Source organism: Pristiophorus japonicus, chromosome 18 (genome assembly GCF_044704955.1).
Source record: "Pristiophorus japonicus isolate sPriJap1 chromosome 18, sPriJap1.hap1, whole genome shotgun sequence".
NCBI lineage: Eukaryota > Metazoa > Chordata > Chondrichthyes > Pristiophoridae > Pristiophorus > Pristiophorus japonicus.
In genome coordinates this window covers 57,806,447-57,950,625 of record NC_091994.1, presented here as the reverse complement: position 1 = coordinate 57,950,625, position 144,179 = coordinate 57,806,447, and the positions used below count along the sequence as shown (strand labels likewise).

General features: G+C 48.4%; 2 protein-coding genes across 2 annotated transcripts; both read left to right on the top strand.

Annotated features, from left to right (window-relative positions):
• The first annotated feature begins 66,694 nt into the window (after positions 1 to 66,694).
• On the top strand, positions 66,695 to 95,158 carry LOC139229246 (E3 ubiquitin/ISG15 ligase TRIM25-like). Its single transcript, XM_070860906.1, has 6 exons — positions 66,695 to 67,204; positions 67,969 to 68,064; positions 71,167 to 71,400; positions 81,999 to 82,021; positions 86,695 to 86,843; positions 94,355 to 95,158. Exons 1-6 carry the CDS (start codon positions 66,695 to 66,697, stop codon positions 94,897 to 94,899), a joined length of 1,557 nt encoding a protein of 518 aa, XP_070717007.1. The 3' UTR covers positions 94,900 to 95,158.
• A 19,863-nt stretch (positions 95,159 to 115,021) lies between these two features.
• fam32a (family with sequence similarity 32 member A) lies at positions 115,022 to 134,479 on the top strand. Its single transcript, XM_070860905.1, has 4 exons — positions 115,022 to 115,130; positions 120,886 to 121,039; positions 123,674 to 123,727; positions 133,527 to 134,479. Exons 1-4 carry the CDS (start codon positions 115,060 to 115,062, stop codon positions 133,593 to 133,595), a joined length of 348 nt encoding a protein of 115 aa, XP_070717006.1. The 5' UTR covers positions 115,022 to 115,059; the 3' UTR covers positions 133,596 to 134,479.
• The last annotated feature ends 9,700 nt before the right edge of the window (positions 134,480 to 144,179 follow it).

Below are 144,179 nucleotides of genomic sequence, written 5' to 3'. Positions count from 1 at the left end.
CGGGTTTTGGTCCAGGAGTAGGGCTATTGATCCAGTAGTAGGGCTATTGAACCAGGAGTAGGGCTATTGGTCCTGGAGTAGGGCTATTGGTCCTGGAGTAGGGCTATTGATCCAGGAGTAGGGCAATTGATCCTGGAGTAGGACGATTGATCCAGGAGAAGGGTTATTGTTCCAGGATGGCTATTGATTTAGGAGTACGGCGATTGATCGTGCAGTAGGGCTATTGATCCATGAGTTGGTCAATTGATCCTGGAGTAGGGCGATTGCTCCAGGAGTAGGTTTATTGATCCAGGAGTAGGGCAATTGATCCAGAAGTAGAGTGATTGATCCAGGAGTGGATCTATTGATCCAGGAGTAGGGGTTTTGGACCAGGAGTAGGGCTATTGATCCTGGAATAGGGCTATTGATCCGGGAGTAGTGCTATTGGTCCAGGTGTAGGGCGACTGATCCTGTAGTAGGCTATTGATCCAGGAGTAGAGCGATTGATCCAGGAGTCGTGCTATTGATTCAAAGGTAGGGCTATTGATCCTGGGGTAGGGCGATTGATCCAGGAGTAGGGCCATTGATCCTGGATTAGGACTATTGATCCTGGAGTAGGGCGATTGATCCAGCAGGGCAATCGATCCAGGAGTAGGGCTATTGAACCAGGAGTAGGGCGATTGATCCAGGAGTAGGGCTATTGTCCTAGGAGTAGGGCTATTGATCCAGGAGAAGGGTGATTGATCCAGGAGAAGGGCTATTGATTCAAAGGTAGGGCTATTGATCCTGGAGTAGGGCGATTGATCCAGGAGTAGCGCTATTGATCCAGGAGTAAGGCTATTGATCCAGTAGGGAGATTGATCCAGGATTAGGGCGATTAATCCAGGAGTAGGTCTATTGATCCAGGAGTAGGGCAATTGATCCAGGAGTAGGTCTATTGATCCTGGAGTAGGGCTATTGGTCCAGGAGTAGGGCTATTAATCCAGGAGTAGGGCTATTGGTCCTGGAGTAGGGCAATTGATCCAGCAGTCGGGCTATTGGTCCAGGAATATGGCTAATGATCCAGGAATCGGGTTATTGATCCAGGAGTAGGGCTATTGATCCAGGAGTAAGGCGATTGATCCAGGAGTAGAGCTATAGATGCAGTAGTAGGGCTATTGATCCAGGAGTAGGGCTATTGGTCCAGGAGTATGGCTATTGATCCAGGAGTCGGGTTATTGATCCAGGTGTAGGGCTATTGATACAGGAGTAGGGCGATTGATCCCGGAGTAGGGCTATTGAACCAGGAGTGGTGGTTTTGGTCCAGGAGTAGGGCTATTGATCCAGTAGTAGGGCTATTGATCCAGGAGTAGTGCTATTGATCCAGGAGTAGGGCGATTGATCCAGGAGTGGAGCTTTTGATCCAGGAGTAGGGCTATTGATCCAGGAGTATGGCCATTGGTCCAGGAGTACGGCTATTGATCCAGCATTTGGGTTATTGATGCAGGAGTAGGGCTATTGATCCAGGTTAAGAGCGATGGATCCAGGAGTAGAGCTATTGATCCAGAAGTAGGGCGATTGATCCTGGAGTATGGCTATTGATCCAGGAGTAGTGCTTTTGGTCCAGGAGTAGGACGATTGATCCTGGAGTAGGGCTATTGATCCAGGAGTAGGGCCATTGATCCTGGATTAGGACTATTGATCCTGGAGTAGGGCGATTGATCCAGCAGGGCAATCGATCCAGGAGTAGGGCTATTGAACCAGGAGTAGGGCGATTGATCCAGGAGTAGGGCTATTGTCCTAGGAGTAGGGCTATTGATCCAGGAGAAGGGTGATTGATCCAGGAGAAGGGCTATTGATTCAAAGGTAGGGCTATTGATCCTGGAGTAGGGCGATTGATCCAGGAGTAGCGCTATTGATCCAGGAGTAAGGCTATTGATCCAGTAGGGAGATTGATCCAGGATTAGGGCGATTAATCCAGGAGTAGGTCTATTGATCCAGGAGTAGGGCAATTGATCCAGGAGTAGGTCTATTGATCCTGGAGTAGGGCTATTGGTCCAGGAGTAGGGCTATTAATCCAGGAGTAGGGCTATTGGTCCTGGAGTAGGGCAATTGATCCAGCAGTCGGGCTATTGGTCCAGGAATATGGCTAATGATCCAGGAATCGGGTTATTGATCCAGGAGTAGGGCTATTGATCCAGGAGTAAGGCGATTGATCCAGGAGTAGAGCTATAGATGCAGTAGTAGGGCTATTGATCCAGGAGTAGGGCTATTGGTCCAGGAGTATGGCTATTGATCCAGGAGTCGGGTTATTGATCCAGGTGTAGGGCTATTGATACAGGAGTAGGGCGATTGATCCCGGAGTAGGGCTATTGAACCAGGAGTGGTGGTTTTGGTCCAGGAGTAGGGCTATTGATCCAGTAGTAGGGCTATTGATCCAGGAGTAGTGCTATTGATCCAGGAGTAGGGCGATTGATCCAGGAGTGGAGCTTTTGATCCAGGAGTAGGGCTATTGATCCAGGAGTATGGCCATTGGTCCAGGAGTACGGCTATTGATCCAGCATTTGGGTTATTGATGCAGGAGTAGGGCTATTGATCCAGGTTAAGTGCGATGGATCCAGGAGTAGAGCTATTGATCCAGAAGTAGGGCGATTGATCCTGGAGTATGGCTATTGATCCAGGAGTAGTGCTTTTGGTCCAGGAGTAGGACGATTGATCCTGGAGTAGGGCTATTGATCCAGGAGTACGGCTATTAGTCCAGGAGTAAGGATATTGATCCAGGAGTAGGGCTATTGGTCCAGGAGTAGGGTGATTGATATGAGGAGTAGGCCGATTGATCCAGGAGTAGGGTCATTGATCCAGGAGCAGGTCTATTGGTCCAAGAGTAAGGCTCTTGATCCAGTGGGGCGATTGATCCAGGAGTAGTGCGATTAATCCAGGAGTAGGTCTATTGATCCTGGAGTAGGACTATTGGTCCAGGAGTAGGGCTATTAATCCAGGAGTAGGGCTATTGATCCTGAAGTAGGGCTTTTGGTCCAGGAGTAGGGATATTGATCCTGGAGTTGGGCTATTGATCCAGGAGTAGGGCTATTGCTGCCGGAGTAGTGCTATTGGTCCAGGAGTAGGGCTATTGATCCAGGAATAGAGTTATTGATACAGGAGGAGGGCAATTGATCCTGGAGTAAGGCTATTGGTCCAGAAGTAGGGCGATTGGTCCAGGAGTATGGCTATTGATCCAGGAGTCGGGTTATTGATCCAGGTGTAGGGCTATTGATACAGGAGTAGGGCGATTGATCCCGGAGTAAGGCTATTGATCCAGTAGGGAGATTGATCCAGGATTAGGGCGATTAATCCAGGAATAGGTCTATTGATCCAGGAGTAGGGCAATTGATCCAGGAGTAGGTCTATTGATCCTGGAGTAGGGCTAATGTTCCAGGAGTAGGGCTATTGGTCCAGGGGTAGGGCGATTGATCTTAGGAGTAGGGCGATTGAGCCAGGAGCAGTGCTATTGGTCCAGGAGTAGGGCGATTGAACCAGTAGTAGAGTGATTGGACCTGGAGTAGGGCGATTGAACCAGGAGTAGGGCCATTGATCTAGGAGTAGTGTTATTGGTCCAGGAGTAGGGCTATTGATCCAGGAGTATGGCCATTGGTCCAGGAGTACGGCTATTGATCCAGGATTTGGGTTATTGATCCAGGAGTAGGGCTATTGATCCAGGTTAAGAGCGATGGATCCAGGAGTAGAGCTATTGATCCAGAAGTAGGGCGATTGATCCTGGAGTATGGCTATTGATCCAGGAGTAGTGCTTTTGGTCCAGGAGTAGGACGATTGATCCTGGAGTAGGGCTATTGATCCAGGAGTACGGCTATTAGTCCAGGAGTAAGGCTATTGATCCAGGAGTAGGGCTATTGGTCCAGGATTAGGGCGATTAATCCAGGGGTAGGTCTATTGATCCAGGAGTAGGGCAATTGATCCAGGAGTAGGTCTATTGATCCTGGAGTAAGGCTATTGTTCCAGGAGTAGGGCTATTGGTCAAGGAGTAGGGCGATTGATTCTGGAGTATAGCTTTTGATCCAGGAGTCTAGCGATTGATATCGGAGTCGGGCTACTGATCCAAGCGTAGGGCTATTGATCCAGGAATAGGGCGATTGATCCAGGAGTAGTGCTATTAATCCAGGAGAAGGGCTATTGGTCCTGGAGTAGGGTTATTGGTCCTGGAGTAGGGCTATTGATCTAGGAGCAGTGCTTTTGATCCTGGATTAGGTCGATTGATCCAGGAGTAGGGATATTGATCCAGGAGTAGGGATATTAATCCAGGAGTAGGGCTATTGATCCTGAAGTAGGGCTTTTGGTCCAGGAGTAGGGATATTGATCCTGGAGTTGGGCTATTGATCCAGGAGTCGGGCTATTGCTGCCGGAGTAGTGCTATTGGTCCAGGAGTAGGGCTATTGATCTAGGAGCAGTGCTTTTGATCCTGGATTAGGTCGATTGATCCAGGAGTAGGGATATTGATCCAGGAGTAGGGATATTAATCCAGGAGTAGGGCTATTGATCCTGAAGTAGGGCTTTTGGTCCAGGAGTAGGGATATTGATCCTGGAGTTGGGCTATTGATCCAGGAGTAGGGCTATTGCTGCCGGAGTAGTGCTATTGGTCCAGGAGTAGGGCTATTGATCCAGGAATAGAGCTATTGATACAGGAGTAGGGCAATTGATCCTGGAGTAAGGCTATTGGTCCAGAAGTAGGGCGATTGGTCCAGGAGTATGGCTATTGATCCAGGATTCGGGTTATTGATCCAGGTGTAGGGCTATTGATACAGGAGTAGGGCGATTGATCCCGGAGTAAGGCTATTGATCCAGTAGGGAGATTGATCCAGGATTAGGGCGATTAATCCAGGAGTAGGTCTATTGATCCAGGAGTAGGGCAATTGATCCAGGAGTAGGTCTATTGATCCTGGAGTAGGGCTATTGGTCCAGGAGTAGGGCAATTGATCCAGGAGTAGGTCTATTGAATCTGGAGTAGCACTATTGGTCCAGGAGTAGGGCTAGTAATCCAGTAGTAGGGCTATTGATCCAGGAGTAGGGCTATTGGTCCAGGAGTATGGCTATTGATCCAGGAGTCGGGTTATTGATCCAGGTGTAGGGCTATTGATACAGGAGTAGGGCAATTGATCCTGGAGTAAGGCTATTGATCCAGTAGGGAGATTGATCCAGGATTAGGGCGATTAATCCAGGAGTAGGTCTATTGATCCAGGAGTGGGGCAATTGATCCAGGAGTAGGTCTATTGAATCTGGAGTAGCACTATTGGTCCAGGAGTAGGGCTAGTAATCCAGTAGTAGGGCTATTGATCCAGGAGTAGGGCTATTGGTCCAGGAGTATGGCTATTGATCCAGGAGTAGGGTTATTGATCCAGGTGTAGGGCTATTGATACAGGAGTGGGGCGATTGATCCCGGAGTAGGGCTATAAAACCAGGAGTAGTGATTTTGGTCCAGGAGTAGGGCATTGATCCAGGAGTAGGGCTATTGATCCAGGTATAGTGCTATTGATCCAGGAGTAGGGCGATTGATCCAGGAGTAGAGCTGTTGATCCAGTAGTAGGGCTATTTATCCAGGAGTATGGCTATTGGTCCAGGAGTACGGCCATTGATCCAGGATTTGGGTTATTGATCCAGGAGTAGGGCTATTGATCCAGGTTAAGGGCGATTGATCCAGGAGTAGAGCTATTGATCCAGAAGTAGGGCGATTGATCCTGGAGTAGGGCTATTGATCCAGGAGTAGGGCTTTTGGTCCAGGAGTAGGGCGATTGATTCAGGAGTAGGGCGATTAATCCAGGAGTTGGTCTATTGATGCAGGAGTAGGACGATTGATCCAGGAGTAGGTCCATTGATCCTGGAGTAGGGCTATTGGTCCTGGAGTAGGGCGATTGTTCCAACTGTCGGGCTATTGGTCCAGGAGTACGGCTATTGATCCAGGAATCGGGTTATTGATCCAGGAGTAGGGATATTGATCCAGGAGTGGTGCGATTTATCCTGGAGTAGAGCTATAGATACAGGAGTCGGGCTATTGATCCAGGAGTAGGGCTACTGGTCCAGGAGTAGGACTATTGATCCAGGAGTAGGGCTATTGATCCAGGAGTAGGGCTATTGATCCAGGAGTAGGGCGATTGATCCAGGAGTAGAACTGTTGATCCAGGAGTAGGGATATTGATCAAGGTGCACGGCTATTGGTCCAGGACTATGGCTATTGATCCAGGATTTGGGTTATTGATCCAGGAGTAGGGCTATTGAACCAGGAGTAGTGGTATTGGTCCAAGAGTAGGGCTATTGATCCAGGAGTAGGGCTATTGATCCAGGAGTCGTGCTATTGATCCAGGAGTAGGGTGATTGATCCAGGAGTATGGCTTTTGGTCCAGGAGTACGGCAATTGATCCAGGATTTGGGTTATTGATCCAGGAGTAGGGCTATTGATCCAGGTTAAGGGCGATTGATCCAGGAGTAGAGCTATTGATCCAGAAGTAGGGCGATTGATCCTGGAGTAGGGCTATTGATCCAGGAGTAGGACTTTTGGTCCAAGAGTAGGACAATTGACCTGGAGTAGGGCTTTTGATCCAGGAATAGGGCTATTGGTCCAGGAGCAGGGCTATTGATCCAGGAGTAGGGCTATTGGTCCAGGAGTACGGCTATTTGATCCAGGAGTATGGCTATTGAACCAGGAGTAGGGCTATTAGTTGAGGAGTAAGGCTATTGATCCAGGAATAGGGCTATTGGTACAGGAGTAGGGCTTTTGATCCAGGAGTCGGGCTATTGATCCAGCAGTAGGGCTATTGATCCAAGAGTAGAGCTATTGATCCAGGAATAGGGAGATTGATCCAGGTGTAGTGCTATTCATCCAGGAGTAGGGCTATTGATCCAGCTGTAGTGCTATTCATCCAGGAGTAGGGCTATTGGTCCAGGAGTACGGCTGTTGATCCAGGAGTCGGGTTATTGATCCAGGTCTAGGGCTATTGATCCAGGAGTAGGGCGATTGATCCCGGAGTAGGGCTATTGAACCAGGAGTAGGTGTTTTGATCCAGGAGTAGGGCTATTGGTCCAGGAGTACGGCTATTTGATCCAGGAGTAGGGCTATTGATCCAGGAGTAGTGCTATTGATCCAGGAGTAGGGCGATTGATCCAGGAGTAGAACTGTTGATCCAGGAGTAGGGATATTGATCCAGGTGTATGGCTATTGGTCCAGGAGTACGGCTATTGATCCAGGATTTGGGTTATTGATCCAGGAATAGGGCTATTGAACCAAGAGTAGTGGTTTTGGTCCAAGAGTAGGGCTATTGATCCAGGAGTTGGGCTATTGATCCAGGAGTAGTGCTATTGATCCAGGAGTAGGGCGATTGATCCAGGAGTAGAGCTGTTGATCCAGGAGTAGGGCTATTGATCCAGGAGTATGGCTTTTGGTCCAGGAGTACAGCAATTGATCCAGGATTTGGGTTATTGATCCAGGAGTCGGGCTATTGATCCAGGTTAAGGGCAATTGATCCAGGAGTAGAGCTATTGATCCAGAAGTAGGGCGATTGATCCTGGAATAGGGCTATTGATCCAGGAGTAGGACTAATGTTCCAGGAGTAGGACAATTGATCCTGGAGTAGGGCTTTTGATCCAGGAGTAGGGCTATTGGTCCAGGAGTACGGCTATTGGTCCAGGAGTAGGGCGATTGATCCTGGAGTCGGGCTTTTGATCCAGGAGTCGGGCTATTGATCCAGGAGTAGGGCTATTGATCCAAGAGTAGAGCTATTGTTCCAGGAATAGGGAGATTGATCCAGGTGTAGTGCTATTAATCCAGGAGTAGGGCTATTGGTCCAAGAGTAGAGCTATTGATCCAGGAATAGGGCGATTGATCCAGCTGTAGTGCTATTCATCCAGGAGTAGGGCTATTGGTCCAGGAGTACAGCTATTGATTCAGGATTCAGGTTATTGATCCAGGAGTTGGGCTATTGATCCAGGTGTAGGGCTATTGGTCCAGGAGTACGGTGATTGATCCAGGAGTAGGGCTATTGATTCAAAGATAGGGCTATTGATCCAGGAATAGGGCGATTGATCCAGGAGTAGGGTGATTGATCCAGGAATAGGGCTATTGATCCTGGAAGAAGGCTATTGAACCAGTAAGGTGATTGATCCAGGAGTAGGGCGATTGATCCAAGAATCGGGCGATTGATCCAGGACTAGGGCTATTGATCCAGGAATAGGGCTATTGATCCAGGAGTAGGGCTATTGATCCAGGAGTAGGGCCATTGATCCTGGATTAGGGCCATTGATCCTGGATTATTGTTCCAGGATGGCTATTGATTTAGGAGTACGGCAATTGATCGTGGAATAGGGCTATTGATCCAGGAGTAGGGTGATTGATCCTGGAGTAGGGCGATTGATCCAGGAGTAGGGCTATTGATCCAGGAGTAGGGATATTAATCTAGGAGTTGGGCGATTGATCCAGGAGTAGAGCTATTTATCCAGGAGTAGGCGTTTTGGTCCAGGAGTAGTGCTATTGATACTGGAGTAGGGCCATTGATTCTGGATTAGGGCTATTGATCCTGGAGTAGGGCTATTGATCCAGTCGGGCGATTGATCCAGGAGTAGGGCTATTGATCCAGGAGTAGGGCGATTTATCCAGGAGTAGGGCTATTGATCCAGGAGTAGGGCTATTGATCCTGGTTAAGGGCGATTGATCCAGGAGTAGCACTCTTGATCCAGAAGTAGGGCGATTGATCCTGGAGTAGGGCTATTGATCCAGGAGTAGGGCTTTTGGTCCAGGAGTAGGGCGATTGATTCAGGAGTAGGGCGATTAATCCAGGAGTAGGTCTATTGATGCAGGAGTAGGACGATTGATCCAGGAGTAGGTCTATTGATCCTTGAGTAGGGCTTTTGGTCCTGGAGTAGGGCGATTGTTCCAAGTGTCGGGCTATTGGTCCAGGAGTACGGCTATTGATCCAGGAATCGGGTTATTGATCCAGGAGTAGGGCTATTGATCCAGGAGTGGTGCGATTTATCCTGGAGTAGAGCTATAGATCCAGGAGTCGGGCTATTGATCCAGGAGTTGGGCTATTGGTCCAGGAGTAGGACTATTGATCCAGGAGTAGGGCTATTGATCCAGGAGTAGGGCGATTGATCCAGGTGTAGGGCGATTGATCCAGGAGTAGAGCTATTGATCCAGAAGAAGGGCGATTGATCCTGGAGTAGGGCTGTTGATCCAGGAGTAGGGCTTTTGGTCCAGGAGTAGGACGATTGATCCTGGAGTAGGGCTTTTGATCCAGGAGTAGGGCTATTGGTCCAGGAGTAGGGCGATTGATTCAGGAGTAGGGCGATTAATCCAGGATTAGGTCTATTGATGCAGGAGTAGGACGATTGATCCAGGAGTAGGTCTATTGATCCTGGAGTAGGGCTATTGGTCCTGGAGTAGGGCGATTGTTCCAAGTGTCGGGCTATTGGTCCAGGAGTACGGCTATTGATCCAGGAATCGGGTTATTGATCCAGGAGTAGGGCTATTGATCCAGGAGTGGTGCGATGTATCCTGGAGTAGAGCTATAGATCCAGGAGTCGGGCTATTGATCCAGGAGTTGGGCTATTGGTCCAGGAGTAGGGCGATTGATCCAGGAGTAGGGCGATTGATCCAGGAGTAGAACTGTTGATCCAGGAGTAGGGATATTGATCAAGGTGCACGGCTATTGGTCCAGGACTACGGCTATTGATCCAGGATTTGGGTTATTGATCCAGGAGTAGGGCTATTGAACCAGGAGTAGTGGTTTTGGTCCAAGAGTAGGGCTATTGATCCAGGAGTAGGGCTATTGATCCAGGAGTAGTGCTATTGATCCAGGAGTAGGGTGATTGATCCAGGAGTAGAGTTGTTGATCCAGGAGTAGGTCTATTGATCCAGGAGTAGGCCCATTGATCCAGGAGAAGGTCTATTGATCCAGGAGAAGGGGTTTTGGTCCAGGAGTAGGGCTATTGATCCTGGAGTAGGGCTATTGATCCAGGAGTATAGCGATTGATCCAGGAGTAGGGCTATTGATCCAGGAGTAGGGCTATTGATCCAGGAGTAGTGCTATTGATCCAGGAGTAGGGTGATTGAACCAGGAGTAGAGTTGTTGATCCAGGAGTAGGGCTATTGATCCAGGAGTATGGCTTTTGGTCCAGGAGTACGGCAATTGATCCAGGATTTGGGTTATTGATCCAGGAGTAGGGCTATTGATCCAGGTTAAGGGCGATTGATCCAGGAGTAGAGCTATTGATCCAGAAGTAGGGCGATTGATCCTGGAGTAGGGTTATTGATCCAGGAGTAGGACTTTTGGTCCAGGAGCAGGACAATTGATCCTGGAGTAGGTCGATTGAACCAGTAGTAGTGCTATTGGTCCTGGAGTAGGGCGATTGAACCAGGAGTAGGGCCATTGATCTCGGAGTAGTGTTTTTGGTCCAGAAGTAGTGCCATTGATCCAGGATTAGGGCGATTGATCCAGGAATAGGGCCATTGATCCAAGAGTAGGGCTATTGGTCCAGGAGTATAGCGATTGATCCTGGACTAGGGATTTTGATCCAGGAGTCGGGCTATTGATCCAGGAGTAGGGCTATTGATCCAAGAGTCGAGCTATTGATCCAGGAATAGGGTGATTGATCCAGGTGTAGTGCTATTAATCCAGGAGAAGGGCTATTGGTCCAGGAGTCGGGCTATTGATGGAGTAGGGCTATGGATCCAGGAGTAGTGCCTTTGATCCAGGAGTAGGGCTATTGATCCAGTAGTAGGGTTATTGTTCCAGGACGGCTATTGATCCAGGATTCGGGCGATTGATCCTGGAGTAGGGCGATTGATCTAGGAGTAGGGTTATTGATCCAGGAGTAGGGTTATTGATCCAGGAGTAGGGCTATTGATCCAGGAATAGGGCGATTGATCCAGTAGAGCTATTGATCCAGGAGTAGGCGTTTTGGTCCAGGAGTAGGGCTATTAATCCTGGGGTAGCGCTATTGATCCAGGAGTAGGGCTATTGATCCTGGAGTAGGGCTATTGATCCAGGAGTAGGGCGATTGATCCAGGAGTAGGGTGATTGATCCAGGAGTAGGGCTATTGAATCAAAGGTAGTGCTATTGATCCTGGAGTAGAGCGATTGAACCAGGAGCAGGGCTATTGATTCAAAGGTAGGGCTATTGATCCTGGTGTAGGGCGATTGATCCAGGAGTAGGGCTATTGATCCAGTAGGGCGATTGATCCAGGAGTAGGGCCATTGATCCAGGAGTAGGTCTATTGATCCAGGAGTAGGGCCATTGATCCAGGAGAAGGTCTATTGATCCAGGAGAAGGGGTTTTGGTCCAGGAGTAGGGCTATTGATCCTGGAGTAGGGCTATTGATCCAGGAGTACAGTGATTGATCCAGGAGTAGGGCTATTGATCCAGGAGCAGGGTGATTGATCCAGGAGTAGAGCTATTGATCCAGGAGTAGGTGTTTTGGTCCAGGAGTAGAGCTATTGATCCTGGAGTAGGGCTATTGATCCAGGAGTAGGGCTATTGTTCCAGGAGAAGGGCTATTGATCCAGGAGTAGGGCTATTGATCCAGGAGTAGGGCTAATGATCCACGAGTAGGGCTATTGATTCAAAGGTAGGGCCATTGATCCTGGAGTAGAGCAATTGATCCAGGAGTAGGGCTATTGATTCAAAGGTAGGACTATTTATCCTGGGTTAGGGCGATTGATCCAGGAGTAGAGCTATTGATCCAGGTGTAGGGCGATTGATCCTGGAGTAGGGCTATTGATCCAGGAGTAGGGCTTTTGGTCCAGGAGTAGGATGATTGATCCTGGAGTAGGACTATTGATCCAGGAGTAGGGCTATTGGTCCAGGAGTAGGGCTATTGATCCAGGAGCAGGGCTATTGATCCAGGAGTAGGGAGATTGATCCTGGAGTAAGGCTATTGATCCAGGAGTAGGGCTATTGGTCCAGGAGTAGGGCGATTGAACCAGGAGTAGGGCCATTGATCTACGAGTAGTTATTGGTCCAGAAGTAGTGCCATTGATCCAGGATTAGGACGATTGATCCAGGAATAGGGCCATAGATCCAAGAGTAGGGCTATTGGTCCAGTAGGGCGATTGATCCTTGAGTAGGGATTTTGATCCAGGAGTAGGGCTATTGGTCCAGGAGTACGGCTATTTGATCCAGGAGTAGGGCTATTGAACCAGGAGTAGGGCTATTGATCCAGGAGTAGGGCTATTGAACCAGGAGTAGGTCTATTAGTTGAGGAGTAAGGCTATTGATCCAGGAGTAGGGCTATTGGTCCAGGAGTAGGGCTATTGGTCCAGGAGTAGGGCAATTGATCCAGGAATAGGGAGATTGATCCAGGTGTAGTGCTATTAATCCAGGAGTAGGGCTATTGGTCCAAGAGTAGAGCTATTGATCCAGGAATAGGGCGATTGATCCAGCTGTAGTGCTATTCATCCAGGAGTAGGGCTATTGGTCCAGGAGTACAGCTATTGATTCAGGATTCAGGTTATTGATCCAGGAGTTGGGCTATTGATCCAGGTGTAGGGCTATTGGTCCAGGAGTACGGTGATTGATCCAGGAGTAGGGCTATTGATTCAAAGATAGGGCTATTGATCCAGGAATAGGGCGATTGATCCAGGAGTAGGGTGATTGATCCAGGAATAGGGCTATTGATCCTGGAAGAAGGCTATTGAACCAGTAAGGTGATTGATCCAGGAGTAGGGCGATTGATCCAAGAATCGGGCGATTGATCCAGGACTAGGGCTATTGATCCAGGAATAGGGCTATTGATCCAGGAGTAGGGCTATTGATCCAGGAGTAGGGCCATTGATCCTGGATTAGGGCCATTGATCCTGGATTATTGTTCCAGGATGGCTATTGATTTAGGAGTACGGCAATTGATCGTGGAATAGGGCTATTGATCCAGGAGTAGGGTGATTGATCCTGGAGTAGGGCGATTGATCCAGGAGTAGGGCTATTGATCCAGGAGTAGGGATATTAATCTAGGAGTTGGGCGATTGATCCAGGAGTAGAGCTATTTATCCAGGAGTAGGCGTTTTGGTCCAGGAGTAGTGCTATTGATACTGGAGTAGGGCCATTGATTCTGGATTAGGGCTATTGATGCTGGAGTAGGGCTATTGATCCAGCCGGGCGATTGATCCAGGAGTAGGGCTATTGATCCAGGAGTAGGGCGATTTATCCAGGAGTAGGGCTATTGATCCAGGAGTAGGGCTATTGATCCTGGTTAAGGGCGATTGATCCAGGAGTAGCACTCTTGATCCAGAAGTAGGGCGATTGATCCTGGAGTAGGGCTATTGATCCAGGAGTAGGGCTTTTGGTCCAGGAGTAGGGCGATTGATTCAGGAGTAGGGCGATTAATCCAGGAGTAGGTCTATTGATGCAGGAGTAGGACGATTGATCCAGGAGTAGGTCTATTGATCCTTGAGTAGGGCTTTTGGTCCTGGAGTAGGGCGATTGTTCCAAGTGTCGGGCTATTGGTCCAGGAGTACGGCTATTGATCCAGGAATCAGGTTATTGATCCAGGAGTAGGGCTATTGATCCAGGAGTGGTGCGATTTATCCTGGAGTAGAGCTATAGATCCAGGAGTCGGGCTATTGATCCAGGAGTTGGGCTATTGGTCCAGGAGTAGGACTATTGATCCAGGAGTAGGGCTATTGATCCAGGAGTAGGGCGATTGATCCAGGAGTAGAGCTATTGATCCAGAAGAAGGGCGATTGATCCTGGAGTAGGGCTGTTGATCCAGGAGTAGGGCTTTTGGTCCAGGAGTAGGACGATTGATCCTGGAGTAGGACTTTTGATCCAGGAGTAGGGCTATTGGTCCAGGAGTAGGGCGATTGATTCAGGAGTAGGGCGATTAATCCAGGATTAGGTCTATTGATGCAGGAGTAGGACGATTGATCCAGGAGTAGGTCTATTGATCCTGGAGTAGGGCTATTGGTCCTGGAGTAGGGCATTGTTCCAAGTGTCGGGCTATTGGTCCAGGAGTACGGCTATTGATCCAGGAATCGGGTTATTGATCCAGGAGTAGGGCTATTGATCCAGGAGTGGTGCGATTTATCCTGGAGTAGAGCTATAGATCCAGGAGTCGGGCTATTGGTCCAGGAGTTGGGCTATTGGTCCAGGAGTAGGGCGATTGATCCAGGAGTAGAACTGTTGATCCAGGAGTAGGGATATTGATCAAGGTGCACGGCTATTGGTCCAGGACTACGGCTATTGATCCAGGATTTGGGTTATTGATCCAGGAGTAGGGCTATTGAACCAGGAGTAGTGGTTTTGGTCCAAGAGTAGGGCTATTGATCCAGGAGTAGGGCTATTGATCCAGGAGTAGTGCTATTGATCCAGGAGTAGGGTGATTGATCCAGGAGTAGGGTGCTTGATCCTGATGTAGGGCGATTGGTCCAGGAGTCGGGCTATTGATCCAGGAGTCGGGCTATTATCCTGGAGTGGGGATATTGATCCTGGAGTATGGCTATTGATCTAGGAGTCGGGCGATTGATCCAGGAGTAGAGCTTTTGGTCCTGGAGTAGGGCTGTTGATTCAAAGGTAGGGCTATTGTTCCTGGAGTAGGGCAATTGATCCAGGAGTAGGGCTATTGATTCAAAGGTCGGGCTATTGTTCCTGGGGTAGACCAATTGATCCAGGAGTAGGGCTATTGATCCAGGAGTAGGGCCATTGATCCTGGCTTAGGGTTATTGATCCTGGAGTACGGCTATTGATCCAGGAGTCGGGTTATTGATCCAGGTGTAGGGCTATAGATCCAGGAGTAGGGCGATTGATCCCGGAGTAGGGGTATTGAACCAGGAGTAGGGGTTTTGGTCCAGGAGTAGGGCTATTGATCCAGGAGTAGGGCTATTGATCCAGGAGTAAGGCGATAGATCCAGGAGTAGAACTGTTGATCCAGGAGCAGGGCTATTGATCCAGGAGTACGGCTATTGGTCCAGGAGTACGGCTGTTGATCCAGGATTTGGGTTATTGATCCAGGAGTAGGGCTATTGATCCAGGAGTAGGGCGATTGATCCAGGAGTAGAGCTATTGATCCAGGAGTAGGGCGATTGATCCTGGAGTAGGGCTATTGATCCAGGAGTAGGGCTTTTGGTCCAGGAGTAGGGCTATTGGTCCAGGAGTAGGGCGATTGATCCTGGAGTAGGGATTTTGATCCAGGAGTCGGGCTATTGAACCAGGAGTAGGGCTATTGATCCAAGAGTCGAGCTATTGATCCAGGAATAGAGTGATTGATCCAGGTGTAGTGCTATTAATCCAGGAGAAGGGCTATTGGTCCAGGAGTAGTGCTATTGGTGGAGTAGGGCTATGGATCCAGGAGTAGTGCTTTTGATCCAGGAGTAGGGCTATTGATCCAGGAGTCGGGTTATTGTTCCAGGACGGCTATTGATCCAGGAATCGGGCGATTGATCCTGGAGTAGGGCGATTGATCCAGGAGTAGGGTTATTGAACCAGGAGTAGGGCGAATGATCCAGGAGTAGGGCAATTGATCCAGGAGTAGGCGTTTTGGTCCAGGAGTAGGGCTATTAATCCTGGAGTAGGGCTATTGATTCAGGAGTAGGGCTATTGATCCAGGAGTAGGGCTATTGATCCAGGAGTAGGGTGATTGATCCAGGAGTAGGTTGATTGATCCAGGAGTAGGGCATTGAGTCAAAGGTAGTGCTATTGATCCTGGAGTAGAGCGATTGATCCAGGAGCAGGGCTATTGATTCAAAGGTAGGGCTATTGATCCTGGGGTAGGGTGATTGATCCAGGAGTAGGACTATTGATCCAGTAGGGTGATTGATCCAGGAGTAGGGCTATTGATCCAGAAGTAGGTCTATTGATCCAGGAGTAGGGCCATTGATCCAGGAGAAGGTCTGTTGATCCGGGAGAAGGGGTTTTGGTCCAGGAGCAGGGCTATTGATCCTGGAGTAGGGCTATTGATCCAGGAGTATAGCGATTGATCCAGGAGTAGGGCTATTGATCCAGGAGCAGGGTGATTGATCCAGGAGTAGAGCTATTGATCCAGGAGTAGGGGTTTTGGTCCAGGAGTAGAGCTATTGATCCTGGAGTAGGGCTATTGATCCAGGAGTAGGGCTATTGGTCCAGGAGAAGAGCTATTGATCCAGGAGTAGGGCTATTGATCCAGGAGTAGGGCTAATTATCCAGGAGTAGGGCTATTGATTCAATGGTAGGGCCATTGATCCTGGAGTAGAGCAATTGATGCAGGAGTAGGGCTATTGATTCAAAGGTAGGACTATTTATCCTGGGTTAGGGCGATTGATCCAGCAGTAGGGCTATTGATCCAGGAGTAGGGCCATTGATCCTAGATTAGGGCTATTGATTCTGGAGTAAGGCTATTGATCCAGTAGTGTGATTGATCCAGGAGTAGGGCTATTCGTCCAGGAGTACGGCTCTTGATCCAGGATTTGGGTTATTGATCCAGGAGTAGGGCTATTGATCCAGGAGTAGGGCGATTGATCCAGGAGTAGGGCTATTGATCCAGGAATAGGGCGATTGATCCTGGAGTAAGGCTATTGATCCAGGAGTAGGGCTATTGGTCCAGGAGTAGGGTGACTGATCTGAGGAGTAGGGCGATTGAGCCAGGAGTAGGGCATTGATCCAGGAGTCGGGCGATTGAACCAGTAGGAGGGCGATTGGTCCTGGAGTAGGGCGATTGAAGCAGGAGTAGGGCCATTGATCTAGGAGTAATGTTATTGGTCCAGATGTAGGGCCATTGATCCAGGATTAGGGCGATTGATCCAGGAGTAGGGCCATTGATCCAAGAGTAGGGCTATTGGTCCAGGAGTAAGGCTATTGATCCAAGAGTAGAGCTATTGATCCAGGAATAGGGCGATTGATACAGGTGTAGTGCTATTAATCCAGGAGAAGGGCTATTGGTCCAGGATAGGGCTATTGGACCTGGAGTAGGGCTATTGGTCCTGGAGTAGGGCTATTGATCCAGGAGTAGCGCTTTTGGTCCTGGAGTAGGGCTATTGATCCAGGAGAAGGGTTATTGTTCCAGGACGGCTATTGATTTAGGAGTACGGCGATTGATCGTGGAGTAGGGCTATTGATCCAGGAGTAGGAGTTTTGGTCCAGGAGTAGGGCGATTGATCCTGGAGTAGGGCTATTGATCCAGGAGTAGGGCTATTAATTCAAAGGTGGGGCTATTGATCCTGGAGTAGGGCGATTGATCCAGGAATAGGGCTATTATCCTGGAGTAGAGCTGTTGATCCTGGAAAAGGTATATTGATCCTGGAGTAGGGCTGTTGATCCTGGAGTAAGGCAATTGGTCCAGGAGTAGGGCGATTGTTCCAGGAGTAGGGCGATTGATCCAGGAGTAGGGCTATTGATCCAGGAGTAGGGCTTTTGGTCCAGGAGTAGGGATATTGATCGAGGAGTAGGGCGATTGATCCAGGAGTAGGGTGATTGGTCCTGGAGTAGGACGATTGAACCAGGAGTAGGACCATTGATCCAGCAGTACGGCGATTGGTCCTGCAGTACGGCGATTGAACCAGGAGTAAGGCCATTGAACTATGAGAAGTGCTATTGGTCCAGAAGTAGGGCCATTGTTCCAGGAGTAGGGCGATTGATCCAGGAGTAGGGCCATTGATCCTGGAGTAAGGTCCAGGAGTAGGTTGATTGATCCTGGGGTAGAGCTTTTGATCCAGGAGTCGGGTTATTGATCCAGGAGTAGTGCTATTAATCCAGGAGTAGGGATATTGATCCAGGAGTAGGGATATTGATCCAGGAGTAGGGCAATTGATCCAGGAGTAGAACTATTGACCTAGGAGTAGGTGTTTTGGTCCAGGAGTCGGGCTATTGATCCTGAAGTAGGGCTATTGATCCAGGAGTAGGGCCATTGATCCTGGATCAGGGCTATTGATCCTGGAGTAGGGCTATTGATCCAGTAGGGCGATTGATCCAGGAGTAGGGCTATTGATCCAGGAGTAGGGCGATTGATCAAGGAGTAGGGCTATTGATCCAGGAGTAGGGCTATTGATCCAGGAGAAGGGTGATTGATCCAGGAGTAGGGCTATTGTTTCAAAGGTAGGGCTAGTGATTCTGGAGTAGGGCGATTGATCCAGGAGTAGGGCTATTGATCCAGGAGTAAGGCTTTTGATCCAGGAGGGCGATTGATTCAGGAGTAGGGCGATTAATCCAGGAGTAGGTCTATTGATGCAGGAGTAGGGCGATTGATCCAAGAGTAGGTCTATTGATCCTGGAGTAGGGCTATTGGTCCAGGAGTAGGGCTATTAATCCAGGAGTAGGGCTATTGGTCCAGGAGTAGGGCTATTGATCCAGGAGAAGGTCTATTGATCCAGAAGTAGTGTGGTTGATCCTGGAGTAAGGCTATTGATCCAGGAGTAGGGCTATTGGTCCAGGGGTAGGGCGATTGATCTTAGGAGTAGGGCGATTGAGCCAGGAGTTGGGCCATTGATCCAGGAGCAGTGCTCTTGGTCCAGGAGTAGGGCGATTGAACCAGTAGTAGGGCGATTGGACCTGGAGTAGGGCGATTGAACCAGGAGTAGGGCCATTGATCTAGGAGTAGTGTTATTGGTCCAGAAGTAGGGTGATTGATCCAGGAGTAGGGCGATTGATTCAAAGGTAGGGCTATTGATCCCTGGGTGGGGCGATTGATCCAGGAGTAGGGCTATTGAACCAGGAGTAGGGCGAATGATCTAGGAGTAGGGCCATTGATCCCGGAGTAAGGCTATTGGTCCAGGAGTAGGGTGATTGATCCTGGGGTAGGGCTTTTGATCCAGGAGTCGGGTTATTGATCCAGGAGGAGTGCTATTAATCCAGGAGTAGGGCTATTGGTCCTGGAGTAGGGCTATTGGTCCTGGAGTAGGGTGATTGATCCAGGAGTAGAGCTATAGACCCAGGAGTAGGGCTATTGGTCCAGGAGTACGGCTATTGGTCCAAGAGTAGGACGATTGATCCTGGAGTATGGCTATTGATCCAGGAGTAGGGGTTTTGTTCCAGGCGTAGGGCTATTGATCCAGGAGTAGGGCTATTGATCCAGGAGTAGGGCGATTGAACCAGGAGTAGAGCTGTTGATCCAGGAGTAGGGCTATTGATCCAGGAGTATGGCTGTTGGTACAGGAGTACGGCTATTGATCCAGGATTTGGGTTATTGATCCAGGAGTAGGGCTATTGATCCAGGAGTAGGGTGATTGACCCAGAAGTAGAGCTATTGATCCAGGAGTAGGGCTATTGATCCATGAGTAGGGCTTTTGGTCCAAGAGTAGGACGATTGATCCTGGAGTAGGGTTATTGATCCAGGAGTAGGGCTATTGAACCAGGAGTAGGGCTACTGGTCCAGGAGTAGGGCTATTGATCCAGGAGCAGGGCTATTGGTCCAGGGGTAGGGCGATTGATCTTAGGAGTAGGGCGATTGAGCCAGGAGCAGTGCTATTGGTCCAGGAGTAGGGCGATTGAACCAGTAGTAGAGTGATTGGACCTGGAGTAGGGCGATTGAACCAGGAGTAGGGCCATTGATCTAGGAGCAGTGTTATTGGTCCAGAAGTAGGGTGATTGATCCAGGAGTAGGGCTATTGATTCAAAGGTAGGGCTATTGGTCCAGGGGTACGGCGATTGAACCAGGAGTAGGGCCATTGATCCAGAAGTAGGGCCATTGTTCCAGGAGTAGGGCGATTGATCCAGGAGTAGGGCCATTGATCCCTGAGTAGGGGTTTTGGTCCAAGAGTAGGACGATTGATCCTGGAGTAGGGCTATTGATCCAGGAGTACGGGTTTTGGTCCAGGAGTAGGGCTATTGATCCAGTAGTAGGGCTATTGAACCAGGAGTAGAGCTATTGATCCAGGAGTAGGGGTTTTGGACCAGGAGTAGGGCTATTGATCCTGGAATAGGGCTATTGATCCGGGAGTAGTGCTATTGGTCCAGGTGTAGGGCGACTGATCATGTAGTAGGCTATTGATCCTGGAGTATAGCGATTGTTCCAGGAGTCGTGCTATTTATTCAAAGGTAGGGCTATTGATCCTGGGGTAGGGCGATTGATCCAGGAGTAGGGCCATTGATCCTGGATTAGGAATATTGATCCTGGAGTAGGGCGATTGATCCAGCAGGGCGATTGATCCAGGAGTAGGGCTATTGAACCAGGAGTAGGGCGATTGATCCAGGAGTAGGGCTATTGTCCTAGGAGTAGGGCTATTGATCCAGGAGAAGGGTGATTGATCCAGGAGAAGGGCTATTGATTCAAAGGTAGGGCTATTGATCCTGGAGTAGGGCGATTGATCCAGTAGTAGCGCTATTGATCCAGGAGTAAGGCTATTGATCCAGTAGGGAGATTGATCCAGGATTAGGGCGATTAATCCAGGAGTAGGTCTATTGATCCAGGAGTAGGGCAATTGATCCAGGAGTAGGTCTATTGATCCTGGAGTAGGGCTATTGGTCCAGGAGTAGGGCTAGTAATCCAGGAATAGGGCTATTGGTCCTGGAGTAGGGCGATTGATCCAGCAGTAGGGCTATTGCTCCAGGAATATGGCTAATGATCCAGGAATCGGGTTATTGATCCAGGAGTAGGGCTATTGATCCAGGAGTTGGGCTATTGGTCCAGGAGTAGGGCTATTGATCGAGGAGTAGGGCGATTGATCCAGGAGTAGGGCGATTGGTCCTGGAGTAGGACGATTGAACCAGGAGTAGGACCATTGATCCAGCAGTACGGCGATTGGTCCTGCAGTACGGCGATTGAACCAGGAGTAAGGCCGTTGAACTACGAGAAGTGCTATTGGTCCAGAAGTAGGGCCATTGTTCCAGGAGTAGGGCGATTGATCCAGGAGTAGGGCCATTGATCCCGGAGTAAGGTCCAGGAGTAGGGTGATTGATCCTGGGGTAGAGCTTTTGATCCAGGAGTCGGGTTATTGATCCAGGAGTAGTGCTATTAATCCAGGAGTAGGGATATTGATCCAGGAGTAGGGATATTGAACCAGGAGTAGGGCGATTGATCCAGGAGTAGAACTATTGACCTAGGAGTAGGTGTTTTGGTCCAGGAGTCGGGCTATTGATGCTGAAGTAGGGCTATTGATCCAGCAGTTGAGCTATTGGTCCAGGATTAGGGCAATTGATCCTGGCGTAGGGCTATTGATCCAGGAGTAGGGCTATTGGGCCAGGAGTAGGGCAATTGATCCTGGTGAAGGGCTATTGATCCAGGAGTAGGACTATTGATCCAGGAGTAGGGTGATTGATCCAGGAGTAGGGCTATTGATCCAGGAGTAGGGCCATTGATCCTGGATCAGGGCTATTGATCCTGGAGTAGGGCTATTGATCCAGTAGGGCGATTGATCCAGGAGTAGGGCTATTGATCCAGGAGTAGGGCGATTGATCAAGGAGGAGGGCTATTGATCCAGGAGTAGAGCTATTGATCCAGGAGAAGGGTGATTGATCCAGGAGTAGGGCTATTGTTTCAAAGGTAGGGCTAGTGATTCTGGAGTAGGGCGATTGATCCAGGAGTAGGGCTATTGATCCAGGAGTAAGGCTTTTGATCCAGGAGGGCGATTGATTCAGGAGTAGGGCGATTAATGCAGGAGTAGGTCTATTGATGCAGGAGTAGGGCGATTGATCCAAGAGTAGGTCTATTGATCCTGGAGTAGGGCTATTGGTCCTGGAGTAGGGCTATTGATCCAGTAGTAGGGCTATTGATCCAGGAGTAGGGCTATTGGTCCAGGAGTAGGGCTATTGATCCAGGAGAAGGTCTATTGATCCAGAAGTAGTGTGGTTGATCCTGGAGTAAGGCTATTGATCCAGGAGTAGGGCTATTGGTCCAGGGGTAGGGCGATTGATCTTAGGAGTAGGGCGATTGAGCCAGGAGTTGGGCCATTGATCCAGGAGCAGTGCTCTTGGTCCAGGAGTAGGGCGATTGAACCAGTAGTAGGGCGATTGGACCTGGAGTAGGGCGATTGAACCAGGAGTAGGGCCATTGATCCTGGATCAGGGCTATTGATCCTGGAGTAGGGCTATTGATCCAGTAGGGCGATTGATCCAGGAGTAGGGCTATTGATCCAGGAGTAGGGCGATTGATCAAGGAGTAGGGCTATTGATCCAGGAGTAGAGCTATTGATCCAGGAGAAGGGTGATTGATCCAGGAGTAGGGCTATTGTTTCAAAGGTAGGGCTAGTGATTCTGGAGTAGGGCGATTGATCCAGGAGTAGGTCTATTGATCCAGGAGTAAGGCTTTTGATCCAGGAGGGCGATTGATTCAGGAGTAGGGCGATTAATCCAGGAGTAGGTCTATTGATGCAGGAGTAGGGCGATTGATCCAAGAGTAGGTCTATTGATCCTGGAGTAGGGCTATTGGTCCTGGAGTAGGGCTATTGATCCAGTAGTAGGGCTATTGATCCAGGAGTAGGGCTATTGGTCCAGGAGTAGGGCTATTGATCCAGGAGAAGGTCTATTGATCCAGAAGTAGTGTGGTTGATCCTGGAGTAAGGCTATTGATCCAGGAGTAGGGCTATTGGTCCAGGGGTAGGGCGATTGATCTTAGGAGTAGGGCGATTGAGCCAGGAGTTGGGCCATTGATCCAGGAGCAGTGCTCTTGGTCCAGGAGTAGGGCGATTGAACCAGTATTAGGGCGATTGGACCTGGAGTAGGGCGATTGAACCAGGAGTAGGGCCATTGATCTAGGAGTAGTGTTATTGGTCCAGAAGTAGGGTGATTGATCCAGGAGTAGGGCTATTGATTCAAAGGTAGGGCTATTGATCCCTGGGTGGGGCGATTGATCCAGGAGTAGGGCTATTGAACCAGGAGTAGGGCGAATGATCTAGGAGTAGGGCCATTGATCCCGGAGTAAGGCTATTGGTCCAGGAGTAGGGCTATTGGTCCTGGAGTAGGGCTATTGGTCCTAGAGTAGGGTGATTGATCCAGGAGTAGAGCTATAGACCCAGGAGTAGGGCTATTGGTCCAGGAGTACGGCTATTCGTCCAAGAGTAGGACGATTGATCCTGGAGTAGGGCTATTGATCCAGGAGTAGGGGTTTTGGACCAGGCGTAGGGCTATTGATCCAGGAGTAGGGCTATTGATCCAGGAGTAGGGCGATTGAACCAGGAGTAGAGCTGTTGATCCAGGAGTAGGGCTATTGATCCAGGGGTATGGCTGTTGGTACAGGAGTACGGCTATTGATCCAGGATTTGGGTTATTGATCCAGGAGTAGGGCTATTGATCCAGGAGTAGGGTGATTGACCCAGAAGTAGAGCTATTGATCCAGGAGTAGGGCTATTGATCCATGAGTAGGGCTTTTGGTCCAAGAGTAGGACGATTGATCCTGGAGTAGGGCTATTGATCCAGGAGTAGGGCTATTGAACCAGGAGTAGGGCTACTGGTCCAGGAGTAGGGCTATTGACCAGGAGTAGGGCTATTGGTCCAGGGGTAGGGCGATTGATCTTAGGAGTAGGGCGATTGAGCCAGGAGCAGTGCTATTGGTCCAGGAGTAGGGCGATTGAACCAGTAGTAGAGTGATTGGACCTGGAGTAGGGCGATTGAACCAGGAGTAGGGCCATTGATCTAGGAGCAGTGTTATTGGTCCAGAAGTAGGGTGATTGATCCAGGAGTAGGGCTATTGATTCAAAGGTAGGGCTATTGGTCCAGGAGTACGGCTGTTGGTCCAGGAGTACGGCGATTGAACCAGGAGTAGGGCCATTGATCCAGAAGTAGGGCCATTGTTCCAGGAGTAGGGCGATTGATCCAGGAGTAGGGCCATTGATCCCTGAGTAGGGGTTTTGGTCCAAGAGTAGGACGATTGATCCTGGAGTAGGGCTATTGAACCAGGAGTACGGGTTTTGGTCCAGGAGTAGGGCTATTGATCCAGTAGTAGGGCTATTGAACCAGGAGTAGGGCTATTGGTCCTGGAGTAGGGCTATTGGTCCTGGAGTAGGGCTATTGATCCAGGAGTAGGGCAATTGATCCTGGAGTAGGACGATTAATCCAGGAGAAGGGTTATTGTTCCAGGATGGCTATTGATTTAGGAGTATGGCGATTGATCGTGCAGTAGGGCTATTGATCCATGAGTTGGTCAATTGATCCTGGAGTAGGGCGATTGATCCAGGAGTAGGTTTATTGATCCAGGAGTAGGGCAATTGATCCAGGAGTAGGGTGATTGATCCAGGAGTAGAGCTATTGATCCAGGAGTAGGGGTTTTGGACCAGGAGTAGGGCTATTGATCCTGGAATAGGGCTATTGATCCGGGAGTAGTGCTATTGGTCCAGGTGTAGGGCGACTGATCATGTAGTAGGCTATTGATCCTGGAGTAGAGCGATTGTTCCAGGAGTCGTGCTATTGATTCAAAGGTAGGGCTATTGATCCTGGGGTAGGGCGATTGATCCAGGAGTAGGGCCATTGATCCTGGATTAGGAATATTGATCCTGGAGTAGGGCGATTGATCCAGCAGGGCGATTGATCCAGGAGTAGGGCTATTGAACCAGGAGTAGGGCGATTGATCCAGGAGTAGGGCTATTGTCCTAGGAGTAGGGCTATTGATCCAGGAGAAGGGTGATTGATCCAGGAGAAGGGCTATTGATTCAAAGGTAGGGCTATTGATCCTGGAGTAGGGCGATTGATCCAGGAGTAGCGCTATTGATCCAGGAGTAAGGCTATTGATCCAGTAGGGAGATTGATCCAGGATTAGGGCGATTAATCCAGGAGTAGGTCTATTGATCCAGGAGTAGGGCAATTGATCCAGGAGTAGGTCTATTGATCCTGGAGTAGGGCTATTGGTCCAGGAGTAGGGCTAGTAATCCAGGAATAGGGCTATTGGTCCTGGAGTAGGGCGATTGATCCAGCAGTCGGGCTATTGGTCCAGGAATATGGCTAATGATCCAGGAATCGGGTTATTGATCCAGGAGTAGGGCTATTGATCCAGGAGTAGGGCGATTGATCCCGGAGTAAGGCTATTGATCCAGTAGGGCGATTGATCCAGGATTAGGGCGATTAATCCAGGAGTAGGTCTATTGATCCAGGAGTAGGGCAATTGATCCAGGAGTAGGTCCATTGATCCTGGAGTAGGGCTATTGTTCCAGGAGTAGGGCTATTGGTCAAGGAGTAGGGCGATTGATTCTGGAATATAGCTTTTGATCCAGGAGTCGGGCGATTGATCTAGGAGTCGGGCTACTGATCCAAGCGTAGGGCTATTGATACAGGAGTAGGGCGATTGATGCGGAGTAAGGCTATTGATCCAGTAGGGAGATTGATCCAGGATTAGGGCGATTAATCCAGGAGTAGGTCTATTGATCCAGGAGTAGGGCAATTGATCCAGGAGTAGGTCTATTGATCCTGGAGTAGGGCTATTGGTCCAGGAGTAGGGCTAGTAATCCAGTAGTAGGGCTATTGATCCAGGAGTAGGGCTATTGGTCCAGGAGTATGGCTATTGATCCAGGAGTCGGGTTATTGATCCAGGTGTAGGGCTATTAATACAGGAGTAGGGCAATTGATCCCGAAGTAAGGCTATTGATCCAGTAGGGAGATTGATCCAGGATTAGGGCGATTCATCCAGGAGTAGGTCTATTGATCCAGGAGTAGGGCAATTGATCCAGGAGTAGGTCTATTGAATCTGGAGTAGCACTATTGGTCCAGGAATAGGGCTAGTAATCCAGTAGTAGGGCTATTGATCCAGGAGTAGGGCTATTGGTCCAGGAGTATGGCTATTGATCCAGGAGTAGGGTTATTAATCCAGGAGTAGGGCTATTCGTCCTGGAGTAGGGTTATTGGTCCTGGAGTAGGGCTATTGATCTAGGAGCAGTGATTTTGATCCTGGATTAGGTCGATTGATCCAGGAGTAGGGATATTGATCCAGGAGTAGGGATATTGATCCTGGAGTAAGGCTATTGGTCCAGAAGTAGGGCGATTGGTCCAGGAGTATGGCTATTGATCCAGGAGCCGGGTTATTGATCCAGGTGTAGGGCTATTGATACAGGAGTAGGGCGATTGATCCCGGAGTAAGGCTATTGATCCAGTAGGGAGATTGATCCAGGATTAGGGCGATTAATCCAGGAGTAGGTCTATTGATCCAGGAGTAGGGCAATTGATCCAGGAGTAGGTCTATTGATCCTGGAGTAGGGCTATTGGTCCAGGAGTAGGGCTAGTAATCCAGTAGTAGGGCTATTGATCCAGGTGTAGGGCTATTGGTCCAGGAGTATGGCTATTGATCCAGGAGTCGGGTTATTGATCCAGGTGTAGGGCTATTGATACAGTAGGGCAATTGATCCCGGAGTAAGGCTATTGATCCAGTAGGGAGATTGATCCAGGATTAGGGCGATTCATCCAGGAGTAGGTCTATTGATCCAGGAGTAGGGCAATTGATCCAGGAGTAGGTCTATTGAATCTGGAGTAGCACTATTGGTCCAGGAATAGGGCTAGTAATCCAGTAGTAGGGCTATTGATCCAGGAGTAGGGCTATTGGTCCAGGAGTATGGCTATTGATCCAGGAGTAGGGTTATTGATCCAGGTGTAGGGCTATTGATACAGGAGTAGCGCGATTGATCCCGGAGTAGGGCTATTGAACCAGGAGTAGTGATTTTGGTCCAGGAGTAGGGCATTGATCCAGGAGTAGGGCTATTGATCCAGGAGTAGTGCTATTGATCCAGGAGTAGGGCGATTGATCCAAGAGTAGAGCTGTTGATCCAGTAGTAGGGCTATTTATCCAGGAGTATGGCTATTGGTCCAGGAGTACGGCCATTGATCCAGGATTTGGGTTATTGATCCAGGAGTAGGGCTATTGATCCAGGTTAAGGGCGATTGATCCAGGAGTAGAGCTATTGATCCAGAAGTAGGGCGATTGATCCTGGAGTAGGGCTATTGATCCAGGAGTAGGGCTTTTGGTCCAGGAGTAGGGCGATTGATCTGGAGTAGGGCTTTTGATCCAGGAGTAGGGTTATTGGTCCAGGAGTAGGGCGATTGATTCAGGAGTAGGGCGATTAATCCAGGAGTAGGTCTATTGATGCAGGAGTAGGACGATTGATCCAGGAGTAGGTCTATTGATCCTGGAGTAGGGCTATTGGTCCTGGAGTAGGGCGATTGTTCCAAGTGTCGGGCTATTGGTCCAGGAGTACGGCTATTGATCCAGGAATCGGGTTATTGATCCAGGTGTAGGGCTATTGGTCCAGGAGTAGTGGTTTTGGTCCAAGAGTAGGGCTATTGATCCAGGAGTTGGGCTATTGATCCAGGAGTAGTGCTATTGATCCAGGAGTAGGGCGATTGATCCAGGAGTAGAGCTATTGATCCAGGAGTTGGGCTATTGATCCAGGAGTATGGCTTTTGGTCCAGGAGTACAGCAATTGATCCAGGATTTGGGTTATTGATCCAGGAGTCGGGCTATTGATCCAGGTTAAGGGCAATTGATCCAGGAGTAGAGCTATTGATCCAGAAGTAGGGCGATTGATCCTGGAGTAGGTCTATTGATCCTGGAGTAGGGCTATTGGTCCTGGAGTAGGGCGATTGTTCCAAGTGTCGGGCTATTGGTCCAGGAGTACGGCTATTGATCCAGGAATCGGGTTATTGATCCAGGAGTAGGGCTATTGATCCAGGAGTGGTGCGATTTATCCTGGAGTAGAACTGTTGATCCAGGAGTAGGGATATTGATCAAGGTGCACGGCTATTGGTCCAGGACTACGGCTATTGATCCAGGATTTGGGTTATTGATCCAGGAGTAGGGCTATTGAACCAGGAGTAGTGGTTTTGGTCCAAGAGTTGGGCTCTGGATCCAGGAGTATGGCTATTGATCCAGGAGTAGAGTTGTTGATCCAGGAGTAGGGCTATTGATCCAGGAGTACGGCTTTTGGTCCAGGAGTACGGCAATTGATCCAGGTTAAGGGCGATTGATCCAGGAGTAGAGCTATTGATCCAGAAGTAGGGCGATTGATCTGGAGTAGGGCTAATGATCCACGAGTAGGACTTTTGGTCCAGGAGTATGACAATTGATCCTGGAGTAGGGCTTTTGATCCAGGAATAGGGCTATTGGTCCAGGAGTAGGGCTATTGATCCAGGAGTAGGGCTATTGGTCCAGGAGTACGGCTATTTGATCCAGGAGTAGGGCTATTGGTCCAGGAGTCGGGCTATTGATCCAGGAGTAGGGCTATTGAACCAGGAGTAGGGCTATTAGTTGAGGAATAACGCTATTGATCCAGGAGTAGGGCTATTGGTCCAGGAGTGGGGCTTTTGATCCAGGAGTCGGGCTATCGATCCAGCAGTAGGGCTATTGATCCAAGAGTAGAGCTATTGATCCAGGAATAGGGAGATTGATCCAGGTGTAGTGCTATTCATCCAGGAGTAGGGCTATTGGTCCAGGAGTAGAGCTATTGATCCAGGAATAGGGTGATTGATCCAGCTGTAGTGCTATTCAACCAGGAGTAGGGCTATTGGTCCTGGAGTAGGGCGATTGTTCCAAGTGTCGGGCTATTGGTCCAGGAGTACGGCTATTGATCCAGGAATCGGGTTATTAATCCAGGAGTAGGGCTATTGATCCAGGAGTGGGGCGATTGATACTGGAGTAGAGCTATAAATCCAGGAGTCGGGCTATTGATCCAGGAGTAGGGCTATTGGTCCAGGAGTACGGCTGTTGATCCAGGAGTCGGGTTATTGATCCAGGTGTAGGGCTATTGATACAGGAGTAGGGCGATTGATCCCGGAGTAAGGCTATTGATCCAGTAGGGAGATTGATCCAGGATTAGGGCGATTAATCCAGGAGTAGGTCTATTGATCCAGGAGTAGGGCAATTGATCCAGGAGTAGGTCTATTGATCCTGGAGTAGGGCTATTGGTCCAGGAGTAGGGCTAGTAATCCAGTAGTAGGGCTGTTGATCCAGGAGTAGGGCTATTGGTCCAGGAGTATGGCTATTGATCCAGGAGTCGGGTTATTGATCCAGGTGTAGGGCTATTGATACAGGACTAGGGCAATTGATCACGGAGTAAGGCTATTGATCCAGTAGGGAGATTGATCCAGGATTAGGGCGATTCATCCAGGAGTAGGTCTATTGATCCAGGAGTAGGGCAATTGATCCAGGAGTAGTTCTATTGAATCTGGAGTAGCACTATTGGTCCAGGAATAGGGCTAGTAATCCAGTAGTAGGGCTATTGATCCAGGAGTAGGGCTATTGGTCCAGGAGTATGGCTATTGATCCAGGAGTAGGGTTATTGATCCAGGTGTAGGGCTATTGATACAGGAGTAGCGCGATTGATCCCGGAGTAGGGCTATTGAACCAGGAGTAGTGATTTTGGTCCAGGAGTAGGGCATTGATCCAGGAGTAGGGCGATTGATCCAGGAGTAGAGCTGTTGATCCAGTAGTAGGGCTATTTATCCAGGAGTATGGCTATTGGTCCAGGAGTACGGCCATTGATCCAGGATTTGGGTTATTGATCCAGGAGTTGGGCTATTGATCCAGGTTAAGGGCGATTGATCCAGGAGTAGAGCTATTGATCCAGAAGTAGGGCGATTGATCCTGGAGTAGGGCTATTGATCCAGGAGTAGGGCTTTTGGTCCAGGAGTAGGACGATTGATCCTGGAGTAGGGCTTTTGATCCAGGAGTAGGGCTATTGGTCCAGGAGTAGGGCGATTGATTCAGGAGTAGGGCGATTAATCCAGGAGTAGGTCTATTGATGCAGGAGTAGGACGATTGATCCAGGAGTAGGTCTATTGATCCTGGAGTAGGGCTATTGGTCCTGGAGTAGGGCTATTGGTCCTGGAGTAGGGCGATTGTTCCAAGTGTCGGGCTATTGGTCCAGGAGTACGGCTATTGATCCAGGAATCGGGTTATTGATCCAGGAGTAGGGCTATTGATCCAGGAGTGGTGCGATTTATCCTGGAGTAGAACTGTTGATCCAGGAGTAGGGATATTGATCAAGGTGCACGGCTATTGGTCCAGGACTACGGCTATTGATCCACGATTTGGGTTATTGATCCAGGAGTAGGGCTATTGAACCAGGAGTAGTGGTTTTGGTCCAAGAGTAGGGCTCTGGATCCAGGAGTAGAGCTATTGATCCAGAAGTAGGGCGATTGATCTGGAGTAGGGCTAATGATCCACGAGTAGGACTTTTGGTCCAGGAGTATGACAATTGATCCTGGAGTAGGGCTTTTGATCCAGGAATAGGGCTATTGGTCCAGGAGTAGGGCTATTGATCCAGGAGTAGGGCTATTGGTCCAGGAGTACGGCTATTTGATCCAGGAGTAGGGCTATTGGTCCAGGAGTCGGGCTATTGATCCAGGAGTAGGGCTATTGAACCAGGAGTAGGGCTATTAGTTGAGGAGTAAGGCTATTGATCCAGGAGTAGGGCTATTGGTCCAGGAGTAGGGCTTTTGATCCAGGAGTCGGGCTATCGATCCAGCAGTAGGGCTATTGATCCAAGAGTAGAGCTATTGATCCAGGAATAGGGAGATTGATCCAGGTGTAGTGCTATTCATCCAGGAGTAGGGCTATTGGTCCAGGAGTAGAGCTATTGATCCAGGAATAGGGTGATTGATCCAGCTGTAGTGCTATTCAACCAGGAGTAGGGCTATTGGTCCTGGAGTAGGGCGATTGTTCCAAGTGTCGGGCTATTGGTCCAGGAGTACGGCTATTGATCCAGGAATCGGGTTATTGATCCAGGAGTAGGGCTATTGATCCAGGAGTGGGGCGATTGATACTGGAGTAGAGCTATAAATCCAGGAGTCGGGCTATTGATCCAGGAGTAGGGCTATTGGTCCAGGAGTACGGCTGTTGATCCAGGAGTCGGGTTATTGATCCAGGTGTAGGGCTATTGATCCAGGAGTAGGGCGATTGATCCCGGAGTAGGACTATTGATCCAGGAGTAGGGCTATTGGTCCAGGAGTACGGCTGTTGATCCAGGAGTCGGGTTATTGATCCAGGTGTAGGGCTATTGGTCCAGGAGTAGTGGTTTTGGTCCAAGAGTAGGGCTATTGATCCAGGAGTTGGGCTATTGATCCAGGAGTAGTGCTATTGATCCAGGAGTAGGGCGATTGATCCAGGAGTAGAGCTATTGATCCAGGAGTAGGGCTATTGATCCAGGAGTATGGCTTTTGGTCCAGGAGTACAGCAATTGATCCAGGATTTGGGTTATTGATCCAGGAGTCGGGCTATTGATCCAGGTTAAGGGCAATTGATCCAGGAGTAGAGCTATTGATCCAGAAGTAGGGCGATTGATCCTGGAATAGGGCTATTGATCCAGGAGTAGGACTTATGGTCCAGGAGTAGGACAATTGATCCTGGAGTAGGACTTTTGATCCAGGAGTAGGGCTATTGGTCCAGGAGTACGGCTATTTGATCCAGGAGTAGGGCTATTGATCCAGGAGTAGGGCTATTGATCCAGGAGTAGGGCTATTGAACCAGGAGTAGGTCTATTAGTTGAGGAGTAAGGCTATTGATGCAGGAGTAGGGCTTTTGGTCCAGGAGTAGGGCAATTGGTCCAGGAGTAGGGCGATTGATCCTGGAGTCGGGCTTTTGATCCAGGAGTCAGGCTATTGATCCAGGAGTAGGGCTATTGATCCAAGAGTAGAGCTATTGATCCAGGAATAGGGAGATTGATCCAGGTGTAGTGCTATTAATCCAGGAGTAGGGCTATTGGTCCAAGAGTAGAGCTATTGATCCAGGAATAGGGCGATTGATCCAGCTGTAGTGCTATTCATCCAGGAATAGGGCTATTGGACCAGGAGTACAGCTATTGATCCAGGATTCATGTTATTGATCCAGGAGTTGGACTATTGATCCAGGAGTAGTGTGATGGATCCAGAAGTAGAGCTATTGATCCAGGAGTAGGGGTTTTGTTCCAGGAATAGGGCTATTGATCCAGGAGTAGGGCTATTGGTCCAGGAGTAGGGTGATTGATCCAGGAGTAGGGCTATTGATTCAAAGATAGGGCTATTGATCCAGGAATAGGGCGATTGATCCAGGAGTAGGGTGATTGATCCAGGAATAGGGCTATTGATCCTGGAAGAAGGGTATTGATCCAGTAAGGTGATTGATACAGGAGTAGGGCGATTGATCCAAGAATCGGGCGATTGATCCAGGACTAGGGCTATTGATCCAGGAATAGGGCTATTGATCCAGGAGTAGGGCTATTGATCCAGGAGTAGGGCCATTGATCCTGGATTAGGGCCATTGATCCTGGATTATTGTTCCAGGATGACTATTGATTTAGGAGTACGGCAATTGATCATGGAATAGGGCTATTGATCCAGGAGTAGGGTGATTGATCCTGGAGTAGGGCAATTGATCCAGGAGTAGGGCTATTGATCCAGGAGTAGGGATATTGATCTAGGAGTTGGGCGATTGATCCAGGAGTAGAGCTATTTATCCAGGAGTAGGCGTTTTGGTCCTGGAGTAGTGCTATTGATACTGGAGTAGGGCCATTGATTCTGGATTAGGGCTATTGATCCTGGAGTAGGGCTATTGATCCAGTCGGGCGATTGATCCAGGAGTAGGGCTATTGATCCAGGAGTAGGGCGATTTATCCAGGAGTAGGGCTATTGATCCAGGAGTAGGGCTATTGATCCAGGTTAAGGGCGATTGATCCAGGAGTAGAGCTATTGATCCAGAAGTAGGGCGATTGATCCTGGAGTAGGGCTATTGATCCAGGAGTAGGGCTTTTGGTCCAGGAGTAGGACGATTGATCCTGGAGTAGGGCTTTTGATCCAGGAGTAGGGCTATTGGTCCAGGAGTAGGGCGATTGATTCAGGAGTAGGGCGATTAATCCAGGAGTAGGTCTATTGATGCAGGAGTAGGACGATTGATCCAGGAGTAGGTCTATTGATCCTGGAGTAGGGCTATTGGTCCTGGAGTAGGGCGATTGTTCCAAGTGTCGGGCTATTGGTCCAGTACGGCTATTGATCCAGGAATCGGGTTATTGATCCAGGAGTAGGGCTATTGATCCAGGAGTGGTGCGATTTATCCTGGAGTAGAGCTATAGATCCAGGAGTCGGGCTATTGATCCAGGAGTTGGGCTATTGGTCCAGGAGTAGGACTATTGATCCAGGAGTAGGGCTATTGATCCAGGAGTAGGGCGATTGATCCAGGAGTAGGGCGATTGATCCAGGAGTAGAACTGTTGATCCAGGAGTAGGGATATTGATCAAGGTGCACGGCTATTGGTCCAGGACTACGGCTATTGATCCAGGATTTGGGTTATTGATCCAGGAGTAGGGCTATTGAACCAGGAGTAGTGGTTTTGGTCCAAGAGTAGGGCTATTGATCCAGGAGTAGGGCTATTGATCCAGGAGTAGTGCTATTGATCCAGGAGAAGGGTGATTGATCCAGGAGTAGAGTTGTTGATCCAGGAGTAGGGCTATTGATCCAGGAGTATGGCTTTTGGTCCAGGAGTACGGCAATTGATCCAGGATTTGGGTTATTGATCCAGGAGTAGGGCTATTGATCCAGGTTAAGGGCGATTGATCCAGGAGTAGAGCTATTGATCCAGAAGTAGGGCGATTGATCCTGGAGTAGGGCTATTGATCCAAGAGTAGGACTTTTGGTCCAGGAGTAGGACAATTGATCCTGGAGTAGGGCTTTTGATCCAGGAATAGGACTATTGGTCCAGGAGTGGTGCGATTTATCCTGGAGTAGAGCTATAGATCCAGGAGTCGGGCTATTGATCCAGGAGTTGGGCTATTGGTCCAGGAGTAGGACTATTGATCCAGGAGTAGGGCTATTGATCCAGGAGTAGGGCGATTGATCCAGGAGTAGGGCGATTGATCCAGGAGTAGAACTGTTGATCCAGGAGTAGGGATATTGATCAAGGTGCACGGCTATTGGTCCAGGACTACGGCTATTGATCCAGGATTTGGGTTATTGATCCAGGAGTAGGGCTATTGAACCAGGAGTAGTGGTTTTGGTCCAAGAGTAGGGCTATTGATCCAGGAGTAGGGCTATTGATCCAGGAGTAGTTCTATTGATCCAGGAGAAGGGTGATTGATCCAGGAGTAGAGTTGTTGATCCAGGAGTAGGGCTATTGATCCAGGAGTATGGCTTTTGGTCCAGGAGTACGGCAATTGATCCAGGATTGGGGTTATTGATCCAGGAGTAGGGCTATTGATCCAGGTTAAGGGCTATTGATCCAGGAGTAGAGCTATTGATCCAGAAGTAGGGCGATTGATCCTGGAGTAGGGCTATTGATCCAAGAGTAGGACTTTTGGTCCAGGAGTAGGACAATTGATCCTGGAGTAGGGCTTTTGATCCAGGAATAGGGCTATTGGTCCAGGAGTAGGGCTATTGATCCAGGAGTAGGGCTATTGGTCCAGGAGTAGGGCTATTGATCCAGGAGTTGGGCTATTGAACCAGGAGTAGGGCTATTAGTTGAGGAGTAAGGCTATTGAACCAGCAGTAGGGCTATTGATCCAAGAGTAGAACTATTGATCCAGGAGTAGGGCTATTGATCCAGGAGTAGTGCTATTGATCCAGGAGAAGGGTGATTGATCCAGGAGTAGAGTTGTTGATCCAGGAGTTGGGCGATTGTTCCAAGTGTCGAGCTATTGGTCCAGGAGTACAGCTATTGATCCAGGAATCGGGTTATTGATCCAGGAGTAGGGCTATTGATCCAGGAGTGGGGCGATTGATCCTGGAGTAGGACTATTGATCCAGTAATAGGGCTATTGATCCAGGAGTAGTGCTATTGATCCAGGAGTAGGGCGATTGATCCAGGAGTATAACTGTTGATCCAGGAGTAGGGATATTGATCCAGGTGTACGGCTATTGGTCCAGGAGTACGGCTATTGATCCAGGATTTGGGTTATTGATCCAGGAATAGGGCTATTGAACCAGGAGTAGTGGTTTTGGTCCAAGAGTAGGGCTATTGATTCAGGAGTTGGGCTATTGATCCAGGAGTAGTGCTATTGATCCAGGAGTAGGGCGATTGATCCAGGAGTAGAGCTGTTGATCCAGGAGTAGGGCTATTGATCCAGGAGTATGGCTTTTGGTCCAGGAGTACAGCAATTGATCCAGGATTTGGGTTATTGATCCAGGAGTCGGGCTATTGATCCAGGTTAAGGGCAATTGATCCAGGAGTAGAGCTATTGATCCAGAAGTAGGGCGATTGATCCTGGAATAGGGCTATTGATCCAGGAGTAGGACTTATGGTCCAGGAGTAGGACAATTGATCCTGGAGTAGGGCTTTTGATCCAGGAGTAGGGCTATTGGTCCAGGAGTACGGCTATTTGATCCAGGAGTAGGGCTATTGATCCAGGAGTAGGGCTATTGATCCAGGAGTAGGACTATTGAACCAGGAGTAGGTCTATTAGTTGAGGAGTAAGGCTATTGATCCAGGAGTAGGGCTATTGGTCCAGGAGTAGGGCTATTGGTCCAGGAGTAGGGCGATTAATCCTGGAGTCGGGCTTTTGATCCAGGAGTCGGGCTATTGATCCAGGTGTAGGGCTATTGATCCAAGAGTAGAGCTATTGATCCAGGAATAGGGCGATTGATCCAGCTGTAGTGCTATTCATCCAGGAGTAGGGCTATTGGTCCAGGAGTACAGCTATTGATCCAGGATTCAGGTTATTGATCCAGGAGTTGGGCTATTGATCCAGGAGTAGTGTGATGGATCCAGAAGTAGAGCTATTGATCCAGGAGTAGGGGTTTTGTTCCAGGAATAGGGCTATTGATGCAGGAGTAGGGCTATTGGTCCAGGAGTAGGGTGATTGATCCAGGAGTAGGGCTATTGATTCAAAGATAGGGCTATTGATCCAGGAATAGGGCGATTGATCCAGGAGTAGGGTGATTGATCCAGAAATAGGGCTATTGATCCTGGAAGAAGGCTATTGATCCAGTAAGGTGATTGATCCAGGAGTAGGGCGATTGATCCAAGAATCGGGCTATTGATCCAGGAGTAGGGCTATTGATCCAGGAGTAGGGCCATTGATCCTGGATTATTGTTCCAGGATGGCTATTGATTTAGGAGTACGGCAATTGATCGTGGAATAGAGCTATTGATCCAGGAGTAGGGTGATTGATCCTGGAGTAGGGCGATTGATCCAGGAGTAGCGCTATTGATCCAGGAGTAGGGATATTGATCTAGGAGTTGGGCGATTGATCCAGGAATAGGGCTATTGATCCAGGAGTAGACGTTTTGGTCCAGGAGTAGTGCTATTGATACTGGAGTAGGGCCATTGATTCTGGATTAGGGCTATTGATCTTGGAGTAGGGCTATTGATCCAGTCGGGCGATTGATCCAGGAGTAGGGCTATTGATCCAGGAGTAGGGCGATTGATCCAGGAGTAGGGCTATTGATCCAGGAGTAGGGCGATTGATCCAGGAGTAGGGATATTGATCCAGGAGTAGGGATATTGATCCTGGATTAGTGCTATTGATCCTGGAGTCGGGCAATTGATCCAGTAGGGCAATTGATCCAGGAGTAGGGCGATTAATCCAGGAGTAGGTCTATTGATCCTCGAGTAGGGCGATTGATCCAGGAGTAGGTCTATTGATCCTGGAGCAGGGCTATTTGTCCAGGTCTAGGGCTATTAATGCAGGAGTAGGGCTATTGGTCCTGGAGTAGGGCGATTGATCCAGGTGTCGGGCTGTTGGTCCAGGAGTACGGCTATTGATCCAGGATTCGGGTTATTGATCCAGGAATAGTGCTATTGATCCAGGAGTAAGGCTATTGGTCCAGGAGTAGGACTATTGATCCAGGAGTAGGGTGATGGATCCAGGAGTAGAGCTATTGATCCAGGAATAGTGCTATTGATCCAGGAGTAGGGCTATTGATCCAGGAGTTGGGCTATTGATCCAGGAGTAGTGCGATGGATCCAAAAATAGAGCTATTGATCCAGGAGTAGGGCGATTGGTCCTGGAGTAGGGGTTTTGTTCCAGGAATAGGGCTATTGATCCAGGAGTAGGGCTATTGGTCAAGGAGTAGGGTGATTGATCCAAGAGTAGGGCTACTGATTCAAAGATAGGGCTATTGATCCAGGAGTAGGGCTATTGATCCAGGAGTAGGGTGATTGATCCAGGAATAGGGCTATTGATCCAGGAGCAGGGATATTGATCCTGCATTAGGGCTATTGATCCTGGAGTAGGGCTATTGATCCAGTAAGGCGATTGATCCAGGAGTAGGGCGATTGATCCAAGAATCGGGTGATTGATCCAGGACTAGGGCTATTGATCCAGGAATAGGGCTATTAGTCCATGAGTAGGGCTATTGATCCAGGAGTAGGGTGATGGATCCAGGAGTAGTGTGATGGATCCAGAAGTAGAGCTATTGATGCTATTGATCCAGGAGCAGGAGTTTTGTTCCAGGAGTAGGGCTATTGATCCAGGAGTAGGGCTATTGGTCCAGGAGTAGGGTGATTGATCCAGGAGTAGGGCTATTGATTCAAAATAGGGCTATTGATCCAGGAATAGGGCTATTGATCCAGGAGTAGGGTGATTGATCCAGGAATAGGGCTATTGATCCAGGAGCAGGGATATTGATCCTGCATTAGGGCTATTGATCCAGGAGTAGGGTGATTGATCCAGGAATAGAGCTATTGATCCAGGAGCAGGGATATTGATCCTGCATTAAGGCTATTGATCCTGGAGTAGGGCTGTTGATCCAGTAAGGCGATTGATCCAGGAGTAGGGCGATTGATCCAAGAATCGGGCGATTGATCCAGGACTAGGGCTATTGATCCAGGAATAGGGCTATTGATCCAGGAGTAGGGCTATTGATTGAGGAGTAGGGCCATTGATCCTGGATTAGGGCCATTGATCCTGGATTATTGTTTCAGGATGGCTATTGATTTAGGAGTACGGCAATTGATCGTGGAGTAGGGCTATTGATCCAGGAGTAGGGTGATTGATCCTGGAGTCGGGCGATTGATCCAGGAGTAGGGATATTGATCCAGGAGTAGGGATATTGATCTAGGAGTTGTGCGATTGATCCAGAAGTAGAGCTATTTATCCAGGAGTAGGCGTTTTGGTCCAGGAGTAGTGCTATTGATCCTGGAGTAGGGCCATTGATTCTGGATTAGGGCTATTGATCCTGGAGTAGGGCTATTGATCCAGTCGGGCGATTGATCCATGAGTAGGGCGATTAATCCAGGAGTAGGTCTATTGATCTACGAGTTGGGCGATTGATCCAGGAGTAGAGCTATTTATCCAGGAGTAGGCGTTTTGGTCCAGGAGTAGTGCTATTGATACTGGAGTCGGGCCATTGATTCTGGATTAGGGCTATTGATCCTGGAGTAGGGCTATTGATCCAGTCGGGCGATTGATCCAGGAGTAGGGTTATTGATCCAGGAGTAGGGTGATTGATCCAGGAGTAGGGCTATTGATCCAGGAGTAGGGCTATTGATCCAGGTTAAGGGCGATTGATCCAGGAGTAGAGCTATTGATCCAGAAGTAGGGCGATTGATCCTGGAGTAGGGCTATTGATCCAGGAGTAGGGCTTTTGGTCCAGGAGTAGGACGATTGATCCTGGAGTAGGGCTTTTGATCCAGGAGTAGGGCTATTGGTCCAGGAGTAGGGCGATTGATTCAGGAGTAGGGCGATTAATCCAGGAGTAGGTCTATTGATGCAGGAGTAGGACGATTGATCCAGGAGTAGGTCTATTGATCCTGGAGTAGGGCTATTGGTCCTGGAGTAGGGCGATTGTTCCAAGTGTCGGGCTATTGGTCCAGTACGGCTATTGATCCAGGAATCGGGTTATTGATCCAGGAGTAGGGCTATTGATCCAGGAGTGGTGCGATTTATCCTGGAGTAGAGCTATAGATCCAGGAGTCGGGCTATTGATCCAGGAGTTGGGCTATTGGTCCAGGAGTAGGACTATTGATCCAGGAGTAGGGCTATTGATCCAGGAGTAGGGCTATTGAACCAGGAGTAGTGGTTTTGGTCCAAGAGTAGGGCTATTGATCCAGGAGTAGGGCTATTGATCCAGGAGTAGTGCTATTGATCCAGGAGAAGGGTGATTGATCCAGGGGTAGAGTTGTTGATCCAGGAGTAGGGCTATTGATCCAGGAGTAGGGCTATTGGTCCTGGAGTAGGGCGATTGTTCCAAGTGTCGGGCTATTGGTCCAGTACGGCTATTGATCCAGGAATCGGGTTATTGATCCAGGAGTAGGGCTATTGATCCAGGAGTGGTGTGATTTATCCTGGAGTAGAGCTATAGATCCAGGAGTCGGGCTATTGATCCAGGAGTTGGGCTATTGGTCCAGGAGTAGGACTATTGATCCAGGAGTAGGGCTATTGATCCAGGAGTAGGGCGATTGATCCAGGAGTAGGGCGATTGATCCAGGAGTAGAACTGTTGATTCAGGAGTAGGGATATTGATCAAGGTGCACGGCTATTGGACCAGGACTACGGCTATTGATCCAGGATTTGGGTTATTGATCCAGGAGTAGGGCTATTGAACCAGGAGTAGTGGTTTTGGTCCAAGAGTAGGGCTATTGATCCAGGAGTAGGACTATTGATCCACGAGTAGTGCTATTGATCCAGGAGAAGGGTGAATGATGCAGGGGTAGAGTTGTTGATCCAGGAGTAGGGCTATTGATCCAGGAGTATGGCTTTTGGTCCAGGAGTATGGCAATTGATCCAGGATTTGGGTTATTGATCCAGGAGTAGGGCTATTGATCCAGGTTAAGGGCGATTGATCCAGGAGTAGAGCTATTGATCCAGAAGTAGGGCGATTGATCCTGGTGTAGGGCTATTGATCCAAGAGTAGGTCTTTTGGTCCAGGAGTAGGACAATTGATCCTGGAGTAGGGCTTTTGATCCAGGAATAGGGCTATTGGTCCAGGAGTAGGGCTATTGATCCAGGAGTAGGGCTATTGGTCCAGGAGTAGGGCTATTGATCCAGGAGTAGGGCTATTGAACCAGGAGTAGGGCTATTAGTTGAGGGGTAAGGCTATTGATCCAGGAGTAGGGCTGTTGGTCCAGGAGTAGGGCTTTTGATCTTGGAGTCGGGCTGTTGATCCAGCAGTAGGGCTATTGATCCAAGAGTAGAGCTATTGATCCAGGAATAGGGCGATTGATCCAGCTGTAGTGCTATTCAACCAGGAGTAGGGCTATTGGTCCTGGAGTTGGGCGATTGTTCCAAGTGTCGGGCTATTGGTCCAGGAGTACGGCTATTGATCCAGGAATCGGGTTATTGATCCAGGAGTAGGGCTATTGATCCAGGAGTGGGGCGATTGATCCTGGAGTAGAGCTATAGATCCAGGAGTCGGGCTATTGATCCAGGAGTAGGGCTATTGGTCCAGGAGTACGGCTGTTGATCCAGGAGTTGGGTTATTGATCCAGGTGTAGGGCTATTGATCCAGGAGTAGGGCAATTGATCCTGGAGTAGGGCTATTGAACCAGGAGTAGGGGTTTTGGTCCAGGAGTAGGACTATTGATCCAGTAGTAGGGCTATTGATCCAGGAGTAGTGCTATTGATCCAGGAGTAGGGCGATTGATCCAGGAGTAGAACTGTTGATCCAGGAGTAGGGATATTGATCCAGGTGTACGGCTATTGGTCCAGGAGTACGGCTATTGATCCAGGATTTGGGTTATTGATCCAGGAGTAGGGCCATTGATCCTGGATTATTGTTCCAGGATGGCTATTGATTTAGGAGTACGGCAATTGATCGTGGAATAGAGCTATTGATCCAGGAGTAGGGTGATTGATCCTGGAGTAGGGCGATTGATCCAGGAGTAGCGCTATTGATCCAGGAGTAGGGATATTGATCTAGGAGTTGGGCGATTGATCCAGGAATAGGGCTATTGATCCAGGAGTAGACGTTTTGGTCCAGGAGTAGTGCTATTGATACTGGAGTAGGGCCATTGATTCTGGATTAGGGCTATTGATCTTGGAGTAGGGCTATTGATCCAGTCGGGCGATTGATCCAGGAGTAGGGCTATTGATCCAGGAGTAGGGCGATTGATCCAGGAGTAGGGCTATTGATCCAGGAGTAGGGCGATTGATCCAGGAGTAGGGATATTGATCCAGGAGTAGGGATATTGATCCTGGATTAGTGCTATTGATCCTGGAGTCGGGCAATTGATCCAGTAGGGCAATTGATCCAGGAGTAGGGCGATTAATCCAGGAGTAGGTCTATTGATCCTCGAGTAGGGCGATTGATCCAGGAGTAGGTCTATTGATCCTGGAGCAGGGCTATTTGTCCAGGTCTAGGGCTATTAATGCAGGAGTAGGGCTATTGGTCCTGGAGTAGGGCGATTGATCCAGGTGTCGGGCTATTGGTCCAGGAGTACGGCTATTGATCCAGGATTCGGGTTATTGATCCAGGAATAGTGCTATTGATCCAGGAGTAAGGCTATTGGTCCAGGAGTAGGACTATTGATCCAGGAGTAGGGTGATGGATCCAGGAGTAGAGCTATTGATCCAGGAATAGTGCTATTGATCCAGGAGTAGGGCTATTGATCCAGGAGTTGGGCTATTGATCCAGGAGTAGTGCGATGGATCCAAAAATAGAGCTATTGATCCAGGAGTAGGGCGATTGGTCCTGGAGTAGGGGTTTTGTTCCAGGAATAGGGCTATTGATCCAGGAGTAGGGCTATTGGTCAAGGAGTAGGGTGATTGATCCAAGAGTAGGGCTACTGATTCAAAGATAGGGCTATTGATCCAGGAGTAGGGCTATTGATCCAGGAGTAGGGTGATTGATCCAGGAATAGGGCTATTGATCCAGGAGCAGGGATATTGATCCTGCATTAGGGCTATTGATCCTGGAGTAGGGCTATTGATCCAGTAAGGCGATTGATCCAGGAGTAGGGCGATTGATCCAAGAATCGGGTGATTGATCCAGGACTAGGGCTATTGATCCAGGAATAGGGCTATTAGTCCATGAGTAGGGCTATTGATCCAGGAGTAGGGTGATGGATCCAGGAGTAGTGTGATGGATCCAGAAGTAGAGCTATTGATGCTATTGATCCAGGAGCAGGAGTTTTGTTCCAGGAGTAGGGCTATTGATCCAGGAGTAGGGCTATTGGTCCAGGAGTAGGGTGATTGATCCAGGAGTAGGGCTATTGATTCAAAATAGGGCTATTGATCCAGGAATAGGGCTATTGATCCAGGAGTAGGGTGATTGATCCAGGAATAGGGCTATTGATCCAGGAGCAGGGATATTGATCCTGCATTAGGGCTATTGATCCAGGAGTAGGGTGATTGATCCAGGAATAGAGCTATTGATCCAGGAGCAGGGATATTGATCCTGCATTAAGGCTATTGATCCTGGAGTAGGGCTGTTGATCCAGTAAGGCGATTGATCCAGGAGTAGGGCGATTGATCCAAGAATCGGGCGATTGATCCAGGACTAGGGCTATTGATCCAGGAATAGGGCTATTGATCCAGGAGTAGGGCTATTGATTGAGGAGTAGGGCCATTGATCCTGGATTAGGGCCATTGATCCTGGATTATTGTTTCAGGATGGCTATTGATTTAGGAGTACGGCAATTGATCGTGGAGTAGGGCTATTGATCCAGGAGTAGGGTGATTGATCCTGGAGTCGGGCGATTGATCCAGGAGTAGGGATATTGATCCAGGAGTAGGGATATTGATCTAGGAGTTGTGCGATTGATCCAGAAGTAGAGCTATTTATCCAGGAGTAGGCGTTTTGGTCCAGGAGTAGTGCTATTGATCCTGGAGTAGGGCCATTGATTCTGGATTAGGGCTATTGATCCTGGAGTAGGGCTATTGATCCAGTCGGGCGATTGATCCATGAGTAGGGCGATTAATCCAGGAGTAGGTCTATTGATCTACGAGTTGGGCGATTGATCCAGGAGTAGAGCTATTTATCCAGGAGTAGGCGTTTTGGTCCAGGAGTAGTGCTATTGATACTGGAGTCGGGCCATTGATTCTGGATTAGGGCTATTGATCCTGGAGTAGGGCTATTGATCCAGTCGGGCGATTGATCCAGGAGTAGGGTTATTGATCCAGGAGTAGGGTGATTGATCCAGGAGTAGGGCTATTGATCCAGGAGTAGGGCTATTGATCCAGGTTAAGGGCGATTGATCCAGGAGTAGAGCTATTGATCCAGAAGTAGGGCGATTGATCCTGGAGTAGGGCTATTGATCCAGGAGTAGGGCTTTTGGTCCAGGAGTAGGACGATTGATCCTGGAGTAGGGCTTTTGATCCAGGAGTAGGGCTATTGGTCCAGGAGTAGGGCGATTGATTCAGGAGTAGGGCGATTAATCCAGGAGTAGGTCTATTGATGCAGGAGTAGGACGATTGATCCAGGAGTAGGTCTATTGATCCTGGAGTAGGGCTATTGGTCCTGGAGTAGGGCGATTGTTCCAAGTGTCGGGCTATTGGTCCAGTACGGCTATTGATCCAGGAATCGGGTTATTGATCCAGGAGTAGGGCTATTGATCCAGGAGTGGTGCGATTTATCCTGGAGTAGAGCTATAGATCCAGGAGTCGGGCTATTGATCCAGGAGTTGGGCTATTGGTCCAGGAGTAGGACTATTGATCCAGGAGTAGGGCTATTGATCCAGGAGTAGGGCTATTGAACCAGGAGTAGTGGTTTTGGTCCAAGAGTAGGGCTATTGATCCAGGAGTAGGGCTATTGATCCAGGAGTAGTGCTATTGATCCAGGAGAAGGGTGATTGATCCAGGGGTAGAGTTGTTGATCCAGGAGTAGGGCTATTGATCCAGGAGTAGGGCTATTGGTCCTGGAGTAGGGCGATTGTTCCAAGTGTCGGGCTATTGGTCCAGTACGGCTATTGATCCAGGAATCGGGTTATTGATCCAGGAGTAGGGCTATTGATCCAGGAGTGGTGTGATTTATCCTGGAGTAGAGCTATAGATCCAGGAGTCGGGCTATTGATCCAGGAGTTGGGCTATTGGTCCAGGAGTAGGACTATTGATCCAGGAGTAGGGCTATTGATCCAGGAGTAGGGCGATTGATCCAGGAGTAGGGCGATTGATCCAGGAGTAGAACTGTTGATTCAGGAGTAGGGATATTGATCAAGGTGCACGGCTATTGGACCAGGACTACGGCTATTGATCCAGGATTTGGGTTATTGATCCAGGAGTAGGGCTATTGAACCAGGAGTAGTGGTTTTGGTCCAAGAGTAGGGCTATTGATCCAGGAGTAGGACTATTGATCCACGAGTAGTGCTATTGATCCAGGAGAAGGGTGAATGATGCAGGGGTAGAGTTGTTGATCCAGGAGTAGGGCTATTGATCCAGGAGTATGGCTTTTGGTCCAGGAGTATGGCAATTGATCCAGGATTTGGGTTATTGATCCAGGAGTAGGGCTATTGATCCAGGTTAAGGGCGATTGATCCAGGAGTAGAGCTATTGATCCAGAAGTAGGGCGATTGATCCTGGTGTAGGGCTATTGATCCAAGAGTAGGTCTTTTGGTCCAGGAGTAGGACAATTGATCCTGGAGTAGGGCTTTTGATCCAGGAATAGGGCTATTGGTCCAGGAGTAGGGCTATTGATCCAGGAGTAGGGCTATTGGTCCAGGAGTAGGGCTATTGATCCAGGAGTAGGGCTATTGAACCAGGAGTAGGGCTATTAGTTGAGGGGTAAGGCTATTGATCCAGGAGTAGGGCTGTTGGTCCAGGAGTAGGGCTTTTGATCTTGGAGTCGGGCTGTTGATCCAGCAGTAGGGCTATTGATCCAAGAGTAGAGCTATTGATCCAGGAATAGGGCGATTGATCCAGCTGTAGTGCTATTCAACCAGGAGTAGGGCTATTGGTCCTGGAGTTGGGCGATTGTTCCAAGTGTCGGGCTATTGGTCCAGGAGTACGGCTATTGATCCAGGAATCGGGTTATTGATCCAGGAGTAGGGCTATTGATCCAGGAGTGGGGCGATTGATCCTGGAGTAGAGCTATAGATCCAGGAGTCGGGCTATTGATCCAGGAGTAGGGCTATTGGTCCAGGAGTACGGCTGTTGATCCAGGAGTTGGGTTATTGATCCAGGTGTAGGGCTATTGATCCAGGAGTAGGGCAATTGATCCCGGAGTAGGGCTATTGAACCAGGAGTAGGGGTTTTGGTCCAGGAGTAGGACTATTGATCCAGTAGTAGGGCTATTGATCCAGGAGTAGTGCTATTGATCCAGGAGTAGGGCGATTGATCCAGGAGTAGAACTGTTGATCCAGGAGTAGGGATATTGATCCAGGTGTACGGCTATTGGTCCAGGAGTACGGCTATTGATCCAGGATTTGGGTTATTGATCCAGGAATAGGGCTATTGAACCAGGAGTAGTGGTTTTGGTCCAAGAGTAGAGCTATTGATCCAGGAGTTGGGCTATTGATCCAGGAGTAGTGCTATTGATCCAGGAGTAGGGCGATTGATCCAGGAGTAGAGCTGTTGATCCAGGAGTAGGGCTATTGATCCAGGAGTATGGCTTTTGGTCCAGGAGTACAGCAATTGATCCAGGATTTGGGTTATTGATCCAGGAGTCGGGCTATTGATCCAGGTTAAGGGCAATTGATCCAGGAGTAGAGCTATTGATCCAGAAGTAGGGCGATTGATCCTGGAATAGGGCTATTGATCCAGGAGTAGGACTTATGGTCCAGGAGTAGGACAATTGATCCTGGAGTAGGGCTTTTGATCCAGGAGTAGGGCTATTGGTCCAGGAGTACGGCTATTTGATCCAGGAGTAGGGCTATTGATCCAGGAGTAGGGCTATTGATCCAGGAGTAGGGCTATTGAACCAGGAGTAGGTCTATTAGTTGAGGAGTAAGGCTATTGATCCAGGAGTAGGGCTATTGGTCCAGTAGTAGGGCTATTGGTCCAGGAGTAGGGCGATTAATCCTGGAGTCGGGCTTTTGATCCAGGAGTCGGGCTATTGATCCAGGTGTAGGGCTATTGATCCAAGAGTAGAGCTATTGATCCAGGAATAGGGAGATTGATCCAGGTGTAGTGCTATTAATCCAGGAGTAGGGCTATTGGTCCAAGAGTAGAGCTATTGATCCAGGAATAGGGCGATTGATCCAGCTGTAGTGCTATTGATCCAGGAGTAGGGCTATTGGTCCAGGAGTTGGGCTATTGATCCAGGAGTAGTGTGATGGATCCAGAAGTAGAGCTATTGATCCAGGAGTAGGGGTTTTGTTCCAGGAATAGGGCTATTGATGCAGGAGTAGGGCTATTGGTCCAGGAGTAGGGTGATTGATCCAGGAGTAGGGCTATTGATTCAAAGATAGGGCTATTGATCCAGGAATAGGGCGATTGATCCAGGAGTAGGGTGATTGATCCAGAAATAGGGCTATTGATCCTGGAAGAAGGCTATTGATCCAGTAAGGTGATTGATCCAGGAGTAGGGCGATTGATCCAAGAATCGGGCTATTGATCCAGGAGTAGGGCTATTGATCCAGGAGTAGGGCCTTTGATCCTGGATTAGGGCCATTGATCCTGGATTATTGTTCCAGGATGGCTATTGATTTAGGAGTACGGCAATTGATCGTGGAATAGAGCTATTGATCCAGGAGTAGGGTGATTGATCCTGGAGTAGGGCGATTGATCCAGGAGTAGGGCTATTGATCCAGGAGTAGGGATATTGATCTAGGAGTTGGGCGATTGATCCAGGAGTAGGGCTATTGATCCAGGAGTAGGCGTTTTGGTCCAGGAGTAGTGCTATTGATACTGGAGTAGGGCCATTGATTCTGGATTAGGGCTATTGATCCTGGAGTAGGGCTATTGATCCAGTCGGGCGATTGATCCAGGAGTAGGGCTATTGATCCAGGAGTAGGGCAATTGATCCAGGAGTAGGGATATTGATCCAAGAGTAGGGATATTGATCCTGGATTCGTGCTATTGATCCTGGAGTCGGGCAATTGATCCAGTAGGGCAATTGATCCAGGAGTAGGGCGATTAATCCAGGAGTAGGTCTATTGATCCTCGAGTAGGGCGATTGATCCAGGAGTAGGTCTATTGATCCTGGAGCAGGGCTATTTGTCCAGGTCTAGGGCTATTAATGCAGGAGTAGGTCCTGGAGTAGGGCGATTGATCCAGGTGTCGGGCTATTGGTCCAGGAGTACGGCTATTGATCCAGGATTCGGGTTATTGATCCAGGAATAGTGCTATTGATCCAGGAGTAAGGCTATTGGTCCAGGAGTAGGACTATTGATCCAGGAGTAGGGCGATGGATCCAGGAGTAGAGCTATTGATCCAGGAATAGTGCTATTGATCCAGGAGTAGGGCTATTGATCCAGGAGTTGGGCTATTGATCCAGGAGTAGTGCGATGGATCCAAAAATAGAGCTATTGATCCAGGAGTAGGGCGATTGGTCCTGGAGTAGGGGTTTTGTTCCAGGAATAGGGCTATTGATCCAGGAGTAGGGCTATTGGTCAAGGAGTAGGGTGATTGATCCAAGAGTAGGGCTACTGATTCAAAGATAGGGCTATTGATCCAGGAGTAGGGCTATTGATCCAGGAGTAGGGTGATTGATCCAGGAATAGGGCTATTGATCCAGGAGCAGGGATATTGATCCTGCATTAGGGCTATTGATCCTGGAGTAGGGCTATTGATCCAGTAAGGCGATTGATCCAGGAGTAGGGCGATTGATCCAAGAATCGGGTGATTGATCCAGGACTAGGGCTATTGATCCAGGAATAGGGCTATTAGTCCATGAGTAGGGCTATTGATCCAGGAGTAGGGTGATGGATCCAGGAGTAGTGTGATGGATCCAGAAGTAGAGCTATTGATGCTATTGATCCAGGAGCAGGAGTTTTGTTCCAGGAGTAGGGCTATTGATCCAGGAGTAGGGCTATTGGTCCAGGAGTAGGGTGATTGATCCAGGAGTAGGGCTATTGATTCAAAATAGGGCTATTGATCCAGGAATAGGGCTATTGATCCAGGAGCAGGGATATTGATCCTGCATTAGGGCTATTGATCCAGGAGTAGGGTGATTGATCCAGGAATAGGGCTATTGATCCAGGAGCAGGGATATTGATCCTGCATTAAGGCTATTGTTCCTGGAGTAGGGCTGTTGATCCAGTAAGGCGATTGATCCAGGAGTAGGGCGATTGATCCAAGAATCGGGCGATTGATCCAGGACTAGGGCTATTGATCCAGGAATAGGGCTATTGATCCAGGAGTAGGGCTATTGATTGAGGAGTAGGGCCATTGATCCTGGATTAGGGCCATTGATCCTGGATTATTGTTTCAGGATGGCTATTGATTTAGGAGTACGGCAATTGATCGTGGAGTAGGGCTGTTGATCCAGGAGTAGGGTGATTGATCCTGGAGTCGGGCGATTGATCCAGGAGTAGGGATATTGATCCAGGAGTAGGGATATTGATCTAGGAGTTGTGCGATTGATCCAGAAGTAGAGCTATTTATCCAGGAGTAGGCGTTTTGGTCCAGGAGTAGTGCTATTGATCCTGGAGTAGGGCCATTGATTCTGGATTAGGGCTATTGATCCTGGAGTAGGGCTATTGATCCAGTCGGGCGATTGATCCATGAGTAGGGCGATTAATCCAGGAGTAGGTCTATTGATCTACGAGTTGGGCGATTGATCCAGGAGTAGGTCTATTGATCCTGGAGTAGGGCTATTGGTCCTGGTCTAGGGCTATTAATGCAGGAGTAGGGCTATTGGTCCTGGAGTAGGGCGATTGATCCAGGTGTCGGGCTATTGGTCCAGGAGTACGGCTATTGATCCAGGAGTCGGGTTATTGAACCAGGAGTAGGGCTATTGATCCAGGAGTAGGGCGATGGATCCAGGGGTAGAGCTATTGATCCAGGAATAGTGCTATTGATCCAGGAGTAGGGCTATTGGTCCAGGAGTACAGCTATTGATCCAGGATTCAGGTTATTGATCCAGGAGTAGGGCTTTTGGTCCAGGAGTAGTGCGATGGATCCAGAAGTAGAGCTATTGATCCAGGAGTAGGGCGATTAATCCTGGAGTAGGGCTATTGATCCAGGAGTAGGGGTTTTGTTCAGGAGTAGGGCTATTGAGCCAGGAGTAGGGCTATTGGTCCAGGAGTAGGGTGATTGATCCAGGAGTAGGGATATTGATTCAAAGATAGGGCTATTGATCCAGGAGTAGGGCTATTGATCCAGGAGTAGGGTGATTGTTCCAGGAATAGGGCTATTGATCAAGGAGCAGGGATATTGATCCTACATTAGGGCTATTGATCCTGGAGTAGGGCTATTGATCCAGTAAAGCGATTGATCCAGGAGTAGGGCGATTGATCCAAGAATCGGGCGATTGATCCAGGACTAGGGCTATTGATCCAGGAATAGGGCTATTGATTCAGGAATAGGGCTATTGGTCCAGGAGTAGGGTGATTGATCCAAGAGTAGGGCTATTGATTCAAAGATAGGGCTATTGATCCAGGAGTAGGGCTATTGATCCAGGAGTAGGGATATTGATCCTGGATTAGTGCTATTGATTCTGGAGTCGGGTTATTGATCCAGTGACGCAATTGATCCAGGAGTAGGGCGATTAATCCAGGAGTAGGTCTATTGATCCACGAGTAGGACGATTGATCCAGGAGTAGGTCTATTGATCCTAGAGTAGGGCTATTAGTCCAGGTCTAGGGTTTTCACACAGGAGTAGGTCTATTGGTCCTGGAGTAGGGCAATTGATCCAGGTGTCGAGCTATTGGTCCTGGAGTATGGCTATTGATCCAGGAGTCGGGTTATTGATCCAGGAATAGGACTATTGATCCAGGAGTAGGGCAATTGATCCAGGAGTAGAGCTATTGATCCAGGAGTAGTTCTATTGATCCAGGAGTAGGGCTATTGGTCCAGGAGTACAGCTATTGATCCAGGATTTGGGTTATTGATCCAGGAGTAGGGCTATTGATCCAGGAGTAGGGCAATTGATCCTGGAGTCGGGCTATTGATCCAGGAGTCGGGGTTTTGTTCCAGGAGTAGGGCTGTTGATCCAGGAAAAGGGCAATTGATCCAGGAGTAGTGCTACTGATCCAGGAGTACGGCAATTGATCCAGGAGTAGAGCTATTGACCCAGGAGTAGGGCTATTGGTCCAGGAGTATGGCTATTGATCCAGAAGTAGGGTGATTGATCCAGGAGTATGGCTATTGATCCAGGAGTCGGGTTATTGATCCAGGAATAGGATTATTGATCCAGGAGTAGGGCAATTGATCCAGGAGTAGAGCTATTGGTCCAGGAGTAGTTCTATTGATCCATGAGTAGGGCTATTGATCCTGGAGTAGGGTGATTGATCCAGGAGTAGAGCTATTGATCCAGGAATAGGCCGATTGATCCTGGAGTACGGCTATTGATCCAGGAGTAGGGGTTTTGGTCCAGGAGTAGGGCGATTGATCCTGGAATAGGGCTATTGATCCAGGAGTCGGGTTTTTGGTCCAGGAGTAGGGTTATTGATCCAGGAGTAGTGCTATTGATCCAGGAGTAGGGCTATTGGTCCAGGAGTAGGGATATTGATCCAGGAGTAGGGCTATTAATCCAGGAGTAGGGTGATTGATCCAGGAATAGGGCTATTGATCCAGGAGCAGGGATATTGATCCTGCATTAGGGCTATTGATCCTGGAGTAGGGCTATTGATCCAGTAAGGCGATTGATCCAGGAGTAGGGCGATTGATCCAAGAATCGGGCGATTGATCCAGGAGTAAGGCTATTGATCCAGGAATAGGGCTATTGATCCAGGAATAGGGGTTTTGATCCAGGAGTAGGGTGATTGATTCAAAGGTAGAGCTATTGATCCATAGTAGGGCTATTGATCCCAGAGTAGGGTGATTGATCCAGGAGTAGGGATATTGATCCGGGAGTAGGGATATTGATCCAGGATTAGGGCTATGATCCTCGAGTAGGGCTATTGATCCAGTAAGGCGATTGATCCAGGAGTAGGGTGATTGATCCAGGAATCGGGTGATTGATCCAGGAGTAGGGCTATTGATCCAGGAGTAGGGTGATTGAACCTGGCGTAGGGCTAATTATCCAGGAGTAGGGCGATTGATCCAGGAGTAGGACTATTGATCCAGGAGTAGGGTGATTGATCCAGGAGTAGGGCTATTGATTCAAAGGTAGAGCTATTGATCCATAGTAGGGCTATTGATCCCAGAGTAGGGTGATTGATCCAGGAGTAGGCATATTGATCCTGGATTAGGGCTATTGATCCTGGAGTATGGCTATTGATCCAGGAGTCGGGTTAATGATCCAGGAATAGGACTATTGATCCAGGAGTAGGGCAATTGAGCCAGGAGTAGAGCTATTGATCCAGGAGTAGTTCTATTGATCCAGGAGTAGGGCTATTGGTCCAGGAGTACAGCTATTGATCCAGGATTTGGGTTATTGATCCAGGAGTAGGGCTATTGATCCAGGAGTAGGGCAATTGATCCTGGAGTAGGGCTATTGATCCAGGAGTCGGGGTTTTGTTCCAGGAGTAGGGCTGTTGATCCAGGAAAAGGGCTATTGATCCAGGAGTAGTGCTACTGATCCAGGAGTACGGCAATTGATCCAGGAGTAGAGCTATTGATCCAGGAGTAGGGCTATTGGTCCAGGAGTATGGCTATTGATCCAGAAGTAGGGTGATTGATCCAGGAGTATGGCTATTGATCCAGGAGTCGGGTTATTGATCCAGGAATAGGATTATTGATCCAGGAGTAGGGCAATTGATCCAGGAGTAGAGCTATTGATCCAGGAGTAGTTCTATTGATCCATGAGTAGGGCTATTGATCCTGGAGTAGGGTGATTGATCCAGGAGTAGAGCTATTGATCCAGGAATAGGCCGATTGATCCTGGAGTACGGCTATTGATCCAGGAGTAGGGGTTTTGGTCCAGGAGTAGGGCGATTGATCCTGGAATAGGGCTATTGATCCAGGAGTCGGGTTTTTGGTCCAGGAGTAGGGTTATTGATCCAGGAGTAGTGCTATTGATCCAGGAGTAGGGCTATTGGTCCAGGAGTAGGGCTATTGATCCAGGAGTAGGGTTATTGGTCCAGGAGTAGGGTGATTGATCCAGGAGTAGGGATATTGATCCAGGAGTAGGGCTATTAATCCAGGAGTAGGGTGATTGATCCAGGAATAGGGCTATTGATCCAGGAGCAGGGATATTGATCCTGCATTAGGGCTATTGATCCTGGAGTAGGGCTATTGATCCAGTAAGGCGATTGATCCAGGAGTAGGGCGATTGATCCAAGAATCGGGCGATTGATCCAGGAGTAAGGCTATTGATCCAGGAATAGGGCTATTGATCCAGGAATAGGGGTTTTGATCCAGGAGTAGGGTGACTGATTCAAAGGTAGAGCTATTGATCCATAGTAGGGCTATTGATCCCAGAGTAGGGTGATTGATCCAGGAGTAGGGATATTGATCCGGGAGTAGGGATATTGATCCAGGATTAGGGCTATGATCCTCGAGTAGGGCTATTGATCCAGTAAGGCGATTGATCCAGGAGTAGGGTGATTGATCCAGGAATCGGGTGATTGATCCAGGAGTAGGGCTATTGATCCAGGAGTAGGGTGATTGAACCTGGCGTAGGGCTAATTATCCAGGAGTAGGGCGATTGATCCAGGAGTAGGACTATTGATCCAGGAGTAGGGTGATTGATCCAGGAGTAGGGCTATTGATTCAAAGGTAGAGCTATTGATCCATAGTAGGGCTATTGATCCCAGAGTAGGGTGATTGATCCAGGAGTAGGCATATTGATCCAGGAGTAGGGATATTATTCCTGGATTAGGGCTATTGATCCTGGAGTAGGGCTATTGGTCCAGGAGTAGGGTGATTGATCCAGGAGTAGGGCTATTGATTCAAAGGTAGAGCTATTGATCCATAGTCGGGCTATTGATCCCAGAGTAGGGTGATTGATCCAGGAGTAGGCATATTGATCCAGGAGTAGGGATATTATTCCTGGATTAGGGCTATTGATCCTGGAGTAGGGCTATTGGTCCAGGAGTAGGGTGATTGATCCAGGAGTAGGGCTATTGATTCAAAGGTAGATCTATTGATCCATAGTCGGGCTATTGATCCCAGAGTAGGGTGATTGATCCAGGAGTAGGCATATTGATCCAGGAGTAGGGATATTATTCCTGGATTAGGGCTATTGATCCAGGAGTATGGCTATTGATCCAGGAGTAGGGTGATTGATCCTGGAGTAGGGCTATTGATCCAGGAGTAGGGTGATTGATCCAGGAGTAGGGCTATTGATCCAGGAGTAGGGTGATTGATCCTGGAGTAGGGCTATTGATCCAGGAGTAGGGATATTGATCCAGGAGTAGGGCTATTGATCCAGGAGTTGGGATATTGATCCAGGAGTAGGGCTATTGATCCAGGAATCAGGCGATTGATCCTGGAGTAGGGCTATTGGTCCAGGAGTAGGGCTATTGGACCAGGAGTAGGGCTATTGACCCAGGAGTGGGGATATTGATCCAGGAGTAGGGATATTGATACTGCATTAGGGCTATTGATCCTGGAGTAGGGCTATTGATCCAGTAAGGTGATTGATCCAGGAGTAGGGCGATTGATCCAAGAATCGGGCGATTGATCCAGGAGTAGGGCTATTGATCCAGGAGTAGGGCGATTGATCCTGGAGTAGGGCTATTGGTCCAGGAGTAGGGCTATTGATCCAGGAGTAGGGCGATTGATTCAAAGGTAGAGCTATTGATCCATAGTAGGGCTATTGATCCCAGAGTAGGGTGATTGATCCATAGTAGGGATATTGATCCAGGAGTAGGGATATTGATCCAGGATTAGGGCTATGATCCTCGAGTAGGGCTATTGATCCAGTAAGGCGATTGATCCAGGAGTAGGGCGATTGATCCAGGAATCGGGTGATTGATCCAGGAGTAGGGCTATTGATCCAGGAGTAGGGTGATTGATCCAAGAATCGGGCGATTGATCCAGGAGTAGGGCTATTGATCCAGGAGTAGGGCGATTGATCCTGGAGTAGGGCTATTGATCCAGGAGTAGGGGTTTTGGTCCAGGAGTAGGGCTATTGATCCAGGAGTAGGGCGATTGATTCAAAGGTAAAGCTATTGATCCATAGTAGGGCTATTGATCCCAGAGTAGGGTGATTGATCCATAGTCGGGATATTGATCCAGGAGTAGGGATATTGATCCAGGATTCGGGCTATGATCCTCGAGTAGGGCTATTGATCCAGTAAGGCGATTGATCCAGGAGTAGGGCGATTGATCCAGGAATCGGGTGATTGATCCAGGAGTAGGGCTATTGATCCAGGAGTAGGGTGATTGATCCTGGCGTAGGGCTATTGATCCAGGAGTAGGGCGATTGATCCAGGAGTAGGACTATTGATCCAGGAGTAGGGCTATTGGTCCAGGAGTAGGGTGATTGATCCAGGAGTAGGGCTATTGATTCAAAGGTAGAGCTATTGATCCATAGTCGGACTATTGATCCAAGAGTAGGGGGATTGATCCAGGAGTAGGGATATTGATCCTGGATTAGGGCTATTGATCCTGGAGTAGGGCTATTGATCCAGTAAGGCGATTGATCCAGGAGTAGGGCGATTGGACCAGGAGTAGGGCTAGTGACCCAGGAGTAGGGATATTGATCCAGGAGTAGGGCTATTGACCCAGGATTCAGGCGATTGATCCTGGAGTAGGCCTATTGGTCCAGGAATTGGGCTATTGATCCAGGATTAGGGCTATTGATCCAGGAGTCGTGATATTGAACCAGGAGTAGGGCTATTGATCCAGGAATCAGGTGATTGATCCTGGAGTAGGGCTCTTACTCCAGCAGTCGGGCGATTGATCCTGGAGTAGTGCTATTGGTCCAGGAGTAGTGCTACTGGTCCTGGAGTAGGGCAATTGATCCAGGAGTAGGGCCATTGACCCTGGAGTAGGACTATTGACCCTGGAGTAGGTCTATTGATCCTGGAATATGGCTATTGAACCAGGTGTAGGACTATTGATCCAGTGGCAGGGCTATTCATTCTGGAGTAGGGCTATTGATCTAAAGGCAGGGCTATTGATCCAGGGGCAGGGCTATTGATCCAGGGGCACTTTAAAAGTACTTCTTTGGCTGTAAAGCACTTTGGGACATCCTGAGATTGTGAAAGGCGCTATATAAATGTAAGTGTTTTCTTTACCAAGGCAGGAGTCATGGTGGGAATTGTAACAGTGAAGAGTGAGTTGGTTTGGGAGCGGGTGGGGGTTAAATGTGTTGAAATTCCAACCCGCCGATTTTCGCATTTAACTGCAGCCATTCGGCCGTGTGCGAAAAACCTCTCGAGAGATAAGGGTAGCCAATTTAAAGCCATTAATAGGCACTTAAGCGGTAATTAACAGCTTTCTTAACAGGGTTTTCAACTTTCACTGTGCGTGCATGGGCTTCCCAGGTTCCTGGAACTTGCCAGTGAAAGCAAAGTTTGTGCGTCTGATCTCCACTTTCCATTTGTGATCGATCAGATCAGCATGGGTGCCGCCTCTGCTGTTTCACCTTGAACCTCAGATCAGCACCAGCAGGAGCGCTTTAAACATAGCGGGAGTGGGAGCAGAGCCAGAGAGATAGAGCGCTTTAAACATAGCGGGAGTGGGAGCAGAGCCAGAGAGATAGAGCGCTTTAAACATAGCGGGAGTGGGAGCAGAGCCAGAGAGATAGAGCGCTTTAAACATAGCGGGAGTGGGAGCAGAGCCAGAGAGATAGAGCGCTTTAAACATAGCGGGAGTGGGAGCAGAGCCAGAGAGATAGAGCGCTTTAAATACAATAAAAAAACAAGGAGTGACATCACAGTACAGCAGGTAGCTGATTGGTTGGTGAGTATTACAGGTTTTTTTCTCGAAGCAAGGACAGTGGTATAAACTAAAAGTGAGAAACTTTAACATACTTTAACAAATTAAAAACTTAACTCGATAGACTAATTAGTATAATTATAAATAATCATTGAGTAAAGATTTTAACTAACTAAATAAATAAAACAAGGTTAGACCAAGACATGGCAGAGCAGGTGGTGTGTCTCGGACTGCAGTATGTGGGAGTTTGTAGACAGTGAGACTGCCCCGAGCAAACACCTCTGCAGTGGATGTCTCCACCTCTCCGGCTCACATCCATTGAACTGAGAGCGAGTTGGATACATTCCGACACATAAAGGAGGGGAAGAGTATCTGGGCAGTTTGCTCCAGACTTTGGTAACACCCCGTAGAGAGGTGCGGATCAGAATGGGGTCGATGTTACTGATAGTGTGCAGAGTAAGGGGAACCCAGGTGAGAGCAAGAGCAAGGATTCTCAGAAAGTGATGCTATCCAACAGGTACAGTGTACTTGCTACCTGTGAGGATAAAGACAAAGACTGTGGGAAGGATAGCCAGAATGCGGACAATAGCAGGAGGCTGTCCTAACAGGGGAGGAGGGGACGCGTGATGTGGTAGTTGTAGGAGATTCAATCATTAGGGGGATGAATAGCATCCTTTTTAAACAGGATCGAGTGTCCTACATGGTTTGTTGCCTAGCTGGTGCCTGGGTGAGGGACATCTCAAACCGATTTGAAAGGATATTGGAGAGGGAGGGGGGGAGCTAGTCGTTGTGGTCCATGTTGGGACCAACATCATAGGAAAGAATAGGCAAGTGGTCCTGTTTGGAGAATACCAGAAACTAGGAGCTAAATAAAAGAACAGGACCCCAAAGGGTTATAGGGGATGAAATTGGGGGAGGTAACCTTCCGAGGCCAGGTCTTTTATCGCCCGGCCCAGAAGTCCCGCCACTCAAAGGAAGCAGTACGCTGTCTCCGGTGCTATCTCCTACACTCCGTTCCTTGGAGGGGCGCTCCTGGCACGGCAGCGTGGCACTGAGTCCAGCACATGCCGTGCTCAGAAGGCCAGCGCTACGTGGATGTTGTGCTACAACACCCCTCCCCTTCAATTAAAGGGAAGATCCCCTCCGCACTCTGCAGGCCCTTTGGGTGTCTGGCCACTGGGCCACCAGGACGCAATTGGCCGGGCCAGTGGCCGGACACCGAAAGCGGAGTGCCGGGCTGCACAATGGTGGCCGGTTGACACGAGGGCCACCATTGTCGGGGCGACGCAAGAGTCGGCTGACAAAATAAAATGGCTTCCCAGGGCGTTCCCCCTTTAAGGGGCGCTCCGGCGGCTGATGTCTGCCAGCCTCGCGGCCCGCGGTGCAATTTTCCCCACGGGGCGCAAAGGGGCTGGCGCGGACGGCGATGACGATATTGGCAATTTGTGTGCCGACCCAGGATGCTAATTGTTGGGCGCAGCGCTACTGGTACAGTGTCCCCCAAACATCTGGGGCAATTTCCCCGGAGGCGCCCCTCCCCAGGAGAAAACGCCATTGCGCCCTGGAGGCGTTAACGGGGCAGTAAAAAGGGGCAATTTCAGCCCCATAATCTCTGGATAAGTACCTGAGTCATGTGCAAATTGGCACAGGGATATGCTGATTAGGGAGGGGAAGACGTGACTGAAGGAATGCTGTGGGACAGAGCGGTTCTACTTCAAGGGGCACTGGCACCAGTATTGGGACAGGAAGGGATTGTACCGTTGGGACAGGCTGAAAACATAAATAGGGCGGTCACGAGGACTTTAAACTAGTAAATGGGGGGAGGGCTCAGATGGAAATTGTAATAAAAACAGTAGTTCAAAAACAAACAATGTGTAAGAGAATAGAGTAATAGTCAGAAATTGTGCTTTAGACACTACAGGTAAAGGGAAAACTAATCAATGTAAAGTGATTAAACCAGGAGAGAGAAATAAAAAACATGTCAGTAAAATATTCGAGCCAAAGGACAGGCTGGGGTGTGGGGCCCAAATAGGATTCTTTATACAAACGCACGGAGTATACGGAATAAATTGAATGAACTGTTGGCGCAAATTCAAATTGAAGGGTATGACATGGTAGCCATACTGAGACATGGCTGCAAGATGATCAGGACTGAGAACTAAATATACCCAGTTCTAACGTTTACAGGAAGATGAGGAAAATGGCAGAGGGGGAGGAGTACCCTCAGTGATTAAGGATGAAATCACTTCAATGATAAGGGAGGATATAATGAGAGGTAAGCAGGCAGTGGAGAGTTTATGGGTAGAATTAAGAAATAGGAAAGGATCTAAGACTTTAATGGGAGTTGTGTATGGCCCCTGGTAGCAGCTGTGAAGTGCAAGATTGTACAAATGCAGAGATTAGACAAGCGTATAGCAAAAGCAGAGTGGTTTTAATGGGGAATTTCAATTTTCATATAGATTGGGATAAGCAGACAAGCACCTGTCAGAAAGGAAATGAATTTCTTGAGTGTGTCCGAGATAGTTTTCTACAACAATATGCTTAGAGACAACAAGTTGGCAAGTCGTATTAGATTTAGTAATGAGTAGGATCTTGCTGGAGAAATGCCACCAACAATGTCTTCACAAGATCCTACAAATCCCCTGGGAGGACAGACGCACCAACATTAGCGTCCTCGACCAGGCCAACATCCCCAGCATTGAAGCACTGACCACACTTAATTAGCTCCACTGAGCAGGCCACATTGTTCACATGCCAGACACGAGACTCCCAAAGCAAGCGCTCTACTGGGAACTTCTTCACGGCAAGCGAGCCAAAGGTGGGCAGAGGAAACGTTACAGGGACACCCTCAAAGCCTCCCTGATAAAATGCAATATCCCCACTGACACCTGGGAGTCCCTGGCCCAAGACCGTTCTAAGTGGAGGAAGTGCATCCGGGAGGGCGCTGAGCACCTCGAGCCTTGTTGCCGAGAGCATGCAGAAACCAAGCGCAGGCAGTGGAAGGAGCGTGCGGCAAACCAGTCCCACCCTCCCTTTCCCTCAACGACCATCTGTCCCACCTGTGACAGGGACTGTGGTTCTCATATTGGACTGTTCAGTCACATAAGGACTCATTTTTGGAGTGGAAGCAAGTCTTCCTCGATTCCGAGAGACTGCCTATGATGATAAGTAATGAGTAATGAGCCAGATTTAGTTACCAGCCTAACAGCACGTGAACATTTATCTAATAGCGATTATAACATAATCGAGTTCAACATAGTGTTGGAAAGGGAGAAACACTAAACAGCTCCTAAGATTCAAGATTTAGGAAAGGCCGACTTCAACGGGATGAAACACAGACCGTCCACAGTAAACTGGGTAAAATGAGGGAAGATCAGTGGGAGATGTTCAAAAAATAATTTAAGGTGATACAGAAACAGGTTATATCCCCGAAGGGCAAGAGCTCTACTTGCCAAAATAAAATAGCCACGGACGACTAAAGAGGTAAGGGACAGCATAAAACCAAAAGAAAAATCATACAAAGGTACAAAAAATAGCACAGATCCTGGTGACTGGGAAAGATACAAAGAACAGCAAAGGATCACAAAGTAGACAGTAAGAGCTAGAAAAAGGGAGTATAAAAAAACTTGCAAAGGATATCAAAACCAACACAAAGAATTTTTACAGTTATATTAGAAAAATGAGGTTAGAAGGGAGCAATGTTGGCCCCTTGAAAACTGATATTGGTGATAATGTCAATGATAATAAGGACATGGTGGACATGTTGAATAATTACTTTGTATTACTTGCGGTGCTGGAAATCCCAAGGAAACTAATATTGGATCAGAGACTTAATAAAATGAACGTAAGTAAAATAACATAATGAAGAAACTAATGGCACTAAAGAGTGACCCATCCCCAGGACCAGATAGATTCCATCCCAGGGTTTAAAGGAAGTAGGTGAGCACATTGCATGCGTCCGAACTATAATCCGTTGGGCAGGCCACACGGCCCGCATGCCCGACACGTGACTCCCAAAGCAAGCGCTCGACTTGTAACTCCGACACAGCAAGCGAGCCCAAGGTGGGCAGAGGAAACGTTTCAAGAGCTCCCTCAAAGCCTCCTTGATAAAGTGCAACTTCCCCACTGACACCTGGGAGACCCTGGCCAAAGACCGTCCTAAGTGGAGGAAGTGCATCCGGGAGGGCGCTGAGCACCTCGACTCTCGTCGCCGAGAGTATGCAGAAACCAAGCGCAGGCAGCGGAAAGAGCGTGCAGCAAACCAGTCCCACCCTCCCCTTCCCTCAACGACTATCTATCCCACCTGTGACGGAGACTGTAATTCCCGTATTGGATGTTCAGTCACCTGAGAACTCACTTTTAGAGTGGAAGCAAGTCTCCCTCGATTTCGAGGTACTGCCTATGATGATGAATCTTCCAAATTCTCTCGATTCAGGAACCGTTACTTTTGATTGAAAAATTACATATGTCACTCTGCTATTTAAGAATGGCGAGACAGGGAAACCAGGAAATTATAGACCAGTTAGCTTAACATCTGTTGACAGGAAATTACTGGAGTCTATAACTAAGGATAGGGTCACTGAACACCTCTCAAATTTTCAGCCAATCAGAGAAAGCCAGCGTGGATTTGTGAAAGGTTGGTCATGCCCTGACAAACCTGATTGAATTTTGTGAGGAAGTGACTACAGTAGTGGACAGGGGAATGTCTATGGATGTTATTTATATGGACTTCCTAAAGGCATTTGATAAAGTCCCCCATAAGAGACTGTTAACTAAGGTAGAAGCCCATGGAATTGACCTGGTTAGGAAATTGGCTGAGCGGCAGGTGACAGAGAGTAGGGACAATGGACAGGTACTCTAATTGGCAGGGTGTGACTAATCGTGTCCCGCAGGGATCTGTGTTGGGGCCTCAACTATTCACCATGTTTATTATGACTTACATAATGGCATAGAAAGTCATATATCCAAATTTGCCGATGACACAAAGATAGGTGGGATTTTTGGCAGAATAGATGAAAGCATAAAATTACAAAGAGATATCAATAGGTGAATGGGCAAAATTGTGACAAATGTATTTCAATGTGGGCAAATGTGAGGTTATCCACTTTGGACCTAAAAAGGAAAGAACAGGTGACTTTCTAAATGGTGAAAAGCTAAAATCAGTGGATGTCTAAAGAGACTTGGGGGTCCGGGTACATAGAAACATAGAAAATAGGTGCAGGAGTAGGCCATTCGGCCCTTCGAGCCTGCACCACCATTCAATATGATCATGGCTGATCATGCAACTTCAGTACCCCATTTTGTTGAAGATTGATGCCTTCCCACCCAACCACCCCCCTCCGAACACACCCATTTATCTAAACTAAAAAAAAAGGCACAGGGCTGTCAACCTGTGACATGAGGGAGGGTATTCGACACGTACGAGAGAGAGAAACTTTTTAAGGAGGGGAGCTCTTGTAAGATTTTTTGGAAATACGGGAAAGTTTAGTTAACGAAGGCACTTCTTGTTTCATTCAGAGAGACGGGCAAAAGTTGAGATCATTAAAATGTCATGATCAGGTACAGATAATAATCAAATAGCTAATGGAATGCTGGCCTTTTTATCTAGAGGACTCATCAACATAGGCAGTCCCTCGGAGTCGAGGATGACTTGCTTCCACTCTAAAAATGAGTTCTCAGGTGACTGAGGAGTCCAATGCGGGATCTAGTCTGTCACAGGTGGGGCAGACAGTGGTTGAAGGAAAGGGTGCTCGGGGAGCCTGGTTTGCCGCAAGCTCCTTCCACTGTCTACGCTTGAATTCTGCATGCTTTCGGCAATGGGATTCGAGGTGCTCAGTGCCCTCACGGATGCTCTTCCTCCACTTAGGGCGGTCTTGGGCCAGGGATTCCCAGATGTCAGTGGGGATGTTGCACTTTATCAAGGAGGCTTTGAGGGTGTCCTTGAAACGTTTCCTCTGCCCACTTGGGGCTCGCTTACTGTGTCAAAGCTCCATGTCGAACACTTGCTTTGGGAGTCTTGTGTCGGACACGCGAACAATGTGGCCCGCCCAACGGAGCTGATCGAGTGTGGTCAGTGCTTCGATGCTGGGGATGTTGGCCTGATCAAGAACACTGATGTTGGTGCGTCTGTCCTCCCAGGGGATTTTCAGGATCTTGCGGAGGCAGTGCTGGTGGTACTTGTCCAGCGATTTGAGGTGTCTACTGTATATGGTCCACATCTAGAGGACTAGGATACAAGGGGGTTGAAGTTATGCTACAGCTATACAAAGCCCTGATTAGACCACACCTGGAGCACTGTGAGAGTTCTGAGCACCACACCTTAGGGAGGGTATATTGGCCTTGGAGGGAGTGCAGCATAAGTTTACCAGAATGATACCCGGACTCCAAGGGTTAAAATATGAGGAAAGATTACACAAATTAGGGTTGTAGTCCCTAGAATTTAGAAGACTTAGTTTTCAGGATATTAAGGGGAACTGATAGGGTAGATAGAGAGAGACTATTCCCGCTGGTCGGGGAGTCTAGGACTAGGGAGCATAGTCTAAAAATTAGAGCCAGACTTTTCAGGAGTGAAATTAGGAAACACTTCTACAGGGTGTAGAAGTTGGAACTTTGTTCTGCAAATGGCAATTGCTGCTGGATCAACTTTTTCTTAACCAAAGACATTAAGGAATATGGGGCAAAGGCGGATGGATGGAGTTAGGTCGCAGATCAGCCATGATCTCGTTAAATGGTGGACCAGGCTCGAGGGGCTGAATAGGTTCCTCCTGAGCAGCAGCAGCTTTCTCCTCAAAGACCTGCTGCTCCACAGGGGAGAGGGGATGAGCAGGAGCCAATACCCCAACACGGGGTCTAAAGGCAGAGGAGCAGCTTCCTGGACATGTCCGAGCACCAGTGCCTCAGGAGGTTCAGGGTATCGCGTCAGGTCGTGGCAGATATTTACAGCCTGCTGGAACAAGACCTGCTGCCAACTGGACCCGATGAACGTGCTGTACCCGCGGCTGTCAAAGTGACCATCGTCTTCAACTTCTTCGCCTCAGGCTCCTTCCAGGGATCTGCAGGAGACATTTGCAGGATCTCGTAGTCGGCCACCCACAGATGCATCACCCAGGTGACCAATGCCATGTTTGCCAGGGCAGCCAATGATGATGTCAGTCAGAGTGAGCGAGCGCTCAGGTTTGCGTCTCTGACTGGCTTGCCTCAGGTACAGGGGTCATCGACTGCACACATGTGACAATCAAAGAACCCCCAGATCACCCAGGAGTGTTTGTGAACTGTAAGGGCTTCCACTCCATCAATGTGCAACTCGTCTGCAACCACAAAAAGATCAGCATGATGGAGATGGAGATGGAGGAGGAGGAGATAGAGATGGGGGAGGAGGAGGAATGTCATGTTGCCATTGGCACCAGCAGTGGTGCACATTCTTGCCCGGGATGCCAGGGTTGGATACATCATGGCAAGATTTAGTTAGGTTGTACCACTACACCCATCTGGTAGCCACATGCTGAACCCATTTGCCCACCCTCTGCCCCACCTCCCCCAGAATAAAGCAGACCTGCAAGCGACAAAGCATCCATTTCACAGACACACATTGCTCGATTTAAGTCTTGTCTTACCATTCATCAGAAGGCCACTTCCCAGCCCGCAGGCACAAATGGGCAAATAAATAATTTCTATGTAGCTCAAAATTTGTACATAATCTTAACAGTGTAACACTGTGTAACACACCCATGTGCATACCCTTGTACTACTAATCGTTCATCTTCCTTTTTCTACTGCTCCTACATGATGCAAGCCCTGTGGCTTCAGCAGAGCTGGAGGCAGGCTGCTCACATCCTTGCTCTGACTGCTCAGATGCTTTTGGCCGATGTCCTCTGGGCTTTGGAGCCCGAGGGTCCCGTCAAAGACTGTTCCTCCTGCAGCTGTGCAGGGGCAGACTCAGCCATCGGGACACGAGGCAGCGCGTGGGGCACGGACTGGCCGGGACAATGGGTGAGACGTGGAGGCGCTTTGAGCAGGGTCCTCATTTTCTTGTCCCTTTTCTCCATCTTCCCTCTCATGGCCCACCCACAATTCCCTGCTCTCAATGAGCCAGAGAGCACTTTGCTGCGCTTCCGTTGCTGAACAAGGTTTCCTCGAAGCTGCATGGCTAGTCTGGCTCACTGGTGGGACTGGTTGGGTGTGGGGCACTGGGCTCAGATAAAACCGTGCAGCCAGTGCCCTCGTGAGTCGGGAAGTCACAGCTGGAAAAGCAGCCGACAGCTTTCCAGTGCAATGTGGTCGAAGTGCATTCAACTCTAGCACCCTCTGTGCACACTTTAGGGGGTCCCCAAAGCATGGCTCTTTTCAAACTGCGCCTAAGGATGTTACCAGAACTGAGACAATGCAAAGATTGAGCAGGCAGGGGCTCTTGGAAAAGAGATGAAGAGGAGACTAGATAGAGGTCTGTAAAATGATGAAGGGGTTCCATCGGGGTGGATGTGGAGAAACTGTTCCCACTGTGGGTGAGTCCAGAACAAGGGGGAGTAAATATACGATGGCTAGTAACAGATCAAAGAAAGAATTGAGGAGGAATTTCTTTATACAGAGTGGTGAAAATGTGGAACTGGCTGTCACATGCAGTGGTTGAGGTAGAGAGCATTTAAGGGTGAGGTGAGAGTGACTGCCCTCGACATCAAGGCAGCATTTAACCGAGTGTGGCATCAAGGAGCCCTAGTAAAACTGAAGTCAATGGGAGTCAGGGGTTATTCTCCACTGGCTGGAGGCATACCTAGCTCAAAAGAAGATGATTATAGTTGTTGACGGCGAATCATCCCAGCCCCAGGACATCGCTGCAGGAGTTCCTCAGGGCAGTGTCCTAGGCCCAACCATCTTCAGCTACTTCATCAATGGCCTTCCCTCCATCATAAGGTCAGAAGTGGGGATGTTTGCTGATGACTGCACAGTGTTCAGTTCCATTCACAACTCCTCAGATAATGAAGCAGTCTATGCCCGCATACAGCAAGACCTGGTCAACATTCAGGCTCGGGCTGATAATTGGCAAGTAACATTCGTACCACACAAGTGCCAGGCAATGACCACCTCCAACAAGCGAGAGTCTAACCACCGCCCTTTGACATTCAACGGCATTACCATCGCCGAATCCTCCACCATCAACATCCTGGGGGTCACCATTGACCAGAAACTTAACTGGACCAGCCACATAAATACTGTGGCTACAAGAGCAGGTCAGAGGCTGGGTATTCTGCGGCGAGTGTCTCACCTCCTGACTCCCCAAAGCCTTTCCACCATCTACAAGGTACAAGTCAGGAGTATGATGGAATACTCTCCACTTGCCTGGATAAGTGCAGCTCCACAACACTCAAGAAGTTCAACACCATCCAGGACAAAGCAGCCCGTTTGATCGGCCCCCCATCCACCACCTTCAACATTCACTCCCTCCACCACCGGCGCACCGTGGCTGCAGTGTGTACCATCTACAAGATGTGCTGCAGCAACTCGCCAAGGTTTCTCCGACAGCACCTCCCAAACCCACAACCTCTACCACCTAGAAGAACAAGGGCAGCAGATGCATGGGAACACCACCACCTCCACGTTCCCCTCCGAGTCACACACCATCCGGACTTGGAAATATATCGGCCGTTCCTTCATCGTCGCTGGATCAAAATCATAGAATCATAGAAATTTATGGCACAGAAGGAAGCCATTCGATCCACTTTTTCTGTGCCAGCTGACAAAGAGCTATCCAGCCTAATCCCACTTTCCAGCTCTGGGTCCGTAGCCCTGTAGATTACAGCACTTCAAGTGCACATCCAAGTACTTCTTAAATGTGGTGAGAGTTTCTGCCTCTACCACCCTTTCAGGCAGCGAGTTCCAGACCCCCACCACCCTCTGGGTGAATAAATTTCTCCTCATATCTCCTCTAAACCTCCTAACAATTACTTTAAATCAATGGCCCTTGGTTATTGGCCCCTCTGCCAAGGGCAACAGGTCCTTCCTATCCACTTTATCCAGGCCCCTCATAATTTTATACATCATCATCATAGGCAGTCCCTCGGAATCGAGGGAGACTTGCTTCCACTCTAAAAATGAGTCCTTAGGTGACTGAACAGTCCAATACGGAAATTACAGTCCCTGTCACAGGTAGGATAGATAGTCGTTGAGGGAAGGGTTGGGTGGGACTGGTTTGCTGCACACTCCTTCCGCTGCCTGCGCTTGATTTCTGCATGCTCTCGGCGATGAGACTCGAGGTGCTCAGCGCCCTCCCGGATGCACTTCCTCCACTTAGGGCAGTCTTTGGCCAGGGACTCCCAGGTGTCAGTGGGGATGTTGCACTTTATCAGGGAGGCTTTGAGGGTGTCCTTGTAGCGTTTCCGCTACCCATCTTTGGATCGTTTGCCGTGAAGGAGTTCCGAGCTTGCTTTGGGAGTCTCGTGTCTGGCATGCGGACAATGTGGCCCGCCCAGCAGAGCTGGTCGAGTGTGGTCAGTGCTTTGATGCTGGGGATGTTGGCCTGATCGAGGACACCTCAATAAGGTCTCCCCTCAGCCTCCTCTGTTCCAAAGAAAACAACCCCAGCCTATCCAATCTTTCCTCACAGCTAATATTCTCCAGTCCTGGAACTCCCCAACAACACTGTGGGAGCACCTTCAGCTCACGACTGCAGCGCCCACCGCCTTCTCAAGGGCAATTAGGGATGGGCAATAAATACCGGCCTTGTCAGCGACACCCACATCCCGAGAATGAATTTTAAAAAGGTGCGGCTGGATGAAGACATGGGGAGAAGAGGATAGAGGGATATGGGGGCAGGGTGGGAGTGGTGTATAAACCGCGGCATGGAGCATTGAGCGAGTGGATTGTGACTGAGCCGCAGATTGTATGTCATTCTGTGTAAAGTTGCCGGGTAAGTGCAGTGTGGCCTGAGAGGGAGCATTGCACAGATTATATTTATCTCGGGCAGAGTACTGTTCCGGTGCGGGTTTGTCAGTACTAAAGACTGAGAAAGCAGCTTGTGCCCATCGCCCAAAACACTTCTAGCAATTCAGGGCAACATTTTCCTCAATGTGGGAGTTGCCGTTCTATTAAAGGCGGCCTTGCATTTATTATTTACCGGCGGAAGAAGCAAATCCGTGTCTGGGAATCTGGCAGATTGTAACATTGCACTGAAGCTGCGTGCGTGCGGCGCTGTGTACGGCGCTGGGACACCTTGCTGTCTCAGACCATGGCCAATGCTGCCTCGGAGCGCTGCTCGGCCGCCGAGCCCAGCTGCCCCGTCTGTCTGCAGCAGTGCAGCGACCCGGTCACCCTGGGCTGCCAGCACCGCTTCTGCCGCTCCTGCATCCAGGGCTCGGGGTCCGGCTGCCAGCCCCTGCCCTGCCCCGAGTGTCGAGCGGACACAGCGGACTGTGTGGCCCCGGGCAGGGCAGCCAGCAGCGTCTTGTGCAGCTACTGTAGCCGCACAGCCCGGCCAGCGGTGAAGACGTGCCTGCAGTGTGAAGCCTCCATGTGCCCCGTCCACCTCCGGATCCACACCTTCAGCCGCGTCTTCCAGAGCCACCCGCTGGTGGAGACGGCGGCGGACCTGTCCCGCTGGAAATGCACCGAGCACCACAGGCTGCTGGAAGTCTACTGCCGCGATGACCAAGTGTGTGTGTGCACCCTCTGCACTGTGATCGGCAAACACAGGGACCACCGGTGTGGGAGCATCAGCGAGGGAGAGCAGGAGCTCAGGGTAGGTGTGTGTGTGTGTGTCCACAACCTCATCATCATAGGCAGTCCCTCGGAATCCAGGAAGACTTGCTTCCACTCTAACAATGAGTCCTTAGGTGGCTGAACAGTCCAATACGGGAATTACAGTACCTGTCACAGGTGGGACAGACAGTGGTTGAAAGAAAGGGTGGGTGGGACTGGTTTGCCGCACGCTCTTTCTGCTGCCTGCGCTTGGTTTCTGCATGCTCTCGGCGATGAGACTCGAGGTGCTCAGCGCCCTCCCGGATGCACTTCCTCCACTTAGGACGGTCTTTGGCCAGGGACTCCCAGGTGTTGGTGGGGTTGTCACATTTTATCAGGGAGGCTTTGAGGGTGTCCTTGAAATGTTTGCTCTTCCCACCTTGGGCTCGTTTGCCGTGAGGGAGTTCCGAGTAGAGTGCTTGCTTTGGGAGTCTTGTGTCAGATGTGAACAATGTGGCCCGCCCAGCGGAGCTGATCGAGTGTGGTCAGTGTTTCAATGCTGGGGATGTTGGCCTGATCGAGGACGCTAACATTGGTGCGTCTGTCCTCCCAGGGGATTTGTAGGATCTTGCGGACACATCGTTGGTGGTATTTCTCCAGCGACTTGATGTCTACTGTACATGGTCCATGTCTCTGAGCCATACAGGAAGGTGGGTATTACTACAGCCCTATAGACCATGAGACCATGAGCTTGGTGACAGAACCTCTACCTGTCCCCCACATTACCACCACACTAACCCGCTTATTATGTCTTGGTTCTGTTAGGATAACTTGCAGCTTCAACTCAAGACCATCGAGAAAAATGTTGCCTCTGTCCAGGCTGCTCTGGGTGATCTGCACACACAGAAGCTCAGCACTCAGGTGAGTCTCTCAGCTTAGCCCCTTGCTGTCAATTCATTTCAGGCTAAGCAGAGACAATTCAGATTTATTGACTCTTTCAGACCACCCCTCTTCCCTCCGACTTCTTATCTCCACCTCCAACCTCCCCTTGAAAGCCCTCTCCCCTACCCCTCCACTTTCATCTCCAGCAAGTGCAAGGAGCCCATGGATATCTTCCTCACAGGTAGGGACCACCTGTTCAGCTGTCCCCGCTGCTCGATCCCCCCTTCCCCCCCCCCCCCCACCAGTTAAACAAAATCTTCCTGAAGGTCTGACACCTAATTCTGGAGGAGCTGCAACTTCTGTCAGCCACTCATTGGGAAGACCAAAGCCCTTGCCACAATCTCTAATACCCTTACCATTGATCCCGTCCCCACTCCGCCCATGTTCTCGGGCTGAACATTGGCTTTATATTCAAACCCAAACTGAGCTTCCGACCCCATACCCTCTCCGGTACAAGGAATGCCTGGGTCCACACCCATAATATCACTCACCCTCCACATCCACCTCTGCCCACCGGAAATCCTGATCTATCAACCGTTATCGCTTCCACATTGCATTACTCCAATGCTCTCTTGGCCTCCCTCTCATAAGAACATAAGAAATAGGAGCAGGAGTAGGCCATACGGCCTCTCGAGCCTGCTCCGCCATTTAGTACGATCCGATCATGGACTCAGCTCCACTTCCCTGCCCGCTCCCCATAACCCCTTATTCCCTTGTCGTTTAAGAAACTGTCTATTTCTGTCTTAAATGTATTCAATGTCCCAGCTTCTACAGCTCTCTGAGGCAGAGAATTCCACAGATCCACAACCCTCCGAGAAGAAATTTCTCCTCATCTCAGTTTTAAATGGGCGGCCCCTTATTCTAAGATTATGCCCTCTAGTTCTAGTCTCCCCCATCAGTGGAAACATCCTCTCTGCATCCACCTTGTCAAACGCCCTCATAATCTTATACGTTTCGATAAGATCACCTCTCATTCTTCTGAATTCCAGCAAGTAGAGGCCCAACCTACTCAACCTTTCCTCATAAATCAACCCCCTCATCTCTGGAATCACCCTAGTGAACCTTCTCTGAACTGCCTCCAAAGCAAGTATATCCTTTTGTAAATATGGAAACCAAAACTGCATACAGTATTCCAGGTGTGGCCTCACCAATACCCTGTATAATTGTAGCAAGACTTCCCTGTTTTTATATTCCATCACCTTTTGCAATAAAGGCCAAGATTCCATTGGTCTTCCTGACCACTTGCTGTACCTGCATACTAACCTTTTGTGTTTCATGCACAAGTACCCCCCAGGTCCCACTGTACTGCAGCACTTTGCAATCTTTCACCATTTAAATAATAACTTGCTCTTTGATTTTTTTTTCTGCCAAAGTGCATGACCTCACACTTTCCGACATTATACTCCATCTGCCAAATTTTTGCCCATTCACTTAGCCTGTCTATGTCCTTCTACAGATTTTTTTGTGTCCTCCTCACACATTGCTTTTCCTCCCATCTTTGTATCGTAGGCAAACTTGGCTACGTTACACTCAGTCCCTTCCTCCAAGTCGTTAATATAGATTGTTAATAGTTGGGGTCCCAGCACTGATCCCTGCGGCACCCCACTAGTTACTGATTGCCAACCCGAGAATGAACCATTTATCCCTACTCTCTGTTTTCTGTTCGTTAGCCAATCCTCTATCCATGCTAATATATTAACCCCAACCCTGTGAACTTTTATCTTGTGCAGTAATCTTTTATGAGGCACCTTGTCAAATGCCTTCTGGAAGTCCAAATACAACACATCAACTGGTTCCCCTTTATCCACCCTGTTCGTTACATCCTCAAAGAATTCTAGTAAATTTGTCAAACATAACTTCCCCTTCATAAATCCATGCTGACTCTGCCTGACCGAATTTTGCTTTTCCAAATGCCCTGTTACTGCTTCTTTAATAATGGACTCCAACATTTTCCCAACCACAGATGTTAGGCTAACTGGTCTATAGTTTCCTGCTTTTTGTCTGCCTCCTTTTTTGAATCGGGGCATTACATTTGCAGTTTTCAATCTGCTGGGACCTCCCCAGAATCCAGGGAATTTTGGTGAATTACAACCAATGCATCCACAATCCCTGCCGCTACTTCTCTTAAGACCCTAGGCTGCAAGCCATCAGGTCCAGGGGATTTATCCACCTTTAGTCCCATTATCTTACTGAGTACCACCGCCTTAGTGATTGTGATTGTGTTAAGTTCCTCCCCCCCACCCCCCCATAGCCCCTCCACCCTCTGCCGCCCCTACTCTATCTTGTACTAAGTCCCACTCTCCCATCTCTGCTGACCTACATCAGCTCAAACTTCCTCAATGCCTGAAATTGTAAATTCCCATCCTTGTGTTTAAATCCTGAACTAGCCTAACCCCTCCCTATCTCTGTAATCTCTTACAATCTTACAATCCCCCACCCCAAAACTCTTTGTTCCCCTGCCTCTAGCCTTGTGTACGTCCTCACGTCCTTCACCCCGCCATGGACAGCCGTGCGTTCAGACACGTAGCTCACATTTGGTGAAATTCCCTCCCTAAACCCCTCCGCCTCTCCACCCCCTTTACAACTCACCTTTTGGTTACCCTCCCTTATCGTGCCTGCTTTGGCTCAGGGTTTATGTTCCTTATGCCTCTGAAGTGCGCTCGGGATTGTTCTCTGTATCGAAGGCCAGTATGGACGCAGTTATCATCGACATCTTCTCCACTCAGGTTAAAAACCTGATTTGTCATATTCTAGCAAATTCTGTCTGATCATTCAACCCATTGAGCTCAAACAGTGACTTCTAGGGATTTGAATGTGATTCCCCTTCCAGTCAAATAGCCACCAACAATGCCGAGGCTTGCAAATGAAAAATGGCCATCTGAGCATGGTGCTGGAGTGCCCCGGCACATTGCTGCCTTCGCAAGAGGAAAGGAGGGGGAAACATGAGAACAAGACCACCCTACTTTAAATCGTGTGGTGTCCTACCTGACCTTTTTAGTTTTGCAATTAGTGTGTGACATGACATGTACTAACAGTGAAAATGTCTATACATTAATAACCAAAGCTAACTCATCTCTCAAGAGTCTGATAACAGAGACGAAGAGGGAAGTGAAGGAGAAGTACAATGCGTTGAGGAAACATATTGAGAATGAAGAGCGGGATGTCTTCCTGTGTCTGGATAAGGAGCAGAGCAGAGTGACGGCAGCAATCGATACCCACATCCACAGGCTGGAGAAGGAAATCCACTTCTTTCAGACGTGTTTGGTCAATCTCACTGACCTTTCACACAAGAGCGAAAAGCTTGCATTTATACAGGTAATGTAAGGTTAAATGGGTAATGTGGGGTTTAGACGGTAATGTGAGGATTAGATGGTAATGTGGGGTTTAGACGGTAATGTATGTTTATTCAGATAATATTTACTTTATACTGGATACACAATAAGGTTTACGCCTGTTCATGCAGTTATTTGTCTTTAAGTTTGTAAATTATAAGTCATTAATGTATTGCTAGCAGTGTTGTTCACACTGAGTGCCCTCGGAGGGTGGGGCGAAGTGAGGAAGGTGTGTCAGAGATTGACCATGAAGACATGCAGGCACAATAAAGCATCCAATGGCCCTGCCGCTGGCCGAGGTGTCCACAGTGCTCAGTGTTCATGTCTTGCTCTCCTTCCTGTCTCATACTGGCGATATCTTTAGCCTCAGCCAGCTTGCTGTCCATAAATGTGTAAGTAGCGGGAGATTAATCTTTAGTTCCAGGCAATCCTGGCAGTGTAGGCAACTGGTCATCCAATACTGTGTAACCGAAGAACATAATAGGAGCAGGAGTTGGTCATACGGACCCTCGAGCCTGCTCCGCCATTCAATAAGATCATGGCTGATCTGATCATGGACTCAGCTCCACTTCCCTGCCCGCTCCCCATAACCCTTTACTCTGTTAATGTTCAAAAATCTGCCTATCTCCGCCTTAAATATATTCAATGACCCAGCCTCCACAGATCTCTGAGACAGAGAATTCCAAAGATTCACGACCCTCTGAGAGAAGAAATTCCTCCTCATTCCCGTTTTAAATGGGCGACCCCTTATTCTGAAACTATGCCCCCTAGTTCTAGATTCCCCCACGAGGGGAAACATCCTCTCTGCATCTACCCTGTCCAGCCCCCTCAGAATCTTATACATTTCAATAAGATCACCTCTCATTCTTCTAAACTCCAATGAGTATATGCCCAACCTGCTCATCATTTCTTCAAGACAACCCCCTCATCTCCGGAATCAACCTCGTGAACCTTCTCTGAACAGCCTCCAATGCAAGTAGATTCTTCCTTAAATACGGAGACCAAAACTGTACGCAGTACTCCACGTGTGGCCTCACCAATACCCTGTACAGTTGTAGCAGGACTTCCCTACTTTTATACTCTATCCCCTTTGCAATAAAGGCCAACATTCCAGGTTGTGGACTGCTCTTCAGTCTTCCCCAGACCTGGTAGTGTGTTCTGTATGGACACAAGTGATGCATGAGGTTAATTCAGCTCAAACAGCAATCTCGGTCTGCGAGCAGGTCCGAGGGGAGCTGAATGCCTCGTTACTGCGTCAGGACCCCTGCCAGTAAGTGCCTGTTTCTGCTCAGTGAACACCAATCGCTTCTCTTCACAAGTGCACTGTGAGTCAACCCGGTGCTTGCTCCTTACCCTTGCTATTCACACGCTCCCTGCTGCTGCTTGGTGACGTGCTGATTGTGACACAGTCTGCTGTGAGCTGCCGACTTGTTCACTGATTGTTCTCCGTTCTATGCTGGAAAAAAACAGAAGAGAACAAAATGTCAAACTGCTGCCTCAGCCGCCCACATATTGCCACTGCACGGTCTCTCTCTGATATTCTTCAGCTCTGTAATGCATTTCCTTCATGTGTTCTTTGCTTAAAAATTCACAAGAACACTTTGCCATTGAGAACTAGTTGGTTTATTAGCAAAATTCTGTTCCCAGGGGTGATGATGCACTCCAGTCCCTCCGGTGTCTACCTCTCGCGAACGTACCAGTGGACACCGCGTGCTCCATCTCCAGGGACACCCTGGCTCGGATGTAACTGCGGGAGAGAGGCAGGCAGTCGGGCTGAACGTCCCCCTCGACCGCCTGCTGCCTGGACCGGCTGATGGCACCCTTGGCCATGCCCAGGAGCAGTCCTACGAGGAGGCCCTCGGACCTACCCGCTCCCCTCCGCACAGGGCGCCCAAAGATAAGGAGTGTGGGACTGAAGTGCAACCAAAATTTAAGGAGTAGCCCCTTCAAATAATGGAAGAGGGGCTGCAGCCTCACACAATGTACGTAGACAGGGAACAAGGACTCCTCCAGACCGCAGAATTTGCAGACGGCCTGGGAGCCCATGAACCGACTTAAAAACCGATTGCACGGGACTGCCCCGTGCACCACCCTCCAGGCCAAGTCCCCAATAAATAAAGGGAGGACTCCCACGTAGAGAGCTCTCCATTGGGGACCCCCGTCTCCTCCGGATGGCAAGATGGTGCGCCATGGTGTGTCCGGACGGCAGACGAGGGTGGCAAAGTGGAGAGTGTGCAAGAGGGGATTCAACAGCTCTACAACTATTTTGTTGAAACTATAAATCAAGTGCCCCTTTGTTAAAGGGGCACTAAAACCAACAAATTAAACAAATTAAACTTTTAACTTTAAATGGCCAAATTAAAATGTGGTTGCTGGGAGCATACAGGTGCATACATTATAAGCTCCAGTGTGTGGCAGGCAATTAGCAGGAAGGCATGACCAGGGTGACAGATTTTCTGACCCACGTTCTCTGCAATGGCGGCATCCCCCTGGGTATACGGGAGTGCAATATCACGCCTTGCATTGGCTGAGGATTGTGGTATCAGCCATGCGTTCTGGGTAGCTTCCATCCTTGCTGTCCTCAACTCCTTCCCAACGATATTAAACGTGGCTTTCTTAAATAGGATCAGGTGGCTTGTACGTTTTGGGACCCTCCCCCACATTACAGTATGAGGAAGGAAGAAAGAAAGAAATTGCATTTCTATAGCGCCTTTCTCAATGTTCCAAAGCCATTTGCAGCCAATTGAAATATAATCACTGTTGTAATGAAGGAAATAGAACAACAATTTTCTCTCAGCAATGTCCCACAAACAGCAATGAGATAAAAGACCAGATAATCCTTTTTTTTTTACTGATATTGGTCGAGGGATAAATATTGACCAGGGCAGTGTGGAGAAGTCACATTGAATCTACAGCACAGAAACAGGCCATTCGGCCCTCCTGGTCCAGCTGGTGTTTATGCTCCACACGTGCTCAAGTCTCTGGAGTGGACCTGAACCCATGACTTTCTAACTGAGAGGCAAGAGTGTTTTTTTTTGGGCACTAAATCCATAAATTATTACAAGTGCCCCCATAAAAGGGGAGGGGGACACTAAAACCGGCAATTAAAACAAATTAAACTTTAAAACATATAAAATCAAATTAAAATTTTGTTGCCGGGGGTAACGATGCACTCCAGTCCCTCCAGCGCCCACCTTTCGCGGAAGGCCGCGAGCGTACCGGTGGACACCGCGTGCTCCATCTCCAGGGACATCCTGGCGCGGATGTACGCGCGGAAGAGAGGCAGGCAGTCGGGCTGAATGACCCCCTCGACCGCCCGCTGCCTGGACCGGCTGATGGCACCCTTGGCTGTGCCCAGGAGCAGTCCTACAAGGAGGCCCTCGGACCTACCCGCTCCCCTCCGCACAGGGTGCCCAAAGATCAGGGGCGTGGGACTGAAGTGCAACCAGAAATTGAGGCGCAGTCCCTTTAAATAATAAAACAGGGGCTGCAACCTCGAACATTCAATAAAAACATGGAACACGGACTCTTCCAGACCGCAGAAATTGCAGGCGGCCTGGGAGCCCGTGAACCGACTTAAAAATGTATTGCACGGGACTGCTCCGTGCACCACCCTCCAGGCCAAGTCCCCGATAAATAGAGGGAGGACTCCCGCGTAGAGTGCCCTCCATCAGGGACCCCCCGCCTTCTCCGGACGGCAAGATGGTACGCCATGGCGTGTCCGGACGGCAGGCGAGGATGGCAAAGTTGAGAGTGTGCAGGAGCAGCCCGTACAGGAAAACCCTCCGCGCAGAACTGAAAGGCACGGAGGGGATTTCCCCGAGGCGGCTCAAGTTGTGAACCTCCCGAGGGAGGTTCCGGGGTTTGGCGCCGATGAGGAATTCCGTCCGGACGGGGGTCAGTTCGGACGGGATCTCCCCACGTGCCTGACCGAGTAAGGGCCCAGAGCTGTTTTTAGCGACTCGATGGCATCGGCCGCGCGGCGGACGTCGGCCGAATTTAGGCACTGTGCCAGCATGTCTGGCGCCATCTAGCCCGCTCCTCCGCCATCGAGCAGGTCCCTGACCCTGGTCACCTCACCAGCCACAGCCCTCTCGTCCGACTGCCACCTGAAACCTCGGTCGTGGAGGTACGGATTCCCGAGCAGCGGCTCCTGCAGGACAGCCGCCACTCCAGCCGGTGGAGAGCTGTGCTTGGTGGAGAGAGGCAAGAGTGTTACCACTGAGCCATAGCTGACACCTGCACTTTGCAGGAACATTGCTGATTTACCAGCTGCACTGAGGGCCACGCACTATTTCAGGGGATTAAATGGCTGTGCAGCACAGTTAACAAGTGCTGGTCGTAATTATTGATTATTGATTATTGATCCTACCACTCCATTGAATGGTCCGTGGTCATATGGTGATAAGGCAGGCCAGGAGAACAACAAATCATGGGTTAATGAGGATCCTTAACAATGGAGGGTTAAGATTTTTGATCTTTCTAATTAACTAAACATACTGATACTAATTAAGTCCAATTAGGATAATTTGTGATCCCTTGTGGTTGACACGCTTGAAGATTTGGAAAACTTGGATTGTTAATTATGAGAGCTTTATCTTATTAATTTCACGGGATGTAGGCGTCGCTAGCAAGGCCGGCATTTATTGCCCCTTGAGAAGGTGGTGGTGAGTCACTGCCTTGAACCGCTGCAGTCCGTGTGGTGAAGGTGCTCCCATAGTGCTGTTGGGGAGGGAGTTCCAGGATTTTGACCCAGCGACGATGAAGGAACGGCTGATATATTTCCAAGTTACAATGGTGTGTGACTTGGAGGGGAACTTGGAGGTGATAGTGTTCCCATGTGCCTGCTGCCCTTGTCCTTCTAGGTGGTAGAGGTCACTGGGTTTGGGAGGTGCTGCCGAAGAAGCCTTGGTGAGTTGCTGCAGTGCATCTTGTAGATGGTGCACACTGCAGCCACGGTGCGCCGGTGGTGGAGGGAGTGAATGTTGAAGGTGGGGGATGGGCAATCAAGCGGGCTGCTTTCGCCTGGATGGTGTTGAACTTCTTGAGTGTTGTTGGAGCTGCACTCATCCAGGCAAGTGGAGAGTATTCCATCGCACTCCTGACTTGTGTCTTGTAGATGGTGGAAAGGCTTTGGGGAGTCAGGAGGTGAGACACTCGCCACAGAATACCCAGCCTCTGACTTGCTCTTGTAGCCACAGTATTTATGTGGCTGGTCCAGTGAAGTTTCTGGTCAATGGTGACCCCCAGGATGTTGATGGTGGGGGATTCGGCGATGTTAACGCCGTTGAATGTCAAGGGCGGCAGTTAGACTCTCTCTTTCTTCTCTTGTTGGAGATGGTTATTGTCTGGCACTTGTGTGGTGCGAATGTTACTTGCCACTTATCAGCCCAAGCCTGAATGTTGTCCAGGTCTTGCTGCATGTGGGCATGGACTGCTTCATTATCTGAGGAGTTGTGAATGGAACTGAACACTGTGCAGTCATCAGCGAACATCCCCACTTCTGACCTTATGATGGAGGGAAGGTTATTGATGAAGCAGCTGAAGATGGTTGGGCCGAGGACACTGCCCTGAGGAACTCCTGCAGCATTGCCCAGGTGTTGTGATGATTGGCCTCCAACATCTTCCTTTGTGCTGGGTATGACTCCAGCCAGTAATTTGAATAAAAGTGCATTGCCTCACTCATTATACTTCCTTTGCTGTCACTTTGCCCTGTTAATACTGTCGGAAAAATACAATCCCAGCCTTTATTTTTAACTGTCAGTGCAGATTATGTCAGTCTTTGAGGTAAAATTGCTCTCCGTGATGTGTGTTATGATTGTGATACTACTAATTTACCATATTGGTGATCCCACTTAAAGCAAGCGGGATAATGGTGCATTAAAATAGTGCTCAGAATTCAGTCGGACCATAGCTGCATTCATTATAAAGATCACTGAGTGGAACCGCCCTCTCTAGGGATAATGCTCACCTTCACCACACGTCAGTGACTTGACAATGCAGATCGCCTGCCCATTATGGGAGCCACCCCATTTTCATTTCAGTAAATAATGTTCGCACCATATACATGCCTTTCCCTTCTGTAAGAAAGACTTACATTTATATCGCGCCTTTCACGACCACCGGACATCTCCCTCTTTACAGCCAATGAAGTACTTTTGGAGTGCAGCCACTGTTGTAATGTGGGAAACGCGGCAGCCAATTTGCGCACAGCAAGCTCCCAAACACAGCAATGTGATAATGACCAGATAATCTGTTTTTGTTATGTTGATTGAGGGATAAATATCGGTCCCAGGACACTGAGGAGAATTCCCCCTGCTCGTCTTCGAAGTAGTGCCATGGGATCTCATACATCCACCTGAGAGTAGACGGGGCCTCAGTTTAACGTCTCATCCGAAAGGCGGCACCTCCAACAGTGCAGCACTCCCTCAGCATGACACTGGAGTGTCGGCCTAGATTTTTTTTATATGTGTAAGTCCCTGGAGTGGGACCTGAACCCTCAGAGGCGAGTGTGCTGCCCACTGAGCCAGAGCTGGTTTGGGGCTCGGGCCCTTGCTTGCCAGTGTAACAGCCATGGAAGGATTCATTCCTCATTCTTCCCCTTCCATCCGGTCTAGTCTGAGACCTTGGTCCATTCTGCCTATCACACTGTCTGCATTATGCCTCGGTCGTGCCAGTTTATAGGATATAATGAGGCGGGGGCGGGAATTTTGGCAGAGATCATTCTGTCAAGTTAATCAGATCCCTCATTGAACAGCTGCGTACTTCACTGTGACACTACAGTTAAGAGGTTATCACCGTACCTGCTGCTTCACGAACCGTGCTCGGCACGTACAGGTGGAATGTCTGTCCGCCGTTTCTGGGCAATGATCTGCTTTAGAGTGAAGTTCAACGGTGCAGTCAGAAGATCCAGTGAACCAATAAGGGTGGATAGAGGAGAGATTCCCAGTTACAAACTCATTTGTGGAACTGAGAATAAAATAAGCAGCAGAACAATTGCCACAAAGGTGACTTTGAGCGCTTGCCGCAAATAAAAACCAACAGAACTGCTGCAGAATGAAGTTGAGGAAGAGGAGGAGGACCAATGGATGGATTCCAGAGAGGTTAGGTGCTGCCCGAGGTGCTCTGCACCCACCCACTGGTACCCTTACACCCACGCCCATGGGAAGAACAATAATGCAGGAAGAGTCTCCAATTCCTCAGGAGAGCCATGACACACTCGATGGCACAAAGGCTTGAATAACCTCAGTGCTAAATGGTGCTTCAGTGGGACCCCAATCACAGCCTTGCAATGCTGTCAGAAGGCCTGCCAGAGTGATCACCAGCCAGCATAGTCAGCTTGGCTGCAGAAAGCGAGACATCTCATGCTATATCAGCAGCCACTCGCACCCCAACCTTCCAGAGGAAAACTGTTATCACTGGCTCCTAGTCAGATGCAGGGATGTGACGTTAGCTGACCCACTATTGGTCAGCTTCCCCCTCACACCTGCCCCACCACCTCCCAGGCATGCTGCAGTGCTGATCTGTGGGCTTGGTGCCATGCAGTGGCAAATGGGCACAGCCTCACCACCACCTCACGCAGCACCAACCATCAAGCAGGGCTCAGACGCTGGGCTGCTCCCACACTTCTCCTGCCTCCAGATTGGGTTTTCTTTCCATTTATTTTGGCTCTCATTCCCCAGCCCTTCAGTCTTGGCAAAGAGCAGCCAATGGGGCGAATTGCCTTGGAGCCATGAATAATAATGCAAATGAGATGTCCCCGTCAAATCACGGGCAATTAGCACGTTGACAGCCTAGCTACATTTGCATCAGATTTCCATCATTCAGAACTGAATCATAGAAGTGGATGAAAATTGATTTCCTTGTGTCTGGATCAGTCTAACATTCCAAGTTACCATTAAACCCGCTCATAACTTCTGTAGGTTCATCAGCGGAGCTCCAAACACCATTTTCTTGAAGAGAAATGTCAACTATTGCCTTCCTCGAGCAGCTGCTTCAAGCCGAGCCCTTGCTAACACGGCCTCTTGCCATGCCTGTGCATTTCCGAGGTGGGTGGGGTGGCTTGACCCATCCACCTCCACGGAGGTGTGTGGGGGACCTGACCCATCCACCTCCATGGCACGAACCTGGTATTGCAGTACTTCCAGGAACGGTGCAGTGGCTCTAGGCCTTTTGGCTAAGAGCATTGGCGCAGAGTGATCCTTGGCGTGTGCAAGGTGACCTCTGGCGTTTGTGATTTGACAAAGAATTGGAACGATTAGCTACGAATTTCAAAAAAAAAAAAAAAAAATTTCCTTTCCACGCCAGCTCCCACCAGAAGATGCCCTTGCTCGCTGATCCCAACAGCTCACTTTTTCCCCTCTATTCCAATCTCTTTGATCTCGGGGAAGACCTGTCTGTTCCAGTCTGTTTGATAATGATGACCAACACCACACGTGTTACCCCACTAACTCTGCTGAATTTCCAACTGAAGTCCAACATGGACTCTGGTATCTCGCCCATCGTCCTCAAGGACTGTCGAATTTCAAGCTCTCTCTTTGGTCTCTCTTGCTCTCAGTTGACTTTTTATTCTCTTGGAAATTTGGTCACGATCGGCCCATCTCTAAGAAAGGATTTCCCCTTTACCCTGCTAACGACTACTCACCTACATTGGCACTTTCTATAGTTATGGAAGCCGCAGCATTAAACCTGCTCCTGTATTCATGGCAAGACCCAATCCCTAATGACTGAATACTGCATCTTTATCCTTCGCCGTGTCTGTGCCCAGGTTGAACAACTGACCACAAATCATTGGCAAACTGCGCACTGGAGAATGTGTGGGACACCCACTATATTCACATATAACCTCTGAAGGCAGTAAATGACCAACGAATACAAGCAAACAACAACAACAACTTGTATTTATATAGCACCTTTAACATAGTAAAATGTCCCAAGGCGCTTCACAGCAGTGTTTTAAGACAAAACAGATAAATTTGACACCGAGCCACATAAGAAGAAATTAGGGCAGATGTCCAAAAGCTTGATCAAAGAGAGGGGTTTTAAGGAGCATCTTAAAAGAGAAGTAGCGAGGCACAGAGCTTTAGGCAGAGAGTTCCAGAGCTTGGGACCCAGGCTCAACTGATGGTGCAGCGATTATAATCAGTGAGGCTCAAGAGGGCAGAATTAGAGGAGCGCAGACCTCTCGGGAGTTTTATGAGGCTGAAGGAGATTACAGAGATAGGGAGGGGAGAGGCCATGGAGGGATTTGTAAACCAGGATGAGAATTTTGAAATCGAAGCGTTGCTTAACCGGGAGCCAATGTAGGTCGGCGAGCACAGGGGTGATGAGTGAGTGGGACTTGGTGCGAGTTAGGATACGGGCTGTCAAGTTTTGGATGATGTCAAGTTTACATAGGTTAGAATGTGGGAGGCCAGCCAGGAGTGTGTTGGAATAGTCAAGTCTGGAGGTAACAAAGGCATGGATGAGGGCTTCAGAAGATGAGCTGAGGCAGGGGCGGAGACGGGCGATGTTACGGAGGTGGAAATAGGCGGTTTTAGTTATGCTGCGGATATGAGGTCAGAAGCTCATCTCGGGGTCAGATATGACACCAAGTAGCTATTGCTACCTGGTCAGGTTAAGTGAGAGGTTAAAAAGCTGTACAGAAAGAAAGGATACACAGAAGAAACTAAGTCAGCACAAGACTCAAAAACAACTAGAATCTAGAAAAACACACATTGGGAAACAGAAATGTGCATTTCCATGACGTGCTGTTTACTCTCAAATTAGGCATCACCTCAAAATTGAGGCCTAATCTAAAATTGCCGGAATGATTTTCAGCGTGGTTGTCCCTTCGGTAATCTGGTTATCTTTTTATATCTCAGCTCTTTCCTGAATAGTTTGCTGCCCAACTACCACCGCTTTGCACAAAAAGTCAGAGCAGTGAAAACGTTGGCTTGTGAAGGTGAGCAAATGAGTTGCTGCATCACAGGCCTTGCGGTAAGGAAAGGATGCCCATACAAGTCTGTTATTTTTCGCCTCTCCCAGGAGATCACATGGCTCCGGTTGGGGTGGAGTGTAGAATGTTTCAGTATAAGGGGTGTCGCACTTGTGTGGGGCGGACTGGTTGGGCTGGGTGCTCTTTGCCTTTCCGCCAATGTTCATTGTTCGTAGGTTTATATGTAACCTTCAGGGCTGCTGACCGAGGGCCGTGCGGCTCTTTGTCAGTCGGCGCAGACACGATGGGCCGGAATGGCCTCCTTCTGCGCTGTAAATTTCTATGTTTCTAAGTCTGCTACTGGTACAGGCCAGATCTGCAGTCTGGGTCTTGAGCGCCCTCACAGGAGGAATTAGCATGTACTCATCACAACAAAGCTCACACTTGTGCTCAAAGATAGTAAATGCTTATGTAGTATTGTAAAACAGGCTATGGGGGGAAATGTAATTCGTTATGATTTGCATCTTGCATCCTGTTGTAGGGAACATATTGGACATAAATAAAAAATTCTCATCTGCCTGCATGAATTCTTAATGTGTTTGTAAGGATTACAACTACTGATTCTATCTACTGTAAATTTACATATTTGATCTTGTCTTTCACAGGGATTCAATTCAATGGTAACCAGGTAAGTGTCAATAACATTAACATAACTCATTTAAATTCATCCAAATATTTCGCAGACAAAACCTGTTTATAACACAAAAACAAAATACTGCAGGTGCTGGAATCTGAAATAAAGAACAGAAAATGCTGGAAATCTCAGCGGGTCAGGCAGTGTCTGTGGAGAGAAACAGAGTTAAAGTTTCAGGTTGATGACCCTTAGTCAGAACTGGAAAAGTTCCACCCCAAACTTTTGCCAGTTCTGACGAAGAGTCATCGACCCGAAACGTTAACTCTGTTTCAGGTCCACAGATGCTGCCTGACCCGCTGAGATTTCCAGCATTTTCTGGTTTTTACCTGTTTATAATAGCCTCACAATATTCAGCTCTGGCACTTAGAGTTCCAATTCTGCACATAACGTCATTATTCCATTTGGTGTTGAATCCACGCGACAGCTTAGAATGAGGAGGGAGTTCTCTTCTGTCTGATGATCCATTTTCTTATCATTGATCACAGTTCAGCGTTAGTTTCTCCATTGTACACATCAATGATTTGGATGAAGGAATTGAGTGTAATATCTCCAAGTTTGCAGATGACTCTAAACTAGGTGGCGGTGTGAGCTGTGAGGGGGACGCTAAGAGGCTGCAGGGTGACTTGGACAGGTTAGGTAGTGGGAAAATGCATGGCAGATGCAGTATAATGTGGATAAATGTGAGGTTATCCACTTTGGGGGCAAAAATGTGAAGACAGAATATTATCTGAATGGTGGCAGATTAGGAAAAGGGGAGGTGTAACGAGACCTGGGTGTCATAATACATCAGTCATTGAAAGTTGGCATGCAGGTACAGCAGGCGGTGAAGAGGGCAAATGGTATGTTGGCCTTCATAGCTAGGGGATTTGAGTATAAGAGCAGGGAGGTCTTACTGCAGTTGTACAGGGCCTTGGTGAGGCCTCACCTAGAATATTGTGTTCAGTTTTGGTCTCCTAATCTGAGGAAGGACATTCTTGCTATTGAGGGAGTTCAGCGAAGGTTCACCAGACTGATTCCCAGGATGGCTGGACTGACATATGAGGAGAGACTGGATCAACTGGGCCTTTATACACTGGAGTTTAGAAGGATGAGAGGGGATCTCATGGAAACATAAAAGATTCTGACGGGACGGGACAGGTTAGATGTGGGTAGATTGTTCCCGATGTTGGGGGAAGTCCAGAACCAGGGACACAGTCTTAGGATAAGGGGTAGGCAATTTAGGACTGAGATGAGGAGAAACTTCTTCACTCAGAGAATTGTTAACCTGTGGAATTCCCTGCTGCAGAAAGTTGTTGATGCCAATTCATTGGGTATATTCAAGAGGGAGTTAGATATGGCCCTTACGACTAAGGGGATCAAGGGGTATGGAGAGAAAGCAGGAAAGGGATACTGAGGGAATGATCAGCCATGATCTTATCGAATGGCGGTGCAGGCTCGAAGGGCCAAATGGCCTACTCCTGCACCTATTTTCTATGTTTCAGCTCTACACTCATGCCTGGATTTAGAGCCTCTGGCCTAGGAATTTGGCCATGCAGCGTCAGATGCTAAACAGCTTCCTGAGCCTCTAACACTGCGAGCAGGAAGTCAGCGCTCATTACAGTGCACTACCCGCCATACTGGTAAAGGCCAGAACTATCGATGTGCCGTGCCCATGCCTGAAACAAGCATTAGGCTCTTTCCACGTGTAAATAATAGGCCCAAGGCCTGTGTGAGGCCATTATGCAAGATTGGTTTGTCCTGCAGCAACCAATGTTGGTTTCTAGAATTTCTAGGCTTCTGTTTTTAAATGACAACTGGCCTATAAATTAATGGGGTGGGGAATATTGCAGTCGGAGGCTTCCCTCAGGCAAACGCCTCCAACTGAAAATGTATTTAAAAAATACCTGGTGGTCCCGGAGGAGCGTAGGATCCCGGTCGGAGGCCGAGATTCGCTGCGCAGCGTATGGGAACATGTCCTCCAGGTACGCATTCGTATCCTGGGATCACATGGGCCGGGACTGCCAATGGACTTCTAGTATTCTCCTAGATAATAATGGGTGGCTCTGTTTGTACGGGCTCCCATTACTATCAATGAGAAACACCAAAACACAGCACAATAAATTTAAAAACACCTCACATATTTAAAATGAACTGAAATTGAATGTTTTAGAGAAAAATATTTTGGGGGGGATTTTTTTTTACATGTTTTAATAGGGTTAAAAATAAACTTACTTTGATGGACAGGGTTTTTAATATAAAAATGAGTGCTTAAATTAAATTTTTCTATGTTTTAAAACTCTTATGCTGGTAAAAGTCGATTATATGCCTGCTTTTACCAGGTGTAAAAGTTTGAAGAACATTCGCTGGACAAATAGCTCAATCGCTGTCCCGCGGATGTCCTTCCTGCGCAGATGTGTGTGATCTATCAAAAGCTGGTTCTCGGCGCATGCGCATCATGAGCCAAGAACCGGCATTTGCGAGGCCTCGCCGTGTGTGTGCGCACATCGTACGCACCCGGAGAGGCCGAGACTTTCGGCCCAATGTTTAAAATATTACACTGCTGATGGCGTGGTTTAAAATGTAAATAATTCCTATGTTTAATGAATAATTCCCATACATTATTCACATGCTTTTCTATTCATTTTTGTTCTGTTTCTCTCTCAAAATGGACCTGGGGAATTCTTTGTCTGTATAGCTCATTTCTGGATTGGCCAATGCTTTGGGAAAATAATCTTTCGGGAATTCGGGATATTGTGTTTTTATATATATACACAAGAGTGCGACGGCTATGCAGCTCACGATGTGTTGTATAACATCTCCTGGAGGTTTCTAGTTCAGTAACAGACGGTGCAATGCACAGGAGGCTTCAACGCCGCACTGTTATATAAAATGTTCACAGGGTCTGTGGTTTCCTAGTAACATGCATTGAAATAAAGTCTGCACTTTGATGATGTGATGCTTTAGTTCAAATCACGTGATTTGCAGTTGCTGTCTACCACCTACATTTGGGAAAGGGAACAATTGTTTCAAATCTACCGCCCAAGGTATTTTATGACAAGCACAAAGTCACACCTGGACCACAACTGCCATATCACAGGCCCCCCACCCCCTGTACTCCCACCTCCGGGGGCACCCTTCCCAAAGCCACCCTCACACCCCAAGTTGGTCCACCCACCATTCCCACATTGGTTTCGGAATGAGTGGCATAGGAATAGGAGTGGACCATTCAGCCCCTCGAGCCTGTTCGGTCATTTAGTCAGATTCTGGCTGATCTGTACGTCAGCATGGGCTGAGGTGGAATGACTTGGTTCTGCGCCGTGCTCCATTGACCTCCGAGGGGAGGAACTGAGAGACTCCCTTGTGTGAGGCAGGCAGGCTCTACATCCTGAAACCCTGACTCCCTCCCCTTCCACCACTTCCAGACTCCAAGGGCATCACCCCGGCACTCCTTCTTCATTACTTCCAAACCCCAACGCCCCCCTCCCCCCACCCCCCTGCCTCCACTACACTCCCTTCCCGGTGCTGCAAATCCCAGGACTATCTCTCCACAAACTGCACCCCTTCAACACACCCCATGACCCAGTACTACAATCTGGAACGTCTTCACTGTTTTGCTATCAAGTCCCGCTCACCCATTACCCCCTGTGCTCACTGACCCGTGTCCTAACCCTCAACAAGTCCCCCTCACCCATCATCCCCTGTCCTCACTGCCCCATGTCCTAACTCACACCGAGTCCTGCTCACCAATCACCCCCTATGCCCCGTGTCCTAACTCACACCAAGTCCCGCTCATCCATCACTCCCTGTGCTCACTGCCCTGTGTCCTAACTCGCACCAAGTCCCGCTCATCCATCACCCCCTGTGCTCACTGCCCTGTGTCCTAACTCCCACCGAGTCCCGCTCGCCCATCACCCCCTGTGCTCATTGACCTACACTGGCTCCCGGTCCGGCAACACCTCAGTTTTAAAATTCTCATCCTTGCTTTCAAATCCCTCCATGGCCTCACCCCTCCCTATATCTGTAATGCCCTCCAGCCCTAAAACCCTCCGAGATCTCTGCGTTTCTCCAATTCTGGCGGCCATGCCATCAGCTGCCGAGCCCTAAGCTCTAGAATTCCCTCCCTAAACATGTCTACCTTCCTCTCTTCCTTTAAAATGCTCCTTAAACCTACCTCTTTGGTCAAGCATTTGGTCATCTGTCCTAATATGTGGCTCGGTGTCAAATTTTGTTTGATAACGCCCCTGTGAAACACCATGGGATGTTTTTACTACGTTAAAAGTGCTATATAAATGCAGGTTGTTGTTGTGTATCCTGGGCTTTAAAAAAAGGAAAACGACAGTTGACAATCCCGGCATTATTTTTATATGACCTCACTGATCTGTGGACCATATCACCTACACAAGGTAGATGCCGTATAAAATGATCAGGGCCAAGGTGGTCTCCTGGACTAGTTTCGATCACCCAAGAGGGTCGAAGAGGAATTTCCCAGATTTTTATCCCCCAATTGGCCTGCGTTTTTATCCATTTTTTCGCCTCTCCCCGGAGATCAGCTGGTTTTGGGTGGGATGGGGAGTCTGCATATTGTGATGCACAGAGTATCTCAGTTCCGTGGGACAGACCGATGGATTAGTGGGTCTTTTCCTGTCCGTCATTGTACGTATGTATAACACATTGTGTTTATGTTTCAGGATAAAGAATGCATCAGAGCCATTTACGTCACCGCAGCCTCGTCCTTCCGTGGATAAAATAAAACTGGATAAGATTAAGAATCACACGCAGAGAAATCTGGAGCTGGTTTCCCAGGTGAAGAGGGACAGAGATCGGTTGATCTCTCTGTGTAAGTAGCACTACACACCTGGTAATGAGTCAAAACGGAAAAAGATGTCCTTTTTTTATAATTGTAGAACCATGCGGCTCAGAAGACAAGAGGATTTGAGTAGGAGACTAAAGTCTTGCTGCAATTATACAGGGCCCTGTTGAGACCACACCTGGACTATTGTGCACAGTTTTGATCTCCTTACCTACGGAAGGATATACGTGCCACAGAGGGAGTGCAACGAAGGTTCACCAGACTGATTCCTGGGATGGGGGGATTATCCTATGAGGAGAGATTGAGTAGACTAGGCCGATATTCTCTAGAGTTTAGAAGAATGCGAGGTGATCTCATTGAATCAGACACAATTCTGACAGGGCTTGACAGGGTAGATGCAGGGAGGATATTTCCTCTGGCTGGGGAGTCTAGAACCAGGGGTCACTGTCTCAGGATAAGGAGTCGGCCATTTAGGACTGAGATGAGGAGAAATGTCTTCACTCAGAGGGTGGTGAATCTTTGGAATTCTCTACCCCAGAGGGCTGTGGAGGCTCAGTCTTTGAGTGTATTCAAGACAGAGATCGATAGATTTTTGGATATTAAGGGAACCAAGGGATATGGGGATAGTGCAGGAATGTGGAGTTGAGGTCAAAGATCAGCCATGATCTCATTGAATGGCGGAGCAGGCTCGAGGGGCCGAATGGCTGACTCCTGCTCCTAATTCTTATGTTCTTAGGCCATTCGGCCCATCGTGCAGCGTCAGCTCTTTGAAAGAGCTGTCCAATAGTCCCCATTCCTCCACCCTGTTCCCCATAGCTCTGCTAATGTTTCCTTTTTAGGTCTAGATCCAATTCAGTTTTGAAACTGTCCTCTTCACTGTTTGCTACATTTCCCAGTTTCATGCCATCTGCTAACTTTGAAATCATGCTCCCTGTACCCAAGTCCATGTCATTAATATATATCAAAGAGCAGTAGTCCTAATATCAATCGATGTGTTATAAGCAATGTAATAACATGTTGTCATAATATGCTCCCTTCCTGGACTGGCTGCTGTTCACTGGCACACATCCTCCAGCTGGCAGATTGATCTAGACTCAGCTGCTCCGAATGTTACTTTCTCATCAGTGACCGACCAGGCCAACAGGAGGATCGATTTAGGAAGGAGTAATATAGGAAGAGGAGGCGGCCATTTAGCCCCTCAGGCTTGTTCTGTACATGGGCAACATGGACATGTCCCTGAGGTGGAATGACTTACAAATGCAGATTGTGAGGTCCTTTGATCTCCTAGAGTAGCCTCGCTTGCCCGAAGCAGGCTCGATATCCTGAAACCCTGATTCAGCTGAGAGAAAATGCATTTGGTCCCCTGCCCCAGAAGTTGAGGCTTGAGGCAAACCATAACTCAAATTCCCCCAGCTCGAGTCAACCACAACACAATGAAATATGGCCAAAGGGCAGGGCTTCCGTTTCCAAATCCTTTATTTACGCGGCGAACTGTAAGGTACAAAACAAGGAAAACAAGACTAGGTTTCTTGTAATACATCATCAAGGGTAATAATACTTGAGAACAGGTATAATAATCGAAGAACAATCCAATAAAGAAGCAATAAAAGAGGAAAATCCTCACGTAACTGTGATTCTGGAGTGGGTCACATTAACGGAGATCTGGTCACTAATGTCTCCCAGTCCATGTACCTTAAATGTTTCCTGGAGCCTGAAGGGCGCCACCCTGTGGGGGGAAATTGTAAACTAAAGGACAGTGGCCCAGAAATCCCAGCCTCCCGACGGTGTGTACGGGGTGTGTACGCAGTGTGTACGGACCCGGGAAGGCCTCGCAAAAGCCGGTTTGCAGCGCGCAATGCACATGCGCTGAAAACCGGCTTTTCCGATCTGTCAAGTTTCTGGCTTGACAGGTCTCGCGCATATCGGGTGCGAGGACATTTGTACGGGCAAGATTGCGGTATTTACCCATATCTTGCCCGGCAAATGTCCTCAAAACTCTTGCGCCTGATAAAAGCAGCACATAGCGTACTGTTAAAGGCGTAAGAGTTTTAAAATACACAAATATTTTAATATAAAATTATAAAAACACATTTTATTGTTAAAAACTTCGTAAATTTATTTTAAAGCATAATTAAAAAAGCTTTTTAAAAAATTGGGAAAATATATATTTTTTAAATACATAAATAACTTTAATTTAAATTAATAAGTGTGCATTTTTTCTATTATTATTGTATATTAGTGTTTTGGGACTGTTTCTCATTCATAATAATGGGAATTACAACTTACGGAGTTGCAATTATTATGAATGAGAATATACTACATCTGATTGGCTGCCCAGAGCCATGTGACTCCAGCTCCAGCTCCAGGCCTGCGCATGTCCCGATGTGCACGTGCTGCGACGCGCAGTCAGGAGAGGCCTCTGGACCGGGATCCCTCGTGGTCGCAGCAGCTTCAGGGAGGTGCGTATATTTTCTTTATATTCCATTTGAACGCCTGCGGGTAGGATAAACCGGGATTTCTGGGCCATTGTCTCATGGAAACCATCACAGGCTCCAATAGTAGAACTTTGATACTTGGCAGAATGGTGTTGAAATAGCTCAGGATGAAACTGAAAGATACCGAGGTGCAATGTCCCCTGTAAGCTGGGCTTTGTTCTGCTTGGCCTGTTTCTTTAAATGCATGGTATTTAGAATGGTGAAGCCAGTGAGCAGCCAGCACAGCACAGCCGCACAGCTGAGAGGGACCATTGCCCAGGGATCCGAGACAAGGGACCATTGCCCAGGAGACCGAGACAATCTGTAGAGGGACTACTGCCCCGGAGACCGAGACAACTTGTACAGGGACCATTGCCCAGGGGACCATTGCCCAGGGGACCATTGCCCAGGATATGGAGACAATATGTTGTTCAGCATGACCAACCATTGCACAGCAACAATCAACAAAGCCAACTGAATGTTGAACTACACAGACAAAACAGTACAAGTTAGAAAGAAAAAATTGTAGGACTATAGGGAATGGGCAGGGGGAGTGGGACAAGTTGGGGCTCTTCCAAAGAGCCAGCACAGGCACGATGGGCCAAATGGTCTCCTTCTGCTCTCTATGATTCTGTGATTCATTATCAAATGGAAAGTGCTCGGGTGAGACTACACCTTCAGAACTGTGTCCAGTTCTGATCACCAAGACTCAAGGAAGACTTTGAAACATTGGAGGCAGTGCAGAGAAGTGTCATGAGGCTGATCGCTAGTGTTCGGTTTGGGCTATGAGCAAAGATTTGGAGAGACTTTGGTTTGCCCACCTGGAAGGGAGGCATCTCAGAGGTGTTCTTATAAAGGTATATATAAAGAAAGAAAGAATCATAGAAATTTACAGCATAGAAGGAGGCCATTCCGGCCCATCGTGTCCACACCGGCCGACAAGAGCTACCCAGCCTAATCCCACTCTCCAGCTCTTGGTCCGTGGCCCTGTAGATTACGGCATTTCAGGTGCACATCCAAGTATTTTTTAAATGTGGTGAGGGTTTTTGCCTCTACCACCCCTTCAGGCAGCGAGTTTCAGACCCCACCACCCTCTGGGTGAAGAAATTTCCCCTCAAATCCCCTCTATACCTTCCCCCAATTACTTTAAATCTATACCCCCTGGTTGTTGACCTCTCAGCCAAGGGAAACAGGTCCTTCCTATCCACCCTATCCAGGCCCCTCATAATTTTATACACCTCGATTAGCTCTCCCCTCAACCTCCTTTATTCCAAAGAAAACAAACCCAGCCTATCCAATCTGTCCTCATAGCCAAAATTCTCCAGTCCAGGCAGCATTCCTGTAAATCTCCTCTGCACCCTTTCCAATACAATCACATCTTCCCCATAAAACTTGCATTTATAAAGCGCCTTTCACGACCACCAGATTGTCTTAAAGCACTTTACAGCCAATGAAGTACTTTTAGAGTGCAGTCACTGTTGTAATGTGGGAAACGGGGCAACCAACTTGCACACAGCAATGTGATAAGAACCCAGATAATCTGTTTTTTTTGTTATGTTGATTAAGGGATAAATATTGGTCCTTGACACTGGGGATAACTCCCCTACTCTTTGAAATATTGCCATGGGATCTTTTACGTCTACCTGAGACGGCAGACTCAGTTTAACATCTCATTCGAAGGGCGGCACCTCCGACAGTGCAGCTCCCTCAGCCTCGAGTTATGTGCTCAGATAGTTAAAGAAATGGAAACTGTGAATCCAGCATCTTACTTTAAGTAAAAGATCAAGAAGTAAAAGATCCAACTAAAGAGGCTTGCCTAGGACTGATGTCGGACATTCTTCACATGAAGTACACAGAATGGCCTCCCAGCTAGAGTGGAAGAGGAAAAAGCCTGGGAATCATTTAGGAACCAGTTGGATGTTTCAGTGGGAGGTGTAGGGTCTTGCTGGATGGATGGGTGGCTTTCACTATCCAGATTTATTTTACATCTTGTTACCAGTGGAGAGGAGATCATATTCAAATTATTTATCTTACTGTTTGGTTGAAATGGAAATGTGTTATTTATTATGGAATTGTATTATGTTATTGTCTTCTCATTAGAAAACAGGCCATAATGCGGCAACGTAATGTGCTTCATCCCAGGGCCACAGACCAGACAATCGCCGGCACATTGCCCGTGATCTGATGGGTGAGGGTCAGACCTGGGAGTGCACAGGCAGACAATGCAACCCATCATTCAGTATTGACTGCTACGTAGGGGCATAGGCCACTCAGTATATGCAATCCAAACTACCCCCAGAGGGCGAGGGCCGGCCCCAGACAGCGAGGGCCGTCTGAGACTGAGCCTTCCCCTGACATCTGGGCAGGCTTTGCTCAGTCATGCTCCTCATTATCTGACTTTTCTTCTCCCTGGCTCAGGGACACTGCGGCAAATTGTAGCACCTCCTGTTGCTATCCTGGAAGAGGTCAGAAAACCAAAGGTGTCTGATCATGTTGCATTCGCAGATCGGGGCACACAATGACTCCTTCCCACAGATCAGGAAGCTTAAACCTCCCTGTGTTCACAATGTAAGTGTAAAGGCGCAGTATCGCCATGCTCAGTGCAGCAATGGTGGCGGACAGGGTGGGAACTGTATACCAGGCTGTGACATCAGCATTAACAAATTGTCCCCTATCAAAACCGCGTGAATTTGGAGAGACCGACAAGTTGAATCTGTGATGATTTACTTCCCTCAGGAAACTAAAATGGATGGAGTTTATAATATGCTAAAGCACAGAGCATTGTAAAAGGAATGAGCTGATTGGCAGCTTAACATCAGTAGTAGAAAAAATAATGGAATCTCTACTACAGGAGAAAATAGAAAAAGGTTCTAAAAACTAAATATTTAATAAAGAAAGACTTGCATTTCTATAGCGCCTTTCACGACCACCGGATATCTCAAAGCGCTTTACAGCCAATGAAGTATTTTTGGGGGCCGCAATTGCCCCTCCCAATGAGGCCTCTGGTTGCCTGAAAGCAGCGGTCTCGGGGCGGCTCTCCGCGGAGTTGCCGCCATTTTGCAAATTGCCCTTCATCGGGGGTGGAGTGGTGTCCGGAACTGCTCCACTCGTTTTCCTACCGTGGTGTGCATGCACAGACCCCTTACTGACCGGCGACGACTGCTTCCCGAAATTGCCCCGCGGGAGTGGTGCCGCTGCCAGCTGGTGCCCCCGACAGCTTTTTGTGTGGGTGCGCTCCTTGTCGGGCGGCACGGCCCCCTTAAAGAGGAGCTGGCGCTGCCGACAATGCAATTTTAATTTTTTTGTTGGCCCACTGCCAGGGCAGCCCAACAATTATGCCCCCGGGTTCGGCCGGGCCGCTAACAGGCAACCTGGAACGCCCTCTTGGATGCCAGGCCACTGGCCCGGCCGAAACCCTCCCTGGTGGCCCAGTGGACCCAGCTCAAAAATAAATGTGCAGAGCTCGCAGCGGCCCTCCCCTTTAACTGAAGGGCAGAGACGATGTGACATAGAAACGTTGTAAATAGAAAGTAGGTGCAGGAGTAGGCCATTTGGCCCTTCGAGCCTGCACCATCATTCAATAAGATCATGGCTGATCATTCCCCTCAGTACCCCATTCCTGCTTTCTCTCCATACCCCTTGATCTCCTTAGCTGTAAAGGCCATATCTAACTCCCTCTTGAATATATCCAATGAACTGGCATCAACAACTCTCTGCGGAAGAGAATTCCACAGGTTAACGACTCTCAGTGAAGAAGTTTCTCCTCATCTCAGTCCTAAATGGCTTATCCCTTATCCTTTGACTGTGACCCCCTGGTTCTGGACTTCCCCAACATCGGGAACATTCTTCCTGCATCCAACCTGTCCAGTCCCGTCAGAATTTTATATGTTTCTATGAGATCCCCTCTCATTCTTCTAAACTCCAGTGAATACAGGCCCAGTCGATCCAGTCTCTCCTCATATGTCAGTCCAGCCATCCCGGGAATCAGTCTGGTGAACCTTTGCTGCACTCCTTCAATAACAAGAACGTCCTTCCTCAGATTAGGAGACCAAAACTGAACACAATATTCCAGGTGAGGCCTCACCAAGGCCCTCAGCACGTCTGCATCGCGTTGACGTCATTAGCATGGCGCTGATGAGTGATCGGGGCGGCTGAGCCGCTACAAGGGCACGTCCGCCCCTCGGTCGCCACTATATCCGACCACTGCAAAAAAACCATCCAAGTGCCGAATATCTGTCGCAACCCATGCGGCGGGAAAAAACTACCAACATCAGAAGGTGTGCACCATTTCGAGCGGAGGTCAATCTCTACCCCTTGGAGTGTTGTAATGTGGGAAATAACGAATAGTCAGCATGGATTTCAAAGGGGAAAATCTTGCTTGACCAACACCAGTGAATTTTTTGAAGAGGTAACAGAGAGAGTAGACAAGGGTAATGCAGTAGATGTAATTTATCTAGATTTTCAAAAGGCCTTCGATAAGGCTGATGGGCGACCTGAAATTATGGAAGGTTTTGATAGTCGATACAGAGAGAGTATTTCCACTTGTGGGGAAGAGCAAAACTCGAGGCCATCAATATAAGATAGTCACCAAGAAATCCAATAGGGAATTCAGGAGAAACTTCTTTACCCAGAGAGCGGTGACAATGTAGAATCGCTGCCACAGGGAGTAGTTGAGGTGAATAGTATTGATGCATTTAAGGGGAGGCTAGACAAGCATATGGGGGAGAAGAGAATAGAGGGTTATGCTGATAGATTTAGAGGAGGAAAGACGGGAGGAGGCTCGAGTGGAGCATGGTCTGGTTGGGCCAAATGGCCTGTTTCTGTGTCGTAATCCTATGATCTTATTTCATCTTACACTTTAAATTCATTTAAACTAAGAGAGACTATACAGAATAGAATCATAGAATGGTTACAACAAAGAAGGAGGCCATTCGTTAAACATAACTAAATGATCATATCACAGTGCAGGATTATTTCACTCCAGCTCAGTTCAGCCATGCCCCACTGACCATTGTCCAGGGGCAGGATGGCGGCGATCGGTCACACATTTCCTTGTATCAACAGATGGACAGAGGCTGACGCCGGACCTCAACACGGCCCACACGCAGTTCGTCCTGTCTGACGGCCACAGGACGGTATCCCTGTCCGCGAAGAGGCAGCCCCTGCCCAGGAACGCGGAGCGATTTGACTGCTGCCAGCAGCTGCTGTGTGTCGAGGGGGTGAGGGCTGGGCGCTCCTACTGGGAGGTGGAGGTGGTGGGGGACAGCGGCGTGTGGAAGGTCGGGCTGTGTTACAGGACCATTGGCCGCAGGGGCAAGGGCGCCGACTGTCTGCTGGGGAGGAACCGCGTGTCGTGGTGTCTCTACTCATTGGTGGGCTCCGTACTGGCCCTCCATGATGACAACGACACGAAGCTAACCGTGGGCAACATTTCCAGGGTGGGGGTGTACGTGGATTTCGAGGCTGGAACGATCTTGTTCTACAGTGTGTCAGACAGGAAGCTCACCCTGATTCACACCTTCCACCAGGAAGCATTCACTGAGGCTCTATACCCTGCCCTGCAGATCGGTGATTTTACCACATCACTGACCCTCTGTACGCTCAAGTAACTTTGAATCATAGAACCTTACAGAACCGAAGGAGGCCATTCGACCCATTGTGCCTGGGCCGGGTCTTTGACAGAGCAATTCAATTAGTCCCACTCTCCCCTGCTCTTTCCCCGTAGCCCTGCATCTTTTTTCCCCATTAAGGATTTATCCAATTTCCTTTTTAAAGTTATTATACATTTTCTCTCTGCTTTGTTGAACTACAATACATTCCCGTGAAGCAGCCTCAATGGGATGTGGGTGCATTGCCCCATTAAACAAAGTGTCCTTCAAGACTAGCAGGGCCCCTGTGGCCAGCTGGGTGAGAGGTGAGTTCCAATGGTGCTTTAGAGTTTGCAGGGGTCATCCTTTGCATTAGTGAGTTTTCATAGAATCAAAGTTTACAGAACAGAAGGAGGCCATTTCGGCCCATCGTGTCTGCGCCGGCCGTCAAAGAGCTATCCAGCCTAATCCCACTTTCCAGCTCTCGGTCCATAGCCCTGTAGGTTATGGCACTTCAGGTGCACATCCAAGTACTTTTTAAATGCTATGAGTGTTTCTGCCTCTACCACCCTTTCAGGCAGTGAGTTCCAGACCCCCACCACCCTCGGGTGAAAGAATTTCTCCTCAAATCCCCTCTAATCCTTCCACCAATTACTTTAAATCTATGCCCCCTGGTTATTGACCTCTCTGCTAAGGGAAAGGTTTCTCTGACACCCAGGCACTAACAGAGGAAGAATACAAAAGGTAAGGAGGTGGGTGAAGGCTGGATGATTGGCAGAGGATGAGATTTGCCAGCAGAACTTTGATATACCTTGGCCTCCCCTGTCAGGTCATTGACCTGTGTGCCAGTGCTTGGACTGGTGGAGGTCACACCCACTGCCTCTGCCGCCCCAGCCCCAGACAACCTGAGAAACTCCCCTGGGCCATCCTGCCCACAAGCCCCAACAGCCATTCCCATCTCGTTCTTAATTCAGGCAGTAAAACACCCACGGACGTATCTGAGAATGTGGGATCGCTTCTTGCTGCTTATCCCCCCCATCCCACTCCATGTCCCCCGAAGCTGCTGCTCCCTCAGTTATTGTGGCTCCCAGTCTCCAAAGCATCACGCCCCGCCCCCTTTAGTTAGCTGCAGAAACAATGTTCCGCCCACACTCCCAGCAGCAGTAACCCAACGAGGAATGGCATCACTGCTCCGCCTACCCAATTAGGGACCCCGCAAGATAAACTGGTGGGCTACCGGAGCCATCACATACGTGGCGGTCTCGCCTCGCTGCTAACCAACCAACCGGAGGGAGGGAAATCCAGCCCTGTGTCCTCCCACATTCCACCTCCTGATTCTCCAATTCCTTCAGTACTCTGGGTGTTTAGATTCTTTCTCTGGTTTGATATTTTTACCATTTTGCTTTGATTATGACGAGTCTCGTTCGGCTCACCATCCTGTACTCGTGTCGTGGCTTTCCTTAATTCCAAAGCTCTTACCTGTTGGCTGCTGGAATCCGTAACATCCGAAAATGGTGATGGTAATTTCTGCAATCTCTTCATGCCTATAGAACAACCGCTTTGTTTAGGAACTCCTCATGTTCCGGTGTTTGTGCCTGTTACATGCTTATTCTGTTGTGGAACGGTCTGAATGCCTGTGTTAATTCGGGTATTGTTGCCGAAGCTGCGGAAATGTTTTAACATTTTGAAAATTTGAAACATAAAATGTCTGTTATATCTAAAAGCTTGATTTGCGGAAATGTTTGAGAGACTTGTATTTATATAGCGCCTTTCATGACCTCAGGATGTCCCAAAGCGCTTTACAGCCAATGAAGTACTTTCGGTGTGTAGTCACTGTTGCAATGCAGGAAACGCAGCAGCCAATTTGTACACAGCAGGATCCCACAAACAGCAATGAGATAACAACCAGATACTCTGCTTTAGTGATGTTGGTTGCGTGATAAATATAGGCCAGGAGACGAGGGAGAACTGAAATAATGCCGTGAGATCTTTTATGTCCACCTGAAAGGGCAGACGGGGCCTCAGTGTAATGTTTCATCTGAAAGACGGCACCTCTGACAGTTCAGCACTCCCTCAAACAGTGCAACATTCCATTGGAGTGTTAGGCTAGATTATGTGCTCAAGTCTCTGGAGTGGGGCTTGAATCCACACTCTTCTGACTCCAACTGAGCCACAACTGACAGACTATGTTTATAATGACTATCATTCATATATAACCGCATTACCCATCTTTTCCATGAAATACTGAGTTCATCGGCTGCTGGTCTCTCCGTTTAACACAGGCACAATCCTCAATCCTTTCACATGGGAGCCCATCGTTCAGCCTAAAGGTTTGCATCCAACATCAAAGCAGACCTCTCACCGACTAATTCAGTCACGCCAGTCAGTAACAAGTGTGCACAACATAGGAACATCATAATTAGGAGCAGGAGTAGGCCCTACAGCCCTTCAAGCCTGCTCCGCCTTTCAATAAGATCATGGCTGATCTGATCCTGGCCTCCGCTCCACTTCCCTGCCCGCTCCCCATAACCCTTGACTCCCTTATCATTCAAAAATCTGTCTATCTCTGCCTTAAATATATTCAATGACCCAGCTTTCTGGGGCAGAGAATTCCACAGATTTACAACCCTCTGAGAAAATAAATTCCTCCTCATCTCCATCTTAAATGGGCGACCCCTTATTCTGAAACTATGTCCCCTAGTTCTAGATTCCCCCACAAGGGGAAACATCCTCCCTGCATCTACCCTGTCAAGCCCCCTCAGAATCTTATACCTTTCAATAAGATCACCTCATTCTTCTAAACTCCAATGTGTATAGGCCCAACCTACCCCTTCATACATCAACCCCCTCATCTCCGGAATCAACCGAGTGAACCTTCTCTGAACAGCCTCCAATGCAAGTATATCCTTCCTTAAATACGGAGACCAATACTGTACGCAGTACTCCAAGTGTGGCCTCACCAATACCCTGTACAGTTGTAGCAGGACTTCTCTGCTTTTATACTCTATACCCCTTGCAATAAAGAGCACAAACAAGTTTATGATAATCACAAACAGTATTTAATGGAAAGACTAGAAGGGAAAATATCCCTGCCCCTCGAATTTCTGTGGGAAGCTCTCTGCCTATCCCCTGCCGACGTTTCAGCGCAATCCCTGCCGTTCCCACCATTTCCCCAGGGGTCTATGCCCATCCCCTGCTGAATTCCCATTGGTCGATCTGGAGAAGCTCCCACCCCCGCAGAGATACCACCTCAGCGTCCCTGGCGGGGGATGGTTACAAGGCGGAATCATAGAATCAGAGAAATTTACAGCACGGAAGGAGATCATTTCGGCCCATCGTGTCCACGCCGCCCGAACAAGACCTATCCAGCTTAATCCCACTTTCCAGTTCTTGGTCCGTAGCCCTGCAGGCTACGGCACTTCAAATGCACATCCAGGTATTTTTTAAATATGTTTCTGCCTCTACCACCCTTTCAGGCAGTGAGTTCCAGATCCAAAATATTCTCTATCGTAAACTGCTGTTGGAGACAAGGTGCCTGTTATGAACAAAACACCAACATAGATGTGATGGGCTGACTGGCCTATTTGTACACTATAACATTCTATGATTCTATAACTAGAAGCTGTCAGTTCTCCTCCACTGTCCAGGTAATTAAACCCAAATCTACATGTAGGAACCATACAGGGCCAGATAAAAAGGAGACAGAGAGAAAGCAAGAGAAAGGGAGTGAGAGAAAGAGAGGGAGAAATAATACTGGGTTTTCCTTTGAGGAATCAATCACCTCCGTGTCTCTTCCCGACTGCATTGCCTGGTGATGCCCTGGGGCTCCCTGAAGGAACATGACTTGGCCTGTGACTGCAGCAGTATTACAGCATTGACGAGGCGAGAGAGATGTTCCCAGCCTCCTGCCTCACTTTGTGCCAAGGCTGGCATCAGGACTCTCCGGCCTGCAGGGATGAGAGGGACAGCCTGAAGGTGGATGAAGAGCTCATGATCAGTGTTGCCGAGGCAACCCTTCCCCACCTCCCAACCCCAGGAGTGTTGCCCCGACACCCCTCCCCATCCAAACCCAACCCCAGGGGCGTTGTCCAGACACCACCCCCCCAACTCCAGGGGTGTTACCCAGACACTCCTCCCCCACCCCCCCCCGCAGTCCCAGGATCCAGGGGTGTTCCTGAGACACTACCCTCCCACCCCACCAGGGACCAGGCCAGCATCAGGAGTGTGCCTCAGCTGCATGTTGAAGGGCTCCTCTGCTCTGATAGGCCGAGATCAGATACTCTAACCCCCGCCGCCCCACCCACACACTCCCTGAGTAAATCTAAGATAAGATTTTAGTTCTGCCCCGTATTAATGATAATGAGGTAGTTATTATGTCACTAGTACCTGAACTTTGGTGACTAACCTAACTATAATTAACATGATGAATTTTATCCAACACTTTAATGCACCAGCTCAATGCATGTACACACTTAAAATCAGAAATGCATATACAAATTGGAATACCAATCGGTCACGACCTGGACATAGGTCTGGGCCCTCCATTCTCTCAATACGAACAGAGTTCCCAATCTCGACTGCATCGCTGGAGGAGGGTGGTGGCTGGTCACTGATGGCTCTGCTCCTGGTAACACGGTAAGTGAGATATGGAGGACACCCACCCGTTGTACATAGTCCAGGGAGGACCAAACCTGCCCTACACTCACGGTGGCAGGGACCTGATGCACATCCAGATATATTTAGTCAACTGAACTCACGTCTCCAGATTGTTATCCAGGCCTCTGGATTACTCGACCAGTAACATGACCAGTGTCTCCAGGGTCAATAAGGGAAAAGATACTCTGGAAAATTCCTCTCCGATTCCCTCAGGCGATTTAAACCAGTTCAGAAGATCACATGGACGAAGTGTTACCTATAAAAGACACTTACCTTCTATATGACTTAATCCTTTTAGTAGGAACCAATCTAGCTGCCTCTTGAAGGCAGAGAGTCAGCATATACTGTTAAGTATTTGCTTCATGGGTTCTTTGCTTAAGAATTCATAGCAACACATTACTATTAAGAACTAGTTAGTTTATTAGCAAAGGTTTAACAATCACACTACACATTACCAGTTCAACTATTTTAGTGTGCACTTTAAACAAATACCCCCTGCAAGGTGGGTCACACTCCAAAATACATTTTATCCCGTGCCCCTTTTTTTATTGGGGGGGGGGGCGGTTTGAGGGCACCAACACACAAATTATATCAGTGCCTCCTGGCTAAAAGTGGGGGGGGGCACTAAAACCGGCAAATTAAACAAATTAAACTTTAGACATAAATTTAATTAAAATTTGGTTGCCGAGGGTGACGTTACCAGTTCATCCACCAGGCTCACAACCACATGCCTCATCGTGGATCCCCCGGACCCAACTGGCTGGGGTTTTATTGAGTCTTGTGAACATCACGTGACTGGCTAAGCCACTCCCAACTCAGCAGCTCCACGACCTGTGAGCACGTTCACCGGTGCACACATTGCACCCACCACACCAGCTGGAAATGCACTCCAGAGGTTCACTACTCTCTGGGAAAAGAAGAACCACCCAACTTCCAGTCCATTCCTACAACTATTTTGGTAGAACAATAATCAAGTGCCCTTTGACTAAAGGTGCCCACCTCTCGCGGAAGGCCGCGAGTGTACCGGTGGACACTGCGTGCTCCATCTTCAGGGACACCCTGGCTCGGATGTAACTGTGAAAGAGAGGCAGGCAGTTGGGCTGTCCTACACTTACATAGCTTAAACTCATGGCACCTGGTCTAAATGGCTGACTCATGTTCCTCTTGTGGCCCCAGCTTCCCATCAACACAGTGACTGCAATCATTACAGGGAAGGAAAAGTGCTGCCAAGACATTCCTACACAAGACTCAGAAAGACACCCGCACTAAAAAAACAGCACCATCTGATCAACCCTCGCCCACTGATGAGATTGCAGGCCAGAGGAGATGAGCATTGGCAGAGGTCTACTGCAGCATCTGAAACACGTCTGGGAGACTGTGCTTATGTAACAGAACCACGGATGGAGATAGGGGAAAATATTAGAGAGATAAAAAGAAAATGCAGTGATATAATTTCACATCAACTTCTAAAGCAAAGGGGCAAGTAACGAGTCAGTGTTCACTGGAACAAGTAACTGCAGGGCCATCTATATACACTTCTGCAACCTGATTCTTGACCGAGGCCAGGGAGGACCACTCAGTTTCCAGCACGTCACACGTGGCTCAAATCACACATCTTGAGGGGTTCTCGGGATTAAAGTGCACACGAGGGTGAACAGGTTTAACAAGATCTCCCAGTGCCCCAGCACACGAGGAGGACAACCCGCACTTGCAATCCCAGGGTGCAAAGGATGCCTCAAAGCTGGACGTTCCTTTTTCTTATTTAAAAAGGAAAGGACTAACTCTCGGGTTGCTAACCCTCCAGAATTGCTCAGAAGTCTCCAGGAATTAAAGTCAAATCTCCAGGACACGGCTGCCCAGAGAAAAATCCTCGGGGCAATAAAGAAATGCGAGTTTATTTCAATTTAACATTTATCAATTATCAAAGTATTGAGCAGGATAAATGAGGCTGTTTGACTCGCAAGTATCCAATCGGGTAATTAGGCGCCTATTTGCTTTCCAGTTGGTGTGGGGAGGCGGGCTCCTTGGGGATGGATGGGCCGAGTGACCAATGGGAGGTGGGCACAGTTGGTGGAAGGAGGCCGTGTGATGAACAGGTCCAAGCACAGATGGCAATCCTAACTCAGGACTATTTACAGCAAAGGTTAGTAAAGACAAACGTAGGTCCCCTGCAGTCAGAATCAGGGGAAGTCATAACGGGGAACAAAGAAATGGCGGACCAATTGAACAAGTACTTTGGTTTGGTATTCACTAAGGAGGACACAAACAACCTTCCGGATATAAAAGGGGTCGGAGGGTCTAGTAAGGAGGAGGAACTGAGGGAAATCCTTATTAGTCGGGAAATTGTGTTTGGGGAAATTGATGGGATTGAAGGCCGATAAATCCCCAGGGCGTGATGGACTGCATCCCAGAGTACTTAAGGAGGTGGCCTTGGAAATAGCGGATGCATTGACAGTCATTTTCCAACATTCCATAGACTCTGGATCAGTTCCTATGGAGTGGAAGGTAGCCAATGTAACCCCACTTTTTAAAAAAGGAGGGAGAGAGAAATCAGGGAATTATAGACCGGTCAGCCTGACATCGGTAGTGGGTAAAATGATGGAATCAATTATTAAGGATGTCATAGCAGCGCATTTGGAAAGAGGTGACATGATAGGTCCAAGTCAGCATGGATTTGTGAAAGGGAAATCATGCTTGACAAATCTTCTGGAATTTTTTGAGGATGTTTCCAGTAGAGTGGACAAGGGAGAACCAGTTGATGTGGTGTATTTGGACTTTCAGAAGGCTTTCGACAAGGTCCCACACAAGAAATTAACGTGCAAAGTTAAAGCACATGGGATTGGGGTAGTGTGCTGACATGGATTGAGAACTGGTTGGCAGACAGGAAGCAAAGAGTAGGAGTAAATGGGTACTTTTCAGAATGGCAGGCAGTGACTAGTGGGTTACCGCAAGTTTCTGTGCTGGGACCCCAGCTATTTACATTGTACATTAATGATTTAGATGAGGGGATTAAATGTAGTATCTCCAAATTTGCAGATGACACTAAGTTGGGTGGCAGTGTGAGCTGCGAGGAGGATGCTATGAGGCTGCAGAGTGACTTGGATAGGTTAGGTGAGTGGGCAAATGCATGGCAGATGAAGTATAATGTGGATAAATGTGAGGTTATCCACTTTGGTAAAAACAGAGAGACAGACTATTATCTGAATGGTGACAGATTAGGAAAAGGGGAGGTGCAATGAGACCTCAGTGTCATGGTACATCAGTCATTGAAGGTTGCATGCAGGTACAGCAGGCGGTTTCGAAAGAAAATGGCATGTTGGCCTTCATAGCGAGGGGATTTTAGTACAGGGGCAGGGAGGTGTTACTACAGTTGTACAGGGCCTTGGTGAAGCCACACCTAGAGTATTGTGTACAGTTTTGGTCTCCTAACTTGAGGAAGGACATTCTTGCTATTGAGGGAGTGCAGCGAAGGTTCACCAGACTGATTCCCGGGATGGCGGGACTGACATATCAAGAAAGACTGGATCAACTGGGCTTGTATTCACTGGAGTTCAGAAGAATAAGAGGGGATCTCATAGAAACATTTAAAATTCTGACGGGTTTAGACAGGTTAGAAGCAGGAAGAATGTTCCCAATGTTGGGGAAGTCCAGAACCAGGGGCCACAGTCTAAGGATAAGGGGTAAGCCATTTAGGACCGAGATGAGGAGAAACTTCTTCATCCAGAGTGGTGAACCTGTGGAATTCTCTACCACAGAAAGTTGTTGAGGCCAATTCACTAAATACATTCAAAAATGAGTTCGATGTTGTCCTTACTACTAGGGGTTCAAGGGGTATGGCGAGAAAGCAGGAATGGGGTACTGAAGTTGCATGTTCAGCAATGAGCTCATTGAATGGCGGTGCAGGCTAGAAGGGCCAAATGGCCTACTCCTGCACCTATTTTCTATGTTTCTATATAAAAATGGATTTGGCTGTAGCCTGGGTTCGGTAGGGCAAAATTGGCTCAGCTTCCCATTTATGACTGTTGCACAGCAACCACCGGCTGGGGTACTACAGGGGGGTCAGGTCAGGCCTTGCCTTCAATTCCTTAATATTGCAAAGCCACCTCGTCGACTATTGATGTAATAACAATAAAGCCATGTGCTGCATCAGTTCTTACCCGGGAGCCTTATTGTGCAGTTATCTGTGTTTACTGTGTCTCAAGATATCACTGATTTGGCGATGAAGATGGGCTCTTAGATTTTCAAACTGAAATTTTTGTTGGAAGATAATCCTGCCAACCGACTCAGGGATGGTTACAGGTTCTTTGTTTTGCAGAAAAACTTAAAAATCCCCGCTAAGTTTTGAGCACACATGACTGAACTGTTGACATTGCCAGAGTTCAAATGGCCATGCCTATGGGAATAATAGGGCACTTGAGTGAGTTCCTCGCGACCGAGAGACTTTTGAAGCGTTTGTGGAGCAGCTAGAAACGTTTTTCACCACGAATAGTATCATTGCAGTCCTCGATGATGTAAACCATAAGCGGACGGTTTTAGAAATGAAATGGACTATTTTCTTGACTGAAGCAGGCCCCAAGGTGTGTGAAACCCTGAAAAAGCTGCTCGTTCCCACGAAGCCAAAGGACACGCCACCGAAGGAGATTCCCCTGAGCTCTGGAAATTGCTGAAAGTTATCGTTTTGGAACACGCGATCAATTAAATGATAAGGGTATCACTGAGTACATTAATAAGACCATAAGAACATAAGAAATATGAGCAGGAGTAGGCCATACGGCCCCTCGAGCCTGCTCCGCCATTTAATATGATCATGGCTGATCTGATCATGGACTCAGCTCCACTTCCCTGACCATCCCCCATAACCCCTTATCATTTAAGAAACTGTCTATTTCTGTCTTAAATTAATTCCACAGCACTCTGAGGCAGCGAATTCCACAGATTTACAACCCTCTAAGAGAAGAAATTCCTCCTCATCTTTGAAATGGGCGGCCCCTTATTCTAAGATTATGGCCCCTAGTTTTAGTCTCCCCTATCAGTGGAAACATTCTCTCTGCATCCACCTTGTCAAGCCCCCTCATAATCTTATACGTTTCGATAAGGTCACCTGAATTCCAATGACAATTGACGTTTCTTTGGATTTGGATCCAGTCATCATAGAAACATAGAAAATAGGTACAGGAGTAGGCCATTCAGCCCTTCAAGCCTGCACCACCATTCAATAAGATCATGGCTGATCGTTCCCTCAGTAACCCTATCCTGCTTTCTCTCTATACCCGTTGATCCCTTTAGCCGTAAGGGCCATATCTAACTCCCTCTTGAATATATCCAATGAACTGGCATCAACAACTCTCTGCGGCAGGGAATTCCACAGGTTAACAACTCTTTGAGTGAAGAAGTTTCTCCTCATCTCAGTCCTAAATGGCCGACCCCTTATCCTAAGACTGTGTCCCCTGATTCTGGACTTCTTCAACATCGGGAACAATCTACCCGCATCTAACCTGTCCCGTCCCATCAGAATCTTGTATGCTTCTATGAGATCCCCTCTCATCCTTCTAAACTCCAATGTATAAAGGCCCAGTTGATCCAGTCTCTCCTCATATGTCAGTCCAGCCATCCCTGGAATCAGTCTGCTGAACCTTCGCTGCACTCACTCAATAGCAAGATCATCCTTCATCAGATTAGGAGACCATAATTGAACACAATATTCCAGGTGAGGCCTCACCAAGACCCTGTACAACTGCAGTAAGACCTCCCTGCTCCTATACTTAAATCCCCTAGCTATGAAGACCAACATACCATTTGCTTTCTTTACCGCCTGCTGCACCTGTATGCCAACTTTCAATGACTGATGAACCATGACACCCAGGTCTCAATGCACCTCCCCTTTTCCTAATCTGTCACCATTCAGATAATATTCTGTCTTCGCGGTTTTTCCGCCAAAGTGGATAACCTCACATTTATCCACATTATACTGCACCTGCCATGCATTTGCCCACTCACCTAACCTGTCCAAGTCACCCTGCAGCCTCTTAGCGTCCCCCTCACAGCTCACACTGCCACCCACTTTACTGTCATCTGCAAACTTGGAGATATTACACTCACTTCCTTCATCCAAATTATTGATGTATATTGTAAAGAGCTGGGGTCCCAGCACTGAGCCCTGCGGCACTCCACTAGTCACTGCCTACCATTCTGAAAAAGACTCGTTTATCCCGACTCTCTGCTTCCTGTCTGCCAACCAATTCTCCATCCACGTCAGTATATTACCCCCAATACCATGTGCTTTGATTTTGCACACCAATCTCTTGTGTGGGACCTTGTCAAAGGCCTTTTGAAAGTCCAAATACACCACATCCACTGGTTCTCCCTTGTCCACTCTGCTCGTTACATCCTCAAAAAATTCCAAAAGATTTGTCAAGCATGATTTCCCCTTCATAAATCCATGCTGACTTGGACCGATCCTGTCACTGCTTTCCAAATGTTCTGCTATTTCATCCTTAACAACTGATTCTAACATTTCCCCACCACTGATGTCAGGCTAACCGGTCTATAATTACCCGCTTTCTCTCTCCCTCCCTTTACATCAGCTACCCTCCAGTCCATAGGAACTTATCCCGAGTCGATAGACTGTTGGAAAATCATCACCAATGCATCCACTATTTCTAGGGCCATTTCCTTAAGTACTCTGGGATGCAGACTATCAGGCCCCAGGGATTTATTGGCCTTCAATCCCATCAATTTCCCTAACACAATTTCCCGCCTAATAAGGATATCCTTCAGTTCCTCCTTCTCACTAGACCCTCGGTCCCTTAATACTTTCGGAAGGTTATTTGTGTCTTCCTTTGTGAAGACAGAACCAAAGTATTTGTTCAATTGGTCTGCCATTTCTTTGTTGCCCATTATAAATTCACCTGAATCCGACTTCACTAATCTTTTTCTCTTCACATATCTATAGAAGTTTTTATGTTCCCGGCAAGCTTCTTCTCGTACTCTATTTTCCCCCTCTTAATTAAGTCCGTTTTCCTCCTCTGCTGAATTCTAAATTTCTCCCAGTCCTCAGGTTTGCTGCTTTTTCTAGCCAATTTATATGCCTCTTCCTTGGATTTAACACTATCCTTAATTTCCCTTGTTAGCCACGGTTGAGCCACCTTCCCAGTTTTATTTTTACTCCAGACAGGGATGTACAATTGCTGAAGTTCATCCATGTGATCTTTAAATGTTTGCCATTGCCTATCCACCGTCAACCCTTTAAGTATCATTTGCCAGTCTACTCTAGCCAATTCACGCCTCAAACCATCGAAGTTACCTTTCCTTAAGTTCAGGACCCTAGTTTCTGAATTAACTGTGTCACTCTCCATCCTAATAAAGAATTCTACCATGTTATGGTCACTCTTCTCCATGGGGTCTCGCACAACAAGATTGCTAATTAGTCCTTTCTCATTACACAACACCCAGTCTAGAATGGTCAGCTCCCTGGTTGCTTCCTCGACATATTGGTCCAGAAAACCATCCCTAATACACTCCAGGAAATCCTGCTTCACCGCATTGCTACCAGTTTGGTTCGCCCAATCAATATGTAGATTAAAGTCACCCATGATAACTGCTTTACCTTTATTGCTTGCATCCCTAATTTCTTGTTTGATGCTGTCCCCAACCTTACAACTACTGTTTGGTGGTCTGTACACAACTCCCACTAGCGTTTTCTGCCCTTTGGTATTCTGCAGTTCCACCCATACCGATTCCAAATCATCCAAGCTAATGTCCTTTCTTATTATTGCATTAATTTCCTCTTTAACCAGTAATGCCATCCCGCCTCCTTTTCCTTTCTGTCTATCCTTCTTAAATGTTGAATAGCCCTGGATGTTGAGTTCCCAGCCTTGGTCACCCTGGAGCCATGTCTCCGTGATGCCAATTACATCATATCCGTTAACTGCTATCTGCGCAGTTAATTCGTCCACCTTATTCCGAATACTCCTCGCATTGAGGCACAGAGCCTTCAGGCTTGTCTTTCTAACATACTTTGCCCCTTTAGAATTTTGCTGTAATGTGGCCCTTTTTGCTTTTTGTCTTAGGTTTCTCTGTCCTCCACTTTTACTTTTCTTCTTTCTATCTTTTGCTTCTGCCCCCATTCTACTTCCCTCTATCTCCCTGCATAGGTTCCCATCCCCCTGCCATATTAGTTTAACTCCTCCACAACAGCACCAGAAAACACTCCCCCTAGGACATTGGTTCCAGGTGCATCGTGCCCAGGTGCAGACCGTCCGGTTTGTATTGGTCCCACCTTCCCCAGAACCGGTTCCAATATCCCAGGAATTTGAATCCCTCCCTGCTGCACCACTCCTCAAGCCACGTATTCATCTCAGCTATCCTGCGATTCCTACCCTGACTAGCATGTGGCACTGGTAGCAATCCTGAGATTACTACTTTTGAGGTCCTACTTTTTAATTTAGCTCCTAGCTCCCTAAATTTGTCTTGTAGGACCTCATCTCTTTTTTTACCTATATCGTTGGTACCTATATGCAACACGACAACTGGCTGTTCACCCTCCCTTTTCAGAATGTCCTGCACCCGTCCAGAGACATCCTTGACCCTTGCACCAGGGAGGCAATATACCATCCTGGAGTCTCGGTTGCGGCCGCAGAAACATCTATCTATTCCCCTTATAATTGAATCCCCTATCACTATAGCTCTCCCATTCTTTTTCCTGCCCTCCTGTGCAGCAGAGCTACCCACAGTGCCATGAACTTGGCTGCTGCTGCCCTCCCCTGGTGAGTCATCCCCCTCAACAGTACCCAAAGCGGTGTATCTGTTTTGCACTTCCTTCCACTGCTCTTCTTGTTGGTCATCCATTCCCTATCTGCCTGAGTAACCTTTTCCTGCAGTAAGATCAACTCACTAAACGTGCTATTCACGTCATTCTCAGCATCGTGCATGCTCCAGAGTGAATCCACCCGCAGCTCCAGTGCTGCAATGCGGTCTGTCAGGAGCTGCAGCCGGACACACTTCCCACACACACTGGAAGCGTCCCTGACTTCCCACATAGTACAGGAGGAGCATAACACGTGTCTGAGCTGTTCTGTCATGACTTAACCCCGAGATAAACTTAAATTGGCAACAACATTGCTGAAGGTTGCTTACTGATATAGAAACGAAAAAGAAAAAGAAAAACTACTTACCAATCTCCAGCCAAGCACTTTCCCCTTGGCTGTGACATCACCTTTCTATTTCTATCTACTTATTTTTGCCTTCTCACCCTGCACCGCTGGGCCTTTATAGGCCTCACCCACGCTGCTGCTCTGCCTCTCCGACTGCCACTGATCCCCGGAATCCCACTGGGCCTTTATAGGCCTCACCCACATTGCTGCTCCGCCTCTCCGACTGATCATCATCATAGGCGATCCCTCGAACAAGGATGACTTGCTTCCACAGGAGTTCACAGATGTTTCAATGAAGGATCCGATATTCCAGTCCTGAACTCCAGTTGAAAGGGTGGAAGATGCCTGTGTGTGAATTTTATTAACGTGAGGTGATCGTTGCACATCAGCCACCACACAGGCTTGACAGAGATAGGTCTTTATCCAGTGGCAAGAATTGAACCAGGATGACTGGAGACCAGCTCTGCTGCATGGAACTAGTGCACACATATATCGCAGTGTGGGCTGGCCCGTGCTGCCCCCGAGCCCTCGGCTCTTCTGGGCCCCGTACCTTCATTTACTGCAGCTCCACCATGATCTCTCGCCGCTCCTCCGCCACAAACATTCGCCGCACCTCCGCCACGATCGAACATTTGCTTGATGAGGGTACGTTTTACGATTTGTACTGTGCACTCTGCTGCCCCATTTGAAGCAGGATGGTATAGGTGGAACCTTGGTATGTTTCACACTGTTTTTGATCATGAACCGTGCAAATTCTTCTAAACAAAATTGTGGCTCATTATCAGATATAATTTCTTCTGGGAGAAGAAAACAATCTCTGCAAAATGTCTGGTGTTTTATTGTTGTTATTTTCCACATCGGAAACACCTCTACCCACTTTGAATGACTATCAATCACAATGAACAATTGCTGTCCTTCTAGCTCAGCAACATCTAAATGTAACAGTTGCCACACCCTAGGAGGCCATTTCATGGCTGTAATGGTAGTGATGGTGTTTCTTTTCTTATCAATTGACATGTTGTACACTGACTAATGATGTACTCTATCTCTTTATCTAAACCTGGCCACCATAAGTAACTGTTTGCAAAACTCTTGGTCAAACACATTCCCAGGTGTTGGTCATGGAGATCTCCTAACAGTTTAGACCTGAAGCTATTTCGGATAACCACTCTTGGGGCTCAAATTTGGCCAGCAGTTGCTCCGTTTTTTTTGGAGCAACTTGATTTTTCTGGCGTATCTTAAAAGTCCCCATTTTGCACATTCAATTTGCGCCAGTGTAAGTGAGTTAGTTAGGATTTTTTCTCTCAAAGGGGGCGTTACCAGCCACCTACGCCAGCTTTGGCCATTTAGGTCACTTTGGCCAGCTAATAGTTACTCCAAATCTACTTAAGCCAGCGTATGTGGCCACTTCAGAAAACCCTTGTGGAGAGTTAAGAAATCAGCGCAGGTAGGTACATCGGAGGCCATTCGGCCCGGGATAGGGCCGTGAAGGGAAGCGGAGAAGACCTTACATCAAGATTACAAAGCACTAAACAAAGCACAAAAAGTAATAAGCACACAAGAAGAAATAAAAAATAAAACTAAGTCCTACCTTCATCTGAAAACTCGGCCTGGGAAGGCAGCGGGCCGGCGGGTGGGTGCGGGAGGCCAGGGATAGGGGTGGGAAATGCGACATCGGAGCACACACAGGCTGCAGGAAGCAAACTCACTGGACAGGCTGCAACAGGCTTTGGGGGGGGGGGGGGTGGTGGGAGAGAGGTCACATGACTCAAAGGGGGAGGGAGAGAGGACAAAAGACCTTTAGATGCGGTCCATATACATATCTTGGGAGGAAAGAGAGAGACACAGAACTACGAACCTGTGATGTGTTGTGCTGCCTGCTTTCCTGCCATTTTGACCTTCTTTGTAAGTTTAACTTCAACTAAGTATGGTTGCAATAATATCAATGCCACACCTTTTGCAAGTGTTCTAGAAACATAGAAAATAGATGCAGGAGTAGGCTATTTGGCCCTTCGAGCCTGCACCACCATTCAATATGATCATGGCTGATTATGCAACTTCAGTACCCAATCCTGCTTTCCCTCCATACTCTTTGATCCCTTTAGCCGTAAGGGCGACATTTAACTCCCTTTTGAATATGTCCAACGAACTGGCCTCAACAACTTTCTGCGGTAGAGAATTCCACATGTTCACAATTCTCTGAGTGAAGACGTTTCTCCTCATCTCGGTCCTAAATAGCTCACCCCTTATCTTTAGGCTGTGACCCCTGGTTCTGGACTTCCCCAACATCGGGAATATTCTTCCTGCATCTAACCTGTCCGATCCCATCAGAATTTTATATGGCTCTATGACATCCCATCTCATTCTTCTAAATTCCGTTGAATATAAGCCTAGTCGATCCAGTCTTTCTTCATATGTCAGTCCTGTCATCCCGGAAATCAGTCTGGTGAACCTTCGCTGCACTCCCTCAATAGCAAGAACGTCCTTCCTCAGATTAGGAGACCAAAACTGATATGTCCTTACTACACAGTATAAATGCACACGAGGCCCATACTTGAGAGAAGGTCACTCTGTGACCAGTTACCTTTATTACCAAGACCTCAAGTGATGAAGGTAGGTGGAGCTTCCCCTTATTTACCTGAAAGTCCAGGTTAGGAGTGTCTCCCACAAGTTCACCCCCTTGTGGTCAATGTTCTCAAGGTGTACAACTTAGGTCAGCTTATACATGGGTTACAATGATAGTTGAATACTTGACAAAAACTGTACACAATATTCAAGGTGTGGCCTCACCAAGGCCCTGTACAACTGTAGTAAGACCTCCCTGCTCCTATACTGAAATCCTCTCGCTATGAAGGCCAACATGCCATTTGCCTTCTTCACCACCTGCTGTACCTGTATGCCAACTTTCAATGACTGATGTATCATGACACCCAGGTCTCATTGCACCTCACCTTTTACTAATCTATCACCATTCAGATAATAATCTGCCTTCCTGTTTTTACCACCAAAGTGGATAAACTCACATTTATCTACATTATACCGCATGTATTTGCCCACTCACCTAACCTGTCCAAGTCGCCCTGCAGCCTCTTAGCATCCTCCTCACAGCTCACACCGCCACCCAGCTTAGTGTCATCTGCAAACTTGGAGATATTACATTCAATTCCTTCATCTAAATCATTAATTGTAAATAGCTGGGGTCCCAGCACTGAACCTTGCAGTACCCAACTAGTCACTGCCTGCCATTCTGAAAAGGACCCGTTTATTCCTACTCTTTGCTTCCTGTCTGCCAACCAGTTCTCTATCCACGGTCAGTACATTACCCCCAATACCATGTGCTTCAATTTTGCACACTAATCTCTTGTGTGGGACCTTGTCATAAGCCTTTTGAAAGTCTAAATACACCATATCCACTGCCCCGCCCCTTGTTCACTCTAGTTACAGCCTCAAAAAATTCTAGAAGATTTGTCAGGTATGATTTCCCTTTCATAAATCCATGCTGACCTGGACCGATCCCATGTTTTCCAAATGCACTGCTATTACATCTTTAATAATTGACTCCAGCATTTTCCCCACTACCGATGTCAGGCTAACTGGTCTATAATTCCCTGTTTTGTCTCTCCCTCCTTTTTTTAAAAGTGGGGTTACATTAGCTATCCTCCAATCCTTAGGAACTGATCCAGAGTCTATAGAATGTTGGAAAATGATCACCAATGCATCCACTATTTCTAGGGCCACTTCCTTAACCACTCTGGGATGCAGACGATCAATCCCATCAATTTTCCTAACATAATTTGCTGACTAAAAGATTTCCTTTAGTTCCTCCTTCTCGCTAGCCCTTCGGTCCCCTAGTATTTCCGGAAGGTTATTTGTGTCTTCCCTAGTGAAGACAGAACCAAAGTATTTGTTCAATTGGTCTTCCATTTCTTTGTTCCCCATTATAAATTCACCTGATTCTGACTGTAAGGAGTCTTCACTAATCTTTTTTTCTTCACTTATCTGTAGAAGCTTTTGCAGTCAGTTTTTATGTTCCCTGCAAGCTTACTCTCATATTCTATTTTCCACCTCTTAATTAAACCCTTTGTCCTCCTCTACTGAATTATAAATTTCCCCCAGTCCTCAAGTTTTCTGCTTTTTTTGGCCAATTTATATGCCTCTTCCTTGGATTTAACACTATCCCTAATTTCCCTTGTAAGCCATGGTTGAGCTACCTTCCTCATTTTATTTTTGTGCCAGACTGGAATGTACAATTGTTGAAGTTGATCCATGTGATCTTTAAATGTCTGCCAGTGCCTATCCACAGTCAACACTTTAAGTATCCTTTGCCAGTCTATTCTAGCCAATTCACGCCTCATACCGTCGAAGTTACCTTTCCTTAAGTTCAGGACCCTAGTTTTGAATTAACCGTGTCACTCTCCATCTTAATGAAGAATTCTACCATATTATGGTCACTCTTCCCCAAGTGGCCTCGCACAACAAGATTGCTAATTAATCCTCTCTCATTGCACAACAAAGTTGGGACGATTCAATTTATTCTGATGAATGAGATAGTCTTGTTACAAGTAGAGAACAAGTAGCAAATCCTACATCAGATGTACCAGAAACAAGTCCAAGGAGAAGTCAGAATTTAAGTCTGAATTCGAGTGAGGTAGACAAGCAATCTGAAAGTGTAGAGAGTCCAAATGTAGATCACGAGTTGCCCTTGGAGAAAAGCTCTCCTCAAGCTCAGACTAGAATGAGTCTAAGTCCTGCAACAAGATCGGAAGGTTCTGTTCTTCGAAACAGAAAAACAGTGGTTAAGTTTAATCTGTAAATTTGGAAAATAAGTTCATATCTTTTGTTTGTGTTACAGAACTCTGTAGTAGGATTTGGAGACATAAAATGGGTTCCATTTGATAAATGTATATCAAGAGTTGTGTATACCATGCCAGTCATGGACAATGATTATTCAATAAGGAGGGAGAAATGTTGCAGAGCCACCTAGTGGACTACTGATGTTCTTACCCACTGTATCTCAAGCTTTAACAATTAACAGTCAACTACCCTGCTGACACTTCCTGTCACAGGTTACATAATAATAGCAATTTGGATCAGATAGCAGAGGCTGACGAATTCCAGTGGAAGCGTACCCAGTACTCCAGCAAGAGGGTCTGCATCTTCAGGAGAGGAGAGAGTGGAGGGGATACTACTAAGGAGAAAATTGGAGCGGAGGAAAAAATGTGATGTAATTCTGTATGGACGTGATAATTGGATCCAATTCTGTCAATAAAAATAATTAATTGTAAGGTCTTGCTTTTATAAAGCATCTTTCATGTTCAAGACATCCTAAAGTGCTTCACAGCCAATGAAGCAGTTTTGAAGTGTAGTCACTGTTGCAACAACAATGAGATAAATAACCAGTTACTCTGTGTTTCGTGGTGTTGGTTAAGAGATTGGCCAGGACACCGGGGATAACTCCTCTGCTCTTCCTTGAAATAGTGCCATGGAATCTTTTACATCCATCTGAGAGGGAAGATGGGGCCTCGGTTTACATAGAAACATAAAAAATAGGTGCAGGAGTAGGCCATTCAGCCCTTCGAGCCTGCACCACCATTCAATAAGATCAGGCTCATCTTTTTAACACACTTTGCCCCTTTAGAATTTTGCTGTAATGTGGCCCTTTTTGTCTCATCCGAATGGGAGCACCTCTGACAGTGCAGCATTCCCTCAGTACTGCACTGGAGTGTCGGACTGGATTATATGGGCAAAACCTGGAGTGGGGCTTGAACCCACAACCTCCTGACTGAGAGTGTTGTGCCAAGTTGTCACCACTGTAAGTAGAACCTGTTTTTAAATAGTACAGTTTGTTCTTCTTGTTGGTCATTATCTTCTATTTTAAATTAATAGAAAGGATTTGAGGTGGGGGGGGGGGTTAATTTCTTCAGTTAAAAATCTTTTGGTTTTAATGGTCCTACTAGGAAGGGATCCATCGGGAGTGGGGTTTGAACACATGACCTTGTGACTCAGAGGCTGCCAACCTTGTACAATCTGGCTGGAGGGGAGCAAGAGAACACATTTAGTGGCACTGGTTGCCACTTGTATTGACGCGAGGCGGGGGGGGGGGGCAGTGACCTCACCGGGGGCGGGGCCCCGTGACATCACCGGGGGCGGGTGCGGGGCAGTGACGTGCGGGGAGCGGGGCAGTGACGCGGACAGGGCAGTGACATCACCGGGGGCGGGGCCACTGACGCGAGGCGGGGGGGCAGTGACCTCACCGGGGGCGGGGCCCCGTGACATCACCGGGGCGGGGACGCGGGACGGGGGAAGTGACATCACGGGGGGCGGGGCGAGGCGAGGCCAATGACACTCTCGGTGGGCGGGGCAGTGAGGTTCCATGGCTGAGTACCGCGCGGTGCAGGGCGGCGCGCTCCGGCTGAAGGGAGTGTCCGAGCTTGGCGTCAAGAAGTGAGTGTATGCCCGGGCCCGGCGGCGCGGCGCGGGACGGAGCCCCCGTGGCCGGGGGACCGGGGGACCGGGGGCCCAGGCGCTGTACACCGGGGAGGCGGCCGGTCCGGTCTCAGGCTCAAACCGCGCCCCGCACAGTAATCCCCACCGTGCGGGGCTAAGCCGCACTGTCGGAGGGGCAGTGCTGAGGGAGCGCCGCACTGTCGGAGGGGCGGTACTGAGGGAGCGCCGCACTGTCGGAGGGGCAGTACTGAGGGAGCCCCGCACTGTCGGAGGGGCGGTACTGAGGGAGCGACGCACTGTCGAAGGGGCAGTGCTGAGGGAGCCCCGCACTGTCGGAGGGGCAGTGCTGAGGGAGCGCCGCACTGTCGGAGGGGCAGTACTGAGGGAGCGCCGCACTGTCGGAGGGGCAGTACTGAGGGAGCGCCGCACTGTCGAAGGGGCAGTGCTGAGGGAGCCCCGCACTGTCGGAGGGGCAGTGCTGAGGGAGCCCCGCACTGTCGGAGGGGCAGTACTGAGGGAGTGCTGCACTGTCGGAGGGGCAGCACTGAGGGAGCGCCGCACTGTCGGAGGGGCTGCGCTGAGGGAGCCCCGCACTGTCGGAGGGGCAGTACTGAGGGAGTGCTGCACTGTCAGAGGGGCAGTGCTGAGGGAGTGCCGCACCGTCGGAGGGGCAGTGCTGAGGGAGTGCTGCACTGTCAGAGGGGCAGTACTGAGGGAGTGCCGCACTGTCGGAGGGGCAGCACTGAGGGAGCGCCGCACTGTCGGAGGGGCAGCACTGAGGGAGCGCCGCACTGTCGGAGGGGCTGCGCTGAGGGAGCCCCGCACTGTCGGAGGGGCAGTACTGAGGGAGTGCTGCACTGTCAGAGGGGCAGTGCTGAGGGAGTGCCGCACCGTCGGAGGGGCAGTGCTGAGGGAGTGCTGCACTGTCGGAGGGGCAGTACTGAGGGAGCGCCGCACTGTCGGAGGGGCAGTACTGAGGGAGCGCCGCACTGTCGGAGGGGCAGTACTGAGGGAGCGACGCACTGTCGGAGGGGCAGTACTGAGGGAGCGCCGCACTGTCGGAGGGGCAATGCTGAGGGAGCCCCGCACTGTCGGAGGGGCAGTACTGAGGGAGAGCCGCACTGTCGGAGGGGCAGCGCTGAAGGAGCCCCGCACTGTCGGAGGGGCAGTACTGAGGGAGTGCTGCACTGTCAGAGGGGCAGTGCTGAGGGAGTGCCGCACCGTCGGAGGGGCAGTGCTGAGGGAGTGCTGCACTGTCAGAGGGGCAGTACTGAGGGAGTGCCGCACTGTCGGAGGGGCAGCACTGAGGGAGCGCCGCACTGTCGGAGGGGCTGCGCTGAGGGAGCCCCGCACTGTCGGAGGGGCAGTACTGAGGGAGTGCTGCACTGTCAGAGGGGCAGTGCTGAGGGAGTGCCGCACCGTCGGAGGGGCAGTGCTGAGGGAGTGCTGCACTGTCGGAGGGGCAGTACTGAGGGAGCGACGCACTGTCGGAGGGGCAGTACTGAGGGAGCGCCGCACTGTCGGAGGGGCAGTACTGAGGGAGTGCCGCACTGTCGGAGGACCTGTCTTTCAGTTCACAAGTTAATCCAAGGCTGCAAACCAGTCCCACCCACCCTTCCCTCAAACACACTGTCCCATCTGTGGCTCTTGTCAGTATAGGCGATCCCTCGAATGAGGATAACTTGCTTCTATGAGCTCACAGATGTTTCGATGAAGGATCTGATGTTCCAGTCCTGAACTCCAATTGAGGGGATGGAAGATGTCTGTGGGTGGATTTTTTTTAACCTGTGGTGGCCGTTGCACATCAGCCACTACACGGGCTCGACAGAGCTTGGTCTTGGTCCAACGGCAAGGGTTAACCAGGATGACTGGAGATCAGCTCTGCTGCACGGGCCCAGTGTGCACACATTGCAGTGTGGGCTGGTTCCCCCATCCCCCCATTTACTGGTGCCCCTCCCCCATCCCCCCATTTACTGGTGCCCCTCCCCGATCCCCCCATTTACTGGTGCCCCTCCCCGACCCCCCCCCCATTTACTGGTGCCCCTCCCCGATATAGGAACACAGCAACAGGAGGCTATTCAGCCCCTCGAGCCTGTTCTGCCATTCAATGAGTTGTGTGTATATTAAAAAAATGTGTATCTATACAAGGAATACTTGCCTTTTATATAGCACTTTTCACGACCACCTGACATTTCAAAGTGCTTTACATTGGTCACTGTTGTAATGTGGGAAACGCGGCAGCCAACCCGCGCACAAGCAACTCCCACAAACAGCAATGCGACAACGACCAGACCAATTGCTTTGTTATGTTGGTTGAGGGACAAAGATCCGCCAGAAACCCAGGGACAACTCTTTCAGATGAAATGTTAAACTCTTCGAAATAGTGCCATGGGATCTTTTTCATCCACCCAAGATGGCAGACTGCAGTTGTACAGGGTCTTGGTGAGACCACACCTGGAGTACTGTGCACAGTGTCGGTCTCCTTATCTGAGGAAGGATATACTTGCCTTAGAGGCGGCGGAACAAAGATTCACTAGATTGAGAGGGCTGTGTTTATGAGCAGGGATTGTGTAGAGTGGGCCTATCCTCTCTGGAGTTTAGAAGAATGAGAGGTGATTGGAAAAATATAAAATACTGAGCGGGATTGATGGGGTAGATGCTGAGAGGTTGGTTACGCTTGTTGGAGAATCTAGAACGATGGGGTCACAGTTTCGGGATAAGGGGTCAGCCATTTAAGACTGAGATGAGGAGACATTTCTTCACTTAGAGGGTTGTGAATATTTGGAATTCTCTACTCCAGAGGGCTGTGGATGCTCAGTCGATGAAAGAAAGACTTGGATTTATATAGTGCCTTTCACGACCACCGAACGTCTCAAAGCGTTTTACATTCACTGTCGGAGGGTCAGTACCGAGGGAGCGCTGCATTGTCGGAGGGACTGTACCGAGGGAGCGCTGCATTGTCGGAGGGACTGTACCGAGGGAGCGCTGCATTGTCGGAGGGACTGTACCGAGGGAGCGCTGCATTGTCGGAGGGACTGTACCGAGGGAGCGCTGCATTGTCGGAGGGACTGTACCGAGGGAGCGCTGCATTGTCGGAGGGACTGTACCGAGGGAGCGCTGCATTGTCGGAGGGACTGTACCGAGGGAGCGCTGCATTGTCGGAGGGACTGTACCGAGGGAGCGCTGCATTGTCGGAGGGACTGTACCGAGGGAGCGCTGCATTGTCGGAGGGACTGTACCGAGGGAGCGCTGCATTGTTGGAGGTGCCGCCTTTCGGATGATACGTTAAACGTCTGCCCTCTTGGGTGGATGCAAAGGATCCCCTGACACTACTTCGAAAAGGCGCAGGGGCGTTGTCCCCGGTGTCCCGGGCCAATATCTATTCCTCAATCAAAGCAACAAAAAAACAGACTACCCGATCATTATCACATTGCTGTCTGTGGGAGCCCGCTATGCGTAAATTGGCTGCCGCGCTTCTGCATTACAACAGTGACTACACTCCCTCAGTGCTGCCCCTCCCTCAGTGCTGCCCCTCCCTCAGTGCTGCCCCTGACAGACAGGTGGATGTGGATATTGGGGAGGGTGGGGATATTTGGGGGGGGGGGGCGGCGGCTAGAGTGAAGAGGTCAAGCGCTGGCAGCGGAAGGAGCGTGCGGCAAACCATTCCTACCCACCCCTTCCCTCAACGACTGTCTGTCCCGTCTGTGGACTGTTCAGCCACCAAAGAACTCACTTCAGGAGTGGAAGCAAGTCTTCCTAGATTCCAAGGGACTGCCGATGATGATAATCCAAGGATAACGCCTCTGCTCTGCTGCAAAATAGTGCCATGGGATCTTTTACGGCCACCTGAGGGCAGACAGGACCTCTGTTTAACGTCTAATCCGAATGGCGGTACCTCCGACAGTTTAGCGCTCACTCACCACTGCACTAGAGAATCAACATAGATTTTGTCCTCAAGTCTCTGAAGTGAAACTTGAACCCACAACCTTCTGATTCTCATGGGACTGACCCTTTGTACGACTGAAATAACAACAGAACATGCTGGGAACACTAAGCGAGTCTGGCGAGAATCTGTGAAGACAGAAACAGTTAACGTTTCAGGTCGATGACCATTCTGGTGAAAGGTCCAATGAAGGATTAAATTTAAGCCCCAGGGAGTTGCGCACCTTTCATAAGACTCCATCATCATCATCATCGGCAGTCCCTTGGAATCGAGGAAGACTTGCTTCCATTCTTAGCATGAGCTCTTGGGTGGCTGTACAGTCCAATGCGAGAACCACAGTCTGTCACAGGTGGGACAGACAGTGGTTGAAGAAAGGGGTGGGTGGGACTGGTTTGCCGCACACTTTCTGCTGCCTGCGTTTGATTTCTGCATGCTCTCGGCGACGAGACTCGAGGTGCTCAGTGCTCTCCCGGATGCACTTCCTCCACTTAGGGTGGTCTTTGGCCAGGGACTCCCAGGTGTCGGTGGAGATGTCGCATTTTATCAGGGAGGAAAAGACTATTGTGTTGATAATTCCTTGCTCTATCTACAGTCAGGTTACAGTACACAACACTGTCTCGGGCCTTCAGCACCTCACTTGATGAGAAGTAAGGGCCAAGTTTCTCTGATTTCTCTGTTAGACTTGTCTTTGTACATTTAGGATTTTATATTTTTTTTGTGTGGCAAGTTGCTGAACGTGTGAGCTGATGTGTAGCGAGGAGAAATTGCGGAAGGCTATCTCCTTAACCAATCCAATTGCAGGATTGTGACATTTACAGCGCAAGGACTGAGGAGGGTGAATTCAATGTCAAATCAGGTACAAAAATAGGAATAAAGAGGAGAAAGATTAGATTGAGAGAATAAAGGGACGTAAAGGAGAGGTTAAAGTTAAAATCACCAACAAATAAATTATGAAGGAATGAGACTTCACACTTGTAATGGACACCTTTCAGTGCCGGAGAGGTTGTTTGGCAGTAATTAGTACTTAACACATTGTTAAAATGGTGTGAGGTAACTTTCTGTAGTGCGTTTAATTCGTATCTTTGTGCAAATTCATCAACTTCCAGCACTGGAATGGTGATCCAGAAAGTGAGATACTGTTTCCACAAAGCGAACGGCGGCTGTTGCAACACTTGGATATTCAAGTTTAACTTCGCATCTGTCCTGCGCCCGAGGTTGCTCTGCAGTCATCAGCATCACCGTTATTGTGAGAGGAGAATCTGGGCCAAAATGTTTTGTCCTCTTTTCTCTGGCGTGCATAAATATATTCTAACTGTTGAGATTTTTTAAATATTTGGGGTTTGGTCCATTCCTACCTATTGAATTGTTAACCGGGAGAATGATGAGCGCTTTAGCATCCCAATTGTTCCCAGTATTCCTAGAATCCATCTTCAGATTTACATTGTCCACAATAAAACCCTTGGAGCAGCGACGGGACCACGAGGGAAAGTTCTGGTACAGAAGATGCATTCCCCGGCCCACTGCCTTCAGCTGTTTAGCCTCGTGCTCGCCATAGAATTTGTCTCTGTCTCTGAGGCTTAAACTGAACAATAAAGCCCTCTGCCCAACCCCCAGGGCCTCCTGCTCTCCCCTTTCCCTCCCTCATGCTCCCTCCTCCCTCCCTCCCCCCGCTCCCCCTCCTGCTCGGTCTCTCCCAGTGTAATCCTCTCTTTCCTCCGATGTGTGCGACTCGATTCCCTCACTGTCAGATTTCCAAAACAAATACTATAACTGCGATCTTTTGTGCTTTTCTTTTTTTTTTTAAAAAAGGAAGAAAAAGAAGAATAAGGAAAGCAAGAAATTGCTGGGACAGATCACCTCCAATCAGGAGGAGGGGGAGGAGTCGGAAGAGCGTAAGCGACAGACGGTGGTGGACAAACGAACGCCAGCGCAGAAGGCATTTGACAAGATGCAGGAGAAGCGGGTGAGCTGTTGCATCTTAATGAATAAAGAGTCAAAACCTGGGAATGCTGGCGCTCCACAGCCGGTCAGTTGTTGGTCCTTCATCAGACTGGAAGATGTTGAACTGAATGAATCACAGTGGGGGAGAGGAGGGATACATTGGGTGGAATGCACAGAAATAGGTACAAATTGTCAACTATCTGCAGCTTATTTCCAGAAAGGAGGAAAAGATATGTACAGCTAAAGGGAAGGGAAGGAAAACTACTCAGCTGGGGCAGGGACAGTCACCGGAAGGGAAATGGGAGGGCAATTTGCAACCGCATCAATCTGATGAAATAAAGACCAGAAAAAGCTGGAAGCAGCCAGCAAGCTTGTCAGAAAGACTGGCCAGAACCCCAGGTGCAGCCACCCCAACATCCCTAGCCAGAACCCCAGGTGCGGACAATGCCCACAAACCCGCACAATTCCCTCTGGCCAGAACTCCAGGTCCTGTTGCCCCTCCCCCCCCCCCCCCCCCGGCCGGAACCCCACATGCGGGCCCTCCTGGCCAAAAGCATGTTCAGATAAAGGGTCCACACCCACAAGGCCAACTGGCCTCTTCCCAACCAGCCTGTACACCTCCACACCAATGTTCCCTCTCAGCTGCACAGCCAGAGACCGGCTTTTCCCATGTTACATTTTGTGTGTGCACAAAATTGAATGGGCCGCACAGCCCCTCAAAGTGTCTGCGGACTCAAAGAATTAGGGGAAGCATTGCTCTATGCGCCCCCAAACCCTATTTCCCCAGCCACTTTGTTCCCCCACACTAAGAAAGTGAGCAATCTAGTTAGTTTGGAGCAAAGGGCCAGTTATCCAGAAAACTGCTTTATTTGCCCAGGTATAATCTGAGAGGGAATGAATGGCCCGAACCTTCAATAACCTGGTACCGAGCATGTTTCTGATCTCTGAGGTAAGCAGTCAGTTAGATTAGACAGCACTAGTTCCCACTAAAGGAGCACATTGGTGTACTTCTATAACAGCAGCATGTTGAACTGAACACTGCAGACTACTTGGGGCTCTGAGCTAATGGCAGCAGATCACCAAGGCCCTGAGCAGCCTGGTGCTTCCCCGGCCAAGTCTGCTTGGACTGGAGGCCTCGGGTAAATCTAGAGTTGCTGGGCTGCAATAAAGTGTGGGTGCACCATAGACAACATGGTATTGGCTGGTTTAGCATCACTCTTGGATCCCAGACTCAGCACTTTGAGAAAGCACAGTTCTTCAGAGGTGTAATCTCTGCAGCACGCTGACTGCTGCAACACCCGCCTCCGGTCCCCGCAACACTTCCCTCGGTCCACATTAATGGCAACAAACCTCATCAATACAGTTCCATGAAAGGTCATCAACCCGAAACATTAACTCTCTTTCTCTCTCCACAAATTCTGCCTGACCTGATCAGTGTTTCCAGCACTTTCTGATTTTATTTCTGATTTCCAACATCCGCAGTATTCTGCTTTTGTTCCTTGCGGTTCCATTCTGCGTGTGTGTGTTTAGGGGGCTCATTCTCCTCCGGTCTCCCCCTTCTCGGTCATACCGCCTCCCCAAAGAACGGCTCCAGTTATCTCATTAATTGCAAATTGTGAAAGGACAATGCAAACAAAATATAGTATGAATTAGTGATCTGTATCCACTAACATTCAGCCTTAAAAGCAGGCTGTGATTCTGTATCGATTGGAGAAAAAAAGAGCAAAGTGCTGCAGATGCTGGAAACATCAAACAAAAGCAGTAAATACTGGAAACACTGAGCAGGCCAGCCAGCATCTGTGGAGTGAACCGATTGGTTAATGTTTCAGGTGTGGACTCTTGGTTAGAACGGGAGGGAAATACAGATAAACAGCGTTTAAAAGGAACTGAGCAAAGCGAAGGGGAAAAGAAAGACTAGCATTTATATAGCGCCTTTCACGACCACTGGACACCTCAGCGCTTTACAGCCAATGAAGTACTTTTGGAGTGTAGTCATGGTTTAATGTGGGAAACTCAGCAGCCAATTTGCACACAGCAAGCTCCCACAAATAGCAATGTGATAATGATCAGATAATCTGTTTGTAATGTTCATTGAGAGATAAATATTGGCCAAGACACCGGGGATAAACTCTCCTGCTCTTCTTTGAAATAGTGCCGTGGGATCTTTTAAGTCCACCTGAGAGCAGACGGGGCCTCGGTTTAACGTCTCATCGAAAGACGACACCTCCGACAGTACAGCACTCCTTCAGCACTGCACTGGAGTGTCAGCCTAGATTTTTGTGCTCAAGTCCCTGGAGTGGGACTTGAACCCATAACCTTCTGACTTGAGGCGAGAGTGCGACCCACCGAGCCACAGCAAACACTGGACACACACACACGTAACGTGTTTAAGTGGAGAACAGGAAAGGTTAAATAGCAGACGTGATAATGTGAGAAATACTAATCACACCTGCTATGAAACTATCTTCTGTTCTGTCCTTACTAAAGCACTTTACGGGTCGTGTGTACCCCCGGCCCCCTCCTTTTTCAGGTCATTTTTCAACGCTGTCAGTGAGTCAGAACTACAGCTGTCTGTCTCCTCACTCTTCCACTTAGTTTTGTAAAGATTGTTCCTCCAGTCCTTCTCACTCGCTTCCTGCTGTTTCATTTCTTGCAGCAAATTGAAAGGATCCTGAAGAAGGCATCAAAAACTCACAAACAGAGTGTGGAGGTAAGATGCTCATTTTCTGCTGCTTAAATGCTTATCTTAATTGATATTTAAAATTCTAAAGTTCATTTTGACTTGAAGCTTTTGCAGAAACCTTGCAAGCAGTCAAGATTTGTTTTGTCTGAGTATCTCCAGCAAGAGAGAAATCATTGCTGGATGGGGTATGGGAAATGAGCCAGAACAGATAAGTTTGGGAACATCGAGGCAATCGCAATCACAATAATGTTTAAAATAACAATTGAGGAAGACTTAAGTAAGACAAAGACCAAAGTAATAGATTGGGAAAAGCTGATTTTGAGGGGATAAGAATTGGAACTAGGAAAAATAAACGGGAAAGATAGAGAGAGAACAGCAGTAGGAAATATTTAAAACGCTTATCAATAGAGTTCAGGAGAAATGTATTCTGCTTTTGAAAACTAACCAGTGATATTCATTCATGACACCCCATAGATGAATAAAGAGATAAGATCCAAATTGAAACTAAAGAAAAAGGCATCCACTAAGTATATCATAGGCAGTCCCTCGGGATCGAGGAAGACTTGCTTCCACTCTAAAAATGAGTCCTTAGGTGGCTGAACAGTCCAATACGAGAATTATAGTCCCTGTCACAGGTGGGACAGATAGTCGTTGAGGGAAGGGGAGGGTGGGACTGGTTTGCCGCACGCTCTTTATAGACAACAAAGGAGAGGATGACAATAAAGGAAAATTTTAAAAAACAATTAGGAAGGCAAAGAGGAACTGAAATTAAATTAGCAAGGAATACAAAATAGAAATAGTAAAATATTCCACAGACTCACAAATGGGAAATCAGGATAGGGACAGGTCCACTAAGGGGTACACACATTAAACTCTCAGGTAATGCCAGCAAAATGGCAAAAATATTGAATATTTACCTTGTTTTGGTATTGACCAGGGAGACTAATGGGGTGGACATGACATTAGTAGCAGAGATCATAAAAGATAGAGAGACACTTAAGATAGAAAAGAGGCAGATAATTGATTTAAAAAATCCATTTTAGAGTATAAAACCCCTGGTCTGGATGGATTGCATCCGTGCGTATTAAAAGAATTTAGGAAAGCGATAGCAGAGGCACTATTACACACATACAATTAATTAGAAAAGAGGACTGGCGGACAACTAATATGATTCCTGTATTTAAAAAGAGAGATAGAACTAACCCAGGGAACTATAGACCAGTGAGCTTAACATGAGTGGTAGGAAAGATAATGGAATCTTTACTCAAAGGTGTAATAAAGAACATCTAGAAATTGAAAATAGTCAGCACAGATTTCAAAAGAGAACATAAGAAATAGGAGCAGAGTAGGCCATTTGACCCCCTCGAGCCTGCTCTCCTATTTAATAAGATCATGGCTGATCTGATCATAGACTCAGCTCCACTTCCCTGCCCGCTCCCCATAAATAAGAAGGTAAGAAATAGGAGCACCTTACTGAATTCTTTGAAGTAGTAACAGAAAAAGTAGATGAGGATAATACAGTACACACAATATATTTGGATTTCCTAAAAGCCCAGGCTGGACTCTCTCTTCGATCAGCCTACAGCTTCCTTCTGTAGCTCTCTTGACACCCTCCGAAAGGCCCATCGAGACACTTGTCACTGCTTCCACATGAGCAGCGTCCCCAACTGCCCAATCCTAAATTCTCATCGACCTTCCTGCCCAGCGCGCCCGCTGGGAACTAATCTTTCTTGCCTCCTTCCCATCTCACTCGCCCCACCGCCCCCCAACGCTGGCCCTGTGGACTCAGCCAGTGGATCAGCTATCACTGCCCCTCTCCGTATCTCCCTCCAGAATGTCCGTTCACGTGTGAACAAGGCCCTTGCCATCCATGAGCTTATTGTGGATGATTGCATCGACATCATGGCCCTGATGGGAATCTGGCTGAGGGGTGATGACACATTCTCCCTCAATGAAGCCTCCCAGCCTGATTATACCTAGCGCCAAGCCCACACCATCGCGGTGGTAATGTGGCTCTTTACACCAAATCGCACTTTGGTCTGGCCCCCAGGGCTTCTCCGGCACCTTCTCCTTTGAGCATTTCGCCTTGTTCCACCCCTCTCGCCCCTCATTTCAAATCTTCATTCTCTACCGCCCACCCAAATACCATGCCAATTTTCTGAGTTATCTTCATTGTTTTTCTCCCTCAGCCTCTGCACTAAGCGACTTCTCATCCTCGGTGATTTTAACCTCCATCTCAACTTATATCTCCTCTGAGTTCACTGCCCTCTTAGCCTCCCTTAATATAAACCCCCTCCTACCCATATTCATGGCTACCCCTTGACCTTACAGCCTGACATGGCCTTGCTACCTCATTGTGTCATTCACAGATGAGGCAGCTCTCCACCCACATTACCCCTTCCCCCCCCTCCCAACCCTACTTCCTTCTGTGTCTGACCCTGGGGAAAAAACTCTCCCAGTTCACTTACAACTGCCCTCCATTCACCACAGCATTTCTGCTCAACCACACCCTCGCCTCCACCATTAAAACCATTGCTCTCTGTCACCCTGGTACGATCTTCAGTCCAAGGGCCGCAGACTTGAACGGATATGGTGGACATCTGGTTTAGCCATTCACGATCAGATCTGGCTGGACGACATAAAACACTATCGAATCATGCCCTCCTCTGCCAAAACTGCTCTTTGTTGCAGGATGGCCATCCTGAAATGCAAAGATAACCCCCAGCTTCTTTCCTCTACTACCAACCATCTTCTTAACCCCCCCCCCCCCGCCTCCTCCACCCTCCCCTTCAACAAGAAGTACAAGGAGCTCTTGGATTTCATTGTCACTAAGATTGAGACCATCTGACCAGCTGCCTCTTCCCTTCCTTCCCCATGCCTAGCGGGCCAAACTTCTTCTAAGGTTCCCCCTGCTCTAGCCCTGACTTCACATCTTTCTCCAGTTTCTCCCGGATCTCCTCTCATGCCCTCTCCGAACTCATCTTGTCCATGAGACCCACTTCCTGCTCCCTTGACCCTATTCCCACCAAACTGCTGACCATCACAACTTTTTCTGACTCCCATATTAGCCGACATTGTTAACGGTGCTCCCTCCTCAGGTACTGTCACCCTCTCCCTCAAATTTGCCATCACCCCTCTCAAAAACCAACCCTTGATCCCACTGTCCTTGCAAACTACCACCCCATCTCCAACTTCCCTTTCCTTTCAAGTCCTTGAACATGCTGTCTCCTCCCAAATCCATCCCCATCTTTCCTGGAATGCCACCTTTTGAATCTGTCCAATCAGGCTTCTGTCCCCGAAACGGCCCCTTATCAAAGTCACAGCTGACATTGTATGTGACTGTGACCATGGTAAACTATCCCTCTTCGTTATTTTCGACCCGTCTGCAGCCTTTGACACGGTTGATCACTCCATCCTCCTCCAATACCTCTCCTCCGTCATCCAGCTGAGTGGGACTGCACTCGCCTTGTTCCATTCTTATCTATCCATTTGTAGCCAGAGAATGACCTGCAATGGCTTCTCTTCCTGCTCCTGCACTGGTGTCCCCCAAGGATCTGTCCTTGGCCCCCTCCTATTTCCCATCTACATGCTGCCGCTCGGTGACATCCAAAAACACAACACATGTTGCATGTGTACGCTGACGATTCATAGCTCTACCTCATCACCTCTCTCGACTCCTCCACTGTCTCTGATTTGTCTCTCTGCTTGTTTGACATTTATTGGATGAACAGAAATTTCTTCCAATGAAATATTGGGAATAGCGAAGCCATTGTTTTCGGTCCCCGCCACCAACACCATCCCTCTCCCTGGCAACCTTGATGTCATATTTGACCCCGAGATGAGCTTCTGACCCCGCTATCACCAAGACAGCCTAATTCCACCTCCGTAACATCGCCCATCTCTGCCCTTGCCTCGTCTGCTGCTGAACCTTCGACCATGCCTTTGTTACCTCTATTCCAACGCACTCCTGGCTGGCCTCCCATCTTCCACTCTCCATAAACTTAAGCTCATCCAAAACTCTGCTGCCCGTGTCCTAACTCGCACCAAGTCCCGCTCACCCCCTGTGCTTGTTGTCCTACATTGGCTCCCGGTTAAGCAATGTCTCAATATAAAATTTCTCATCCTTGTTTTCAAATTCCTCCATGGCCTCACCTCTCCTTATCTCTTTAACCTCCTCCGGCCTACAACCCTCCAAGATCTCTGCACTCCTCCAATTCTGGCCTCTTGCACAACCCTTATTTTAATCACTTCATTATTAGCAGCCGTGCCGTCAGCTGCCTAGGCCCTAATCTCTCAAATTCCTTCCCTAAACCTCTCCGCCTCTACCCCTCTCTCCTTTAAGATGCTCATTAAAACCTACCTCTTAGACCAAGCTTTTGATCGTATCTCCTTAAATGGAGATGTCAAATTTTGTTTGATAATGCTCCTGTGAAGCACGTTGGGACATTTCATTACGTTAAAGGGGCTATATAAATACAAATTGGTGTAATAAAAGCAAACCAAGCACTGGGGTTCATTTCTATGAAGAATAAAATTGAAAAGCAGAGAATTATGTTGAACTTGTATCGAGCCTGGGTTGGATCACACTTGGAGTACTGTGAAAAGTTCTTGTCTCGATATTATAAAAAGGAGATAGAGACACTGGATAAGGTGCAAATAAGGTTCACAAGAATGATACCAGAACACACATGATATACTCATCAGAAAAGGCTGAACAGACTGGGGCTCTTTTCTCTAGAAAAGGGAAAACTGAGGGATGGCGTGATGGAGGTTTTTTAAATTGAGTGTGCTTTCAGAAGGCATTTATTACACGAGATTAGGGCTCATGGGATTGGGGGGTTATATGTCAGCTTGGACTGAAAATTGGCTAGCAGAGAGTAGGAATAAACAGGTTATTTTCGGTGTGGCATGTCGTAACTGGTGGGGTGTCGCAAGGATCAGTGCTGGGGCCTCCGCTATTTACAATCTATATTAATGACTTAGATGAGGAGACCAAGTAAGTTATGAGGAGGACGTAAAGAGGCTGCAAAGGGATATAGTTAGGTAGGAACAGGAGTAGGCCATCGAGCCCCTCGAGCCTGTTCTGCCATTCAATGAGATGATGGGTGATCTGCGACCTAACTCCATATCCCTTTGTCCCATATCCCTTAATACCTTTGGTTAACAAAAAACTATCAATCTTCGATATAAATTAACAATTGATCTAGCAGAGGAGAGTTCCAAACACTGCCCTGTGTATGTAGAAGTGTTCCCTGATTTCACTCCTGAAAGGCCTGGCTCTTAATGTTTAGACTATGCCCCATAGTCCGAGAATCCCCAACCAGTGGGAATAGTCTCTAACTACCTTATCTGTTCCCTTTAATATCCTGAAAACTTTAATCAAACCACCCATTAACCTTCTAAATTCTAAGGAATACAATCCTAGTTTGTGTAATCTCTCCTCGTAACTTAACCCTTGCAGTCTGGGTATCATTCTGGTAAACCTACGCTGTACTCCCTCCAAGGCCAATATATACTTCTGACGGTGTGATGCCCAGAACTGCTCACAGTGCTTCAGGTGTGGTCTAATCAGGGCTTTGTACAGCTGCAGCGTAACTTCTACCCCTTTGTACTCTAGTCCTCTAGATATAAAGGTCAGCATTCCACTTGCCTTTTTGATTATTTTCTGTATCTGTCCATGACATTTTAATGATCGATGTACCTGGACCCACAAGTCTCTTTGGACGTCTGCTGTTTTTAGCTTTTCACCAGTTTAGAAAATTACCTGTTCTTTCCTTTTAGGTCCAAAGTGGTTAAGTGAGTGAGCGAGAAATTGAAGATGGAGTATAGTGTGGGGAAATGTGAAATTATCCACTTTGGTAAAAAGTGAGGGATTAGTAAATGTTGGTATGCAGAGGGATTTGGGGGTCCTTGTACACGAATCATAGAAAGTTAACATGCAGGTACAGCAAACGGTTAGGAAGCCAAATGGTACGTTCAGCATTATTTAAAGGGGGTTGGGGTACAAGAGTAAAGAAGTCTTGCTGCAATTATATAGGGCTTTGGTGACACCACACCTGGAGTACTGTGCACAGGTTTGGTCTCCTTACCTAAGGAAAGATATACTTACCTTAGAGACGCTGCAACAAAGGTTCACTAAATTGATTCCTGGGTTGAGAGGGTTGTCCTATGAGGGGAGACTGAGTAGGCTAGGCCTACTCGAGTTTAGAAGAATGAGAGGTGATCTCATTGATATAAGATTCTGAGGGGGATTGACAGAACAGATGCCGGAGAGTCTAGAACCAAGGGTCACAGTCTCAGGATAAGGGGTCGGCCATTTGGGACTGAGATGAGAAGTTTCTTCACTCAGAGTTGTGAATCTTTGGCATTCTCTGCCCCAGAGGGCTATAGGTCCTCAGTCATTGAGTATATTCAAGACTGAGATCAATAGATTTTTGAATATCATGGGATATGGGGACAGTGCAGGAAAGTGGAGTTGAGGTCGAAGATCAGCCATGATCTCATTGAATGGCGGAGCAGGCTCGAGGGGCCGAATGGCCGACTCCTGTTATGTTCCTGTGCTTGATCGGGTAGAGTGAGAGGCAATGTTTCTGCTTGTGGGAGTTCAAAACTACAGCTCATAAATATAAGATAGTCACTAATAAATGTAATAGGGAATTCAAAAGAAAATTCTTCACCCAGAGAGTGGTAAGAATGTGGAACTTGCTGCCACAAGGAATAGTTGAGACGAATCAAAATCGTGAGCTAGGAAGGACGAGAAGGTTATGCTGATAAGTTGCTGCTGGATTCCTGTGCAATTCACATTGTAGTTGTGATTTCTACCTCTGTGTGGCAGCAGCTGAACCTTGCTCATTCGGTGGTTCCAGCCCCACTCAGTGGTGAGATTGTGCTGGTACACCTTGGGTCCCTTCCACACTATAGTTTAGTATTATAGTATTCGGCAGCCCCTCTTATCGAGGATGACCCGCTTCCACACCAAAAAGAGATGAGTTCACAGGTGTTTCAATGAAGGACCTAATATTCCAGGTCCCGAACTACATCCTGAAGGGTGGAAGATGCCTGTGTGTGGATTTTTTTAACGTGGGGTGACCGTTGCACACCAGCCACCACACGGGCTTGACAGAGCTAGGTCTTGGTCCAGTGGCAAGGGTTAACCAAGACGACTGGAGACCTGCTCTGCTGCATGGACCTAGTGCACACATATCGCAGTGTGGGCTGGCCCGTGCTGCCCCTGGGCCCCCCACCCCCCTCTCCTGGGCCCCCGGGTCCGTCCCCACCCCCCTCTCCTGGGCCCCGATCCTTCGCTGCTCCTGGGCACCGATCAAAAATGGAGCAGTCAGTAACAGGACATCAATTAGTCTCCTCTTGGAGACATCAAATATCAACACTGTTATTTGAAATATCAAAATATTAAACTCCAGCCTAGTTGAAGGGTCATTAACATCAGAAACAAACGTCAACTAATAATGAACAAGGTTCAGTCGGGATGTGAATAACAGCAGAATCCAAACCCTGCAGTCACTTGTGAACTCGCTGGTGTCCCAGCAGGTTGGGTGATTGATGAAGCCTTTCGCACGCACTGAGCAGGTGAACGGCCTCTCCCCAGTGTGAAATCGCCGGTGTCTCAGCAGGTCAGAGTGCAGCCCTTTGCACGCTCCGATCCAGGAAATGAATGCCTGACATTTCGCTTGGACTTGGGGCTAACAACGATAACTTGTATTTATATAGCATCTTTAACATGGTAAAACATCCCAAGTTGCTTCACAGGAGTGCTGTCAAACAAAATTTGACACCAAGCCACAGAAGGAGAAATTAGGGCAGACTTGGTCAAAGAGGTAGGTTTTAAGGCTTATCTTAACGGAGGAAAGAGAGGTAGAAAGACGGAGAGGTTTAGGGAGGGAATTCCAGAGCTTAGGGCCCAGGCACGAATGTCAATGGTTGAGCGATTATAATCAGGGATGTTCAAGAGTGCAGACATCTTGGGGGGCGGTGGGTGGGGGGAGCTGCTGGAGAAGATTAGAGATGGGGAGGGGCGAGGCCATGGAGAGATTTGAAAACGAGGAGAATTTTTAAATTGAGACGCTATTTAACCGGGAGCCAATGTAGGTCAGCGAGCACGGGGTGATGGGTGAGCGGGACTTGGTGCGAGTTAGGACATGGGGAGCTGAGTTTTGGGTGACCTCGAGTTTATGTAGGGTAGAATGTGGGAGGCCAGCCAGGATCGTGTTGGAGTAGTCAAGTCTAGAGTAACAAAGACTTGGATGAGGGTAAATCAAACATGTCACTGCATTTTATAGTCAATCCTAAGAAACTAAACCGTGAATGTTTTTTTAAAAAAAAGGACCAGAAAAAAGCTCCTAGTCCATCCAGATGCACGGCCATCAGCCAGCTCCCCTTCTCCTCCAGTCATGTAATCGCTGGAGAGGCGATAAAGTAAACACCAACGGTCTGAGCTATTTATAAAGGACTTGCAGCAATTCTTTATTAAACAGGAAATGCTAGAAATAAAGAGCAGATCTGTCAGTGAATGACGAGGTTTTGTGTGTGAACCCCCTCATCAAAACATTCACCACCTGACAGCACTTGTTACTTTGCGGGAGTACCTGAGACAGGGATGGTCCAGGACTGGTGCCCACAGAATGCTCAGAGTATGTCTCCCAATAGCAGGATGCTGATGTGAGGTTACTGAATTTTTGCCTGTCAATCTGCAGCCGATATTTTTTTATATTTCTGTGAAGCCATTTTAGGAAAAAGCATTTTCCTTAATGGCAGTTCATTTTGAACCACAGTGGTTTTTGAAGTAGGCTAGATTTTATTTATTTATTCATGGGATGTGGGCATTTTTGAAGGGCCATCTTGTGAAAGCGGCTGGGCGTTTAAATCTCCTTCCGTCCCCCAGCAGAATTGTTGCTTCCTCCTCGCTTACGTTGGAATCTCGGTCGATCCTACAGCTTCGAGCCACTTCAGTTTCTGCTGCAGGATTGTTTGGAGCTTGTATTTTCCATTTTTGTCCTTGCAAGCAAGAAAACTGCTGCTGGGGCATTACCTGAATGCAATGTTTAATATCCATCAGAATATTAAACAATTTAGTATTTTTTGGACAATCAGTATTGAGGGCACTGCTTTATAAAAATTACTAACAGTAACAGCCGTAGATCAAATATACTTTTCTAAATTTGCCTAAAAACAAAAAAGTGAACACTTTGTCTTCACGGGAACAGTGCTCCTTCAGCATTGTGCCTGCACTGCAGCTGGTGTTGGGCTGCTGTTGCTGTTGGAGATGAGCCTCAGTGTTGCCACTTGTAACCCAGCTCATGGTGTCCTGCAGAGCATTGCGAGGTCTGTAGTATCCCGAGAGTTTGTGCTGAAAATGGGCCTGACCATCCCTGAATGCCAGATCTGTTTTATGTTAGACTGAGATGGAGTGTTGTGTTTTGAATGAAGAGGAGCAGATGGTGTCGTGAACTGTTGCAGTGACCTTCGGCATTCTGGGGGCAGCACACAGGGAGTCTGCTCCCAATCTGCTGGCTGCACGAGACCCCATGAACCGAGCATGACCAACTGGGCCCAATTCCCAGTCTGGTGACACAAGGCACTAAAGTTTGAGTCCGGCTCCACCCACAGGCAGTGTGTGGGTGTCGGGCGAGGGCCCAGCACGCTGGGAGAACAGGACTGCTCGGGGCATTCCATGCTTAATGCCTGCAGCGTTCCCTCCCTCCACCAGCACAGACGTGTCTCCTCTCTCTGTGCCCAAGTGCCTTCGGACACTGAACAGGCTCAATTACCCGAAACGCTGACTTGTAACCTCTCTTTGCTTTTCTTGCAGGAGTTTAACCGACACCTGGATACCCTGACGGAACATTATGATATCCCCAAAGTCAGCTGGACTAAATGAGGAGATGGGGGCAGCTTTTGGACATCTTTTTATTGGGATTCCTCTTTCTATTTTCTGTATTCTTTGCATCTGCAGTAAATTAAAATAGACTCTCTCTCTCTCTCTCTCTCTCTCTCTCTCCCGACTTGTCTCTGAGGACGAGGCCTGGACTGCTGCTGATGGTCGGTCGACCACTTTGTAAATATAATTTTCCTGTTGACCTCGCTCTTGTATGTTCCCTGACTCCTGAGGAAGGTAACAGATAGGTACACGTACACTGAACAGCTTTTCAATGGTAGCCCATCACGTGACCTCGAGCGAGTGTAATACTCGTTCTAGATTGAGGAGTGGATAATTTTGTGTCAGAGTTGCTACTTTTATCTCAACACTTGCGTAGTTGATCTTTTTCCAGATATGTGCCGCAACATTCAGACATGAAGCAGTTAGCCTGCCTGCAGGTCCTTGCACCAGTGACAGGCGCAGTGGTTAACACAACTTCCCATCTGTGCATAGCCCACAGCTACATTTAGTTTGCAGTTGGTTTTGTTTTGTGGAAACTGTGGCAATGACATATCCGCCATTGTTGGAGTGGGGTCTGACCAAGTGATACTGGGCTGCAACATCACTGGGGTGTAAGCTGTGTTCAGTGGGAACGTGGAGGAATCGAAAAGGTGGTGAGCCCTTTGATGTGTATTAGTTGGTCAGACAATCAATACTGTTTGCAGAGTTGAACTGCTGTTTTGTGAGGAGTTTGAAGTCCGAATGTTGCTACCTGCAGTCGGATGGATTAAGCCCTTGCTCTGTAGCGAAGCGAGGTTGGCTGGTACACTCGGTCTGTTGCCTTCCTCCTTGATGTTTGAGACCTGCATACTGCAAAATAAAACCCCTGAAACTTACCACAGAAACATTTGTGCTTTATTCAAAACACACTGTAATCTAGGACAAGATTTTGCAGTCTCCCGTAGCTAGCTCTTTGCAAGTAATAGTTGAGGTCAAGTGATGGGGATGAGAGGGGTAGTTTATCACGATCAATGTGGCAGTGTGCGTATACCAAGGCTGGCATGGAACGGGTGGGAGGGGGGAATTGCAAATACCTGTCTGTGGGGCTGTATGGTGGCAAAATCCTAGCCTATGATGGTGTGGACCAGAACATTTCTCCTGCTCACTGCTTGGAGATCCTATATTAATGTATATTAGCAAGGCTTTTGACAAGGTCCCACATGGTAGGCTGATCAAAAAAAATAAAAAGCCCATGGGATCCAAGGGAGAGTGGCAAATTGGATCCAAAATTGGCTCAGTGGCAGGAAGCAAAGGGTAATGGTTGCGGGGAGTTTTGTGGCCTGGAAGGCCACAGGGCTCAGTGCTCTGTCCCTTCGTTTTTGTAATATATATTAACGATTTGGACTTAAATGTATGGGCATGATAAAGAAATTTACACATGATACAAAAATTGGCCATGTGGTTGACAGTGAAGAGGAACGCTCGGCCTGCAGGCAGATATCGATGAAACATAAAAAATAGGTGCAGGCGCAGGCCATTTGGCCCTTCGGGTCTGCACCACTATTCAATATGATCATGGCTGATCATGCAACTTCAGTACCCCATTCCTGCTTTCTCTCCATAACCCTTGATCCCTTAGCCATAAGGGTCACATCTAACTCCCTTTTGAACTAGCCTCTAACTTTCTGTGGTAGAGAATTCCACATGCTCACAACTCTGAGTGAAGAAGTTCTCCATCTCGGTCCTAAATGGCTTACCCCTTATCCTTAATCTGTGACCCCTGGTTCTGGACTTCCCCAACATTGGGAACATTCTTCCTGCATCTATCCTGTCCAATCCCGTCAGAATTTTATGTTTCTATGAGATCTCCTCTCATTCTTCTAAATTCCATTGAATATAAGCCTATTCTGAACTGCTCAGTTGGGCCGAAAAGAGGTAAATGGAATTCAATCCGGAAAAGTGAGGTAATGTATTTGGGGAAGAACAAGGCAAGGCAATACACAATAATTGGGAGGATACTGAGGTGTGGAGGAACAGTAGAACCTTGCATTATATACTGTACAGGGTATTGGTGAGGCCACACCTGGAGTACTGCATACGGTTTTGGTCTCCGTATTTAAGGAAGGATATACTTTCATTGGAGGCTGTTCAGTGAAGGTTCACTCGGTTGATTCCGGGTTGACTTATGAAGGTAAGTTGGGCCTGTACTCATTGGAGTTCAGATGATCTTATCGAAACATAAGATAATGAGGGGGCTAAACAAGGTGGATGCAGAGAGGATATTTCTACTCGTAGGGGACATAATGTCAGAATAAGGGGCTGCCCATTTAAAACTGAGATGAGGAATTTCTTCTGAGGGTTGTAAATCTATGGAATTCTCTACCCCAGAGAGCTGTGGAGGCTGGGTCATTGAATATATTTAATGTGGAGATAGACAGATTTTTGAACAATAAGGGAATAAACGGTTCTGGGGAGCAGGCAGGGAAGTGGAGCTGAGTCCATGATCAGATCAGTCATGATATTAAATGATGGGGCTGGCTCGAGGGTCTAAATGGCCGACTCCTGCTCCTATTTCTTATGTCCACAGATCCTTAAAGGTAGCAGGGCAGGTCGATAAGGCATACAGAATGCTTTCCTTTACTAGCCGAGGCATAGAATGCTAGAGCAGGGAAGTTATGCTAGAACTGTAGACAACATTAGTTAGGCCACAGCTTGAGTACTGTGTACAGTTCTGGCCACCACATTACAGGAAGGATGTGCTTGCACTAGAAAGGATGTTGCCAGGACCGGAAAACTTTATCAATGAGGTAAGATTGGTTATGCTGGGGTTGTTTTCCTTGGAACATTGGAGGCTGAAGAGAGATTTAATTGAGGTGTATAAAATTGAGGGGCCTTGATAGTGTATAGGAAGGACCTAGTTCCCTTAGCAGAGGGGGGTCAATACCCAGGAGGCATAGATTTAAAGTAGTTGGTAGAAGGATCAGAGGGGAGATGAGGAAACATTTTTTCACCCAGAAGGTGGTAGGGTCTGGAACTCACTGCCTGAAAGGGTGGTAGAGGCAGAAACCCTCACCACATTTTAAAAAGTACTTGGATGCACTTGAAGTGCCGTAACGTACAGGGCTACGGACCAAGAGCTGGAAGGTGTAATTGGGTTGGGCAACTCTTATTCGACCGGCATGGAAACTGTGGGCCGAATGGCCTGTCGTAATTTTCTATGATTAACGAGAATAATTTGTGATAAATTAAGACGCCAGCTGAAATCATTGAGTTTGGAGCCCTGGGCAAATTCTGCCCATTATCCGTTATTGTTTTGAAAGAAAGAAATTGCGTTTACATAGTACCCTGTACCTTTCGTACCCTCAGAGTGTCCCAGAGTACTTCACAGCAAACTGCTGTAATGCAGGCAAAGATCGCAGCCAATGTGGGAACAGCAAGATCCCACAAACAGCCATGAGATAAATGACCAGATATTCTACCTGTAGTGATGTTGGTTGAGGGATAAATATTGGACAGGATGCCGGGGAGAAGTGTTCTTTGAATAGTGGTATCGGATGTTTATATCCACCAGGTGACCATCTCATCCCAAAGACAGCACCTCCCACAGTGCAGCACGAGTGTCAGCCTAGATTTATGTGCTCAAGACCTGAAGTGGGGTTTGAATCCACAACCTGTTGACTCCGAGGCGCGAGTGCTACCCACTCAGCCACGGTTGGCACTTTTCGATTGGATATCATGCCCACAGCAATAGCTGCAGTGACTTTCCCCAAGCATTTGTTTGGCGATGCAAGCAAATCAAATCGGACTTTAGCCTGGATTTTTGGGTTGTTTCCGCTCCGGGTTTTGACCAAGCGTGATGAAAAATGGGGCGGTGAGGTCTTTTACGTCCGGTCGCGATCTTCCGGTTGGGTTTTGTGGCGCCGCTTAGACGCACCCACTGGGGAGAGCTGTGCTGGGTGTGCAACGCCTCGTGACACCGGCAGTAGTTTCGACTCTCACCCGACCCATACGCCCCGAAACACGGCCTGCAATGACCATCAGGGAAAACACAGCGGTCCCACATTTATTCTTTTAATTTTTTGTAGTGATTTGTGTTGGGGGTGTTGGCAATGTTTTTTGAATGTTTTTATGATTTTTTTTTTTCCTCCTAAAGCCTCTCTGAGCGCTCCCGGCCCCACACTTTAGTTGGTGAGATTCCTGTTTTTAGCGGCGTGAAAGTCGTACAAACGCCTCCCTTTGTGCCGCACCCTCTGGCACAGGGCCCAAATGGCAAAAGTTACTCCACACAGCGCAAACGTTAATTGGGCGGTAAATACCCGCCCCACCTTTGTTTTCACCCCGAAAACGGAAAAGCCGAAAAACCACCCCCTAGTATTCATCTTAAAGGGGCAGTATAGTGTGGGAATACTTTTGATTTAAGTTAACTTCCTCCCCTACTTCTGTTATAGAAAAAAATAAGTCTTGCTATGGATTTTTTTTAATATGTTAAAACAAAATCAGTATTATTACTATATGGAGACATTAGAGTGGGGGTAATCTCGCAAAGTGCTTTACAGCAGATGAAGTACCTTTTGAAGTGTACTTACTGTTGTAATGGAGGAAAACACAGCAGCCAAGTTGTGAACAGCAAGCCCCCACAGCAGCAATAACACAAATGGTGAGATTATCTGTTTTTGGTGATGAGAGATCAATGTTGGGCAGGACAATAGGAGAACTCCCCTGCTCTTGGAATAGTGCCATGGAATCCTTTACGTCCACCTGAGAGGGCAGGCAGGACCTTAGTTGAACGTCTGGTCTGAATGACTGCACCTCCGATCGTGCAGCTCTCCCTCGGTACTGCATTGGGAGTATTAGCCTGGATTATGGGCTCAAGATTCTGAAGTGGACCTTGTAGCCACAACCTTCTGATTTACAGGTGAGGATGCTACCAATGGAGTATAAGTAGTAAAAAGATTCAAAGTGTGACATCACAAGAAAACAGGGAAATGATTGGTCTATATTTTTCTTGGGAATTGGTTTAAATTAAGAGCTTGGATTAAAAATCTCAACTTTCAAAACGTGAAAAGTTAATTAATTAAATACATTAGAACTTCGGCTCCGTGTTGATGAGCTGGAGTCCGAGCTGCAGACACTACGACCATCAGGGAGGGAGAGAGTTCATCATCATAGGCAGTCTCTTGAATCGAGGAAGACTTGCTTCCACGCTTAGCATGCGTTCTTAGGTGGCTGTAGAATCCAATACGGGAACCACAGTCTCTGTCACAGGTGGGACAGACAGTGGTGAAGGAAAGGATGGGTGGGGAGTCTGGTTTGCCGCATGCTCCATCCGCTGTCTGCGCTTGATTTCTCCATGCTGTCGGCAATGATACTTGAGGAGCTCGGCACCCTCCCGGATGCACTTCCTCCACTTAGGGCGGTCTTTGGCCAGAGACTCCCAGGTGTCAGTGGGGATGTTGCACTTTATCAGGGAGGCTTTGAGGGTGTCCTTGTAATGTTTCCTCTGCCCACCTTTGGCTCGTTTGCCGTGGAGGAGTTCTGAGTAGAGCGTTTGCTTTGGGAGTCTCGTGTCTAGCATGCGAACAATGTGGCCTGCCCAGCGTAGATGATCAAATGTGGTCAGTGCTTCAATGCTGGGGATGTTGGCCTGGACAAGGACGCTAATGTTGGTGCTTCTGTCCTCCCAGGGGATTTGTAGGATCTTGCAGAGACATCGTTGGTGGTATTTCTACAGCGACTTGAGGTGTCTACTGTACATGGTCTATCTCTGAGACATACAGGATGGTGGATAGTACTACGGCCCTGTAGACCATGAGCTTGGTGACAGTTTTGAGGGTCTGGTCTTCAAACACTCTTTTCCTCAGGCGGCCGAAGGCTGCACTGGCGCACTGGAGGCAGTGTTGGATCTCGTCGTCAATGCCTGCTCTTGTTGATAGGAGACTCCCGAGAAAAGGGAAGTGGTCCACGTTGTCCAGGGCCGTGCTGTGGATCTTGATATCTGGGGGCAATGCTGTGTGGCAAGGACAGGCTGCTGGAGGACCTTTGTCTTACTGATGTTTAGCATAAGGCCCATGCTTTCATACGCCTTGGTAAATACGTTGACTATGTCCTGGAGTTCAGCCTCTGTGTCCACAGACGTAGGCGGCGCCTGCATACTGTAGCTCAACGACAGAGGTTGGGACCTGGACCTGGCCTGGAGACGGTGAAGGTTGAACAGGTTCCCACTGGTTCTGTAGTTTAGTTCCACTCCAGTGGGGAGCTTGTCAACTGTGAGGTGGAGCATGGCAGCGAGGAAGATTGAGAAGAGGGTTGGGGCGATGACGCAGCCCTGCTTAACCCTGGTCCAGAGGTGGATTGGGTCTGTGATGGATCCGTTGGTAAGGATCACGGCCTGCATGTCGTTGTGGAGCAGGCGGAGGATGGTGATGAACTTTTTTGGGGCATCCAAAAAGGAGGACGACAACTCCATAGACCCTCGCGATTTACAATATCAAAGGCCTTTGTAAGGTCGAAGAAGCCCATGTATAAGGGCTGGCGCTGTTCCCTGCATTTTTCCTGCAGCTGTTGTGCTGCAAAAATCGGCGTTGTGCCCCGTAGGGGACGAAATCCGCACTGCGACTTCGGGAGGAGCTCCTTGGTCACTGGGAGAAGATGGGTTGAGGAGGACTCTAGCAACGGCTTTCCCAGTGGCTGATAGCAGGGAGATTCCTCCAGTTGCCGCAGTCAGACTTGCCCAGGAACTTAGACGCTTTGATATCGACATTGCCGCCCTAAACAAGACCCGGTGGGCAGGGAAAGGCCAGCTCAAGGAAGAAGCTGGAGGTTATACCACCTTCTGGAAAGGGAAACCAGAGGCAGAACGCCGCCTCCACGGAGTCCGCTTCGCCATTAAAAACGAGCTGGTGGACCACCTCAAAGACTCTCCCTGTGGGGCTCACTAATGCCTCATGACACTTCGACTCACCCTATCCCGGAATCAGTGTGCCACAGTAATTAGCGCATACGCCCCAACACTCGATGCAACAGATGAGGCCAAAGAGGGTTTTTACTCCAACCTCAAAAAATCCCTGACCTGTGGCCCACGGGCGACAAACGGATCCTCCTTGGCGACTTCAATGCCAGGGTCGGCAGGGCCACAGACATCTGAGGAGGCGTGATTGGCAGAGAGGGGGTAGGGAAAGCCAACTCCAGCGGTACCCTACTCCTGACAATGTCTAGAACATGAACTTGTCATCACCTACACCTTATTCTGACAGAGGGACAAATATAAGGCATCGTGACAACACCCTCGCTCCAAACACTGGCACCTGCTCGACTATGTCATCGTCCGAGCCAGGGATTGCAAGGATGTAAGCATCACCCATGCCATGACAGGAGCTGACGACTGCTGGACGGACCACTGCCTAATCCGATCCATCATTGACATCAACATAGCTCCAAAGCAAAGGGGACAGCAGAAGCAGTGTCGCAAAAAAGTCAATGCCGGGGCACTTGAGGACCCAGCTAAGAGAGCCCTTTATAGTCTGTGCCTCACAGCTAACCTGGCGTGCCTTGATGACCCCGAAACGCAGAATGCCCACAGCGCTTGGTCTGCCCTCCAGGCCTCCATAACCAGGAGCAAAGAGACGCTCGGTTGCTCAACCAGGGAACACCAGGACTGGTTTGATGAGAATGATCAGGAGATTCAAGAGCTAATAGATTGCAAGCGCAGGGCATTTCTAAGCCTTAAATAGCAACCCAACTCTGGAGCAGCAAAGCACCATTACAGACAGCTAAAGGCTAAGGTCCAACAAAAAACCCGGGTCCTAAAGAAGAGGTGGTGGATGGAGAAAGCACAGGAGATACAGCAGCTGACCGACAGCCATGATGTGCAAGGATGCTTCATCGCAGTCAAGGCCACCTACGGTCTAAACACCCAAGGCCCCACCCCACTGCTGGCCAAGAACGGGGAAACGCTCATCAAGGACATCGAGACAGTCAGGGCCCGCTGGAAGGAGCACTTCGAAGATCTCCTCAATCGAGACTCTGCCTTTGACTCGCGTGTTCTCGACTCCATTCCGCAGCATGCTACTCACCACCACCTCAGTGAGACCTCAACACTGCACGAGGTGGAAAAGGCCGTAAGACAGCTAAAACATAAGGCTACGGGAGCGGTGGAATCCCTGCTGAGGCACTGAAGTATGGCGGAGAGGCACTGCTGGTGCGAATACACGACCTCATCTCTCTCATCTGGAGGGAGGAGAGCATGCCTAGGGGGAGAGTTACCTGGACACTGTCTTTCAGGAGGCAGTCACACCCCTTAGATTAATTCAAATTTGGTCCGTGGTCAGGGACAGGAAGGTGTGACTACGGGTGAGGCAGGTAAGGGGGCCCAGGAGGTAGTGATGGAGGAGCCTCATCCCTTGCAATTGTCCAACAGGTTTGAGTTTCTTGCTCCCTATATGGACGATAGCAGGGGTTGCAGGGAGGATGAGCAAGCTGACCACAGCACTGTGGTACATGGGGTCATTCAAGTGGGGGAAGTAAAAAGAAATGTAAGTGGTAGGGGACAGTATAGTTAGGGGAATAGATTCCATTCTCTGCAGCCGAGAGAGAGAGTCTGAAAGGAAGGACATCTCCTCTGGGCTGGAGAGGAACTTGGAGTGGGAGGGGAAAGATCCAGTTGTTATCCACATAGGGACCAATGACATAGCTAGGACAAAGAGGTTCTGATGAAGGAGTATGAGCAGCTAGGAACTAAATTAAAAAGCAGAACCACAAAGGTTCTCTGGATTAGTACCTGAGCAATGAACAAATTTGCATCGATTAAATCGGATCAGAGAGATGAACGCGTGGCTCAAAGATTGGTGTGGGAGGAATGGGTTTCAATTCATGGAGCACCAGTACTGAGATAGGAGGGAGCTGTTCATCAGGAAGGACTTCATTTGAACCAGGCTGGGGCCAATGTCCTGGTGAATCGAATAACTCGGGCTGTAGATCGGGCTTTAAACTAAATAGTGGTTGGGGGGTGGGATCCGGTGAGCGGAAATGTAAAAAGTCAAAGAGAAAGGAGAAAGCAAAAGTGCAGGGTAGCAATGGGGAAAATGATAACCAGAGTATGACAGGAAGGGACATAGTGTAGACACAAGACAAATTTAAAAGCTCTATATCTGAACACAAAGCGTTTGTAACAAGATAGATGAGTTGATGGCACAAATGGGTATGATTTGATTGCCATTACAGAGACATGGTTGCAGGGTGACCAAGGTTGGGAACTAAATATTCAGTGGTATTTGCCATTTTGTAAGCATAGACAGAAAGGAAAAGTAGGTGGGGGTAGCTCTGTTAGTAAGGGATGAGATCAGTGCAGTAGCGAGAAACGATATTGGCTCAGAAGATCAAGATGTAGAATCAGTTTGAGTGGAGATAAGAAATAATAAGGGAAAGAAGTCACTGGTGGGTGTGCTCTACAGTAGCCGCACTGTAGGACAGAGTATAAATCAAGAAATAATGGAGGCTTGTAAGAAAGGTACAGCAATAATCATGGGTGATTTTAATCTTCATTTTGATTGGACAAATCAAATTGGCCAAGATAGCCTTGAGGAAGAGTTCATAGAGTGTATGTGGGATGGTTTTGTGGAACAACACCTTGTGGAACCAACCAGGGAGCAGACTATTTTAGATCTGGTAATGTGTAATGAGTCTGGATTAATTAATCTTGTAGTGAAGGATCCTCTTGGGAAGAATGATCAAAGCATGGTCGAATTTCAAATTCAGTTTGAGGGTGAGAAAACTAAGTCTCAAATTAGTGTCCTGAACTTAAATAAAGGTAATTACAAAGGTATGAAGGCAGAGTTGGTTAAAATGGACTGGGAAAATATAAAAGGTTAAGACTGTAAAAAAAGCAGTGACAAACATTTAAGGAGATATTTCATATCTCTCAGCAAAGATTTATTCCAGTGAGAAAGACTAAGAGAAGGATGAACCATCCGTGGCTACCTCAGGAAGTAAAGGATGGAATCAAATTGAAAACAAAGGCACACAATGTTGTGAAGGAGAGTGGAAGGTCAGAGGATTGAGAAATTTTTAGAAATCAGCAAAGAACGACTAAAAAAAATGAGAGAAGATAGCTTGAGAGTAAATAACAAGAAATATAAAAACAGACAGTAAGAGATTCTACAAGTATATAAACAGGAAGTGAGTAGCTAAAGTAAACATTGCTCCCTTAGAGGATGAGACTGGGGAATTAATAATGGGAAACAGGGAAATGGCAGAGACTTTGAACAAATATTTTGTATCGGTCTTCACGGTAGAAGACACTAAAAACATCCCAATAATTGATAATCAAGGGGCTATGGGGAGGGGGGGGGGTGCTTAAAACAATCATTGTCACTAGAGGAAAAAGTACGAGGTAAACTAATGGGACTAAAGGTGGACAAGTCCCCTGGACCTGATGGTCTGCATCCGAGGGTCTTAAAAGTAGTGGCTGCAGAGATAGTGGATGCATTGGTTATAATCTGCCAAAATTCCCTGGATTCTGGAGAAGTCCCAGTGGACTGGAAAACCGCAAATGTAATGTCCCTATTTAAGAAAGGAGACAGAAAGCAGGAAACTATAGACCAGTTAGCC

Coding starts and splice junctions, on each gene's coding strand:
- LOC139229246 (XM_070860906.1), top strand. CDS start 66,695: ATGGCCAATGCTGCCTCGGAGCGCTGCTCGGCCGCCGAGCCCAGCTGC. Junction 71,401..81,998: donor AAAAGCTTGCATTTATACAG/GTAATGTAAGGT, acceptor TGTCTTTCACAG/GGATTCAATTCAATGGTAAC. Junction 82,022..86,694: donor TTCAATTCAATGGTAACCAG/GTAAGTGTCAAT, acceptor TTTATGTTTCAG/GATAAAGAATGCATCAGAGC.
- fam32a (XM_070860905.1), top strand. CDS start 115,060: ATGGCTGAGTACCGCGCGGTGCAGGGCGGCGCGCTCCGGCTGAAGGGA. Junction 115,131..120,885: donor TCCGAGCTTGGCGTCAAGAA/GTGAGTGTATGC, acceptor TTTTTAAAAAAG/GAAGAAAAAGAAGAATAAGG. Junction 123,728..133,526: donor CTCACAAACAGAGTGTGGAG/GTAAGATGCTCA, acceptor CTTTTCTTGCAG/GAGTTTAACCGACACCTGGA.